Raw genomic sequence first — 144,179 nt, 5'->3', positions numbered from 1 at the left:
AAGGGTATTATCTGTTTAGAAAAAAAAGGTTAGGTAGAAGGGCAGGGGGTATTTTATATGTTAAATCATACTTAAAACCATACATAAGGGAATACATATACTAGAACACAATGGAGTCAGTAGAATCGGCATGGGTAGAAATCACTGCCAACAATAAAGGGGCTAAAAAACTTATAGTAAGGACATGTAATAAACCACCCAACATAAATATATAAATATGGAGATGGAGAAGGACCTCGGCCAGCTTAGGGGACGATATTATGGGCGACTTTAACTACCCGAAAATATATTGGAATGATAGGTCAAGTAGTATAGCTAAGGGAAATGTTTTATTGGATGCCATGAATGACCACTATTAGTATAAATTTATTGAAAATCCAACCAAGAATAACAATATCCTGGATCTCCTATTAAGCAAAAAAGGGGACATTCTGACTACCTTAACCATAAGGGAGACATTGGGGAACAGTGATCACAATAGGGCCATGTTTGATTAAAATTTTAACAAAAATAATCATATTGGAGCAACTAGGTCCGTAAATTGGAGCAAAGCAATCTTTGGTAAGTTTGAGGAGTCCTTAAAGGATATAAACTGGAAGGAATTATTTAGAAGAATGGATACTACTAAAAGATGGCTAACTTTAAAAAAAATACTGCAGGAGGGCACATATACTGTAAATTTATTCCTAGTGTAAATAAAATAAAAAATGTCAAAAGGAAACCGATGTAGCTTAACAGCAAAGTCAAATTCAAAGTGGCATTCAAAGCATTTAAAAAATATGGGACACCTGAATCATTTTCCGCATATAAAGAATGTAATAAGAAATGTAAAAATACAAGATGGCTAAATTATAGACAGAACAAAAAATTATTATAATTAAATAGTTATATAAACGGGAAACAGTTAAGGAAGGAAGATATTGGACCGCTAAAAAATAAGCAGGGTACCCTGGTAATAGAAAAAAAGAGAAAGCAGAAATATTTCATAAATTTTTTTTGCTTTGGTATTTACAAGGATCTTCAGAGGTTCTCCCACAGATTGAATGCTCAGATCTAGATTGCTCCAAAACTGTATGTTTCAGTGAGGAAATAGTCAAACATAGATTCCAGGACCTAAATAGTAATAAATATCCTGTTGAGATGAAATACACCCTAGAATACTAAAAGAATTAAGCTCTGTCATAGCAGTACCATTATATCCAATATGCAATGAAGCAATAAACTTGCAGACTGGGACTGGAGATATGGCTAACATATGGAAGAAAAGGTAACAAAGCTAATCCGGAAAATTATAGACCAGTCAGCCTTAGATCCATTGGTGGATTTAGGGAAATCTGTTGATGTAATATAGTACTTCTTGATTTTGCTAAAGCTTTTGACAAGTTTCCTCATAAAAGGTTATTAATAAAACGAGGTAACTTAGGGGTAGGAGATAAAAATGTTAATTGGATTAAAAATTGGTTGAACAATCAGGGACAGAGAGTGGTGGTAAATGGTATACATACCAGTTGGGGTAAGGTCCAAAGTAGAGTCCCAAACTGCTCAATATTGGTACCCACCTTGTTTAATATATTCAATAATGATATACTGTAGGTAATGACATAGCGAGTAAGATTGCAATATTTTTGGACAACACAAAAGTGAGTAGTAACTATAGAGGATATAGACACACTACAATGCGATTTAATTAATCTGGAAAGGTGGAAAATGGGGTTTAACATTGATAAATGTAAAGTAATTCATTATGGGAATAAATTAACAAGCTAATTATAGGCTAAATGGAGTTAGGGGGAAATTTACTAATATGGATTCGTAGAAAAAAGGTGTATTCGTAGGGAAAAATACACCTTTTTTTTACGAATTTGTATTTTCGGGATTTTCTATCCCTAAAATACAACAATTCGTATTCCTAAAGATGGAACATTTGTATTTGTATTTACAAATACGAATGTCTACACCATCGTTAGGATACAACAGAAATCACCATTCAAAAGAATGGTGGTTCCTGATTTACTAAGCAGCCGTATAGAAAATACGGCTGCTTTTGTCCACGAAAATACGGCAGAAAAATAGAACACCATTTTCCTGTCGTATTCTCGTTGTAGCCTGCACGGATCAGTCAGATCCGTGCAGGCTGCGGTGTAAAAATAAATAAAATAAATAAATAAAAAAACGGCATGGGGTCCCCCCCACAGCCAAAACCAGCACCAGACTGACAGAGCCTGGAGCCGGTAATTAAAAATCAGGGAACCCGACATATAGGGGTTCCCTGATTTTTAACAACCAGCCCCAGGCTCCTGCTCTGGGGCTGGTTCCCAAAATACGGGGGACAAAATGAGTAGGGGTCCCCCGTATTTTAAGAACCAGCCCCAGGCAAAACCAGCCAGCAGGGTAATGCCACAGCCGGGGGGAGACTTTTTATGCAAGTCCCCCCGGCCAAAGCATTCATTTCTACCGACTAGTCAGCCTGGCCAGGGGCCCTGGGGGGAGTGGGGACCCCCCAATAAAGGGGTCCCCCCCTCCAGGACTTACCTGACCAGGCTGAAGCCTGGTGCTGTCCCCGATGCCCCTGGGCAGTGGGCATCGGGCTGATTCAAGTTTAAAAAAAAGATTAACTATTGTTTTTTACTGTTGCACTACAAGTGCCAGCAAGCCACCCCAGCAAACTGGGACTTGGAGAACCACAAGTCCCAGCCTGCTGGGCATTAAAGGGCCCGCTGGCACTTGTAGTTCCACAGTTAAAAAAATAGTACACAAAACACACTGACACAAATTTTAAATAAAAGTTTAATACACACATCACACACACACTGATACTTACCTATCTTGATCCCGTCGGTAGGTCGCTGGCTCCGGTGTCGGCGGCTCCGGGGTCAGCGTCCTGTCTGAAGAAAATCCATGGTGGACCTGTGGAAGGAAATCCTACTCACCAGGTCCCTAATGGATGGTCTTGTGTCTTCTGTCTTCTTTTCCAGAGCTTATTTCTTTATCTTCTTTCTTCTTCTTTACGCTGCCGGGCTCCCGGGACTTTCAGAGCTTCAGAGATGTTTCCTCCTCGACGTCTGGACTAAGAATGAATTCTAGCCAATCAGGAGCCGACTTTATTGGCTCCTGATTGGCCGCTAGTTGGCTCCTGATTGGCTAGAATTCATTCTTAGTCCAGACGTCGAGGAGGAAACATCTCTGAAGCTCTGAAAGTCCCGGGAGCCCGGCAGCGTAAAGAAGAAGAAAGAAGAAAGAAGATAAAGAAATAAGCCCTGGAAAAGAAGACAGAAGACACAAGACCATCCATGGAGGACCTGGTAAATAGGATTTCCTTCCACAGGTCCACCATGGATTTTCTTCAGACAGGACGCCGACCCCGGAGCCGCCGAAACCGGAGCCGCCGACACCGGAGTCAGCGACCTACCGACGGGATCAAGATAGGTAAGTATCAGTGTGTGTGTGTGATGTGTGTATTAAACTTTTATTTAAAATTTGTGTCAGTGTGTTTTGTGTACTATTTTTTTAACTGTGGAACTACAAGTGCCAGCGGGCCCTTTAATGCCCAGCAGGCTGGGACTTGTGGTTCTCCAAGTCCCAGTTTGCTGGGGTGGCTTGCTGGCACTTGTAGTGCCACAGTAAAAAACAATAGTTTAATCTTTTTTTTACACTTGAATCAGCCCGATGCCCACCGCCCAGGGGCATCGGGGACAGCACCAGGCTTCAGCCTGGTCAGGTAAGTCCTGGAGGGGGGGACCCCTTTATTGGGGGGTCCCCACTCGCCCAGGGCCCCTGGCCCGGCTGACTGGTCAGAGGGCTGAATGCTTTGGCCGGGGGGACTTGTGTAAAAAGTCTCCCCCCGGCTGTGGCATTACCCTGCTGGCTGGTTTTGCCTGGGGCTAGTTCTTAAAATACGGGGGACCCCTACTCATTTTGTCCCCCGTATTTTGGGAACCAGCCCCAGAGCAGGAGCCTGGGGCTGGTTGTTAAAAATCGGGGAACCCCTATTTGTCGGGTTCCCTGATTTTTAATTACCGGCCCCGGCTCCTTCAGCCTGGTGCTGGTTACAGCTGTGGGGGGGGACCCCACGCTGGTTTTTTTATTTTTTTTATTTAATTTTTCTATTTTTTTTACACTCTGCAGCCTGCACGGTTCTGACTGATCTGTGCAGACTGCCTCTACTAATTCGTATTAGCGGCCGTATATATGGCCAGCTTATACGAATTCCTACGACATCGGTGGGTTACAAAGCAGTCATATATGACTGCTTTGTACATTCCCCTCCGGAACACGACTTTGCATACGACTGAAACAGTCGTATGCAGTCGTAGGGGAAATACCAATACGAAAAACTAGGTTTTTCATATGGGTAAATTTCCCCCTTAATATAGGGAAAGCTGCAGTGCAGAAGGACTTAGGGGTAACCATAGATAATAGTTCACCCTGGGAATGTCATCAAGGGATACCAATTGGATAATGCCTCTTTACAAGGCTTTTGTGAAACCACACTTGGAATACTGTGATCAGTTGTGGACAACACACCTTAAAAAGGAAATAAATGAATTGGAACAGGTACAGAGAATACTAAATTAGTAGCACCTTGAGTCCTGTTGGATAAAGTTTGCTATATAAATTAAACTTACACACTTACTAGTAAAAGGTCTCAAATCACTAGAATACAAAGATAGACAAAACCAGGCTGAATATGTTTTCATTGGAGAAACAGAGGTTGAGGTGATATGATTAGTATGTTCAAATACAGGATTGGGAATTATGGGGGAAATTTACTAAAGGAAATTTGTAAAAAAATAGGTGTATTTGTATCCAGAAATACACTTATTTTTGACATTTACTATCCCGAAAATACGGCAATTCGTATTCATATTGATGTGCTATCAATACGAATACGAATTGCCATATTAGTAAATTTCCCCCTATATGGAACTGAGAGATGATTTGTTTACTAACAGGTCTACACTTAGGACACTTGGGCAAGTACTGAGGCTCGAGGAAAATAAATTCAGGATTAAATTAAGAAGAGGATTCTTCACCATTAGAGCAGTAAAATTCTGGAACTCATTGCCGGTGGGGCTTATTACAGCAACTACTGTTAATGAATTTAAATCAAAACTTGATGCATTTTTGGCCACTAAGGGAATCCTATAGATATGACTTACTCAAGTCCGTAGTTACAAGTTAGATAGGTTGAACTCGATGGACTAATGTCTTTTTTCAGCCTTATTTAATATGTTAATAATACATGATAAAATTATAATTATGATCCTGCCAGCATTATTATTTAGCTGCTTCTATTTGGTTGAATGCATGTTGTCTCATCAGTTGGGTGTACTTGATTATGCAATAGTATCACATTTATAATATATGACATTATAGCCGTCTATTCACTTTAATTTGCAATTGTTCATCAGGAGACTTGCTACATACTAACTCACTTAGCTTGTACCTACAGTGCAATTAAGGAAGCCAAGCGGTTCGGTGTCAGGTCCCTGGGCACCCTAGGCAAAGCATCACATTACTGCCCTTAATACTGTACATCAGTACATGGGGTTTCCATAATACCCCTTTATTCCGGGACATCTATGATTTATACAGGATGCATATGTATGACAGGTGGTCAGGATGCCAACACTAGGAGGGTATACCAACAGGGGGCAGGTTAGTATACTTATCCTCCCCATGCCCCCTTAACCTTCCCCCCACAGCCTGAACCTAAATACACCGTCTATATGCTTAAACCTAATACCCCTTCCTGCAGCCTTATCCCAATCTCCCCCTTCAGGCCTCTGTTTCTGTCAGAAGATATTAATGTTGGAGATGAAATATTTTACATGCTTTTTTAGCACAAAGAACCAACCTCTCCATGCTATTAGAATTCCATCCTCCATTTTTTTTTCAGCCCACTCTCTTGTATAGTATGAGAGGTGGGGAACTTGCATAATTGTCTGTGAAAGAGGATAGGTGCCTGCGCTGATCCTGCCTGCAGAACCTGACTCATGGCACTGTTGGCCAGAGATGCAGGCTGCAGCAGGTATAAATAAATAATAGCTAGTGCAGCTGCAGACCTGCCTGTCATCAGCAGGAGACATCCTTCCTTCATACATGCTTCTATTTGGTTGAATGCATGTTGAAATGAAATGAGAAGTGGGCTGCCTTCTCAGGTCCTGGCTCCCTTAGGTAGCCAGATATAACGGCCTAAAAGAAGAACCAGTGGCTCAAGTAGTAGTAGTAGTAGTAGTACGTTTATTTATAAGGCGCCGCAAAGTGTCCGCAGCGCCGTACAAAGCAAACAAAAAAACAAATTACAAGGTAACGTACAGGGTGTGTTGAAAAATACAGTATAAATAGGGGTATAGCTGGTAGAACTAAAATCAGCATCAGTTCAGAAGTAGGTGTCAAAATTGTCGAGGAGACTGAAGATGAAGTAGAGGAAGGGAAGAACAGGACAGGAGCACAGGTGAGGTAATGAGGTAGGGTGAGTACGTGAGGAAGGAGGGCCCTACTCATAAAAGTTAACATACTAAAAATAGGTGGGTGGACGAACGAAAAACAATAGGATAAGTAGGAACGGAGGGGAACAGAGGCAGGATAGGAGGATCAAAAGAGGTTAGGAGGAGGGATAGGCTAGTCGAAAAAAGTGGGTTTTGAGGGAGCGCTTGAAGGAGGTAAGGGAATCAGAAAGCCTGATGGGTGGCGGGAGGTTGTTCCAGTGCAGGGGGGCAGCGCGAGAGAAGTCTTGGACACGGGAGTGGGAGGAGGTGATTAGGTGAGAGGTCAGTCAGCGGTCAGCGATGAAGCGAAGAGGACGGGAGGAAGTGTGGATAGAGATCAGTGAAGAGAGGTAAGGAGCGGTGGAGGAGGAGAGAGCCTTGTAGGTGGTGGTGAGGAGTTTAAAGAGAACTCGGAAAGGAATGGGGAGCCAGTGAAGAGATAGACAGAGGGGGGAGGCGGAGGTAGAGTGGCGGGAGAGGAAGATGAGCCTAGCAGCAGCGTTAAGAATGGATTGGAGAGGTGCGAGGCGGGTGAGAGGTAGCCCAGAGAGAAGGATGTTGCAGTAGTCAAGGCGAGAGATGACAAGAGAGTGAATGAGAATTTTGGTCGCGTCAGTGGAGAGGAATGGTCTGATGCGTGAGATGTTGCGTAGGTAAAAGCAGCAAGACTGTGAGAGAGCACGAATGTGGGGGGTGAAAGAGAGGGAGGAGTCAATGATGACCAGCGCGTTTGGTCGGTGGACGTGATCTTGGTTTCACCAATGCTGATGGAGATAGTGGGAGAAGAGGGGAAGTTCAGTTTTAGCCATGTTTAGTTTCAGGAAGCGTTGGGTCATCCAGGCTGAGATGGCCGTGAGGCATTCGGAGACCTTGGACAGGAGTGATGGGGATAAGTCGGGGGAGGAGAGATAGCTTAGGGATAAAGGTGGTAATGAAAACCACAGGAGCTGATGAGGGTGCCCAGAGAGGTGGTGTAGAGGGAGAAGAGGGCCAAGGACTGACCCTTGGGGAACACCGACTGGCTGCGGGGTAGTAGGAGAGGAGGAGCTCGGAGTGGAGACAGAGAAGGAGCGATCGGAGAGGTATGGGGTGAACCAGGAGAAGACCGTACCAGTGATGCCAAAGGAGAGGAGGGTGTTGAGCAGGAGAGGGTGGTCAACAGTGTCAAAGGCAGCCGACAGATCAAGCTGGATGAGGATAGAGAAGAGGCCTTTGGATTTAGCCGATATTAGATCGTTAGTGACTTTGGTCAGGGCAGTTTCAGTGGAATGTAAAGGGCGGAACCCGGATTGGAGGGGTCTAGAATGGAGTTAGCAGTAAGGTGGCTTAGGAGACGATTATAGGTCAGACGTTCTAGGAGCTTGGAGGCAAAAGGGAGGAGGGAGATGGGCCTGTAGTTGGATGGAGAGTTGGGGTCCAGATTTGTTTTTTTGAGAATTGGGGAGACAAGAGCGTGTTTGAAGGAGGAAGGGAAGATCCCAGAGGATAGGGAAAGATTAAAGAGGTGAGCCAGGTGAGAGCAGACTGACGGACTGAGACGACGGATAATATTGGAGGGGATAGGATCGAGCGGGCAGGTGGAGGGAGAAGCGGATTGAAGGATAGAGTGGACTTCAGCAGCAGTGGTGGGGTAAAATGAGGACAGGGGTTGGAAGGATGGGAGTGGAGATGTAGGAGGGGAGGAGGGAGAGGGTGAGGTCATGGCAGCAGTGATGGAAGTCCTGAGAGAGGAGATTTTGGTTGAAAAGTAGGTAGCAAAACCAGCGGCTACGATGGAGGACGGAAGAGCTGAAGGAGGGGGGAGAGCAAGTAGTTGAAGGTGGCGAAGAGCCTGCGGGGATTGGATGATTGGGAAAGGATGAGGGACTTAAAGTAGGATTCCTTGGCCAGAGCAAGGGCAGAGCTGAAGAAGGAAAGAATGAATTTGAAATGGAGATAATCCGCAAGGGAGCGTGATTTCTTCCAGAAGCGCTCAGCAGTGCGAGAGCACTTTTTAAGGAATCGGGTGATAGGCGAGTGCCTTGGTTGGGGGTTGGAGCATCGAAGGGGGATAGAGGAGGGAGGGCAGGAAGAGTCCAATGCCGAAGATAGGGTGTCATTATAGAGGGAGGCGGCGAGGTTCGGGCAGGACATGAGGGCGATTGGGGCGAGAAGAGGACACAGCGTGTTTGAGAAGGCAGCAAGATCAAGTGTGTTGACGTTATGCCGTGAGACAATGCACTTGGGAGGGGGGTGGTAGAGGGGGAAGCAGTGAAGGAGAAGGAGATGAGGTGATGGTCAGAAAGAGGAAAAGCCGAGATAGTGTAGTCAGTAAGGGAACAAGAGCGAGAGAAGACGAGATCGAGGGAGTGTCCTTGGATGTGGGTGGGAGAGGTAGTCCACTGAGATAGGCCAAGAGAGGAGCAGAGAGAGAGGAGTTTGGAGGTGCCAGGATCAGCGGGGTTATCCAAGGGGATGTTAAAGTCACCAAGAATGACAGATGGCAGGTCAGAGGAGAGGAAGTGTGGAAGTCAGGCGGCGAAGTTGTCAAGAAATTGAGAGATAGGGCCAGGGGGGGGGTAGATTGCAGCGACACGGAGGTGGTAGGGGTAGTATAGACGGATAGAGTGAGACTCAAAGGAGGAGAAAAGGAGAGAGGGTTCAGGGTGAATGACACTGTGGGTGCATGAGGCTGAGAGGAGAAAACCCACACCGCCACCTTGGCGACCGTCAGGCCTGGGAGTGTGAGAGAAAGAGAGGCCACCATGGGAGAGAGCAGCTGGAGAGACAGAATCAGAGGTGGAGAGCCAGGTCTCAGTGATAGCAAGGAGGTGGAATGCTCTAGAGATGAATAGGTCATGAATGGCAGGGAGTTTGTTGCAGATGGATCTGGCATCCATTGTGCACAGGAAAGAGGGGGGGTGGGTTGTGTATTTATGTGGATAAGGTTTTTGTGATTGCAGAAGTGAGGGGGGGTCTTTGGGAGGGTGGGGGTGCGGGGCGAGTGGCCAGGATAGGTATAGGATGGGAGGGGGGAGGAGCAGTTGGAGGAAGTGAAGTTGAGAGATTAACAGCCATGAATAACCGAAGGTGAGAGGGTAGGTTAGTGAAAGCAGACAGAGGGATTTGGGAGGACAGACAGCGTCTGTAGTAGATTTGTGAGGATGTGGTAGAAAACAGAGTGAGAGAGAAGGTAACAGGCAAGGAACTACTGTCAGAGAGGAGACAAGTGGGTAAAATCAGGTTGATTGACTAATCCAATTAAGTATGAAACAACAACAAGTGAAAGGATGAAGGGAACAGAGAAGGTCAGAAGTGAGGCAAATGTGAGCAGGCGTAAAGAGGGAAACAGAGTGCAATAAATGTGTGGCAAAGATAAGAGAAAATAATAGTGAATGAGTAAAATGAAATACAATGTTGGAAAAAATATAGATAAAATGAATTAAATGTCAAAATTGAGCAACAGGTTACAATAGGATAGAAAGAAGATGAATATATTACAATAAAATAGAATATGAAAATTTAGACTGTGTTCAAACTCACCTTTTCAGTATTCTAACTCACCTGCTTCAGTTTCCAACTCACAAGTCACTTAAGTAATCAAGCTTCACTGAGGGCCTTATTCTGGTTGGTGCGGCCGGGCCGTACGCGTACGTTCCGGGGTTTTTCATTATCTGCGCATGCGTACAATCGCCAATGCGCAGGCGCGAACACTCCACAACGCTTACGGATGGGTCTCTCCGTGCGAAAAAAACTGTACGCGAGAGTACGGGCATTGGGGGCGGCATAGGGGCGTGTTGAGGGGAGCGGCCGAAATAATGAGGGAAAATGGGCGTAAATATGGGAGTACACGGGGGTGTGCACCAAAAATGAACGGTGCTACTACCGCACGATCGCCTAAAGCACCGTTCATTTCGGACACAAAACAGGCGGCCGCCAACCGCCACCTCAGACCACCCCTACAGATACCGCATGCTAGCGTGCGCCTGGGTTTGCTAATTTACGCTGATTACAACTCAAACACATACACCTGAATGTAATAAGCAATGCTGCAGTCTATTAAGTCAAAACCATGATTTCACTACCTGCAAGCCACACACAGCACTCAAACACATTGGAAGCTTATCTTTCTATACTTCTCGACATTTAAAGGTTTGTTTAATTTAAGGTAAGAATCTTTTTAAGACCTGCTTATATATGCTAAGGTAGGTATTTGTTAAACAGTTATACACATTCACTACGTGCTTTCATAGACTTTACACAGTAGAACACTCAATCTACACAAGTCGACATGTGTCAACGTGTTCACTCTAATACAAACATAGGTTTTGTATTTATGATACAATAACATAAACCACATCTAACACCTACAAAGGATGTTTCAGCAATGTTTTAAGCCTATGCCCACTATTTTGCACATTAATTAATTCAATCAATTAATTAATTTTCATAATTATAGTTGAAAGGCAAGATTTGCAGGTCCATATATGTGAAGGGTATGCCAGCGTGCACGGACGTACGCTCACTCTCACGAGCGGTGACATAAGCTGTTTTCTATTGAAAACAATAGGGACCCGTCCGTGCAAGCTGGCGTACGCTCAGATAGCCGCAAGAAGTCGGTGGGAAGACGGACGAGAGATGTCCGTAAACGGTGGCGTACGCTCTGTTGTACGCCAGTTGTCGGAGTGTAAGGGCTGGTCCGTCCGTGTACGTTGGCGTACGCTCAATTGTACGCCACTCCCCTTTGACGTTGTTTCTGGCCGTACGTATGCGGCTGAGTTGTGGGTGGACTTAACCCCAACGGCCGCGTACGGAGAGCGTACGTTAATAGTGAACGTACGCACGTTTGGCCGCTCCGATCAGAATAACCTCCTTAGTCTGCAAGCTTCCCTCTCAATGGCTCAAGCTCAGAATGTGTGATCCCTGGGCTATTGGATTCACTATTCATGTGGCGAGCAAAGCGACCTTGCCAGGGTATAGTTTTTACTGTTCCGAACAAGATGAATGATGTTCTGAAGCAGTTTATTTATGTTAAGGGTGTCCTATGTTTAACTGTGAAACTTATAGCTCAGTGGTCCCATGTTCTGAACTTGATCCAAAAACTTTTATCAGGTTGGTGTAATACATTATTTATAAGTTGAACTGTTATTATGATTAAAAAAAATATTTTTTAAATTGATGTAAGTGGAAGAAAAACCGTTTACCTCAGAGATTGTGCTAAAATCTACTGCCAAATATATTTTCCCAGGGACTAGTGTAAGGAAATATGAAGTAAGAATGTAACTGTAGTGAAAATGTCACACAGGGATGCCTGTTCAAGCAAAAATGTATCCTGCCCTGGAAATACAAGTACAGTATCCACAACATGCACAGTACGTCCGCCCAAAGCAGGTGCAATTACATACCTCTCAACTTTACCTGTTTCATAAGTGGGACCTGAGGCGTCTCCACGTCTGCAAAGAGGTGGGGACTCACATGGGTGTTGTCTTGAGCAGAGGGGTGTGGTGGTCTCTCTTCAGTCTTCCATTTTTGTCATTTGGGGGCATGCCCAGTAATCTCTGAGCAGCTGGGCAGCTGCTGGCTCATTCCCTGCATTGTTATGGCTGCTTTGCAACAGTGATTACTGCTCTCCCAACATGCCTGCCACCCACAGAACACTGTAGCCCATGGATCAGAGTCTCCCAATTATAATTGGGACAGTTAGGAGGCATGCCATTAGAACATTGGGTCACTATAGTGGCAGATTTTACCTGGGGGGGCTGCAACCCAATGTCTCACGAGATCCGGACTTGAACGAGCAGTATGTGTTTGTCTCCAGCATGGGCGCCGCCATGTTGTTGTAGCCGGCCAATAGCGCCGGTCCTCAATTCAGCCCCACCAATCATGATCTGCCCAGGGGGATAAAGCTGAGCTCTCTGGGGCATACAGACGCCAGTGCTTTGTTGTCAATCCCTTGGGAGGAAGCTTCAACCTGTGCTCCAGTTTATGCTCTTTTGTGGTTCCTGTTTCCCAGTGTTTGTTACCTGGAATCCTGCACCTGAATCCAGCATTCATTACCTGCAAGTTCAGCACCTGTTACCTGGAATCCTGCACTTGTATCCTGCACTCATCACTTCCAGTTCAGCACCTGTTACCTAGAATCCTGCACTTGTATCCTGCACTCATTCCCTGCAGTTCAGCACCTGTTACCTGGAATCCAGCACTTGTATCCAGCATTCATTACTTGACAGCCATCTGTACCTGCTGACAATCATCTACACCTGCTGTCAGCCACCTGTACCCACTGCCAGTCATCAGTACCTGCTGACAGTCATCTACACCTGCTGCCAGCCATCTGTACCTGATGCCAGCCATCAGTACCTGCTGACAGTCATCTGCATCTGCTGCCAGCCATCTGTACCCGCTGCCAGCCATCAGTACCTGCTGTCAGTCATCTGTGCCTGTTGACAGTCATCTGGTAAAGGTTCCCAAATTCGTCTTCTTCTTCACGATCCGGTCCAGTCATCTGGTAAAGGTTCCTGAACAAGCCTTGTTCTTCTCCACGATCTGGTCTAGTCATCTGGTAAAGGTTCCCGAACAAGTCTTCTTCTTCTTCACGATCCGGTCCAGTCATCTTGTAAAGTTTCCCGGACAAGTCTTCTTCTTCTTCACGATCCGGTCCAGTCATCTGGTAAAGGTTCCTGGACAAGTCTTCTTCTTCACGATCCGGTCCAGTCATCTGGTAAAGGTTCTCGGACAAGTCTTCTTCTTCTTCAAGATCCAGCCCAGTCACCAAGTAAAGATTCCTGGACTAATCATCTTTGTTCTCTGTGAACTCTATCCCAGTTGCCCAGTTGTCCTGCTGGGTTCCCTGCTCCGCAGTTTCCCTAGCTGGCCTTATCTTCCGGTGCTTCTTCTATGAGAAATAGTTATATCAAACCTGCTACTCTTCAGTCTCCTCCAGACCATGACACCCTACTCTCCGGGCCTCAGGCAGATCCACAAGGTACCCCTAACGTGACAGTAAGCTAGCAAGCAGGACCATTCTACCTCTATATCGATCTGTTACTAGTGCTAACCATTTTGTTTTATTACTGTTGTTCCAATTGTAATGCACAACGGAATATGCTGAGCTATATAAGCAACTGTAAATAATAAAGGGACTGTCTGACATGCATACTTGGATACTGTCACTGAAGAAATAAATAATCATCCACTATTATTTCAATGGAGACAGCATCATATGCAGAGGGCCATATTTGAGCACTGACCTAGGGGTGGCACCTATTAAGGGCGGCAAAATTAGGGTTACCAAGCCCATCAGAGTCTGGCAGGCCTCTGTATCACTGTCCACATGCCCCTGTGGCAGCCCTGACAGAGGGTCACAGTGATGATGCTGCAGAGAGAGAGGCAGAGCTGATGATGGTGATGCGGACATGCAGCGCACTATGTGCACACACAGCCACCTGAAGCTGGCCCGGGTTTGCTGTACCTGTGCGCAGTGCTGAACCCAGAAGTACAGTGTGCACACTGAAGGGGAGACGAAGGTGGATGCATCCCCCTGCACCAGAGTACCGCTATACCACCAACGATCGTGAGATGGGAATGCAAGGCACACTACAGTACATTCACTATGCCATTATTGGAAGGTGCACACAAGGAAACCAGTAAGCTGGGGGGTGGCCAAAATTTTTGTGCCTAGGGGTGGCCTGACTCCTAAATCCGCCCCTGCATATGCAGTGACAGTAGACATGTCTGTCCTTGTAGTGGGTGTGTTTTGAAAATGTAGTTTTATCTGGTAGTTGCCAGAGAAATAAAAGGAGATGTTGCCATGTCACGTTCCACTTGAGCTGACCATTTTCTCACAACAACTCTGTGTTTGTGCTGCCTACTTGTGTTGCGTTCCTGATATTTTATTGTTTGTCCTCCATTTGCTTCAATACAATGCACACCTGGGCTTATTCGACAGGCTTAGCAGCAGCCCTGGGCTTATACACCAGACTTAGCAGCATCCCTGGGTTTATACAGCAGACAGATCAACTCTTTTTTTGTGGGGGCACAAACAAACCAATTATTTCAGCCACAGTTATGGCATACCCAGTCACTGAAATGGATTGTTAAACTGTGCATGTCCTCTTTATGTAGGACAATTTCATCTTGCACCTCTTTTTTTTGGTAGGGTCAACTCCAACCTAGCGCTGAGATGATTGGTTTGTTAAACTGTGCATGTCCTGTTAATACAACATAAGGGTGGGAGGGAGGACCCAAGGACAAATCCATTTTGCTTCTATTTTATTATGCTCACCACATCCTCCTCCACTTAGTCGCTACCGCTGACCACAACCTTCTCCAAACTGCTGCTGCCGCTGATCACAGCCTAAGTTAAGGTCATTTTACACTGCAATTTTTTTCTCCCCCACCTGTAAGTCCCTGCTGTCACTCTCCCTCTGCCTATGTCCCTGCTGTCACTCTACCGTCATCACACTCACTGTCCCTCTTTCTGTTACTGCTGTCCCTCTCTGTCCTTGATGTCACAATCTCTGTCCCTACTTATACTCTCTTTGTCCTGACCACAGCCTCCTCTGCACCGCTGCAGATCACAGCCGCTGCTGCCGACCACAGCCTCCTCTTCCCAGCCACTGCTGTTGATCACAGCCTAATGAAAGGTAGCCTTTTACTCTCCCTGTTCCTGCTGTCAATCTCCCTGTCCATGCAGTCACTTTCCTTGTTCCTATGCCCCTTCTGTCACTCTTCCTGTCCCTACTGTTACTCTTTTTGTCCCTGAATTTTGGCTCATACTGTGTGGCTTAATGTGCATTTTTGGCTTATTCCGTGGGAATTTTGCATCATTTCTCATAGCATAATGTGAATTTTGTCTCATTCCGTGTGGCATAATGTGAAATTTGTGTCATTCAGTGGGAATTTTGTCTCATTCCATGTGTCCTAATGTGAACTTTGTCTCATACTCTGTGACATAATGTGAATTGTGGCTCATACTGTGTGGCATAATGTGAATATTGGATCATACTGTGTGTCATAATGTGAATCTTGTCTTATTCCATGGGGATTTTGCATCATTTCGTGTAGCATAATGTGAATTTTGGCTTATTCAGTCTTGCATAATGTGTAAGAGGCACTAGTACTAGATAGTATAAGAAATCTTACTATTGTGGTGCATAATGTGTATAAGGGGTTTATAGTGTGTCCTAAACTTGAGGACATGCCCCCCTTTCAGTGGCCGCACCTCCTTTTCCAAAGCACAAAGGCACAAGCATAATTATATCTTTCGCTTTTCCATACCACCACTTCAAAATTTCCACTTCATGAACATGACTGGGTGTGCAGTCGTTTTTATGGGCACGCTAGCTCCCATGGTTTGTGCATGTGCAAACCCCAACCATTGGGAACTGGGATGAATTTGGCTTGTTATGAACTGGTCTGAATTGATACTAGGTATGCTCAGTACTAGCTGTATGAAGGACTATATTATTTATAGAATATAGATTCCATAGACAAATAACCGATTGGCTTCATATTGTATGTCCCATTAAGGCTTCTTAGACATACTGAAAACTACTGAATTTCTACCACTCAAAATTAAAAAGCAATGAAATTATGATCATTAAAGCTGTGTTATTAGTGGACATGTTACTTGTGCAATACAGATATGAAATGCTATCAGACCATGGGGGAGATTCTCTAAAGGAAAAATCTCGTAAAAACCCTGTTATCTGGTTTTTACAACATTTAGGATTTCTCTAAAAAAAAAACCTGCCTGGTTACCGTGACGGGGGGATCGCCTGTGGGCTTCTATTGTGACCTACCGCCGTCCCGCCCCCTCCCCCCCTCACCTGTGTCCGGGCAGCACAGTAGGATTGGAGAGAGAGAACAGATTTGTCTCGGTAGTGGTGCACCTCAGAATAATTGTACGACTTAAAATTGACCTTTTATTAGTTTACTTAAATAAAAAGAGGGGCTGCGAAAACATGACAATACTACATAAAACATAAAACAAAGACAAGTGAAACAATGTGCAGTTTTAAAAACTTGGGCTCATGCAGCGTCCCTTAGCACTATTCCCTTCAGTTTTTATTTGTTAGATGTCGTCTCTTTCCTGCGTGTCGGCTATGTCGCCTGGATCACGTTCAGAGGACAAATCCATACACAAATAAATGTTTAACAATGTCTTCCTGTCTGTAAGCAATGTCTATTTGGAGGTTACAAAGTATCAAGTGTCAATAAATTCTCAAACAGTATGAGATTGTGTCAGTTTCTTTTACTTAAGCTGCCTGACTCATAGAGGGTGAGCAAGCCACTGAGTACTGCAGCCTTGAAATAGCATATAAACTGGATATATGATCCTAGTGCTTGTCACTATGTAGCGTATGGGTCTTTAACAGTAGACCACCACAGTGATTCAGGTTATATACAGGTATTGGGCAGGTATCGCCTAGTGCTGGGGTAGCCAACCCTGGTCCTCGAGAGCTACCAACAGTGCATGTTTTGCAGGTCTCCTCACAGAATCACAAGTGAGCTAATTAGCTCCATCTGTGGATCTTTTAAAATGTGTCAGTGATTAATGAGTGCAGCTGTGCAGCAGCTAGGTTGTCTGGAAAATGTGAACTGTTGGTAGCTCTCGAGGGCTAGGGTTGGCTACCACTGGGCCCTAGTGTGTACTGCTGAAATCCGTGCTGCAAGTACTGTGGGTTTATGTAACACATAATTCTCCAAAGAGCACATTCCCTTCCACATTGAGTACTGTAAAACAGTATTGTAGCATCGGGTTATGCCCTCGTCCGTGCCTGTATGTTTTTATACAAATGTGGGTAAGGTAATGTACTGTATATCCGTCCGTGCGGATAAGCCGGGCTAGCTATAGCCCGCTCCACCACCTTTAGCTGACAGGTGAGGTAGCCGCGTAACCAAAGACATAGCTAGATTGCAAATAAGGCTAAGCTAATAAAATTTTAAGCTAAGCATTAGAGTCCTTAGAAGGACTGGAAATCACAGACAGACGGGTAGGGAGAGCTAAAGGAGCGGCCGCACGGCTATGGAAAAATCTCGTAAAGACCCTGTTATCGGGTTTTTACCACATTTAGGATTTCTCTAAAAAAAACCCTGCCGGGTTACCGCGACGGGGGGATCGCCTGTGGGCTTTTATTGTGACCCACTGCCGCCCCGCCCCCTCCCCCCCTCACCTGTGTCTGGGCAGCACAGAGCTGTGCTGCCCGGACCTGTGACCTCCTCCTCCCTGTACTGTAATCCTCTTCAGGGTGCAGGGAGGAGGAGGAGAGCCAGCCTCCCACAGCAGCAGAACCACAAGCCAGGTAAGGGAGGGAGGGGGGAGCCATCAGCTCACTGCAAAGGACAGCTCTTAATGCAAGAGCTGTCTTGCCCTGCCACCAACATCCTTATGTTTGTTACTTTCTATATCACCCTGTCACCCACTGCCATGTGATGCAGGGACTCCCATTTCTGCACATCCCTCACCAGCAGGCAGGAGACACACAATTCCTGCACCCATCATATTTCAATCCACCAGTGCCTGGCCTGAGGAGAGTGGTGCACAAAGGCCATAAGGAACTGCACCAGTAAGAAGCTGCTACCTGCCGCCTATTGACGGCTGCACCATGTAAGAGGTGAGGCCAGCATCCAGGGCCACTGAGGAGCAGAAAGAGTTGTGCTTGCACTCATAGGGCAGTATTCAATGACATTTATCGGCATGTGCAGTGAATCCTGTTTAGGATTTGCTGCACTGTCGCCATGTTTCAGAGGGCTGGAGCCTTCGTTGCCAGCCCTCGCTGTCACACTATTCAATGCTGAAGGAGCTCACTGCCCCTGACGGTGATTCTTAACCCCTGCGCCGGACGCCGCAGGGATCCAGGGGACGGCAGCAGGCAGGGGGATGGAAGTCTCCCTGCCTGCCCCAGAATGTATGTGGGGGGGAGGAGGGCTTCCCGGGACCCAGGCAGCACAAACTGCCCTCCGGGAAGGGAACCGGGTAGGGAGCCGGTAGCTCTGCTCCCGATTGTGCATATGTAATGATGATATGTGTTGATATGTGTGTCCGGCTCTACAGGCGGGTGGGAGAAGCTTCAAAACACATTATGCCACACACTGTAATGCCCATTAAATATTATGCCACACACCAGAATGTCCATTACCCATTATGCTACATACCATAATGCCCATTACACATGCCACACACCCTAATGCCCATGAAATATTAGGCTTCTAATTACTCACTGCTAGGAGTTTCATGGCAAAAGATGCAGCTTTCTGCATCTTCTCCTGGTGGCACCAGTGTTCCTGGAACTTCCGGGTAACATTATGCATGCAATGGCATAATAGTAAATTTTGCACCCTTATGGCATTTTAGTGCCACTTACACACATAGGGGCAGATGTATTAAGCTTTAACAAGAGATAAATGCAAGGGTTATAAGGAGAGATAAACGTCCAGCCAATCACCTGCTAACTGCCATGTTACAGGCTGTGTTTGAAAAAAGTCAGTAAGGAGCTGATTGGCTGGACGTTTATCTCTCCTTATCACCCTTGCATTTATCTCTTGTTAAGGCTTAATACATTTACCCCATAATGCCCTCTGAAGTGCTGTTTACACGCATATTGCTCCCAGCAGTGCTGATTATACATAATGCCCACTGTAGTGCCACTTCATTATGCCCCCTGCAGTGCCAATTATACATAAGGCTCACTGTAGTGCCACTTCATAATGCCCCCCACAGTGCCAATTGTACATAATGCACACTGTAGTATCACATCATACTGCCCCCTGTAGTGCCGATACATACTACCCCTGTATTGCTGTTGCTTAAAGCCCCCTGTAGTGCCGCTGCTTAATGACTATTTAGTGCTGATACATAAGAAGGTTGGAGGAGCAAGCTGGTCTAACGTCCGAAACAATAGTGTTGCCCCAATTTGTGCACACAGCAGCCTATACAGTAGTGTACTAGAAGGTTTTCCTTAACCATTTACAAGACAAGAATTGCAAAAAAAAAATTGGGCGCAATTTCATAGGCGCTTACAAGGGCGTAACTACCATTGGTGCAGGGGGTGCAGCTGCTATGGGGCCCAGAGCTGAGAGGGGCCCACTTTGCCTGTCAAAGTTACATGTGCTGTATATATTTTTCAGCATTAGGTGATAAATAGGGGCCCTTACAAACTTTTGCTATGGGGCCCACATGTATCTAGTTACGCCACTGGGCGCTTATTGTTCAAGGTTACAATTTCTCTTTCTTCTCTGCAATTATCATATGCCAGTGGTTCCCAATCTTTTTCAAATCACGGCACAATAGAGTATCAGAATTTTTCCACGGCACCCCTAGACCAAAAAATATATATAGAAAATTAAGTAGATTTGGTTTATATGGGCTTCTTAGCTTCAGTTATGTGTTAAAGCGCATGACTGGCTTCTGTTTGTACACATACTTTATGATTGGCAGCCACAAGCACTGGTTTTGTCCATAAATAATTGATCAGAAATAATTTGAATTGTCCTGGACCACCAACCCGTGGCACCCCTGCAAGTGTCCTGAGGCACCCCAGGGAGCCACGGCACACAGTTTGGGAACCTCTGTCATATGCTCACGCAGAGAGAAATAAGAGTGTACATGGTGAACTACAGTTTTGTTTAAATTCCAAGAAAATACACTGATACAAATATTAAAAAAAAAAACACATCAAGAACATGTATTGCACATGTATGAAATAACAGAGTTATCCTATGTGGTTGAACTCCAAATTAAACCAGAGATGTAGGAACTGACAGCGCAGTTCTTTATGCGTATTGGATTTGTCATGGGGGAAAGCACAAGTCAGGCAATATTTGTCGTCACCGTTCCACTGACTCTGGTTTGATGCACACGGGACCGCGCGTCAGACCCAACGGGATGTGAAACACATCTGATTTGGTCCAATTTCTCACACTGATCCATCGGAATCAGGTTAAATTGGCCTGGTGCATGGGGCCTTTAGCCCAGCCTACCAGCCTATTATATTTAAATATTGCATCAGATACATCTGATGTAGCAAGTTTGATCAAATCTATCTGTGAAGTGAACAAAGTGAATATTTAGCACAGAATCAGATCATATTCTTGGAAGAGTTCAAGGGAAATTTGTAGCTGCAGATATATCTGCATAGTGGATGGGGGGCTTTAAGCTGGCCATTCACCAGAATACAATCATGATTGTGTCCAGATTTTCCTTCAAATCCCTGGCAAAATTGCTGCTTTTGGACACACAATGTACTCACAATGTGCACACAATCCGTAGTACAATCCAGCTGCTTCACACAACCGAAGGGTCAGTGCTCGTTGCCAAGGGTTAATGCTCATTGCCAGGGGTTAATGGTCATTGCCATGGAGTTAATGGTCATTGCCAAGGGGTTAATGCTGTTGCCAAGAGTTTAATCGCCCTTGCCAGGGGTTAATGCTCATTGTCAAGGTGTAAATGGTCACCAAGTGGTTAATTGCCTAGGGGATAATGGACCTTGCCAGGGTTTAATCATACTTGCCTATCCTCCTGGAATGGCCAGAAAGGTCCCGGAAATGGGGCCCCCCTCTCGCCCCCCCCCCCCCCCCCCCCCCCGGGAAGGTGGGCAGGTCTCCTGCATCACCATCACAGCCCCTGCTCCCCCTTCCCCACGGTATAAAATTCTGATTTTCACGGGTCCATAGGGAGGGGCTAAAATGACGCGAATCGCATCATTTAGTGTCATTTTAGCCCCTCCTCAAATCCACAAACCAGTGAATTAATGCGGCTGGTGTCGTGGCCTTGTCCCGCCCCCCTTTCATTCCTCTCCAGGCTTTTCCTGGAGAGGAGTTATTAAAAGTAGGCAGATATGGATTTAATGCTCATTGCCAAGGGGTTAATGGTCACCAAGAGATTAATGCTCATTGCCTAGGGGGGTTATTGGTCCTTGCCAGGGGTTACATAGTTACATAGTAGGTAAGGCTGAATAAAGACTTGCGTCCAACTAGTTCAACCTATGTTTATAGTAGCTTATCCCTTGTTGTATAGTATGTTCTGATACCGAGTTTGAGAACCTGTGATCTAGATTGTCAAGATAATTTTGAAGCGTGGTGACATCTTCTGATGATTTAATAACTGCTAAGTTAAGTGTCGTCTGCAAAGATGGATACATTGCTGAGTAACCCCATCCCAATATTGTTAATAAAAATGTTAAATAAAATGGGCCCTAGAACCGAACCCTGTGGCACTCCACTTAGTACTGGTATCATATTTGAAACTGCACTGTTCACAACCACTCTTTGTTCTCTATTACACAGCCAGTTCCCTACCCATCTACAGATATTTGCCCCTAAACTCCTCCATTTTATTTATCAACCTCTTGTGTGGTACTGTATCTCGAGCTTTAGAAAAATCTAAGAAAATCACATGTACAGTGTCCATTGTCAAGGTTTTTGCTATCCTCCTCATAGAAACTTAGTAAATTAGTTTAGGTTAATACTGAGTAAACTATGAAGGTCTAAATAATCCTGGATACCATCCCTGAAAAATCCTTCAAATATTTTACCCACTATTGATGTTAAACTCACAGGTCTGTAATTAACTGGATCCTCCCTTTTTTGAATATTGGCTCTACCTCTGCTATTCTCCAGTCTTTTGGTACCTTACCTTATGATAGTGGATTATCAAAGATGTAGGGGGAAATTTACTAAAGGAAATTTGTAAAAAAAAAGTGTAAAAATAGGTGTATTTGTATACAGAAATACACTAATTTTTGACATTTACTATCCCAAAAATACGGCAATTCGTAGTCGTATTGATGTGCTATCAATACGAATACGAATTGCCGTATTTTCAGGATAGTAAATGTCAAAAATAAGTGTATTTCTGGATACAAATACACCTATTTTTTACAAATTACCTTTAGTAAATTTCCCCTGTAATGTCGAGGGGTCGCTAGTTCCTCCCTTAATTCCATTAGTACCCTAGGATGAATCCCATCTGGCCCTGGTGATTTGTTTGTTTTGATTTTGCTGAGCCTCAGTATTATTTCATTGGTCGTGAAATCAATATTGAGATCTGGCTTGTTCATCCCATTTGTGGTACGTGTGCGTTCCGCTGTCTGCTCTCCTTTAGTAAACACTGATGAGAAGAACTCATTTAACAGTTCTCCTTTACCCTTATCCTCCATTAAACTTTTACCATTGATATTGGTTAATGAGCCTATGTTCTCCTTAATTATTCGCTTACTGTATATGTATTTGAAAAACTTCTTGGGGTTGGTTTTGCTTTCAGTGGCTATGCGCTCTTCATAATCCCTTTTAGCTACTTTGATTACCCCTTTACAAGTTTTGTTTGATTCTTTGTATTTGTTGAACGCCTCCTCATTTAAGTTATTTTTTTAGAATTTAAATGCTCTTGTTTTATTGTTGATAGCTGACCTTACTTTTTTGTCCAACCATGGTGGCTTTTTTTATTGAATTTACCCTTATTTACTTTAGGAATGTATTTAATAGTTAATGATTCGAACACATTTTTTAGAGTATCCCACATTTCCTCTGCATTTTTCCCCTCAAAAACCCTTTCCAACACAATTCCTTTTAGGGCTTCCCTGAATAATTCGAAGTTAGCTTTTCTGTTTAGTATTTTTGCCGATCCATTATGATGTAATTTACTGAAGTTGATTTCCAGTGAAACATGTTGTGGTCACCGCTCCCTAGATGTTCAATTACTTAGGTGTTTGAAATTAAAACTATGTTATTTGTTAATACTAAATCCAATACTGCCTTATTACGAGTTGGAGCTTCTACCGTTTGTGTGATAAGTTGGTCTTTAAGTAAGCTTGCTGCTTTACATGTTTCATTTTTCCAATCAATGTCCGGTAGATTAAAGTCCCCCATAATTAATACCTGCCCCTGATCTGACGATTGTTTGATTTGGTTTAAAAGAAGAGACTCTACCTTTTCTTTTATGTTCGGCGGACTATAGCATACCCCTATTAGAATTTTGTTATTAGGTTTTTTGTTATTGTCTGTTATCTCTGCCCACACGGCCTCCGTGTTATCTTCCTCTGTACCTGTGATAATTTCTTTCTCACACGATGATGTTATTTTTTACATATAGGCCCACACTTTCACCCTTTCTATTTTCCCTGTCTTTTCTGTAGAGTGTATATCTCTCCATGCTTAATGCCCAGTTGTGCGACTATACCATGTTTCTGTAATAGCAATAATGTCATAATCGTCCCTAGTGACCACAGTTTCTAGTTCCCTGATTTTACCTGCTAAGCTTCTTGCATTAGTCAGTAAGCATTTTAGTTTATGTTTATTTTTAGTTGCTTCCCTAACATTGTGTTTAATTTCTCCCCTAGACTTATTTGTATTCCTTACTAACTTCCTTGTACCCACCTCCCCCTCAATAGACTCTCCCAACCATGTCCACTGCCCGACCTATTTATAGTTTTGAAACCTTTTCCTATGTCCTTCACGCTTTTCCATACTCTAAGATCATCTGTACCTAAGAGCTGTAATGAGGTAACATGACTGTTATTACATAACATTCCTGAAGCACCCTGGGAATTACCCACAATATTACCCTTATTAGTACCCCAGACATTGCCTGTGACTCTGTCCTCCCCCTTCTCCTCCCTCAACTTGATTATTAACCCCAATCCTACTATTCTTGCTACAGGTCCCATAGTATCTAGCTACCCCCACCTCCCCATTGCCTAGTTGAAAATCTCCTCCAGCCCTCTTACCATCCTTCCCCCCAGCACCGCAGCCCCCTCCTTATTCCGGTGCCATCCATCACGGCAAAAATGATGGCGCCTGACCGAGTGTCCGCCCAGTGTTCCATGAACACAAATCCCTCCTTCCTACACCAGTACTTAAGTCACACGTTTACCTCCCTGATCTCCCTCTGCCTCCCTGGGCTAGCGCGTGGCACTGGTAATAATTCCGAGAATATTACCCTAGATGTCCTTGCCTTTAATTTTGTACCTAATTCCTTATGCTCTTTCTTGAGGACATCCCACCTACCACTAACTTTGTCGTTGGTACCGATGTGTACCAAGACCGCCAGGTTGCTCCCAGCCCCTCCCAACAATCTGTCTACTCGGTCCGCGATGTGCCGTACCCGATAATCCGGGAGACAACAGACTGTACGGTGATCACGGTCCCGATAGCAGATGCCTTGTCTGTTCTCCTGATGATAGAGTGCCACCACTATCTGACTTGGCGCCTCACCATCTGTCATTCCGTTTGAGCAAGAGGGACCATTCCTCTGGTTGCTAGAGGGAACAGTCTCCTCTAGCTCCATCATTTTGTCATTATCCTCCGCCGAAACTTCGTCCAACCGGGCAAATTTATTCAGGTGTGATAGATCCGAGATGTCGTGCCAGTCTCTCCTGACCCTCTTTTTCCTCCTTCTGACCATGATCCAGCTGGCTACCTGTTTGACCTCCTCTACCGGTGACCCCATCTGCAACTCCTCCACCATTCTTTCTATGCTTTGCTCGAGATTGGAAATATTTGTCAGTCGCTGAACAGTTTGCTCTAGGTCAGTGACCTGGGCTTCCAGGGTGGTCGTTCGCTCACATCTCTTGCAGATGTATTCGCACTGGGACTTTTGCTCCAGGTGCGCATACATCTTGCACGACATGCACTGAGTGAGATTTTCAATCAGGGCCCCACCCATATTATCTACCTCCCTGCGACTAACCCCCTAGTATACAATAGAAAGTTAAATTACAATGCAATAACACACTACTAGTTACTTTCTATTAAAATATAAGAAAGTTGGGTACTTGTGTATTATCTGGACTCCCATATTAAATGCACCCCATTTTTTCATACCCCTACTATCCAACTACGCATGGAGTAGATTTTATATAGCCCGAAGCGTGGCGAGCGGACACGGTCTCATAAGAAAACTGGGAGCCCAGATATTACATAAGTACCAAAAGTTGATACTTATCTGTTCCTGCAGCTGTGTCGCACTCCTGGTGACCTCACACCTGATGAGTCTGCAGCAGCTACAGCAGGGATTTTATCTCGTTCCTCTGGTCCTCAAGTCTCCTCCTGTTACCGGCTGACTTGTAGTCTGCTGACACTCCACTCCGTATCCGTCCGTTTCCTCTGTATTTTCATCCCGTTGCACGTTGTCCTCAGTGTCCCACTCTCACCTCATGCAGCACACTGTGTACCTGCCCGGGCTGCTGCAGTTGCCAGCTCCCGCCAGTGGCGACTCCTGTGGCTGACACTGGACTGGATCCTCTTCTCCCCATCTCTGATGCTGGCGGCCTGCTCCTGGGTGCTGCAGTGTCGTCCTTTACCTGCCGCGGCTCCCGCTGCTCTTGTCTGCCCCCACGGTTAATGCTCATTAGTTGCCAAGAGGTTAATGGTCCTTGCCAGGGGTTAATGCTCATTGCCAAGGGGTTAATGGTCCCCAAGGGGTTAATGGTCATTACCAATGGGTTAATGGTCCTTGCCAGGGGGTTAAGGGTCTCAGAGCCACGGAGGAGACAGACGTTAGAGGATATATTTGACCTCTAGCATCTGGCAGGGAGCACAGCGCTGCAGCATTACCTGGAAGTGCCGAAGTGCTTAGCACTGTGCTCCCTGTCAGATGCTAGAGGTCAAATATGATCTCTAGCGTCTGTTTCCTCCGAGGCAGAGGAGTTTGGGGAAGGCGAAAGGCAGAGGAGTGCAGGGGAAGGTGGCAGAGGAAGGAGAAGTGTGGCATAAGATGGCGGGGGAAGGTGGAGGATCTGCTTAATGACCGATTGCATGTGTTTAAAAACACCCTTTTCTACTTTGTATATTACCAAGTGGATTGACAATCCACACCAACCAGCAGCAGTTAGCAGCGCACCTTATACTTGAACTGGTCCAAATCATGATTGATCAGACATGCAGCACGTCAGAGAACCAACCATTCAACACACGGGACCGCACATTGCATGATTGTGCACACACAATGTGCACACAATCTGCATGCAATCACCTTACAACTCCTCCCGATTGAACCTTGGGTGTAATCTCATTCCGGTGTATGGGGGCCTTTAGATTTGGGTGAGGTATGTGCAAACTGAAATCTTAATTGCAGTGTAAAAATATAGGTCATTATTTACTGTGCATAGAAACAAAATAACTCACCCCCAATCTAACTCTCTCTGCACATGTTACATCTGCCCCACCTGCAGTGCAGCATGGTTTTGTCCATCTGCAAAAACTGCAGTCTTGCAAAAGGTCTGAATCAGGCCCCTAGTAAAAGAGACGCAATTCCTAATAAGAGTATTCACTCATTTGCTGGTCTGAATAAAGTATATTTTTGTACATCTTTCCTGAACTTTGCCTGTATGAGAAAGTCCCTTAACACCCCCAATCCATTCCTCTGGTTGTAGCAGCAGATAAGTCAAACTGTGTATGTGACTAACTCTGCATTGTCCTTACATGCTTCCATATATGCCCTGCAAATGGGAACACATTGAGCTCTGCATCAGCTCTTTAATCTCCTTGACATAAAAGAGTTAATGAAGATTGTACATTGAGCTCTAGGCTTCTTCCCATGTTAGGCAGAGAGGTGACATCACTTCTCCATTATTGACATAGCACATAGTACTGGCTATAAACAAATTCTATGGCCTTCACTGTTTGGATTGCATAACAAGTAACACAATGAAGTTACCAAAATCAATTCTCAAACAATTTGGCTATTTTTTTTTCTTTTTGGGAGGGGGCAGTAAGTGACATTCTATGAACAATTGAATTCTCTGTAATGCTGAATAAACATTTGTGTTGGCTGCAGACAGAGCAACATAGGAGCAAAGTGCATTAATAACTTTCATCAATTATATGTTATGCTGGCCACACATCAGACCAACTTTCATCCAACCATCCAACTAGTTGGTTGGATGGAATAAAAACATGGTACTGGATAGGAGAAAATGTAATATGTAATTGAGTCATTTGTTTCCCACATCAGAAAAGGGACAACAACTGCCTGTCAATGTACTGTAGTTGGACCTATTTGATTTAAACAATGTCACTGAATGTTTTTGTCCATTCTCCTGAGTCTGTGAGCAAATTTCTTATTGGCATTTGCCCCCATACAGTACCAGATTTGAAGTCCAACCAACCAACTATTTGGATGGTTGGAGGAAAGTTGGTCTGATGTGTGGCCAGCATAAGCCAAATAATTGATATGTCCAAAATCCATTCTTCAGGCAATGGCAACATCTGGAAAACACGGTCTGCATCTCACACTGCATAGTGATCTCAGTAGTACTTGTTCTGATTTATGACTGGTGTAATCAGGGGTGTAACTAGAGATTTGTGGCCCCCATAGCAAAATCTTAGAAGTGCCCCCCTCCTCATGAAATAAAAACACATCGGCCTCCAAATAAAAATAGAAAAAATTACTCTGCACAGTAGCGCACGCAGGGGGGTTTCTAAATACCCAGAAACCCCCCCAGGAGTCTAAGGGCTCTTAGGCTGAAAGCCGAGGGTCTCCTCTTTCCATGGGTACACGAATTTTAAAAATCGGCCCTTGGGAACCGGAGATATCTGACTTCAAACAGTGGTCCCCATCCAAGCCTGTTAATTGCTCTTCCCAGTCAGATATTTCAGGTTCTTTCTGACTTAGAGTTTTTCTGAGGATATATTCCAAAAGCTGAGACTCTTCCCCTTTGATGGACACTAGTAGCTTGTCTCTACTGTTCCCAGAACCAGAGATATCAGCCTTCCAGCAGCTGGTTACTGCTCCAGCTCCACACACCTGATATGTAGTTTTATATTCTTGTTGGCAGATTGTTTTGCCTCCTGAACTCTGATCCCCTAGTCCCCAACACCATTTGGTAGGTGGGATTCTCTAGTTTTTAATTCCATTAAAATCTAAGAAATCTATTTCTTGGAACTGGAGATATCTGCAGTCAAGCAAGCTGTCCTCCCACCAGAAAATTATGAATAATAAGCCCACTCCACTATACACCCCTCCTCTGCGTATTAAACATCCTCTACCACCCTGGAAGTAATATATTAGGGCCCCTTCATTCAGCCCAATGCCCCCTTCTCCCACCCCATCTCCCACCATCTGTGCAGTAAAGGGGCAATTAGTGGAAATTACTGATCCAGGCCCTACATGCTGAGCGGTTGATATAATACCCCCTACCAGTCGCGGGACATCAAAACTTCCCCCACCCCTACTGCTGGAGGATCAGTAGGGGCCCCAATACATTGCTATGCCCAGGGGTCTACACTGCTGTTATGTATATATATATATATATATATATATATATATATATATATATATATATATATATATATATATATATATATATATATGTGTGTGTGTGTGTGTATATTATTATTTATATACATTTAGTCTATCTATAATACTTTAACTGACCCGGCATATACTGTGTCACCTAAGTGTCCATCTCCGTGCTTTGCTCCGCCCCTCTGGAAACCCCCTTCTGAAAATCCTGCGTTTGCCACTGCCGCAGTGCATGCTCACGCGTTTACCACCATAATGTGTTGCAGAACAAGTTTTTATCTGCTGAAAGGGACAGATAGATGCAGGGCAATATGGAGGAGATAGTTAGATGAAAGGTGTAGGGAGGGGGTAGATAGACAGTAGGTGGTAGGCAGGTGACAGTGAGATGCAGGGCAGTAGGGTGGTGACAGTAAGGCACAGGGCAGATGGGATGGGATAGTGAGATGTAGGGAGGGGATAGAGTGATGCAGGGTGGTAGGGAGTGGATAGAGAGGCCCTAGGCAGTGGGGAGAGCATAGTGAGATGCTAGGCGGAGGAGAGGGCATAGTGAGATGCTAGGCTGTGGGCATAGGCGAATCTAGAAATATGGTAATGGGTGGTCCCAGACTCAATCACCCAGCATGTGCGACTATTGCGCGGCGAAGCCGCGCAGCGAAAAAGGGGCGTGGTCTCATGGAAAGGAGGCGTGGCATCACATAAAAGGGGCGTGCTATTACACATAGCCATGCCCATGCCACACGCCATGCCCATTACACATTTTAGCAAACTCCATAATACCCATTACACATAAAGCCACACGCCATAATGCCAATTACACATAAGTCCATAACGCCCATTACACATTGTGCCACACATCATGATGCCCATTGCATACTACAGTATATAACAAACCGTAGTGCCCATTACATATTTGACACATAAGTGCCACTTACCTACATGCTCATTGCTAGGGGGTTCTTACTTGATGCCAGGGGCTTCATGTTCGATGCGAGGGGCTTTGTGCTCGATGCCAAGGGGGCTTCATGCTCATTGCCAAGGGGGAATACATGCTTGTTGCCAAGAGGGCATATACTGTACGTCCCGCATACTCCGAGCAGGTAATGCAGGGCTGAGCAGTGTCCTGCAAATGCCAGAGGGTGTACTATATGGCATCCGGGCCTGGATTCCTAGGGACCCTGTTGAACTTCTATCTTCAGGTAACTGCCCCAGGTAACTATATCCCTCCTTCTCCTACTACCCCATGTAACTGCTGCTTGACATTGTGCTTGTCTACTACCCCAGATAATTGCTTCTTCTGCTACTAGCACCCCATGTAACTATTGCTTCTACAGGGTGGGACTGGGGCATCCCTGATCACAAGCACCTGAGTCCTGACCTGCTCTAAGTAAACTGAAAGAGGTACAGCGGCAGCCACCTGCTGCTGATAGTGCCAACTCTGAGCGCTCACCTGGGTCAGCTCAAGGGTCCTCCAGCCCTCCTTCTGTAACTGGCAGGGCTGCAGAGAGGATAGGGCAGCTGCTTTTTAATAGCGTACTGTCAGGAGCGTTGGGATCCTGTCACATTGACTCAAACACACGTATGCAGCGTGCCCGGCTGTTCCATGACTACTAGCCACTAGATGCACCCCTGCAATGTTTATTTATACTAGCGGAACCCGGCCCCTGCAGTCCTATGTTCAGCACTTTCCGGCCTAATTAGGACTTGGAGGAGACACAAAGGTGAGATTCCTGGATCATGTATCCGTCTTCTCTCTGCCGTTTGATGTCTGATAGACATTCTTTCTAGAACTCAACAGAGCAGAACAATGTCTGACATAATTACCCCAGACCATTATAGGGGTCCCTCACCCCCATACCCCTGAACATCATAGGGGTCCCTCTCCCAAATACCGCAGACCATCATAGGGGTCCCTCACCCCCCATACCATCAAAGGGGTACCTCACCCCCTTACCCCAGACCATCATAAGGGGTCCCTCACCCCCATACCATCACACGGGTCCCTCACCCCTATACCCCAGACAGACCATCATAGGGGTCCCTCACCACCATTCCATCAAAGGGGTCCCTCACCCCGAGACCATCATAGGGGTCCCTCACCACCATTCCATCAAAGGGGTCCCTCACCCCCAGACCATCGTAGGGGTCCCTCACCCCCATGCACCAGACCATCTCTTAATGCAGCCTAACCCTCAGCTTGCAGCCTGGCTCTAAACATTCCCTCTAGTGCCTAAACCTAACTAACGTACCCCACGTCCAAAACCTCACCCCCCCCTGATGCCTCCGAGCACATCCCGCCCATCCTCCCTTCACCCCTGGTAGCCGCGGCGCGCACAGTTTGGGAACCGCTGCCGCTGGCAAAGAAGCAGCTCTGTCGATATCTTCAATACTCCCGCTGGAGCTTGCGGCCAGCAGCCAATCAGTAGCGGCATTGGTGGTATTGATGGCCGCTCCTGATTGGCTGCCGGCGGTCCAGTGGGAGCATTGAAGATATCGACGGGGACGGAGCTGCTGCGGCAGTGCGGCTATGCTTAGAAGTTAAAAAGTAATTGTAAACAGTCGGGCAGCGCACAGCCACTTTTCTGCCCGGCTGTAATTTTTTTAAATTGTGTGTGCGGCGGTCTAATGGGTGGTCCGGTGCACCCCCGGACCACCCCCTAGATTCGCCTATGGCTGTGGGGAGGGAATAGAGAGACACTAGGCTATGGGGAGGGTTAGAGAGACGCTAGGCGGTGGGGAGGGGATAGAGAGATGCTAGGCAGTTGGGAGGGGATAGAGAGGTGTTAGGCGGTGGGGAGGGGATAGAGAGATGCTAGGTGGTGGAGAGGGGATAGAGAGACGCTAGGTGGAGAGGAGGGGATAGAGAAAGATGCTAGGCGGTGGGGAGGGGATAGAGAGAGACTCTAGGCGGTGGTGGTAAAAAGAGCTGCTAGGCAGTGGGGAGGGGATAGAGAGAGATGCTAAGCAGAGGGGAGGAGATAGAAAGACATGCTTGGTGGTGAGGAGGGGATAGAGAGACGCTAGGTGGTGGGGAGGGGATAGAGAGAGATGCTTGGTGGTGGGGAGGGGATAGAGAGACGCTAGATGGTGGGGATGGGATAAAGAGAGATGCTAGGTGGTGGGGAGGGGATAACGAGACACTAGACAGTGGGTAGAAAAAGACACTAGGGGATAGTGAGATGCCGAGCGGCAGTTACGCTCTAATAACCAACACCAATAATGACCAATTACATATATAGTACTGTATGACAAATTATTTGAAATTATACATACAAGTGGGGTATTTACATTTACATAGCCATAAACATTTCCTTACCTCAGACTGCCTGCAGCAGCTCCTCTTTAATCTCCTGGTCAGGCTGCCACTATACAGAGAGAGGCTCTCGACGACTCTCTGGTTATATTGGCAGACCAGAAGGAAATTTCCACCTCAGCCCGCTATTTGCAGTCACTGCATGGCGTGGCTGGCCAATGGTCATGACCCCTAGGTGGCCCACTGTGGTCACCCAGACACCCCACCCCATTCGCTCCCTAGCCAGCATCAGCTGTCACACTCACCCCCTGCCGGCCAGTGCCGGACATCAGCGCCGCGGTCACCCGCCCCCACCCCCCCGCACTAACCAGTGTCGGATGTCAGCGCCACGGACATCTGGGAATCTGGAAGTGGTAAGATCTAGGCTTGTCAAGTAGACACTGCTATGCCCCCAACATGGTGTGTCTACTCACCCTATTAGATCTACTGATTGGACCCTCCCTCATACAATGGTTCAACATTTAACATGGTGACCTTAGTTATGTTAAAGTGTACATAATGTATGTGTGCACATTAGCCAGTGTAATGTAAAACAGTAATATATGTACTATACATACCTTCTAACATTCTCCAGCCTCGAAGAAGGACCCCTCATTCTCCAAAGGTGCGCGCCCAGATTTTTGGGGGCATGGCCTAGCTATACGGGCATGGCCTATTCCTGCTAGCAACTGTGGGGGCATGGCTAGCAGCCTATTTAGCCTACTTAGCTGCTGGCTATGTCCCCAGCCCCTCAGGCTACAGAATAGATGCTGTGCGTACAGCGTCTAATCTGCAGCCTGAGGGTCTGGGGAGATAATGACAGGGAGGGTGCCAGGGGGACTTCCACCTCCCCCCACCCCCCTTGCTACAGGACACTGCTGGCCCCGGGCCAGACACCGGAACATCCCAAAAAACTGGGACGTTCCAGCGAAAAGCGGAAGAGTTGGGAGGTATGCGCTATATTATGCTATCTGAGCCTTTAGAGTACCATTACATAGTATAGTGTAATTTTGAACCCAGCATTTACCATAATGTTTCCATTATTTGTGGTTTTACCTTTCTAAAAAACAGAGTTAAACTTTGTCACAATAGCGGGACCCTCGCCTTTCAAATATGAGTAGTGTAATTCAGAAAGTCAGTAAGTGCCATCATCTGTTTGTTTAAAGAGGATTTTCACAGCAACGTGCCATTGGAATCCAAGACAGAAATGTTTAGCTACTAACCATAAAGGTAAAACATACTGTTCAGTGTAACCCTGACTATAACTAACAACTATGGTTGGAAAAACCAAACCAATCGGGCGCAATGAGTGACCTCACCTTTTATAGAAAAAAGGGGAGGAGAAACACGGATGGTATTTAAAGAGGGGAATTGCACACAACTTATTAGATTCTTAAATGGTATTGATACCAATATCAATGAATATAGAAGCGTAGTTGGCTGCTCCCAATTACAAATTGGATGGTTTGTAGGGGGACAAGTATAATAGAATCAGATATATGTGATCACTCACATATATCTAGAGAGCGCCACATCAATGGATGTAATCAATATAGATTTATTACTTTTAAAATGATTATAAATCTCTCAATAAAATGTACAATTTAATAAGTACTCACAAAAAAATATAAAAACACAATGGAATAACAATAGATTTGCATACACTCCTGATAAAGTCAATTTAAGGACTGTGTTTAAACAGTAGTATGTCCTTTGATTATCCCTTGATAGGGACTTCAAGCTTTTTAGACAATGATAGTTTCATTAAGGGTGATAGAACAGACCTCAATTTCTTTTTCTATAGCCGATGGAATGAATTGATGGCAATCTCTATTCTGTGTGATTAACAGACAGCTCAAGCTCCCCTGTCAGCGGTCGCCGCCTGTTGACGATCCGCTGATGTGATGTTTGTACAGGGGGCGAGCCGTCCGTCTCCAGCAAGCTGTACAGATTAGCTGTATGCCGGGAATCACAATTAGTGACACGGTGCGGGACTCACCCAGGTTGGTGGAATTACCAGTCGGACGCCGGCTGTTGGTATATGCTGGAAACACTGGGGAGATCACCGCAGGAAGGCAGAAGGAAAAGCGGCTTGAAGATTGTGGAGGCAGGTGGTTGTATCTATCACTCAGTAGTAGCTGTAGGAGGTGTATAGCAATCCTTTACGCGTTTCTCCGCTATAGCAGGGCAGCGGTTTCTTCAGAAGGCAGATAAACTTTTATCTGCCTTCTGAAGAAACCGCTGCCCTGCTATAGCGGAGAAACGCGTAAAGGATTGCTATACACCTCCTACAGCTACTACTGAGTGATAGATACAACCACCTGCCTCCACAATCTTCAAGCCGCTTTTCCTTCTGCCTTCCTGCGGTGATCTCCCCAGTGTTTCCAGCATATACCAACAGCCGGCGTCCGACTGGTAATTCCACCAACCTGGGTGAGTCCCGCACCGTGTCACTAATTGTGATTCCCGGCATACAGCTAATCTGTACAGCTTGCTGGAGACGGACGGCTCGCCCCCTGTACAAACATCACATCAGCGGATCGTCAACAGGCGGCGACCGCTGACAGGGGAGCTTGAGCTGTCTGTTAATCACACAGAATAGAGATTGCCATCAATTCATTCCATCGGCTATAGAAAAATAAATTGAGGTCTGTTCTATCACCCTTAATGAAACTATCATTGTCTAAAAAGCTTGAAGTCCCTATCAAGGGATAATCAAAGGACATACTACTGTTTAAACACAGTCCTTAAATTGACTTTATCAGGAGTGTATGCAAATCTATTGTTATTCCATTGTGTTTTTATATTTTTTTGTGAGTACTTATTAAATTGTACATTTTATTGAGAGATTTATAATCATTTTAAAAGTAATAAATCTATATTGATTACATCCATTGATGTGGCGCTCTCTAGATATATGTGAGTGATCACATATATCTGATTCTATTATAACCCTGACTATACACTGCAGGTCTGTTATAAAGTAAAATATTAGATTTTACTTTATAACAGACCTGCAGTGTATAGTGATATTCTTGTGATCCCCACAATGTGTCCACTCTGCAGGGTACAGGTTCTTTTTCTGGACATCTAATTAATATTATTAATCAGGATTTGTACTTTTACAGCGCTTTGCAAGGCACTATACAATGCCTATGAGATATTTCCCTGGAGAGGAGGCTAGGTTCCAGCATCCTACCGGCCATACTAAAAAATAAACAATAACTAGAGATTGCTGCATTAAGGAAATCCCCTATTCCACTGAACTTAAACATCTACTGTTTTGTAGCTTCAAAATCAGGATATATGATACAGGGAGATTGTGAAAGTACCTATGAGTGCAGCGTTAAGGTGCCCATACACATGTCTGACTTGGCCTGTTTTTACCCTATTCCGACATATCCAGCCGACAGATCAAGTGAAAAGTGCCCAAATCAGACTTGTGTTGATGCGTGGTCCTCTGTCAATCTCTGATGCCTCCCCACCCACAGACAGTCCATCTATACTGCCCCCTGTATGTCTATCTATGCAACCAGATCCCCCGGGTCTGTCCATCTATCCTGCCCTCCCCGGTCCATCCATCTATGCTGCATCAGAACCTCCCCCCCTTGGGCCATCTATGCTGCCTCATCTGTCCATCTATGCTGACCCAGAACCCGATTCCCTGTCCATCTATGCTACCACCATCCCATCCATCTATGCTGTGTCCCCCCCTGTGTCTGTCCGTCAATCTTTGCTGCTTCACTAGTTTGTCTATTCCTCTGTCAGTATGTGTGTGGTATGGTACTCTGTCTAAACCCCCTTGTCATTCCTTCCACTATACCTCACCCCAAATGTCTGTCAGTCTATGCCTCCATATGATACTCTGTCCATCCATATATGCCCCCTGTCCCTTCATCTGTGCATATATGCCCACCCCCTTTTAATCTTTCCATCTATGCCCCATATGGTGTTCGGGGGTTCGAGTTACACCCCTGTTGCTTAGGGCTGGTTCTGATCAACTTGACTTGTTGATGAAAAGACACTTATACATTTTAGGGATTGTTCATGCATTTTGCTCTACTCACATGTGGTTCCACACAAGGAGGAACAGGGGGAGAGGTCAGAGGAGGAGGAACAGGGGGAGAGGTGAAACGAGGAGGAACAGGGGAGAGGTGAGAGAAGGAGGAACAGGAGATGTGAAAGGAGGAGAAACAGGGGGAGACGTGAAATGAGGAGGAACAGGGGGAGATGTAAAGAAGGAGAAACAGGGGGAGACATGAAAAGAGGAGTAACAGGGGGAGAAGTAAGAGGAGGAGGACCAGGGGGAGAGGTGAAAGGAGGAACAGGGGGAGACATGAGAAGAGGAGGAACAGGGGGAGATGTGAAAAGAGGAGTAACAGTGAGATGTGAGAGAGGGAGATAAACGGGGAGATGTAAGATGAACAGGGAGAGTTGTAAAAGTAATAGGGAGAGATGTGAGAGGAGGAGAGGAACGGGGGGAGATGTGCGAGAGGGAGAGAAATGGGGAGATGAAAGAGGGAGAGGAACAGGGGGAGACATGAGAGGAAGAGAGGAACAGGGGAGACGTAAGAGAGGGAGAGGAACAGGGGCAGACATGAGAAGAGAGGAACAAGGGGAAGACTTGAAAGGAGGAGGAACAGTGGGAGACATGAAAGGAGGAGGGAAAGGGGAAATGTGTGAGGAGGAGGAATAGGGGGAGACTTGAGAGGAATATTGATTTGTACCACTGCTGCCAGCCACACAGAGACAGGCTGCACTGCATCAAATATTAATTATTAGTTTAATGTTATGTGCCTCTCTGCAGTCACCTCAATCTGCAGCTGTGCTGTCCAGGTGCCTCCCATGCTGTTCTTGATGATCCCAAGCAGCGCAAAAAACTCCTGCACGGTCTGCTGGGTAGAGCCAGGCCTAGCCAATTTGATGCCCTATGCAAAATTTTGGCTGGTGCCCCCTAGCCCTGCTACTAGCTCCACCTCTGTTTTAACATCCTTCTTCCAGCAAATGCAGGTTTAGGCAGGGTTAAGCACTTAGAGGGGGGTTAGGGTTAGGCTGTGGGGGATAGGGGGAAAGAGAAAGAAAGAGAGAGACAGGGAGAGAGGTAGAGAGAGACAAGATAAGAGAGAGAAGGAGAAATACAGGGGTAGAGAGAGAGAAAGGGACAGGGAGGAGAGAGAGACAGGGAGAGAGTTAGTGCGCATATGCAGGGGAGCAGCGTCCAAAACCACAATGACTATCTTACTCCAGCAGCAGTCCCAGCTTCCCGTTATTGGGTGTAAAGACAGCAGCGCTTGGGTGGGCTGTGTTTTGCTGGAAGCATCACGGACCCTGGCTCAGGACACACATCAGCATGGCCCTGTAGTCTTTCTGTCCACTATGAACTAGACTTCAGGGTCTCCTGACGTCCTGGGTTTCGGATCTGGAGTACTCGGTCTGTGAACAAATAAATATTCAAGAAAATCCTAAATTATAGGTGGTGCACATGCCTTGGTTGCCCCCCCCCCCCTGAATACACACACACACACACACACCACACTATATTACACATATACACATAGCATACATACATACTATAAACACATCATACATACATACAATAAAAATAGCATACATACATAAATACATACAATAAACACACAGCATACATATAAACACAGACAAACAGAACATACATACACACAACATACATTGCGGCCATAGGGAGACCAGGCAGCCTGGGTGTTCTCAGATGTCCAGCTGGTGAGTCTGTGAGCTGTTTCTGCAGGAGCCCGGTGCTCCGAATGAGGAGTGGCGGCTTTGGCACGGCTTACCAGGTGAGTGGTGGCTCCGGACCAGGTATTGCAGCATCAGGCTCCTCTCCTCTGAGGAGAGAAGGAGTTGGCGGTGGCCCGTACTGTGGTGTATATAGTTCCTATTGCTGTGTAAGTATCCCATGGAATGATATAACAGATCTTATTTTCTTGTGTGTAAGTTGGCGTATGAATATCTGTAATGTATGTATGTAGTTCTTTCCGCAGTTTATGAGTAAAGAAGCATGCCGAACTTCCTGTGTCCTCCTTCATGAAGTTTTGATATAATATAAGTTACAGACTTAACACTGGCGACGAGGATAAAACCTATTCTTCAGTATTGCTCCAGTGATCACTGGAATGCTAAAGGACTACACAATTGTGGGGTGAAAAGGGCAGCACATGCAAACAGCCATCACTGAATACAGGAGTATGTGAGTTCTATCATTCTTTCTATACAGAAGAGAGGAAAGAGGACATTAAGGCAAAATGTCAGGATATATTGGCACAATAGCTGCTTTTGATAGTGCTATAGAGGACTGGGCTACATATATTGAGAGAGTGGAATTGTACTGTGATGCTAACTGTGTGCAGGCTGACAAGAAAGTACAGTAGCAGTCTTACTAAAGGAGCCCAACACCGTTTTAAAGCTCCGTTCTGTACTTTTAAAGTACAAAAAGTATGTGCAGCACATACTTTTTGTACCGTACTATGTGATGTGCGGGAGCGCGCATCGCATAGTACAGAACGGAGGCGGCGAAAACGGAGCGTGTATGGGCTCCTTAAGTGTGATGGGGGCCAAAACATACAGTTTACTGAGGAGTTTAGTAACACCTGATAAGCCAGCCACCAAGTCATTCACTGACATTGTGGACATCTTACAAAAACATTGAAATCCTAAACCATTAGTGATTGCTGAAAGATTCAGGTTTCACAGAAGAAATCAAAGTGAAAGTGAAAGTGTGTCTGAGTACATTGCTGCATTAAGAAAGTTATCTGATCACTGTGAGTTTGGAGCAGGGTTATCAGATGCTTTAAGAGACCGAATGGTTTGTGGGATGATAAGTGCAAATACACAAAATAAATTGCTGGCTGAGCCTAAACTGACCTTAGAGAGTGCACTATCCATAGCTATTTCAATGGAGACTGCAACCAGAGATGCATCAGAATTGCAACAGAAGTCTCCAGAATGTTCTACCACTCCAATTCATTGGAATCAGAGACAGCCCTGTGCCTGCTGTGGGAAGTCCTCACATGAAGCCAGTCAGTGCTGGTTTAAAGACAAAGTATGTCGCAAATGTAAGAAAAGAGGCCATATTGAAAGGACATGTCAGTCGGGGAAAACACCCAACCACTCACAAGCATATAAAGCCTCTGGGAGATAATATACTATACCCCAGGTGCATAAGGTAACTGACAATGAATCCGACTCTACTGATAGTACTGGGACAGAAAAAGGCTTAGGCAGCCTAGATGTGCACTCTGTAACGTCAAAAGAGTGCCAAGTGATTTGGGTCACCTTAAAAGTAGCAGATATTGACTTAAAAATAGAAACGCTTATTTGCTACAATTCCTTTAAAGAAAACATCAGTGAATCTCCGCACATACACGGGCGAACTGGTGTCTCCACTGGGAAAAATAAAGGTTTCTGTGAAATACAAAGGCAATAATCATGAACTGTATTTATACGTACTTCCACAGGGTGGCCCGGCACTATTGGGTCGTAATTGGATAAGGAAAATTCAACTTGACTGGCATTCCATTCACACGTTACAGTCTACCACCTCCAATGTATCTAGCAGTGATGCAGCTACTAAAGGACTTTCAAAACTGTTGGATGCTGTACAATCCATTTTCCACGAAGGAATAGGCACATTAAAGGGCATCAAGGCAAATATAGAGGTGGATCCACAGGCAGTTCCAAAGTTTCATAAAGCTCGTACAGTACCATATGCTATTCGACCAAGGGTTGAGAAGGAATTACAGAAATTAGAAGACACTGGTATACTCTCCCCCGTGGAATGGAGTGAATGGGCTACGCCTATAGTTCCAGTAGTAAAGAAGGATAAAATGGGAAGTATCCGAATTTGTGGCGATTTCAAGATGACAATAAATCCAGTGCTACGAACTGTACAGTATCCATTGGCCAAAATAGAGGACATCTTTGCAGCTCTTTCAGGGGTGACCGCTTTTCCAAAATTGATCTAGCTCAATCGTACTTACAGATGTAAATTGAGGAAGGCTCCAAGAAATATCTTACCATCAACACACACAAAGGCTTATTACAATATAACCGTCTTGTGTTTGGACTATCTTCAGCCCCAGCACTATGGCAAAGATCAATGGATATAGTCCTACAAGGAATACCAGGTACACAATGTTACCTGGATGACATAATTGGGTACTTATGTAGTATCTGGACGCCCGATTTTTTGATTGTATGCCTTAACATAAGGCATACAATCAGATGCGATGCGATCGACCCGATTTTCCATAGGATTCATTGTAAAAATGGTCTTGTTCATTTCCCTACTATCCAAGTGGGTATGGAGTTGGATATAAACCTGTGGAGAGCGAAGCGAGCCACCGAGCCCGAAGCGTGGCGAGCGGACGCAGATTATTTAAAATGTATTCCATGTCACCAAAATAATCTGCGTGCGCTCGCCACGCTTCGGGCTCGGTGGCTCGCTTCGCTCGCCACAGGTTTATATCCGACTCCATGCCCACTTGGATAGTAGGGAAATGAACAAGACCATTTTTACAATGAATCCTATGGAAAATCAGGTCGATCGCATCGCATCTGATTGTATGCCTTAAGTTAAGGCATACAATCAAGAAATCGGGCATCCAGATACTACATAAGTACCCATAGTTGTAACAGGCAAAGATGACGTGGACCATCTAAATAATTTGGAGAAAGTATTAAATCGACTACAGGAGTATGGACTCAGAGTAAATAAAAACAAATGTGAATTTTTCCAAGAAAGCATTTCCTACTGTGGACATATAATCGATAGAGAGGGTCTACACAAGTCGGCTGACAAAATTGAAGCAGTACTGCAAGCACCCTGACCCCAGTCTGTGTCGCAGCTAAGATCTTACTTGGGTCTAGTCAATTATTATCACAAGTTCTTAACAGACATCTCCACAGTCCTACACCCACTAAATGCCTTATTACAGAAAAGTGCTCGTTGGAAGTGGACAAAAGACTGTGAGGAAGCTTTTGCAGAAACAAAAAGATTGATTACATCTGATAAAGTCCTTACTCATTTTGATCCAACACTGCCGATCAGACTGGCATGTGATGCCTCACCATATGGCATTGAAGCAGTGTTGTCACATCAACTAAGAGATGGAAGTGAGAAACCAATTGCATTCGCCTCACGGTTCTTGACTGCAGCAGGGAAGAATTATGCACAAATTGATCGAGAGGCCTTAAGTCTAGTATGGGGAGTGAAGAAATTTCATAAATTTTTGTACGGACAAAGGCTCACATTAGTAACTGATCATCAACCATTGGTGTAAATTTTTAACCCCCAAAAGGGAGTTCCAGTCATGACTGCTCGTCTTCAACGTTGGTCATTATTCCTTGTGTGCACACTCATATGACATTGAGTTTAAAGGAACAAAACTACATGGCAACGCTGATGGTCTATCACGTTCTCCCTTGCCCCAAGGCAATGAAGCCAGTGACCAAGATGACCTGGACATTTATCACAATATGTTAATAGAACAGCTACCTATAACCAAAGACATGATCAAATCGGGAAACAAGGAAAGACCCAGTCTTATCTAAAGTAATGGAATTAACTCTCAAAGGTTGGCTTAAACATGGCAATGCTCAATATTACGGGTTTTCAGCCAGGAGGGATCAACTTTCTGTCTGTCAAGGAAAAAGAGTGTTGAAAAATTTACATGAGGGGCACCTGGGCACAGTAAAAATGAAGAGTCTTGCTAGAAGCTATGTGTGGTGGCCAGGAATCGATGGGCAAATCGAAACATTGACAAAAGGATGTGAAGGGTGTCAAGGAGTTCAAAATTCACCATCCACAGACCCGCTGCACCCCTGGGAATGGCCATCATCTCCATGGCAGCGGGTACATATCGACTTTGCTGGTCCATTCAGGAATTCTATGTTTCTTATTGCAGTGGACGCTCATTCAAAATGGCCAGAGGTAATAAATATGAAATCCACTATATCTGAGAAAACAATTACTGTTCTGCGAACCATCTTTGCCAGAAATGGTCTACCAGAGCAAGTATGCAGTGACAATGGACCACAATTCGTGTCGAATGAATTCAAAAAGTTCATGCGAGATAATGGCATTAGACATTTAACATCAGTCCGCACACCAGGAACATTTGCCTTTACAACATAAGATTGACAACTTCCTTTTCATATATCGTAGAACTGAGCACTCTACTACTGGTAAACCACCTGGTGTGCTGTTTATGCAGTGAAACTTGTGGTCTCAGTGGGACTTGATAAAACCAGATGTGAGAAAAAAGGTACAAAACAAACAGTTTCAAACTGTTTACCAGAAACCTACACGATCCTTGGACATTGGCCAAGAGGTGCTTGTCAGTGACTACAGAGGAGACATATGGCAACCGGGCATAGTTTCTTCAAAATCTGGCCCACTGATGTATGTGATTGAAGTTGGAGGGGAATTGTGGTGTCGACACATTGATCACATAATTGAGGCCAGGAGGCAGATGACTTGTGAGTCGAAACCTGGACACAGCCAAGCTAGTGATGTAGGGGTTTATGTTTACCCCCCTGGGCCTGGTACAGAGACTGTTCCTGACACTGAGGAAAATGTATACCCCTCTGGGTTGACTACAGAGACTGTTCCTACGCCTAGAATGGAGTCACCTGAACAAGAGGTCCCCCTGGTGACAACAACTGACCCTGAACCTTCTGGTGTGACTTCCGTGGAACAGCCTGTCTCTAGGGAATTTAAACATTGTTACCCAGACAGAGTTCATAAAGCACCCCAAAGGCTTGATTTGTAGCCTTCTGGGGTAACATATACCTTGTGTAGTGCTACATTTACAATTTGTCTGCATTTATCTAAGTTGGGAAGAGTGTGGTGTATATAGTTCCTATTGCTGTGTAAGTATCCCGTGGAAGGATATAACAGATCTTATTTTCTTGTGTGTAAGTTGGCATATGAATATCTGTAATAATGTGTATGTCGTTCCTTCCCTGCAGTTTATGAGTAAAGAAGCATGCTGAACTTCCTGTGTCCTCCTTCATGAAGGTTTGATATAATATAAGTTACAGACTTAACACGTACTACTCAGTGAGCTGGGTAGGGTGTGGGCAGAGGGGGAAACACAGTGCTCAGCAGGAGAAGAGTGTGTCAGTGTGGGCGCTCCCAGCTCTCACAGAGGTGGTCACGCTACATGCTGAAGTATGACAGTTCACCACGCTGCCACTGCAGCAGCCAGCCTGAGTTCTGTCAGTGCTCCCTTGCCCGGCACCCTGATTAGTCTACTACATAACCTGCGTAACGGTTGGACTGGCCCTGGGCGCGGTGCACACATGTAGCTCTGATCAGGGCACAGTATATATATAGGTCCTCCCTCTCATGTTAGCACCAACCCTGTGACACAAATCCTGTGTATCCCCACACAAATATACAGTATTACACACACACACACACTCACTGACTGGTCCCCAGTCCATGCACACACGTTACCGTCTGCACAAGGACCACAGAGGCAGGCAGCTGCTGAGCTTACTAAACTGCAAATTGAGGCCAGGGCCAGGCAAAGTTGGGGGCATAGCCTAATCATGGAACCTTCATGGCCATGCCCCCTTTCAAAGACCATCCTGCTTGATCATGCTGCAGCTGGAGCCCAGGATCAGTTAGCTGGGGGGCACCGCTGTCAGAGGCATAGTCGAGGCAGAGCACTGGGGATCAGGGTACACACACCAAAGCACCGCGGGAGGAGCTGCATGCTGCCACACATGCGCAGCAGCCCTCCTGCAGCCATCTTTGATCTGCGCAAAACACTGCAGACTGGCCGCTAACAGCTGAGGTCACGGTTGCGGGGTCCGCGGCCCAGCCAGGGGGAGAGTGGCCGGTTCTGGGGTCTCATGGACCGGCCAACCGGAAAGTGGCCCGGTTTCCCACAAGGGCCAATCCGCCCCTGTGTGAGAGGGGTGCAGTGTTGTCAGACCACTTACCTGGCGCCGCACCCTCTCACCTTCAGGCCGTGACAAACCACGGTCCTGGAATTCTCCGGCACCCGGACACGATGGACCTTCCTTCCAATGGATTCCTGTATCTTAATGCTGTAACATCACTTGTATGCTGTACCTCCTAGGGACCTAGGAGAGGGCTCTTTTCAGAGTTTCTACTTGAGCAAATAAACCATCTTTTGCACAAGAAGTCTGCTTCATCTGCGACCAACAGAATTAATTGCAATAATTCCGTTCTCCGGCTGTTCTGGGCATAGCATCCAGCGTCTCCGAGTCTCCGCTCTGCCAGCTACCAAAGCAGAGGTCTGGTCCGTGACCAGTGGGGGACCAGTCGACACCAGCAGTGTGTCGACGCAGGTAGTACTCAGGGCCAGCGGTTGGGCCTGAGGAGGTATTCGTGGTTCCAGACGCAACGTAGGAGGAGTCTGGTGGTGGCAGCGATAACCCCGCCCACTGCGTAGTGGGTGGAGTCAGTAACAGGCGGTTACGGACGGTACAGGGAATCCCCTATTGGCCAGGTTCCTCGCCGTGCTGTCAGGAACAAAAGGGTGGTTAAGAAGGCTCCACCGTCAACTCACATGGAGTTGAATGTGGAGGGATATATGGGTGGCCGTGACCTTCACCGGCTGGGTGGATGGTCATCATTGGCCGGAACCTCATCCACCCAGTTTCACCTATAGGCGCTTGCGCACCCAGGTGTTTAGATAAGGGACTCACACGTCCGGTACGTAAGGGAAGGGGAGACATAAAGACTACTTACTCCCAGGCTCTTGTCACCTTGACAGGCGTTCTCCTGCAACTATAGGGGAAACACAACCTCCCTATCCTAAAACTTTACTAACACGAGACTAACTGCCCTATGCTCACTTAACAACAATACATTAAGCCTCAGGTATCTAGTCCCTCAAACAATTGTCTAATATGCTAAACAGTAACATGTCAAAAACACACAAACAACAACAATAGGGACAGAGAATACAATGGAAGTTTACTTACCAACCTCCCCTTACCTAGAAACGGCAATACTCACGAACAGCCGTTCGTGGTGATGTGATGGGAACAGCCGTTTCCCCTTTCTTCTTTTTTGGTCCGGGCCCTGGGAAGAGCCACCGCAGAGCCCACTGTTCCCAGGGACAGGACCTCTTGGAAGAGGATGAAAATCACCCCTTCCCTTCAGGAGGCCTAAAATGACTGACAGGCCTTTAGCGATGGTGCAGGCTTAGAGCCTGACTAACCAATTACACAAGTGACTCTGGCCTAGTGTCAAAGTCACTTACCACCCTCCTAGCTGCTCCCAGGACTAATGCCTTTCAATGGCCACAGGCCTAGTGCCTGACTGGGGAACAGGCCTGGGATGAAGGCCCAGGCCTGACTGGATGAGCCCATGGGCCTAGCGCCAACCTATAGGGGCCTTGGGCCATGCGCCCGGTTATGGGGCCACAGGCCTAATGCCCTACCTAACAGGGTGCCCTGAATTACTATTGGAGCTCTTCTTCCTGCCGCAGTCTTCTGCACCGTCCTCTGGCGGCTTCCGGCATCCTCTTCTTCCTCCTGCGCACCCCAGTGCTCCTCAGCCGGGGGACTTCCTTCTTCGCCCTCCCAGCGTCATCTGACATTAGATGCCGGGCCGAGTACGTCGCGGCGAGCGCTGATTGGCTCACCGCGCCCGGTTTCTATTGGCTGCCGATTCGGGAGCAGTGATTGGCTCCCGAAGGGCGCCATGGTTCAAATGCTGTGGGCAGCGTATTCTATCGGCGGCCATAATGGCGCCAACTTCAAACAGCCGTCCCGTTGATCCCCGCTGCCAGTCCCCTACCGCCGACCATGTTATTGGCGCAGGGATCAAACAACTGATCCCTGCGCTGGGGATAGCTGTGTCCTGTGCAGGACACAGCACAATCCCTCTCTGTCCCTGCTGCTGCTCCGGTGCTGGGAGCAGAGGAGTTGTCCCAGCACCGGGGCACATTGTTAAATCTGCACACAGCGCAGCCTAGAACCCTAACCATACACACACACAGCAGCCTACAACCCTAAACACACATACCCTGCATCTATAACCTTAACCATATACACACACACACATTCACACTGCAGCCCATGTTTAACGCACACTGTTCCCATTTTGAGTTGGAGGGGCCCAAAGCATATTTTTGCACCTGGGCCCACAACGCACTAGTTCCGCCTCTGGTGGGAGGGCCTGTTTTCTTTGCATTATGTGCTCTTTGGAGCCTTTTTTGTCATAGTTTATAAAATTGCCATCCTGTCTGTCACTGCAGTGCCACGTGTTTGTGCCGCCCAGTTCTGTCACTTAGCTTAGTTATCCAGCTACTGTACCTCAGTGCAACCTTTTGGCCTAAAAACAATATTGTGAACTGTGAGGTGACAATAATAAACTGGAAATGAGTGGAAATTAATGTCATTGAGGTAAATAATACCCCCCCCCAATACAGATCCAAAACCAGAATGGATGATTTTAGCAAAACCAGATCCAAAACCAAAACACAAAATCCAAAGAATGGCCTGTGAACGGCTCCTAGTGTAGATGAACATTGATTACAGCAAGAAGATCAGCTGGCTATTTCTTGTTGCAGAGTGATGAGCATTAAGCACAGGACCGAATGAGGTTGTGATATGGAAGCACTCTTGATTATTACCTTAGAAAAACGTGAATAGATGCTGGAGCTCAGGAATAAAGCTGCTTCTGACACAGGATACCAGGAAACCCAGAAGACAAGCTGTACTGACAATAACTAAGAATGGATGTGGAAGTCAACAGCATAGAGGGTAAGACAATGTGAAAGGCTCAATCTGTCTCATCTGACTCAAGATGAGATGATAGCGACCCTGTCACACCAGATCATAGCTACAGGGAGATCCTTGGATGACTAGCCAGCAGAAATAGCCAGCACCAGTTATGGTAGGAGCGTTTAAGTACCCAATTTATGACATTACCATATAGAGAGTTTGCAGTGTTATATAATCCTATGGTCTCAGGGGACAACCCATTGTCTGCGACATGGGAATCCCTCTGCACATGTGCCGAGTGACGGGTCGGCCGTGGGGCATGCTGGGAGGGATCCGTGATGGCAGGTTGCTTGCTCTATCAACTGGCTTGCCCGACTCACTTCATGTTGGGGCGAGTCCCAATACTTGCATAGATCAAACTACCAACTGGAAAGTCTTGCATCTTATCTCATATTAACAAAAAAAGAGAGAAAAATAAACTCGGGTGGGGTGCACTCTAGATCCCCTAACTGAAGCTGTTAAATTAGATAATACATTTTTTTGTACATTTTTTCTGCTGTGCATATTTTATTTTTATTTTAATCCTGGGGGGACCCCTTTATTGGGGGGAAGGGGGGGGCACTCCCCCAGGTACCCCACCCAAGGCTGACTAGCCACGGTACTCATGGTTCGGCCAGGGGACCTTATGTAAAAAGTGTCCCCCGGCTGTGGCATGACACTGCAGGCTGTTGGAGCCCATTGCTGGTTTAAAAATATGGGGATCCCCAGATTTTTTGTCCCCTGTATTTTCGGACCCCATGTCATTAAAAAAAACAAAAACCTTTTACACATTTTTTAAGACAGGACCATGCACAGATCTCAATGATCTGTGCAGGGTTCCGGCCAATTCGCCTGTCAGAACCTGGCCTGCATGTGTGGCGATATTTAGACACATTTTCCTAAATTCGCATCTCATTAAGTATGCGATTTGTATACTTTTCAATGGGAAAACATCTGGATGCGAGTTCCGGCATTACTAAAAATCGCACCTGCAGAATGTGCAATTTCGCGGCAAAAAACACAGTTTTTGACTTTTTTCGCATCTCATTAAATATGCGAATTCCGGAAAAAGTGCGAATTCTGACATTTTTTGACTAAAAATCGCATAAATCACATTTTTGCATCTCAATAAATGTCACCCGTCGTGTGCATGGAAGGGCATTCCATAAGGTGGGTGCTGCCCGACAAACATCGTGCAAGTGTAAGTGAGAGCGAGTAATGAGTGTGGATGAGAAATGCAGATCTTGTGCACAGCGGAGAGGTCAGGTGGGGATATATTTTGAGATAAGCAAAGAGATATAAGTCGGTGTAGTCAGAGTGATGACTTTGTATGTAAGTACTGTAGAAGTATTTTATATTGAATGCAGTAATATACAGGCAACCAATGGAGGAACTGGCAGAGTGGATCAGCAGGCGATGCACGTCTAGCCCGGAAGAGCAGCCTCGCAGCTGCATTCAAAATGGATTGTAGTGGTGAGAGTCTTTTCTTAGGACAACCGGTAAAGAGGCCATTGCAATAATCAATGCGTGATATAATGAGTGCATGGATTAGAGTTTTGCCAGTGTCTTGTGTAAGGTACGGACGAATTTTCGTTATGTTTTTTAGATGCATGTAACACGATTTGGTGACCGATTGAATGTTAGGAATGAAGGACAGTTCAGAGTCGAGGATGACCCCTAAGCAGCGAGCTTGTGGAGTAGGATTAATTGTTGTGTTCTCAACAGTGATAGAGATATCAGGTTGGTAACTACTCTTGGCTGCTGGGAATATAATTAATTCTGTTTTAGAAATGTTTGGTGAGCATTAGTGCCTCACAGCACTGATGTCATGGGTTCAATGCCCACCATGGCCCTAACTGTGCGGAGTTTGTATATTCTCCCCGTACTTGCGTGGGTTTCCTCCGGGTACTCCGTTTCCTCCCACAATCCAAAAATATACTGGTAGGTTAATTGGCTCCCAACAAATTAACCCTAGAATGTCTGTGTCTGTGTGTACATGTGGTAGCGAATATAGATTGTAAGCTCCACTGGGGCAAGGTCTGATGTGAGTGTTAAAATTTTCTCTGTAAAGCGCTGCGGAATATGTGTGTGCTGTAAAATAAACTGTTAATAAATAAACACTATATTGCTCTACTGTGGCACCGCCTATATAGTTAACTATATCAGCAGCCACAGTAGTGTGTACCAGTCTATTATCCAACTTATGGGAATGTGTTGAGGTGTAATTGTATCCGTATTATTATTATTATTATTATTATTATTATTATTATTTGCCCTGTGGATTCCTTGCATATTTTCAAGCAGAGTTACTTTTAATACAGATACAATTCCACCTGGACACAATCCCATAAACTGAATAATAGATGGGACAGCTATCCTTCATTTATCCTGACCAGGCCCTATGGAGGTACAGTATACCAACTAAAGCTCACAAAGGTAATTAAGGCTTTTTTATTGTGTTTTTATTGGCCAATTGATGAATGCATTTTTTATTGTCATCCACTGTATGTATATTCTTTTTTAAACATATTTTGTTATACCTGTTATATATCTCTGTATATTATATACCTCACTATAGCAACAGCGCTGTTCCAGTGGCGTGCGGTGGGGTGAGGCAGGTGAGGCACAGCCTTTCCTGTAATACTAGCCTATATGCCAGAGTTTTGAATTTTTTAAATATGTCAAAAATACAAATAAAATATAAAAAAAATCTTATTTTTATTATTCTAATCATTTTTATAGTCAAAACTCTGGAGTAAAAAGTCTATGGCAGGTGAGGCAGTGCCTCACCTGGCTATCTTTTCGGCACATCTCTTATCAAAAATCATAAAATCTATATGTATTTTTTCTTCAGGGCTCTGACATCTCCCTACTGTATCTAAGATAAGTGGTCATGCTAAGCAATAAATACTGTTTTGCAATTATTTCACCCCTATTGTAAACTCTATAGTCACATTTAAACATTCTTATAAAACATTTTTTATAATTATATTTGTATTCTATCAAATTAAATTTGTGTTAAATATGAATGTTCCAGTTTTTGTATCACGGCTTGTGGGATGAACTGACTTGATACACTACTGGTATATGACACTGTTCTTGGGTCCCATCACATGCTGATATCTCCATCTTCAGACACGACCCCATACAGACAGGTTATGGCCTCTTCAGACAGCTGGCAGATGTATAGACTTGGACAATACAATACATCATATGAATGATGAAATCCATTAGTGACCTTCCAAAATATCTTTACATCCATCAACCCACCACCACTTGTTGATGCCACAGATCATTCCAAGTTTTTTTTTTTCTCTGAATTCATCTTAGAGGCCTTTATATATGTAATATTAGCACATATCACAGTGATGTTAAATGTTTTTGTTGCTTATATTTATCAATCTGGGGAGGAGCCCAGATGAAAAGTGCACACCTACAGCATACCTGCGGACTATTGCATTTGCGTCTCCGGGAGAAGCCCGGAGAGGCCAGATGAATCTCCGGGCCGGGGCGGCAGATTCCAGGAGGGTAGGCAAGCCTGACCTACGGTAAGTGGTGGTATTCTCTGTATTATCAGTACCCTACTGCTACTGGCAAAAGTGCAGATTGATGTGCTCCAGCACACCACTTACAAGGCCTTAAGCAGCCCATACACGTCCTGATGCGGGCGTGCGTTGTGGGCTTTAATAGCAGGGATCACATTGCATTGCATTGCATGTGCATGCGTTGTGCATGCAATGCGATGCAATTTGATGAAACCTGAGTACAAAAAGTATGTGCAAGCACATACTTTTTGTACTGTGCGATGAGGTGCCGCGGGAGCGCGCACCTCAAAGCACAGAACGGACAGCACGCATAGCAGCTCTTTTAACTGCACCATATTCCCTCTATCAGTGATTTTTTTTGCATAACATTTGTTTTTGCCGATTCCTGCTTCCAAATGTAATGTGCAGAGAGAGTTCGATTTGGGTGGGGGGTGTTCAAATTGAAATCTAAATTGCATTGTAAAAATAAAGTAGACAGTATTTAACCCCTTCCCGACAATTGACGTACATTTACGTCATGGTCGGGAAGTACTTCCCGACACATGGCGTAAATGTACGTCATGGATTGTAACTGTCACCGCGTCTATAGACGCGGTGACAGTTTCAACATGTCTGCTGTCCCTGACAGCAGACATGTCCGTGCATGCCCAGGGGGGGCTGCGATGCCGCCCCCCCGTCGGCGATCGCTGTGATTGGCTGTTCAGTGTGAACAGCCATTCACAGCGTTTTCTGTGTCACCGGCGAATAACGTTCGCCGGTGACACGGGATCGGAGGTGATTGGTGCTGTAAAGTACAGCACCAATCACCGCGGGGTGTAAGGGTGACACTGGTGTCACCCCACCTCACCCCGCCCGCCCCCAAAGGCCGTGATTGGTTCGTCGGACCGACGGACCAATCACAGCCAAGGAGGGGGATTTAAACTAACGGTGACTGCACTGCAGACGCCATTCCGGTCTGGAATAGCGTGCAGTGCGGTCACCGTGCCCAGCTGCCGCCATATACTGACCTGAACTGCGCAAAATACTTACCTGATCACTGCTTCATCACTGCTTCATCACTGCTTGTAGTGTGCTTGTAGTGTGCTGGATGCTTCCTGGATCCTGTTGCTACTTGTGACTTCCTGTGCTGTGAACTTGTGCTGCTGCAGTGTAATAGCGTTAGATAGAGAGAGATAGAGAGATAGAGAGAGAGATAGAGAGAGATAGTGTCAGAGAGTGCTATATTTTGTGCTGCTGCAGTGTGATATAGTTATAGATAGAGAGATAGAGAGAGAGAGATAGAGAGAGATAGAGAGAGATAGAGAGAGAGAGATAGATAGAGAGGCCTAGTGACAGAGTGCTATATTTTGTGCTGCTGCAGTGTGATAGTTATAGATAGAGAGAGAGATAGAGAGAGAGAGATAGAGAGATAGTGACAGATTGTGCTATATATTTTTTATATAACTGACTGCTGCCCCCCCTTTTGTGCTGATCAGTATAAATTAACTGATCAGCAACTTTTTGGGGGCGCAGGTTTTTTTTATATATATATATATACCTGTCACTGCTGCTGCTGCAGTGTTATAGAGTGATAGATAGTGAGAGATAGAGAGATAGAGAGAGATAGTGACAGAGAGTGATAGAGAGTGCTAAATTTTGTGTCTGCTGCCCCCGCCTTTTGTGCTGATCACTATATCTGAGGTGATCAGCAACTTTTTGGGGGTACAGAGGTTTTTTTTTTATATATATATACCTGTCAGTTGCTGCCAGTTGCACTGTCAGTTGCACCAAAGGTTGTGCACCTGCTGCCCCTCACTGGTAATCAGTGTCGCATCACTGATCACCTTTTTTTATTTTTGTGAGTGCTGTGGGGTCTTTTTTTATTTTTTTTTTTACACACACTGTGATTTTGTGGGTGTGCTGTGGCCACTGTGCGCTGATCAGTGACGTACATCACTGATCAGCTTTTTCGGCACAGGGTTGATCTATTTTTTTTTTTTTTTGATTAAATTCCTGTTGCCTTTGAGCGCTGTTCAGTGACGGACGTTCCTGACCAACATCTGTGCTCAATTTTTGGCGCAGGACCTTTTTTTTTTTTTTTTGTTTAACCCCTTCCATTTTTTTTTTTTAACCCCTTCAATTTTTTTTTTTAACCCCTTCAATTTTTTTTGTTTTTTGTATAAAGTATTTTTTTTTTCTGCACTACATACACACTACACACTACATACCCCCCGGGTTGAAATAAAGTTTGTACCCCCCCCCCTACACTATACACGTGTTGAAACATTTCACTACCAGTAACACAAAAATAAAAATGTCATCCCAAATGTCATCCCAAATGTCATCCCAGTCATCCAGGAGAATGTATTCAGCGGAGGAGGCATATGCCATGCTTGCCTCTGACTCTGACACAGCCAGTGAGGCAAGCGGGGAATTTGAAGGATTCATCTTAAGCTCCTCTTCCTCCTCTGATGATGAGGGACCCCCTCAAAGACGCCCCCGTAGAGCAGCTGAGACCCCCCCCCCAATAATTGATCTCGTATGGACCCCACCACCAGACAATTTTGAGCCCCAGGTTCCTGAGTTTTTGGCCATGCCAGGAATCCAATTTGATTCCACAGGTCTCAGAGAAATTGACTTTTTCAAATTATTTTTCTCTGATGATTTTATAAATTTAATGGTGGACCAAACTAATTTATATGCCCAGCAGTTTATTGCTCAAAACCCCACGTCATCATTTGCTAGGTGGACCCCTGTAGATGCAGTAGAGATGATGACGTTTTGGGGTCTGGTGTTTCATATGGGCATAGTAAAAAAGCCAGAAATTAGGCAATATTGGAGTACAGATGTTCTGTACAGCACCCCATTTTACCGTATGGCCATGCCCCGGGCTCGATTTGAGACGATCCTTAAATTTTTACATTACACCGATAATGCACAGTGCCCACCCAGAGATGATCCCACCTTTGACCGGCTATTCAAAGTCAGGCCGGTCATTGATCATTTCAGTGCCAAATTTGAAGACATGTACATCCCAGATAAATTCATTTGCATAGACGAGTCCCTTATACATTTTAAAGGAAGGGTTAAATTCCGCCAGTACCTTCCCAGTAAGAGGGCAAGGTATGGCATAAAAATGTATAAGCTGTGTGAAAGCACCTCAGGGTACACCCACAGGTTTAGGGTATATGAAGGGAAGGATTCAAGAATTGAACCGCCAGAATGTCCCCCCTCCCTCGTAGGTGTTAGTGGGAAAATTGTCTGGGATTTAGTGCACCCCTTCCTGGATAAAGGTTATCACCTCTATGTGGATAACTTTTACACCAGCATCCCCCTGTTTAAGGCCCTTGGTTCAAGAGGTACAGCAGCTTGCGGTACTGTGCGCAAGAACCAAAGAGGCCTCCCAAAAACGCACATTGCCCAAGTAATGAGAAGGGGTGAAAGCAGGGGAATATGCACCGAAAATATGTTGTTGGTCAAATATAAGGACAAGAGGGATGTCCTTGTACTGACAACAATTCACGGAGACAGTACCACCTCCGTCCCTGTACGAGGTACCAGTACCCACACCTCCAAACCTAATTGTATCCTGGATTACAATAGGTACATGGGCGGAGTGGATCTTTCAGATCAGGTACTGAAGCCGTACAGTGCCCTGCGGAAAACAAAAATCTGGTACAAGAAGGTGGCCGTGTATATCATCCAGATGGCACTGTATAACGCTTACGTGCTATTCCGTTCTACCGGCCAGAGGGGGACATTTATGCACTTTCAAGAGGAAGTCATAAAGGGCCTAATATTTGGGAACCAGCAGGCAGAGGGCCCCAGTACTTCTAGTACTGGCCCCCGTATTGTACCAGGGCAGCATTTTCCTGATGAAATCCCCTCCACTGGAAAAAAGGGCAGGACACAAAAAAGGTGCAAAGTTTGCTATAAAAAGGGAATAAGAAAGCAAACTATTTTCCAGTGTGACACTTGCCCCGACAAACCCGGCCTATGTATAAAGGAGTGTTTTAAAATATACCACACATCTATGGATTATTAGGTTCATAATTTCACCGTGCTTCGGGGGTCTTGCTAATGCCACATAGCACCCACCATTCATTCCACCAGAATCTGAGCCGCAAAATCCAAAAATCACTCCTTCCCTTCTGAGTCCTGCCATGCACCCAACTGGTATTTTTTGGTCACATGTGAGGCATTGCCGTACTCGGGAGAAATTGGGGCACAGATTTTGGGGTGCTTTTTCTCCTTCATTCCTTGTGAAAATGAAAAATTTTGAGCCAGAACTGCATTTTTGTGTAAAAAAATGTAATTTTTCATTTTCACTGCCCACTTGTATCAAAATTGGTGAAACCCCTGGGGGTTTGAAATGTACACTATACCCCTAGATGAATTCCCTGAGGGGTGTAGTTTGCAAAATGGGGTCACTTGTGGGGGGGTTCCACTGTATTGGTGCTTTGGGGGTCTTGCTAATGCGACATAGCACCCACCATCATTCCACCAGAATTTGTGCTGCAAAATCCAAATATCACTCCTTCCCTTCTGAGTCCTGCCACTTTTTGGTCACACATGAGGCATTGCCGTACTCGGGAGAAATTGGGGCACAGATTTTGGGGTGCGTTTTCTCCTTTATTCCTTGTGAAAATGAAAAATTTTGAGCCAGAACTGCATTTTTGTGTAAAAAAATGTAATTTTTCATTTTCACTGCCCACTTGTATCAAAATTGGTGAAACCCCTGGGGGTTTGAAATGTACACTATACCCCTAGATGAATTCCCTGAGGGGTGTACTTTGCAAAATGGGGTGACTTGTGGGGGGGTTCCACTGTATTGGTGCAACATAGCACCCACCATTCATTCCACCAAAATCTGTGCTGCAAAATCCAAAAATCACTCCTTCCCTTCTGAGTCCTGCCATGCACCCAACTGGTATTTTTTGGTCACATGTGAGGCATTGCCGTACTCGGGAGAAATTGGGGCACAGATTTTGGGGTGCTTTTTCTCCTTCATACCTTCTGAAAATGAAAAATTTTGAGCCAGAACTGCATTTTTGTGTAAAAAAATGTAATTTTTCATTTACACTGCCCACTTGTATCAAAATTGGTGAAACCCCTGGGGGTTTGAAATGTACACTATACCCCTAGATGAATTCCCTGAGGGGTGTAGTTTGCAAAATGGGGTCACTTGTGGGGGGGTTCCACTGTATTGGTGCTTGGGGGGTCTTGCTAATGCGACATAGCACCCACCAAAATTCCACCAGAATCTGAGCTGCAAAATCCAAAAATCACTCCTTCCCTTCTGAGTCCTGCCATGCACCCAACTGGTATTTTTTGGTCACATGTGAGGCATTGCCGTACTCGGGAGAAATTGGGGCACAGATTTTGGGGTGCTTTTTCTCCTTCATACCTTCTGAAAATGAAAAATTTTGAGCCAGAACTGCATTTTTGTGTAAAAAAATGTAATTTTTCATTTACACTGCCCACTTGTATCAAAATTGGTGAAACCCCTGGGGGTTTGAAATGTACACTATACCCCTAGATGAATTCCCTGAGGGGTGTAGTTTGCAAAATGGGGTCACTTGAGGGGGGGTTCCACTGTATTGGTGCTTGGGGGGTCTTGCTAATGCGACATAGCACCCACCAAAATTCCACCAGAATCTGAGCTGCAAAATCCAAAAATCACTCCTTCCCTTCTGAGTCCTGCCATGCACCCAACTGGTATTTTTTGGTCACATGTGAGGCATTGCCGTACTCGGGAGAAATTGGGGCACAGATTTTGGGGTGCTTTTTCTCCTTCATACCTTCTGAAAATGAAAAATTTTGAGCCAGAACTGCATTTTTGTGTAAAAAATCGTAATTTTTTATTTACACTGCCCACTTGTATCAAAATTGGTGAAACCCCTGGGGGTTTGAAATGTACACTATACCCCTATATGAATTCCCAGAGGGGTGTAGTTTGCAAAATGGGGTGACTTGTGGGGGGGTTCCACTGTATTGGTGCAACATAGCACCCACCATTCATTCCACCAAAATCTGTGCTGCAAAATCCAAAAATCACTCCTTCCCTTCTGAGTCCTGCCATGCACCCAACTGGTATTTTTTGGTCACATGTGAGGCATTGCCGTACTCGGGAGAAATTGGGGCACAGATTTTGGGGTGCTTTTTCTCCTTCATACCTTCTGAAAATGAAAAATTTTGAGCCAGAACTGCATTTTTGTGTAAAAAAATGTAATTTTTCATTTTCACTGCCCACTTGTATCAAAATTGGTGAAACCCCTGGGGGTTTGAAATGTACACTATACCCCTAGATGAATTCCCTGAGGGGTGTAGTTTGCAAAATGGGGTCACTTGTGGGGGGGTTCCTAAATTTTAGCATCTTATGGTGCCTAGAAACCTACATGGTGCCTAAAAAATAATCTCATAAAAAGGAGGCTCCAAAATCAAGTAGGTGCTCCTTCTATTATGAAGCCTGTGGTTTGGTCAACGTGCACACTAGGGCCACATATAGGATATTTATGAAAACAAAAGAATTGGGGGAATCAATTTTTAGTCACATTTCTCTAGTAAAATGTACTGTGTTCCTTAGAAAAATGTATTAAAATTGCAAATCTGCAAAAAAAATGAAATTTTGAAATTTCACCTACACTTTGTTTTAATTCCTGTGAAACACCTAAAGGGTTAACAAACTTCCAAAATGCTGTTTTGAATACTGTGAGGGGTGCAGTTTTTGAAATGGTATCATTTATGGGGGTGTCTCACATACAAGTCCCTCAAAGTCACATCAGAACTGAACTGGTCCCTAAAAAAATCAGTGTTTGAAATTTTCTTGAAAATTTGAGAATTTGCTATTCATATTGTAAGCCTCCTAGTGTCCAAAAAAATTAAAAGGAAGTTGAAATAATGATGGAAACATAAAGTAGACATATGGTCTATGTTAGTTATTAACTATTTTGAGTGGTATGATTATTTGTCTCACAAGCAGAAAATTTAACATTTTGCAAATTTCTAATTTTTCCATTTTTTTACGACATTTTGGTATTTTTCACAAAAAAACACAGACTGTATCGACCCAAATTTACCACTAATTTGAAGTACAATGTGTCACGAAAAAACAATCTCAAAATCACTGGGAAAAGTAAAAGCAAAAAAAAGTTATCCCCACTTAAGTGAGACATGTCAGATTTGAAAAAAAGGGCTCTGTCAGGAACGCAAAAACTGGCTCTGTCAGGAAGGGGTTAAACTGCACTGAAACAAAAACAGCTGCAGTGCACAAGGTTTTGCCCATTTTGAATTAGGCCCATTGTCTGTGGCAAACTGTCCTATTTGCCACATTCTCCTTCCTAATCTAGGGGAACCAGATGTTATGGGGAGCATGTATTAACAGGAGAAAGCATCCACATTTTTATGCATGCCTTCCAGTCTATGGGCTTTATTCAGACTTGACCGTTAAGGTGAGAATTCGCAGAGACTGCAAAGAGTAAGTCGCTGCTTAGACTGAAAGAGTAACTACCCCATGCAAAATTGTGAGAGGATTGCAAATTGATCCGGTCATTTATATTAAAGTTATGTTATTATGTTATTTATGATTTAGGTCATTTATGTTACAGTGCATGAACGTTAGATGTGTATTACAGCATTTTAGTAGCCCCTCACAAAGCCATACGCATATCACGAACCATCGAAAGGACTTTACTGTCTGTGCAAATGTGAAACTATCAGTTTTTTAGGTCTCCCATTTTTCTAATACTACTGTTATTTTAAATGCATCCCCATTTATTATTTACTTCTATATATTTTACATTTTTATTTTATTTTTATTTATTTTTTTTCATTTTAATTTTAATTTTTTTTTTTTAGATTTTTATTTTTTCATTTTTCACTTTATTTCAATTTTCATTTTTATTCATTAAAAATTTTTTTATTAATTATTTTTTTTTCACTTTTATATTTATTTTCACTTTTATTTTAATTTAACGCTTCATTAATCATTTCCTTTCATCCAGTTCCTTTGGGATAACCCCCCCCCACCCCAGCACCTAGTAATAATATCCAGCACTCAAAAGGGTTAATCAGCCCACTAATGTATAGAAATAAGATAAATTGAAACAGCACTGTACAGAATAATTAAATTATTTATTTAAAAATAATGTATAGATCTAGTTATCCCCTTCCTTTATTTTCTGTATTGATGGGCGGCAGCACATGAGTAGTTGTGCACCACAGACTTAATGGGGGAAATTCACTAAGATGTGTATTTTACTTCACATGTGATGTTGCTATGGGCAACCAATCAGATCCTGTCTACTATCTTCTAGAGCAGGCATTCCCAACCACGGTCCTCAAGGCACACCAACAGTGCACGTTTTAGTAAACCTGCACGTTTTAGTAAACCTGGGGCGGTAGTGCACTACCATCCCAGGTTTAATCCCGGAAGTAAGGGGTCCCGAAGGCGGAACAGCACATTATTTAATCTTTATCTTCTGTTACTTCCATTCTACACTAGGCCATTGAGAAAGTCCCTTATTGGGATGAAACAAGTTTGGGACAGCCTTACCCCACACACTGGTATTGTGATTCTGCGAATTGTACTCAGTGTTATTTCCACTTTGTGTATTACCTTTAGCCTCACAATAAAGCAGTGTTTTTAGTTAAAACACTAGTCTTCAGCCATCCTCCTTTATACTGCACTCACCTCCACTGCACGGAGCATCCAACAGCAGGGATCCATTGCAGATGCATCAGTACTACAGTACATGGTAAGCATTTACTATCTGTTATACATCATCTGCACCATATACTGATTAATGCCCTTACACCAGAGGTACCATCATCCATCTGTTGAACTCCCTGCCTCAAGTCAGCCAGATCCAGGTGCTCTCTCTTTGTGGGACAGCCATATATCTTACCATCTGCAACCACTGATATCTGATCTTCTCATCCACAACACTCAGCCCACAGTTATTGCTCCCTGTTCCACTACCCACCGGCCTTTCACTTGGAATATATAGACATTGCACTGACCCTCAAACCCCAGAGCTCCAGCTCTTACCTAACTTTTTTCTGAAAATGTGAGTACTGTAGATCTGATGCTTCACTAATCTGCAACTGAAACAGGGTGGAAATGGTCATTGCTGACATCACAGACCCTCATCTAAAGGACAGGATACCACCCCTAAATGCCAGCGTCAAGTTAGTAAAACTGCAAGGGGATTACATTTATAGTCCATGAGCATATTCAGTTGCTAATTACCCACACGCATGTGCGATGCATATAGTACGCATACGTAGTCATTCAATAATCGCTCAAATTGCAAATTCTCTAATTAGTGGTTACGCATGAATTAGGCCCTATTTCCCATGGTAAAGTGGAAAGACTGCAATGCCAAGAACCAGGTGGTCACTCTCACATTATGCTGTTTATTTACTTGCAGTCTTAGGGCCCCTCCCACTATGTACCATATATTGTGTATTCATACACACTGGAAGGAACTAGAGACGCCTTCTTCCTTAACTAGCACCCCACCCACCTGTCCCAGATTGTTGTTTTTAATTAGGTTGGAGTCCCAACATTCAAGACTGCACACCTCAGCTTGGCACTATGAGGGTAAGTCCTACTGTACATATATGCTGAGTGTTGGTCTGTGGGACTGTGTTTGGGGCGCTGGGCTCTTTGGGCTGCTGTTGCTGGGCTGCTCCATGGCATCATATCGTACACTTTCAATCACCCCTTTAGTTTGTTTAATATATATGTAGCACCCTTCACATTTATTATTACTTCTTACCTAGGTAAGTCCTATCACATATAATTTCCCCTATCCCTTTTACTATCACTTTAATTTCACACTAATGTGATGCCATGGGGTGGTTCTGCTGGGCTGGCCTGGGGGGCCCTGTGCCCTGGACCTGTCCCAGAGTAGTGTTAGGGACTTGTCCTATTGAGGTAACCTGGATGCGGTGGACAAGCCCATACTAATGGCCACTACTATGCTAATAACCTCAAATGCAATATAGCAAGATATTAAAAGGTCTAGCATATATATTTAGTGTGCACCTGCAAACTCCTCCTCCTGCTTGCTGCACTACAAGTCTCAGCAGGTAGCACCTCATATGTCCAGGGTGTGCAGTTCAGGGCCCCTCCCCCTAAGTCTCTTTAATGGTGCATGGTCCCTTATCAGGGTACATTCTCTACCCAAAAGATAATATTGAGGAGCCTGCAAATCTCATTTGATAGTGAGGCATTCCTGGTCAACATTGGAATACCTATTTCTCCCTTGGTAGGAGCTTGCAACTGAAATACAGGATGGATGTTTCCTCAACATTTACCTAATGAGAAAGCACTGTGACCTGACTGCTCCAGTGCCAACGGTTTGCAGGAGGAACATGTTTCTGAAATTGTGTGTTTGTAGTACTGCTGCTGTGCATAAAGCCATACTCAGGTCATACCAGGCAACCGACCAGTTTAGCTGGTCTGGACAGGTTTTTTTCTAGAAGCTCCATACTGTATGTGGAGCACCTCAAGTGACAAATCCACAAATCAGGGTTAGTATCTTACAAATCTGAGGAATGTCCTTAGTTGGGCCTTATTTACTGATTTATTTTGTTCTTTATGGCTTTAAACATATTGACTTGGGGTTTATCCTACCTCTGTCCAGGTATATTGTCTCTGACCTGGCCAAGTACATTTTTGGGGAATGGTGGTAAAACCACATGCCCTTAGGGATTATAACACAACCTCCACATTGAGAAGCTGTCATTCCTAATCCTGTGTATGAATAATTTGTCCTCTAGATACCCCATAGCATATGCCCTCTGTGGTTTTAAGATCTCATTAATAGCACTATGGATTGTGGCAGGTGCATCATATAGTCCCAAAAGGTAATACCTAATTCTGGAATAAGCCCTCAGGTGCAGAGAATGCACATGTGGGTTTGGTAGGGGTTGTCAGGGGTATCTGTGTCTAAAGTGTAACGGTCTAAAGTAGTCATATACTTTCTTCCAGCTAAGTTCTCCATCAATTCATGTATCCATGGCATAGAATATGTATTTAAATGGGAGACTTTATTTACACGTCTTAAGTCATTGCAAAAGTGTATTATCCCATTAGGTTTTAGAATTAGAGATGTTTCACTTGCTGGTGGTCCTCTTCACAACATCCAGTTAGTCTAGCCTCAGGTATGCAGTAAGGCTGTTGCCTAACTACTACCCCAGGAAGTGTGATTATCCCTGTGCTAAGAGTTTACTTTCCTGGGTAGGAACAAGAACTAACCCTGGTAAGAAACAACGGACTTCTGCCCTATTGTCATGTTTTTTTATGCAGCCAGACCTCCTTTAAGTGTGTTTTACAAGAGGACTTATTGGTCTAATCCTCACTCCTATAATTGTGCAATAAATAAACTACACTTGTTTTGGGGGCTTTTCTTGCTTTCCTTGAGGATGTCCAAAGTTGTCTTCCATACAAGAGTTCAAACTGGCTAAATCCTGTTGAGGCTTGCAATACTTCCTGTACTATGAACAGTAGAAAATCCAAGTATTTTTTTTTCTTGGATCATTGCCCATCTAATCCTTTACTTTAAAGTGTGATTAAAGTAGTCCACCGGCCCAACCACTTGTGGATCATAGACTGAGGTACAAAGAGCCAAGTAACTGACTGAAAGCTTTTCTAAAATTTGACATCAAAGGATGTCCTGATCAGATAAATTTAATTTGGAACTGTCAACCATATTTATAGCAAGCACGGGGAGACTATACAAACTCCGCACAGTCCGGGACAAGATGGGTATAAAACCCATGACCTCAGTGCTGTGAGGCAGTAATGCTAACCATTACACCATCCAAGGTGCCCCATAGTTTTTCTTAATACACAGAATTGTTTGTGGAAATTAAACATGGTTAAAACTCCTAAAGTAGAACATGAGGAAGAGAAGTTATTAATAGATAGGATAAATAATGGGTTTTTTTTATATGGGGGGGGGAGGTGGGGGAAAGGAGAGGAAGTGGAGGGAGAAGGGAGGGGAGAAGGGCTGGTGCAAGGCACCGGAGCACCCCAGACAAGGGGGGGTGGGAGCACCCCAGCACACACCCACTACACAGGGGGGGGGTTGCGGGGGTCTGGGGGGGGTTGGTGTGGGGGTCTGAGGGGTACCTGCGGCGCTGTCTGCAAGCCAGTCAGAGGGGTCCCTGTGGCGCTGTCTGCAAGCCGGTCAGAGGGGTCCCTGCGGTGCTGTCTGCAAGCCGGTCAGAGGGGTCCCTGCGGCTCTGTGTATTAAGTTGGCGGGGTCGCTGCAGTGACTTGGAAATAACTAGCGCATTGCCGGGCCCTATCATGACTGCGGCGCCCAGTAGGCAGCTGCCCAGGGTGCCGGGATCTCGGGGGGCGCTAAAGTCTGCCTATCAAATATTCGCGGATTTCTGTGGAGGATCCCTGTTGTACTTAATGCAGCTGGCTGCTGTGGAACCTCTGAGACCTCCCCCACACTTTCCCTAGAGGCATACTTCCCTACTTTGGTGCCTAAGAAGACTTATACCGGCCCTTGTGGCACCACAAGTACCACAATGACCTGGCACTGTGCAGCGCTGCAAACACCCATTACACTGTCACCCATGAAGGGCACCACCCCTGGGATCCCTCCATCTCCCTAGCTGCACCCAATAAAGACGTCACCCCTAAGCACCCCTATACCTGACTAAATCCAGACTCCCCAAAGTCACACAGCCTCCCGTCTACATTTAGAAGCTCATTCCACGCTAGTTGATAGCGCTTTGCCGGGCTCTATCATTACTGTGGCACTACAAGTGCCAGAATGACCTGGCACTGTGCAGCGCTGCAAACACCCATTACACTGTCACCCATGAAGGGCTCCACCCCAGGGATCCCTCCATCTCCCTAGCTGCACCCAATAAAGACGTCACCCCTAAGCACCCCTATACCTGACTAAATCCAGACTCCCCAAAGTCACACAGCCTCCCGTCTACATTTAGAAGCTCATTCCACGCTAGTTGATAGCGCTTTGCCGGGCTCTATCATTACTGTGGCACTACAAGTGCCAGAATGACCTGGCACTGTGCAGCGCTGCAAACACCCATTACACTGTCACCCATGAAGGGCTCCACCCCTGGGATCCCTCCATCTCCCTAGCTGCACCCAATAAAGACGTCACCCCTAAGCACCCCTATACCTGACTAAATCCAGACTCCCCAAAGTCACACAGCCTCCCGTCTACATTTAGAAGCTCATTACATGCTAGTTGATAGCGCTTTGCCGGGCTCTGTTATTACTTGTAGTGCCACGTCAGATGATTAGTGCAGAGTATTGAGAGTGGCAGGGTGTCATTACCGTCATGAATAGGTGCTACAAGATTGCCGATCATGTTAATGTCGAACTTATGTTACAATCGACCTATAAGGTGTCGATGTCATGTAAGTGTCGACCTTTACAGTGTCTGTGAAGTGGTGGCGACCTAAGTTCGTTCAATCTTCCCGTGATCGACCAAATGACCGTAAGATCTTCCCGTGATCGACCAAAGGACCGTATACCATTTGCCTTTTAGCTACACCATAGTCCTGTGCAGTATGAGGTAACATATATATATATATATATATATATATATATATATATATATATATATATATATATATATATATATATATATATATATATATATATATATATATATATATATAATGTATAATTCAAGTGAACAGCCTAATACAGTACCTAGTTCCCTCTGCAGGCCACTTCAACCCAACAAAAAAACATTTATTAAATGAACTTATCAAATAAATTAGAAATCGCCACAAAATAAAAGGTAGCATAGCAGGAAGAAAATAAAATAATATATAATAAATACATGTATTCTAGACATACATAGCCACAGCAGAATCATTAGGAACACATCAGGTGGCTTCACAACAAAAGTATAGCACCAACACTTCAAGTACAGCAGACAGTAATGGTAACCGAAAGAGGGCAACAGGGGAACCAAACATGACATTCGAACCGAGGGCAAATGTGGGTACCCTCTGCACGGAATTGGACACTGGAAGCTGACACACACAGCTCAATGAAAGATTTGGGAAGACATAAGGGTGGAGATTAATGCGGACACAAGTTCATCTGCGGGCACGTTTGCCCCTGCCAGGCTCTTTGCCACGTGCAGCAGCTCTTCGGCCACAGCCACGGTCAGATGGTGGGCCAGGTGGAGCAGATGCTGGGGAGCGGCTGGATCGTCTTCCCCCTCTGGCAGCAGGAAATGCTGATGGTTGTAATGCACCAGAAACGGATGACATTAGGACCCTATTGCTGGCAACTAGCTCCACCATAAGCTCATTATGGTGGAGGAGGAGGTCATTTTGCCCCAGGGCTTGATCAGACAGCACCTGCAGGCTAGCAGCAATTGACTGCTGGGTGCCAGCCATGGCCTGCTGGGCCTCAGCAATAGCCTGCAGGCTCCCAGCGATAGCCTGCTGGCTGCTGATCAAACCCTGCAACACCTCCTCGGTCCTACGCACCCGCTCTGATGCCGTCTCTCCCTGCTGCTGAATATTGCCAAGCACATGCCCCCATGTGGACAATTCAGCCGCGGACATTGGCTGCTGCTGCACGGGCCTGCTACTGGGGCCAGGTGGCACAGACTCCTCAACCTCCTCAAGAGATTCTTGACCAAGCGGTGGGGATGCTGGTGAAAGAGAACATTCCAATTACCACACATTCCATGCAAAATTAGAACCAGCTACTTATGGCATGGCAAATAATTACCTTCAAGCAAAGAAGCCATGACTTCCGCTGGGGCCTCGCTGTCCATGGTGCTCACCCCCCGGACCTCCTCGAATGCAATGCAGCACTCGGCCATCTCTTCCAGGGGGGTGAGCTGCAGCTTTGTTGGCATGGGGCCAGCCCCAGAGGTGTGGCTGTGTTCCCACCGCTGGGTCAATTTCTTCTTGAGGTTGGTTTTGAAGTCGTGCCACCTGCAATCAAAGTTTACATATTAATCCATGGAATCGGTACATCTGTCAGAATGAACTTAGGTCTACAGTCATTAGGTCGACCCCATTAGGTAGACTGGCAGGAAGATCGACCTGATTTCAGGTCGACATGGGCCAAGGTCGACATGACTTAAGGTCGAATTTACATAAAGGTCGACATGAGGAAGGTCGACTGGTCATAAGGTCGAGATGGGGTTTTCAATTTTTTTTATCCGAATGTCGACACAGTCGACATGGACACAGTTGGCAATGAGAATCGGACCCTCGCATCGCTCGCTTCGCTCGCCACAGCTTTAATAACCTCCTCCACGGCCTAGTGGATGGTAGGGCATGAAATACCGCCTGTCGGCACATGTCGACTCAAAAAACACTGAAAAACCTCATGTCGACCTTCCTGCCAGTCAACCTAGTGGGGTCGACCTAATGACTGTAGACCTAAGTTCATTCCAATAGATGACCGCTTCCCTAATACATGTCACTCCTCATGTTTGCTGTAGCACCCAGTGCAATCTGCAACATAATACAACATGTGCCTCATGACACCAAACTTAGATTATATTAAATTTGAAAACCAACCCTTAGAAGATACACTCACACTCACCCTACAATAACTATCAATTGAATGACATGGCAAACATGTCTGTGCCTCCAAGCAACGTGACCGCCCATTGACCAACTCCATCTAATATCTAATGTAAACATTACTGGGTACTTATGTAGTATCTGGGCTGCCGATTTTTTGATTGTATGCCTTAAGTTAAGGCATACAATCAGATGCGATGCGATGCGATATCGCATCGCATCGCATCGCATCCGATATCGGATGCGATGACCCGATTTTTCCATAGGAATCAATGTTAAAATGATTCCTATGGAAAAATGGGTCCTTTTCATACCCCTACTATCCAAGTGGGCATAGAGTTGGATATAAACCTGTGGCGAGCGTAGCGAGCCACCGAGCCCGAAGCGTGGCGAGCGAAGCGAGCCCCGCGAGGGGACGGTATTCGTCCCCTCGCGGGGCTCGCTTCGCTCGCCACGCTTCGGGCTCGGTGGCTCGCTACGCTCGCCACAGGTTTATATCCAACTCCATGCCCACTTGGATAGTAGGGGTATGAAAAGGACCCATTTTTCCCATTGAATTCCATGTTAAAATGGACTCAGTCCATTTTAACATTGATTCCTATGGAAAAATCGGGTCATCGCATCGCATCGCATCGAATCGCATGGTCGCATGCGATGCGATGCGATCTCCCGATCCGACCCGATTTAGAAATCGGCAGCCCAGATACTACATAAGTACCCATTACTGGTCTTGTACTGCACAAATGTAACACACATGAACTTGCCTCTTCTTAACGTGCTCCGTCTCACGAACTTGTGGAGCCACCGCATTAATCTCCGCCGTTATGTCCTCCCAGATCTTCCATCTCCTTGTGTGTGTCAACCGGTCCTGTGGACACTCGATCCAATCCCGTGCGCGGGGCACCAGGATGGCAAGCTCCTGTGGTTCGAATGCCATGTTTCTGGTGGTTGGTTCCTCTGTTGCCCTATTTCGGCCACGGCCACGACCACTGGCACCACCACGGCCACTGCCACGGCCATGGCCACCTGTCGCTGTACTCGAAGTGCTGGCCAGGCTACTCTATTGGGAAGCCACCTGCTGTGTTCCCAATGATTCTGCTGAGGCTGAAGATGGGCCAGCTGCCGATTGGCCTGATGTAGATGGCCCATCCGGCTGCTCTTCCCCCAATGGCTGGTCTGGGTTGATGGGGACATAGGTGGTGCTGGAGTCCATGCGGGCAAATACGTCCTGCCACTCCTGCTCTTCCTCAGATAGAGATGCAGACATGTGTGCAACAACATTGCATTGGTCTAACACACCTTTATATCCTATTTCTGTAATTGGCGTACATCAACGACACCCTGCGTTCCGTATGGCCGCGTTCCATACGGCAGCGTCAACCGTGCAGCGCATAGTCCACGCCCCTAGCTGTGGAAATTTATAGAAAAAAAACTAGCCACACTTAGTAAGTCTGATTTAGTAGGTAAATGCAGATTTGTACACCAATGACCAAATAAAACTGAGGTCAGACATGAAGTGTATATGTTAATGTGGTATACGGTCATTTGGTCGATCACGGGAAGATCGAACGAACTTAGGTCGCCACCACTTCACAGACACTGTAAAGGTCGACACTTACATGACATCGACACCTTATAGGTCGATTGTAACATAAGTTCGACATTAACATGATCGGCAATCTTGTAGCACCTATTCCTGACGGTAATGACACCCTGCCACTCTCAATACTCTGCACTAATCATCTGACGTGGCACTACAAGTAATAACAGAGCCCGGCAAAGCGCTATCAACTAGCGTGGAATGAGCTTCTAAATGTAGACGGGAGGCTGTGTGACTTTGGGGAGTCTGGATTTAGTCAGGTATAGGGGTGCTTAGGGGTGACGTCTTTATTGGGTGCAGCTAGGGAGATGGAGGGATCCCAGGGGTGGTGCCCTTCATGGGTGACAGTGTAATGGGTGTTTGCAGCGCTGCACAGTGCCAGGTCATTCTGGCACTTGTAGTGCCACAGTAATGATAGAGCCCGGCAAAGCGCTATCAACTAGCGTGGAATGAGCTTCTAAATGTAGACGGGAGCCTGTGTGACTGTATGGGGAGACTTGGGGAGTCTGCATTTAGCCGGCAATAGGTGTGCCGTATTTAATAGGTGAAGCTAGGGAGATGGAGGGATCCCAGGGGTGGAGAGCTTCATGGGTGACGGTGTAATGGGTGTTTGCAGCGCTGCACAGTGCCAGGTCATTGTGGCACTTGTGGTGCCACGTCAGAATACTGCTGTAGAACGTGGTTTATGTGTCAACCTATTAACAGTGAACCTTGTGTAAGGCGTCTTAAATGTGCTCAAATCATAAACAGTTGACTTTGCACTTGTTGACCTTATAGCGGTCCACCTATTGTTGATCGACCTTGTAATTTTCGACCTTGAAACGGTCGACATATTTACCGGTCAACCTAATATCGGACGACCTAGATACAGGTCGACCTAATAGCGTCTACCTTTCTGCCGTAAGACCTTGCATATTTCGATCTAACTATGATGGACCATATGCTACTGTCTATCTATACACTTTGGATAAAACCGTACAGTCTGACTAACGGCTTCGTCCAAAACACCGTCGATCTAATACTCGTCGACCATATAATCCCATTCCGTATTTGTATTATTAATATTAAGTTGTGTTCATTATTTGCAGTGTAAAAGTGTGTGAAAAGTGCCGCATATATGTGTGTGTTTAGTAATGTTCCATTTAAGCTGCAATGGTTCCAATTGAAGCAGTGACAAGCGTGTAATTAACAAGGAATGAGTAAAGGAGTGGATTGTTTTGTGTTCACCTGACATTGGTTGTAGTGATTAGGCGTTCCGATTGCCTAGCGCATGACCGAGTGGTGTCCGCAAAGCAATACTTGCTTATGGACACGCATATTTCTTGCCTTTTTGTTCGCGTGCATTAGGTGTGCTGTCCGAATGCACGCCTACCAAAATAAGTGCACTCCCTCGTGTCCGCCCATGTTTCCGCCCAGTTTAGCCCACTTTGAAAGTACGCCCCTGTGTCATTCCGAATGACGCCCATAATACGCCCATATTTCCTGAGTGATTGCGGTGCACATTTCTGTACGGTATCAGTGAGTACAAGTACGTAGACCATGCGTGGCACATGTGCATAGTGTTCCCCGCGCATGCGCAGACGGCTAAAAAACGGCATCCGAAAGTATACGGAAATTAACGCACCAACCAGAATAAGGCCCATAGAGACCAATTAAGCTCTTGTTAAGAGCTAGATATATATGTTGTAGTGATTGATGTGCAATATGTTTTTGCATGAGATTATGTTTGTTATGAATATTAGTAATGTTAGTTGTTCCAGGCTTAGTTCAATTAAGACAAGGTATGGAAGTTGTGCATATGCTAGAGGGTAAGTAGGGCACCAAAATGGTAAATAAATGATTAAATTATTATCTATTAATTTTAAGGGACTGATTGTCCCTCAGAAGAGGAAAACATTGCTTAAATATCTACATTTTCAAATAATATATATAGCAATCACAATAACAAAAATACATATTTTTCTAGTGCACTTTGTAAGAAACGAGGAGTAGCAATACTGATATACAAAAATATAAATCTGGAAATAGAATCGCAATTAGTAGATAAAGATGGGAGATATCTTGTCTTGAACTGTATCCTAGAAGGCCAAGCAATAACATTGGTAACAGTATACGCCCCTAATAGTGCACAGGAAAAATCTGGAGTAAGGAAAAATTCTTGGAGATTTTAATGTTATGTTGGACCCATATACATGGATAAAACAAGTATTATGAAATAAAAACACCCCAGTTATGGACCTTTCAAAAAAAAAAGATATACGATATACAGTATGGAGGGTTAAAAACCTGACAGTACAAGATTACACGTTTTTATCAAACTTACATAAAACATATATTGAAGAATAGACTTATAACTCTTTAACAAATTTATGTAAAAGTAGCAATTATGTCTACAACAATGTCAGATCACGCACTGTTAATAGCCATATGGGAAAATACAACACCTGTGTATAAACATAGAATATGGAAGCTGCCTAAATATCTACTTCAGAAAACAGAGATAAAGTTATAAATATAAAGAGCATTGGATAAATATTGTAGGAATAATAGTCCTGAAGAAACAAGCCAAATCAATTTCTGGTCTACCCTTAAAGCAGTCCCCGGAGAGAATATTAAGAATAAAAAAGGAGGAAGAGAGAAAACAGATAGACCTACAGAATCAGATAAAAACCTTAGAAGGAAAACATAAAAAGAACTCCACCTGGACTTTGACAGAAAACAAGGTGCCCACCACCTCCAGAGCCGGCAAGAGGATTGCTAACTAAAAACCCCAAAACATGGAACAAAACAGAAATGTGGCACAACTGTCCTCCATGGGAGAAAGTCCTCGAGCAGTACAACATACACTAATTTAAACAAATGATCAATTAGGAAGATAGTGAAGTAGGGAGCAATGATACAGCTTCCCACCACACTACACTAAATGCAACAATGCATGAAGGTGTTAATAATTACACAGTACTCCACAAGCTAGACCTATACATGCAGTTCCGCAGAAATATGGGCAGTATGGATGGTGTAATGGTTAGCAATACTGCCTCACAGCGCTGAGGTCATGAGTTTGATTCCCACCATGGCCCTAACTGTGCGGAGTTTGTATATTCTCCCCGTACTTGCGTGGGTTTCCTCCAGGTACTCCGGTTTCCTCCTACAATCCAAAAATATACTGGTAGGTTATTTGGCTCCTAACAAAATTAACCCTAGAATGAATGTGTGTGCATGTACTTGTGGTAGGCAATATAGATTGTAAACTTCACTGGGGCAGGGACTGATGTGAATGTTAAAAAATTCTCTGTAAAGCGCTGCGGAATATGTGTGTGCTATATAAGAAACTGTTAATCATGGGCGCCGGAACGGGTGGGGGCGAGGGGGCAGCTTGCCCCCACCCCAAAAAAAATTACTGAGGCGCTAAAGTACCGTTGTCTGGGGGCGCTGTCAGGGCCGGCGACAGGGGGGTCAAGGGGGACATGTGTGACGATCTGAAGGGCCCCAGAGCCCGGCCGGGGCCCGTCTGTGTCTTGATGTATGTGTGAGGTCTTTTCTACACTCACATATCCTGCAGTGCTATGCGCGCTGGCGCCGCTGCGCCGGGTCTCTCCATCCGTCCTCCCTGTCAGACTCAGTCCCCTCCCTGCCGGCCGCCCTGCCCAGCGGTGTTTGATTGACACTTACAGTGTCCGACGCCGCGGCCGCCCGCCCCCTGCTGCTTCAGCGACGAGCGTCGCATGGGCATGGCATCCAGCATCCAGGTCCCCAGCGCGCTCCAACCCCATCCTGCTGCGGCCAGCGTGTCTGCCCTGCTGTGTATGGGAGGGATCCAGGCAGCAAAACAAAAAAAGTAAGTTGAGGAGATCTCTAAACTTGCTCACAATTTAAGTTAATGTACATTGGGGATGTATTAAGTTATGGGGAGTGTGTGAACAATTGATGTTCTAGGCATATGAGTGGTGTGGGGACATGTTCTGGGCAAATGAGGGTTATAGGGACATGTGCTGAACATATGAGGGATGTGGGGACATGTGCTGGACATATGAGGGATGTAGGGGCATGTGCTGGGCATATGAGGGATGTGGGGACATGTGCTGGACATATGAGGGATGTAGGGGCATGTGCTGGGCATATGAGGGATGTGGGGGCATGTGCTGGACATATGAGGGATGTGGGGGCATGTGCTGGACATATGAGGGATGTGGGGGCATGTGCTGGACATATGAGGGTTATAGGGACATGTGCTGGACATATGAGGGATGTGGGGACATGTGCTGGACATATGAGGGATGTAGGGGCATGTGCTGGGCATATGAGGGATGTGGGGACATGTGCTGGACATATGAGGGATGTAGGGGCATGTGCTGGGCATATGAGGGATGTGGGGGCATGTGCTGGACATATGAGGGATGTGGGGACATGTGCTGGACATATGAGGGATGTAGGGGCATGTGCTGGGCATATGAGGGATGTGGGGACATGTGCTGGACATATGAGGGATGTAGGGGCATGTGCTGGGCATATGAGGGATGTGGGGGCATGTGCTGGACATATGAGGGATGTGGGGGCATGTGCTGGACATATGAGGGATGTGGGGGCATGTGCTGGACATATGAGGGTTATAGGGACATGTGCTGGACATATGAGGAATGTGGGGGCATGTGCTGGACATATGAGGGATGTGGGGGCATGTGCTGGACAAATTTTATTTTGTTACTAATAAAACTATAGTGTTTTTCTGTTACTCTATTGCTATTGATGAAAACATATTTCATTAACTATCAGGGGGTAACATATAGCAATTTAGGGGGCGCCAAAATGAGATTATATCTTGCCCTCCCCAACCTAAAAACGTTCCAGCGCCACTGCTGTTAATAAATGAATAACACAGAGCTGGTTCCCACCATAACACGGATGATAGCTTGTGGGAATACCAGAGAGACACCATGTAACTTTGCAAACAGATAATACTGCACTGCAATTAGCAGAGAATACAAATGCCTAGATGGTACAAGGACATTTATCTCTGTACAGGTCTGGGCCAAGACATCAGTAGCCGGTACCAGGGAACAGGAAGAAACTTGGACTGATCTGTGACACAATCCCAGATGCACAGCAAGGACACAGACTTCAGGCTTGCACAAGATGCTGACAGGCAAAACAGACTAGGACTGGCTGCACGAGGAAAATCAAGCTGGAAGCCTAACTAAATAACCTAGCATGCAGCCACACCCAAGGACCAGGGTATGCATGAACACCAGGCAACCCGGAGCACTGATCCAGTGAACAAATACAAAACCCACACAGAACATGGTGACTGCAGAGTTACACCGACCCGCTGAAGGCGGATCGTAACAGGGAACCGCTAGAAAATAATAATATTAAACAATTAAAACAAAATATGGAACAAATCCAGCACACATTTTATTCAGTTGGTAATAAAGCCCTTGAGGTAAAAGAACTTGAAAGGAAATTAGAGAAATATATAATAAACATAGAAAGACATCTCTAACCCATGTGAATTCTCGAATATATTTGGGGATTATTATAAAAATTTGTACAATTTATGAAATGATAATGATACATTTCAACCGATAGTGACCTTTTTAAATAAATATGATGTCCCAAAATTAGAACAAATAGGCAATTTAAATAAACCGTTAACAAGCCATTGAAACAACACAAAGCACAGGCCCAGATGGTTACATTGATGAAATTCTATAAAAGTTTTCAAGAAAAATAAATTCTGATTCTTCAGGACACCTTCGAAGTAGTTATAAATGCAGAAAAGTTCCCAACAGAAATGCTTGAGGCGCGTCTAGTGACAATACATAAAGAAGGCAAAGATCCAAAATGTGTACAAAACTATAGACCCATAGCCCTATTAAATACAGATATTAAGATTTGCAAAAATAGGCTGCTCCGAAAAATAAATCAGGATCAGTTCGGATTTGTATGAAATAGGCAGGGAACAGAGAATATTCGGAGAGCAATAATATAATGGAACATTTTTCAAAGAAAGAACATCCTCTGACGGTGATGTCACTAGACACGCAAAAGGCCTTTGATAGGCTAAATTGGGGCTATATGGAAGATGAAAGAGAAAAATACTTGCAATAGTATAATCAGGCGCAACGTAGAAAAGAAATAATAAATATCAATTAAATTAATTAATGGATATATAAATATATATTTACAGCTCAAATTTTGCTGCTCCCAGGAAGACTAAAAAATTTTAAGAAAGAAGAAAAACTAAAAAAGAGAGAGTGCACTGTGTTGATCTTTTATTTATTAATATTTAAACCCAATATATATATATTAAATTCAAGATATACAAAATAAAATTATATCACTATATAAATAAATACAATTCATTTAAACAGTGATAAAAATAATCAATTAATAGCATCCAACTTTATCCACTTAGAACCTGATGATTCGTATTATGTCTTCAAAATGACCCAAAAATGTAGTTTATTGGAAATATTTCATACAGGGAGCTCCCACTGGACCTATATGTCCAAATTGTTTCCTTAATTGGGGGGTATTAAAACAGATGCTTCGTCTTACGACAATATTCCAAATAGAATTAATAAGTAAGTATATTACCAGCTTGTGCAGGGAGATAGATGCGGTGATGCTCCTACTTTTATGTCTGCTACCACCGGTGTTGCTCCGATGTACGGGGAGCCGGTACCGGGAGCAGACACAGTGGTGGTTGGTGTTGATAGTGGGGGTGGCGTGGGGGTGCATTTAACATTGTAAGCACCTATTAGGGTGCTTATACAATTAAAAATCGTATAGGGGTTTATACAATTTAAAATCGCATCACATGCCATATGCCCACATGTAATGCGATGCGATGAGATGTCATACAACTTAATATCGTGGGCGCCGTGCTATGAAACAAGTACTGAAATTTGGAATAGGGGGAAGGTTTCTTAGAGCCCTATACTCAACCCCAACAGCAGGATGCATTTCATTTAAATTCCCCATCAAAAGTGGAACACGGCAAGGATGCCCACTCTCGAAATTTATTTTTGTACTTTCCATAGAACATTTTGCAGAAAGTATAAGAAGATCATAATTAATAAAAGGTCCGTTAGTTAATAAAAAGCAACATAAAATATTATTATTTGCAGATGATGTTTTATTATTCTTTAGTAAACCAGAAAATCTCTAATGGATATTATTAAAGAATATGAAGAATTAAGATATTATTGAAGAATATGCAAGAGCTTCATACTGTATTACAAACTAATTAAAAAAAAAAGACAGAAGAAGCTTTACCCATTAATATAGGACCAGAAGAACTAATAAAGATGAAGGAAAAATATAGATTCAACTGGAAAACGAATTCAATGAAATACATAGGAATAAATCTAGTAGAAAAGGATGATAATTTGATAGATGATAATTATACACCAATTCTGGAGCAATTAAATAAGAACATAAAGGACTGGATAAATTATGAGGTAAACTGTATGGGTAGACTAGCAGCCCTTAAAATGTTTTTATTTTTTATTTTTTACCAAAGATACTGTACTAAACCTGTTTAGGTCAATTCCTAGACTATTTCCAAAATATTGGATAGCAAGGTTTAATGCAATCATAAACAGATATACTGTATATGGAAAAACAAAGATAGCAAATAAGTGCTTGGTTAGACCTATGAGAAAGTGGGGGAGTGGCTTTACCTAATTTTGAATTATATCAGCATGTTTGTATAATTCATCAAATATCACATTGGGCTAAGAAGAAAGGGAAAAAGCCCTTGGTAAAATTGGAGGATGGACTGCCGGACCAACTTAAAAACTGAGGAATTCATTTGGATTCCACCAAACAGCAGAATCCTTCCTAACCTAACCTCTAAGGCAGCAAAAGCTACTTTGAAAGTATGGGACTCCCTATTAAATACACAAGCTAAATTCACTTCCCCATTAATACATATGGAAACTCAGACAATATCTAAATATATTCCAGATGGATGGATAAAAAGAGGTTTAAATGTTAAGAACTCTGCTAGACTCTGGATGATGCGACAGCTGGCAGTAGGGAAAAAGGTCAGGCGTGAGCCCGCAGCTGGGACCGCTGTTTAGGACGGCCACAGCGAAACCTACACTGACTCTGTTGAGTCCCCCGGGCAGATGGAATACCCCTGCAAGTGCTAGGCTTCGCCTGTAGCCGCCGCGTTCGACAGAGCCAGTTAGGCCGGCTCTGACCCCGATGCAGCCAGGTGTTAAGTAAAGACAAGGGGTGAGCAATCGCCAGGGGGTATCTCAAAAGGAACGTCTTACTACAAGGGCCTAGCTGGGAATGTACCCCTGACTACCGGCACCAGGCCAAGAACGGGGAATTGCGACCCAGTCGCAGACACAAAGAAGATACAATGGGGAATCACGGAATGGGAACACACAAAAGGTCAATGATTCCCCACAGCTGGGGGCAGTGGGAAAAGGGTACACCCCTGCCTATAGGAAGCTGGGGCCACAGACAAAAACAACACCGGATGAAACAAGTGACAGGAAGACACAAGAGCAAGGATGACAAGCCCACGGAGGGGAACAGCCACGGCGGGCAAATGAGCAGACCTGGTAGAACAACCGGACTCCAACGGAGCACTTACGTGACCCACAGATAGATGACAGGAGAGGGTAAGACACAGGCTCAGGTCCGGGACAGGGATGCTGACAGGACCAACAGGGACTGCAGGAACACAAGAAGAGATGCTGGAGAATCCTGGAGGCGTCCAGGAAGAAAGACTCTGGAGCTTGCTAAGAGACTCCGGGGACCGGGTGGTAGGGCTAATGCTTGGGAAGCAAAATACTATAACCGGCGTCTGTTCCCAGCAGACGCCGGCTTCTTATTCCCCAGAGGCGCCTCCCTGCATGACGTCAGGCGCGCGCAGGGTTGACGCAGGGCGGAAGTTTGGGGACGTTGCCTAGCAACGTCCCGACGCCCGGCCTCAGAGAGAGGCTTGGGACGTTGCCGGGCAACGTCCCCAGCCCTGTTGTTCTGCTGCACATCCGCCGACCGTCCGGGTGCTGGGGATCCCGGACGGCGGCGTGCGACAGTACCCCCCCCTTGAGGAGGGATTAACAATCCCTTACCACCAGGTTTAAACGGGAATTGTCGAAAGAACACCCTTTTAAGATTGGGTGAATGCAGGTCTCTATCCGGAACCCAGGACCTTTCCTCAGGACCGAATCCCCTCCAATGTACCAGGAACTGTAGGGAACCTCTCACGAGCCTGGAGTCAAGTATCCTTTCGACGCGAAATTCCTGTTGTCCCTGCACCATGACCGGTGCAGAACCCGCACCGAACTTGCGGGGAAATTTCCGCGAAAACACCACAGGTTTGAGAAGGGAAGCATGGAAGGTATTAGCAACTTTGAGGGACTTTGGTAGAGAAAGTCGAAATGCTACCGGATTAACCCTCTTCACAATCTGAAATGGACCAATGAACCGGGGTCCCATCCTTGCCGAAGGTTGATGAAGTTTGATATTGCGGGTAGACAGCCAGACCCAGTCACCCACCTTAAACCGACAAGGACGTCTAGACTTGTCAGCGAATACCTTCTCCCTTAAAGATGCTTCCTTAAGGGCCCTATGGATACTCCTCCAAATGACTCTAAGTCGAGAAACAGAAGAGGAAGTAGACCTGGGAGCATTAGGTCCCAAGGAGTTGGCCCGAGGATGGAATCCATACACTGCAAAAAAGGGTGACGTCTTGGAGGCCGAATGATGCGCGTTGTTATAAGCAAATTCGGCTATGGCTAAGAAAGTAGCCCAGTCATCCTGTAACTTGGACACAAAGCATCTTAAGTACTGTTTGAGAGACTGGTTCAGTCGCTCAGTCTGCCCATTAGACTGCGGATGAAAGGCCGAAGTGAGACTGGTCTTAATTTTTAAGGCGGAACAGAATAGTCTCCAGAATTGGGCCACAAATTGCGGACCGCGGTCAGAAACTATATCTGTAGGCAACCCATGCAACCTAAAAATGTGTTTTAAAAATAAGGGAACCAGCTCTTTGGCCGAGGGTAACTGCCTCAGGGCCACAAAGTGCGCCATCTTAGAAAATCTATCAATGACTACCCAGATCACCTGACACTGGGATGAGGCAGGCAACCCAACGATGAAGTCCATGGCCAAGTGTGACCAAGGTCTACCCGGAATGGACAAGGGCATTAATTCCCCTAATGGTCGAGACCGAGGGACTTTATGCCGGGCACAGACCGGACAGGACAAGACAAACTCCTTAGAATCCTTAGACATTCCTGGCCACCAAACTACCCGAGAAAGAAGAGCCAGTGTCTTAACAACTCCAGGATGACCTGCAATCTTGGAGTCGTGGCACTCGGAAAGAACTCTGCGTCTTAAAGACGGAGGAACAAACAACTTGTTCTCAGGGGTTTGTACCGGGGCTTGCCCTTGAGCTTGGTGGAGAAGACCTTCCAGAGTTTGATTAAATCCTGCATGAATGCATGATGCTGACAGGAAAGGTCCTTTGCTGAACCTATTATCGTGTTGGGGAAGGAAACACCGAGAAAGGGCATCCGCTCTGATGTTCTTCGACCCAGGCCTATACGAAATAACAAAGTCGAAGCGCATAAAAAAAAGTGCCCAACGAGCTTGCCGGGCATTGAGTCTTTTTGCAGATTCAATGTACTGCAGATTCTTGTGATCTGTCAGGACGAGAATCTGATGAGCTGCCCCCTCGAGCCAATGTCGCCACTCATCAAAGGCCCATTTGATTGCGAGTAACTCTCTATTACCAACGTCATAATTGGTCTCTGCCTGGGAAAATTTCCTGGACATGTAGGCACAGGGGTGAAGTTTCAACGAGATAGAATCCCTCTGGGATAGTACTGCCCCTGCTCCAACCTCGGAAGCATCTACTTCCACTATGAATGGAAGGTCTGGATTAGGATGTTTAAGAACCGGGGCTGAAATGAAGGCTTGCTTCAAGGTCCTGAAGGACTGCTCAACTTGAGGGGACCAGGCAGAGGGATCGGCCCCTTTCTTGGTTAAAGCCACCAATGGTGCCACGATAGAAGAGAAAGAATGGATAAAGCGCCTATAATAATTGGCGAATCCAAGGAATCTCTGGATCGCCTTTAAATTGGTCGGACGGACCCAGTCCACAATGGCTTGGAGTTTCTTAGGGTCCATTTGAAACCCTTGAGAGGAAATTATGTACCCTAAAAAGGATACTTGACTAACTTCGAATTCGCATTTCTCCAGCTTAGCGAACAATTGATTCTCTCTCAACTTCTGTAACACTTGACGAACCTGGAATCTATGCGAATCTAGATCCCGGGAGAAAATCAAAATGTCGTCCAAATAGACGACCACAAAATTGCCTAAAAATTCACGAAGTACATCGTTGATTAGGTCCTGGAAGATGGCTGGGGCATTGGAGAGGCCGAAGGGCATAACCAGATACTCATAGTGCCCTGTTTGAGTACTGAAGGCCGTCTTCCACTCATCCCCCTCCTTAATTCTTATAAGATTGTAAGCTCCCCGGAGATCAATTTTAGTAAAAATGGTTGCAGACCGCAATTGATCGAAAAGAACTGTAATTAAGGGGAGAGGATAAGTGTTCTTCACCGTGATTTTGTTTAGGGCACGGAAGTCTATACAGGGCCTTAAGGAACCATCTTTTTTAGCAACAAAAAAGAATCCGGCGCTGAGAGGGGATTTGGACGGCCGGATGAATCCTTTAGCCAGACTCTCCTGTATATAATCGTCCATAGCTTTTGTCTCTGGGACGGACAAGGCGTATAACCTACCCTTGGGCAAGTGAGCGTTAGGAACTAACTGAATGGCACAGTCATATGAACGATGTGGAGGCAGACTGTCTGCCTTGCCTTTTGAGAATACATCAGCGAAGTCCTGATACGAAGAGGGAATTCCGGCAAGGGAAATGGAGGCTAAAATGACTGAGGTATTAAGACAATGTTCGTCACAAAACATATTCCAATGGGTAATCTCCCCTAAATTCCAATCAATGGTAGGGTTGTGCTTCTTCAACCAAGGATACCCTAACACAATGGGGACAGCTGGACAAGATGTTAAGAAAAAAGAAATCTCCTCCTCATGAAGTAATCCGATGGTCAATCGCACAAGAGGAGTTTGAAAAGATATGGCCCCATTGGAAAGGATACTCCCGTCTAAACCTCGTAAGGTAACAGGCCTGGGAAGCGTAAGACGGGGAATGCTCAACCTCTGAGCCACGGAGATGTCCAGAAAGTTTCCGGCCGCGCCGCTGTCAATAAATGCCGTACCGGAAAACTTGTTACCCATAAAATAAATACTCCCTGGAACTAATAAAGAGTCTTGAGAGGAAAAAAGCTGTAGGCCTAAGTGAACCCTCTCCTCGTTCACTTGGCCCGGGCTTTTACTGGCCTGTTGGGACAATTCCGAAGAATATGTCCTTTACTCCCACAATACAAACATAAACCGGAGCTAAGCCGCCGGGCTCTTTCTTCCGGCGTAATGCGGGCCGCTCCAATTTGCATAGGTTCGTCACACTCCTCAGGAGCTACAGGGACGTATGGAAGAGACCGAATTTGAAAACCTCGCTCGGATCTCCGCTCACGGAGACGACGGTCAATTTTGATGGCCAATTCCATCAGTTTATCTAGGGAATTGGGCGCGGGGTACTGAATAAGGCTGTCCTTGATGTCATCGGACAAGCCACAACGGAACTGACTCCGTAATGCAGTGTTGTTCCATCCGCAGTCGTTTGACCAGCGACGGAACTCCGTACAGTAGGCCTCTGCCGGGTCTTTCCCCTGTTTAAGGGCCCGGAGATGGGTCTCTGCAGAGGCTTCTCTGTCCGGATCGTCATACAGCAACCCTAAGGAGCTAAAAAAGCTGTCGACCGAGGACAAGGCCGGACTATCGGAAGGTAACCCGAACGCCCAAGCTTGAGGATCCCCTTGTAATAAAGATATTACCAGACCAACACGCTGGGATTCGGAACCAGAAGACCGAGGCCGCAACCGAAAGTATAATTTACAACTTTCCCGGAAATTAAAGAAGGCTTTTCGATCCCCTGAGAACCGATCCGGCAAATTCATCTTAGGCTCTGAAACCCCTGGTTCTGGAGGATGCATCCTCTGTTCTTGGGAGGTTACCTTCAATGACAACTCTCGTACCATTTGCGTTAAGCCCTGGATCTGATCCGAGAACGTCTGGGCAGAGGGATTCATGACCACTGGAGAATCCACACAAAAAAGAAGGCAGTGTACACCCTAACACCCTAACACCACCTATTATGTTATGGCCGGTTATAATGTTAAGAACTCTGCTAGACTCTGGATGATGCGACAGCTGGCAGTAGGGAAAAAGGTCAGGCGTGAGCCCGCAGCTGGGACCGCTGTTTAGGACGGCCACAGCGAAACCTACACTGACTCTGTTGAGTCCCCCGGGCAGATGGAATACCCCTGCAAGTGCTAGGCTTCGCCTGTAGCCGCGTTCGACAGAGCCAGTTAGGCCGGCTCTGACCCCGATGCAGCCAGGTGTTAAGTAAAGACAAGGGGTGAGCAATCGCCAGGGGGTATCTCAAAAGGAACGTCTTACTACAAGGGCCTAGCTGGGAATGTACCCCTGACTACCGGCACCAGGCCAAGAACGGGGAATTGCGACCCAGTCGCAGACACAAAGAAGATACAATGGGGAATCACGGAATGGGAACACACAAAAGGTCAATGATTCCCCACAGCTGGGGGCAGTGGGAAAAGGGTACACCCCTGCCTATAGGAAGCTGGGGCCACAGACAAAAACAACACCGGATGAAACAAGTGACAGGAAGACACAAGAGCAAGGATGACAAGCCCACGGAGGGGAACAGCCACGGCGGGCAAATGAGCAGACCTGGTAGAACAACCGGACTCCAACGGAGCACTTACGTGACCCACAGATAGATGACAGGAGAGGGTAAGACACAGGCTCAGGTCCGGGACAGGGATGCTGACAGGACCAACAGGGACTGCAGGAACACAAGAAGAGACGCTGGAGAATCCTGGAGGCGTCCAGGAAGAAAGACTCTGGAGCTTGCTAAGAGACTCCGGGGACCGGGTGGTAGGGCTAATGCTTGGGAAGCAAAATACTATAACCGGCGTCTGTTCCCAGCAGACGCCGGCTTCTTATTCCCCAGAGGCGCCTCCCTGCATGACGTCAGGCGCGCGCAGGGTTGACGCAGGGCGGAAGTTTGGGGACGTTGCCTAGCAACGTCCCGACGCCCGGCCTCAGAGAGAGGCTTGGGACGTTGCCGGGCAACGTCCCCAGCCCTGTTGTTCTGCTGCACATCCGCCGACCGTCCGGGTGCTGGGGATCCCGGACGGCGGCGTGCGACATTAAATACACCAAAATACATACTGTATACTCAGGAAATATACTAAAGGTTGAGTATCCCTTATCCAAAAAACAGAATATTCATTGTTTCAGAATATTTTTATACTGTATTTCAATGATGTATCCTGAGGTATCTTGTACAAATGTTGTACAAACACATAAAACACATGAAGTACACAAAAATATATTTTATTTGTGCATAGAACAATGTTTCAAAACATGAAACAAAGTTTGTGTACAAACTCAGGCACTGAATTTGAATGGCAAGCAATCATTTTCTTGCACATATTTAGTGCCAGTTACGTATCATGTCCTCAGTAGTGCTGTTACAGATGTCTTCAATAGCGCTTTTAGCAAGAATTTTTTTTTGAAAACTTTCTGGAATGTATGGTTTTCGGAATAATTTGGATAACGTATATTTGGATAAGGGATACTCAACCTGTATTATCATTTATGCAGATACAGACAAAATATGATATTCCATTGACAGAATTTTACAAATACCTGCAGATAAGAAGCTGGTTGAGTGGGTTCCCATTATCCAAAGATGTATGAGAAACTCTCCCAAATAATATAATAAATAAGATCAATGGTAGATCAGAAAGGAGGAAATACATATTTTAAATAATAAAATAGAGGAATAAATTAAACCCCAATTCAAATGGGAACAGGAAATGGGTATATCTCTGGATAAATAGGGAATAGATTAACCTGTTTAATCCAGTACACGGGATGTCTAAATCCATTTCACATGTTGAAAAATTCATTAAACTTTTTTATGGGGCCTATTTAACTCCAGATAACATTAATTAATTCTGACCTACACAGCCAAACGGTTGGAGCTGTAAAGAGGAAAGAGGAGACCTGTTACATGTTTTTTTGGACATGAAATAAATTAAAAAGTTTGTGGAATGAAATTGAGAAACTAATTTGGAAAGTAACGAGGCATGTAATAAAATTTACCGCTCAGATGGTACTATTACATATGTAAATGAAAGAAGTGAAGCCAAACGCGACTTACGCTTTAAATCACATTTTTATTGCAGTCAAAACAGCTACAGCTCAATATTGGAAACAAGACCAAATACCAACGATGACTTTAATAATAAGTAAAATAAACTACGTGTATGCATATAGAATGGAAACGTTAGGTATACATGATACAGCAAGTTAATTAAAAAATGGCTTCCGTGGAAACAGTATGTTGAACAGGAATAGAGTATAATATGAGGAGACATAATAATAACACAGAACTTTCATCAGGCTGCTCCCACACTATGGAATGCCCTTCCACGCACAATAAGACTCTCCACTAGCCTCCAAACTTTCAAGTGTTCCCTGAAAATTCACCTCTTCAGGCAAGCCTATCATATTTACGTTCTACACGCATAACCCTCTGAGGCACTTATGTACTACAAAGCTTCCCTTCTGGACTTGTAACTTGGTGGGACTGCTATGCTATTACTGATGCCTGTCCTTGTGTTTCCCTCCTATATCCCTATAGATTGTAAGCTTGCAGCAGGGCCCTCCTACCTCCAAGTCTGTCTGTCGTTACCCAGTTTGTTTTATCACTGTCTACCATTGTAAAGCGCAACGGAATCTGCTGCGCTATATAAAAAACACACACATATATATATATATATAATATATATATATGAAATATAATAATAACAATAATAATAATAACAACTGTAGTAGTATGCACAGATAACTCTTGCAAGAATATTTAATTATGCCCATCCCTGGAACATAAATGATATATGTTAGTATGTAAGTCTGTATGTTTAGTATGAAATATGTGAGATATATGCCAAATGTGTAAATGTTAAATGTAGCTATGTGTAAGTACTTAAAATTAATAAAATGTGCTTTAAAAAAAAAAGAAGTAGTAGCTCCTTAGCTATAGTACTTAACTTTATATTACTCAATGGAATCGATTCCAGGCAGCGATTAGCATAATAAAATATTACCAAAATGTATTGGTATCCCCGAACACCAATTAGGGTGCCTGTACTGCAAATGTGACTATCTAATTTAAAGACCTCCTATTATCAATGTAGACCTACTACATGTCATTCTTTATTCAATGTCAAATTTGTGCATGCTGACATTTTGATGTCAATGTTTTGACTGTTGACCTAGACACTGTTGATGTATCTTCTGGATTCTGTGTTAACCCCTGGGGTTCAGGGGGCCCAGTGCACCCATATTTGTTTCAACACTTAACCTTCAGGCCCAAGACAGAGTCTTCACACAGGCAGGCCTGCCAACAGGGGGGGGGGGGGGGGGGGGGGGGTCTGTGGGGTCTGGAGTCCCGGGCCCTGACAGAGAAGGGTGCCCAGATCTGGTCCTACAACTATAAATATTAAATAGCTCCTTACCAGCTATGTATCTGCCTCTGATTTCTGTCCCCGTGGTGTGTCCATCGGCTCTGCTGCAGCCAGACTCTGCTCTGGTCTCGGACAGCAGGGGCTGCTGGAACATGTCATTTTTTTTAAGTGTCTGGCAGCCAGGCACTTAAAACAAAACGTATACAAAAAAGAAAGAGGTGGAAAACTGCGCTAATAAGAATATATCAAGTACCATGGAAGAATACACTTACACAAAGAGGGTGCTTTTTGTATTTTTACTAAATATAATAAATCGTATTTTATTTTAAAAAAACAAATGTACATATAAAAATATATATAAAGTTTGTATACTTTTTAGGTGGCCACCTATATACATATATCAATAGACATTAATACATAAAATGCAATTGGATGAATAATAAAGTGTAAGTTTTGACTTAAAACAGGTGTTTGTAATACACCTTGGAATTTGCAAATAAAAATCAATAAAAGAAACAAGTCCTGTCTGGTGGTGTTTGGTGGTTATAGTGCAGTCACAATTTTAAGCTGTAATCTGAAGTGAAATTGTGTATGTGGACGCTGGGTACGCGTCTCTCACCTGCGCCTCCGTGCGCTGCTGGCTAGGAGATCTGAGTGTCCCTCCGGAGCGATTCTTGGAGGGGAGCTGGCCAGATAGATGTTGTTACTGGCTGCCGCTCTTACCCTCCAGACCCGTGCCGCTGCTGATGTTATGGGCGGTGTCGGGTTATGGGTGGTGCCGCCACCATTCTCAACAAGTCCCGCTCGTGGAAGTTCGGAGCAGCTTGGGAGCGCTCAAAAGTTTGGGCACACAACCTTTGTCTAGCTGAATACCCACCACTTAAGGGGTTAATGAAATATACATATTTTATTGTGTGTAATAATAAATGTATTTTATTTTAATGTGGTCAGTATTGCGCTCTTTTATATAATATAAAAACTATATTTCTTGTGAGTAGTCAAAGATACTTATAGGAGCAGCAATACTGTCTTTAAGAGGAGTTTGCAGAATTTATTTAAATTCATTTTTGTCACAAACCTGGGTGTTTGTTCTTCCATTCTCCAGTTTCTACAAGGCATTTCAGTGTATTCTGCCTGGATTCATTCAGTCTGCACCTAGGCTGCAATCACTGTGTGTGTGGAACTATGGTCAGCTCTCCTTAATTACACACCTGTGAAACTTCTCTAGCCCAGGTTCTGACAGCTGTAACCCCTTAGCTCCCTGCTAGCAGTAGTTAGCATTTCTCCATCTGAACTGTCATGGAATTGCTCTCTTAGTAATTATTACTAGAGATGTGCGGGCTCGGATATCAGAGATCCGAGCCCCCACGGACGTCATCATTCCGAGCCCGATTCCGAGCAGCGCTCGGAGATTCCCGCCTGACTCGGTCCGTCCGCGTGATTAGAACGTCATCTCCCGGCGTCGGATTTCGCGAGGCTTTATAAGCAGCTGCCGCGCCCCCGCCATCTTCACTCCAGTTAAGTAGTGGGTTGGGAGAGGGTGTGTTGGTGCTGCTGCTGGGGCTTAAACTTGAGCTTGTCCTTGAGCTTTTGCAATCGCTGGTGCTGTCTCTCAGTGCTGCTGTGTAGTAGTCTAACTGTGTACTTGTAGTACTACTGTCTCCTCTGTGCGGTCTACCTCTGGTGTGCTGTGCTGCCTGTAATTGATTATTTTATTTGCTGGGGCTGTCTCCCTCAGTGCTGCTGTGTACTCTGTTCTCAGCTTAGGACAACAGTCTAACTGTGTACTTGTAGTACTACTGTCTCCTCTGTGCGGTCTACCTCTGGTGAACTGTGCTGTAATTAATTATTTTATTTGCTAGGGCTGTCTCCCTCAGTGCTGCTGTGTACTATGTTCTCCTCTGCTTAGGAGAACAGTCTAACTGTGTACCTGCCTGTAGTACTGTCTCCTCTGTGCTGGGGCATACCTCTGGTGCTGTGCTGTGCCATTTATTATATATATAATTATTAATTAATTATATTAAATATAAATATATATATAGTCCACTGGTGCTGCACTGCTGCCTGCACTGAATCTGCCAGTCTGGCGGTCTGTGGTCTGGGGCTCACTGGCTAATAAATAATTAAATACTGCCTGCCTAATAAATAATTAAATACTGCCGTATATCTCTACCTTTGTGGTCTGGGGCTCACTGCCTATACTGCCGTATGTACCGTCTGGTCTGGGGCTCACTGGCTAATAAATAATTAAATACTGCTGTATATCTCTACCTTTGTGGTCTGGGGCTCACTGGCTATACTGCCGTATGTACCGTCTGGTCTGGGGCTCACTGGCTAATAAATAATTAAATACTGCCTGCCTAATAAATAATTAAATACTGCCGTATATCTCTACCTTTGTGGTCTGGGGGTCACTGGCTATACTGCCGTATGTACCGTCTGGTCTGGGGCTCACTGGTTAATAAATAATTAAATACTGCCTGCCTAATAAATAATTAAATACTGCCGTATATCTCTACCTTTGTGGTCTGGGGCTCACTGCCTATACTGCCGTATGTACCGTCTGGTCTGGGGCTCACTGGCTAATAAATAATTAAATACTGCCGTATATCTCTACCTTTGTGGTCTGGGGCTCACTGGCTATACTGCCGTATGTACCGTCTGGTCTGGGGCTCACTGGCTAATAAATAATTAAATACTGCCTGCCTAATAAATAATTAAATACTGCCGTATATCTCTACCTTTGTGGTCTGGGGCTGACTGGCTATACTGCCGTATGTACCGTCTGGTCTGGGGCTCACCGGCTAAAAAATAATTAAATACTGCCTGCCTAATAAATAATTAAATACTGCCATATATCTCTACCTTTGTGGTCTGGGGCTGACTGGCTATACTGCCGTATGTACCGTCTGGTCTGGGGCTCACTGGCTAATAAATAATTAAATACTGCCGTATATCTCTACCTTTGTGGTCTGGGGCTCACTGGCTATACTGCCGTATGTACCGTCTGGTCTGGGGCTCACCGGCTAATAAATAATTAAATACTGCCTGCCTAATAAATAATTAAATACTGCCGTATATCTCTACCTTTGTGGTCTGGGGCTCACTGGCTATACTGCCGTATGTACCGTCTGGTCTGGGGCTCACTGGCTAATAAATAATTAAATACTGCCATATATCTCTACCTTTGTGGTCTGGGGCTCACTGGCTATACTGCCGTATGTACCGTCTGGTCTGGGGCTCACTGGCTAATAAATAATTAAATACTGCCTGCCTAATAAATAATTAAATACTGCCGTATATCTCTACCTTTGTGGTCTGGGGGTCACTGGCTATACTGCCGTATGTACCGTCTGGTCTGGGGCTCACTGGTTAATAAATAATTAAATACTGCCTGCCTAATAAATAATTAAATACTGCCGTATATCTCTACCTTTGTGGTCTGGGGCTCACTGCCTATACTGCCGTATGTACCGTCTGGTCTGGGGCTCACTGGCTAATAAATAATTAAATACTGCCGTATATCTCTACCTTTGTGGTCTGGGGCTCACTGGCTATACTGCCGTATGTACCGTCTGGTCTGGGGCTCACTGGCTAATAAATAATTAAATACTACCGTATATCTCTACCTTTGTGGTCTGGGGCTCACTGGCTATACTGCCGTATGTACCGTCTGGTCTGTGGCTCACCGGCTAATAAATAATTAAATACTGCCTGCCTAATAAATAATTAAATACTGCCGTATATCTCTACCTTTGTGGTCTGGGGCTCACTGCCTATACTGCCGTATGTACCGTCTGGTCTGGGGCTCACTGGCTAATAAATAATTAAATACTGCCATATATCTCTACCTTTGTGGTCTGGGGCTGACTGGCTATACTGCCGTATGTACCGTCTGGTCTGGGGCTCACCGGCTAAAAAATAATTAAATACTGCCTGCCTAATAAATAATTAAATACTGCCATATATCTCTACCTTTGTGGTCTGGGGCTGACTGGCTATACTGCCGTATGTACCGTCTGGTCTGGGGCTCACTGGCTAATAAATAATTAAATACTGCCGTATATCTCTACCTTTGTGGTCTGGGGCTCACTGGCTATACTGCCGTATGTACCGTCTGGTCTGGGGCTCACCGGCTAATAAATAATTAAATACTGCCTGCCTAATAAATAATTAAATACTGCCGTATATCTCTACCTTTGTGGTCTGGGGCTCACTGCCTAAATACTGCCGTATATCATTATCTACCTGTCTGGTCTGGGGCTCTCTGCCTAATACTGACGTACCTGTCTGGTGTGTGGCTCACTGCCTAATACTGCTGTATCTGTATAACTGCCTGCTGGTGCATACTCACTGACATATATAATTGCACACCAGTGGCGCTGTTCTGTGACATAACTCCACAATAATAATGGAGATCCAAAATATGGAGGTTAACAAACAAAGGAAAGATGAAGATGCACTTCCTCATAGTTCTGAAGCTGCTGCCACTAGTCATGACATAGGCGATGAAATGCCAACAACGTCGTCTGCCACGGCCGATGCCCAGTGTGAAGGCAGAGGGCATGTACAATTGAAACCAAACTTCCGTAAAAGGAATAAAACTATGAAATGTAAATCGTTGGAAGAGAAACTTAAACTTGGCAATATGCCATTTACGACACGGAGTTGCAAGGAACGTCTAAGGCCATGGCCTAACTTCATGACTAGTGGTGCAGCTTCAGATGACGAGGAAAGTCCTCCTCCTCCTCTCTCCCCGCCCAATAGGAAATCAAAGAGAGTTAGGCTGACACCGACTCAAAAAAGTCTGACAAAATTTCTGAAAAAGAAACAGAAAAAAATTCAGAAAATAAATCTGGAAATAACTCATCCTTCTAAAGACATATCCCAAATCCCCACAGAGAGTCCGAGGGTGGCGGTGGTTGTGATGCCGGACCTTCCTATCACTGTACGTGAAGAGGTGGCTCCTTCCACCATTTGCAGTATGCCCTCTGCATATGCTGGAAGGATGACCCACAGTCTAGTTCCAGATTTTATTAGTGAAGATGATGTTGTACACCAGGAGGAGGATATTGATGTAGCTGTCACTGAGGAGGAAGTTGTCGAGGAGGATGGAGACTTGGTTTGCTTAAATGACGCACCAGGGGGGAATGAGGCACCTGTGGTGGAAAAAGTTGTTGTCCATGGGATGAAAAAGCCCATCGTCATGCCTGGACAAAGGACCAATAAATCCACCTCTGCGGTCTGGAATTTTTTTTATCCGCATCCGGACAACAAAAGTATTGCCATTTGTAGCTTATGTAAAACTCCAATAAGCAGGGGTAAGGATCTTGCCCACCTAGGGACAACCTCCCTTCAACGTCACCTAAAGAAGCGTCATGGTTCAGTGTTTAGTCCAGAAAGTGCGGCTAGCAGTCCAGCGACACCTAAATCACTTGGTCCTCCTTTTGGAGCCAAATGCCTGAAAAGCACACCACCAACTCCCTCCTCGACAAATTCCTCCTCGATCCGGATAGGGGGGAGTCCTGCAGTCCATCTCACCTGCATGAATGACTCCATAGATTCCTCCGGAGGATCCTGCAGCACTACGCCTACTACTACTACTACTGCCGCTGCTGCTGCTGCTCCTGGAAGTCAGAGGGGAAGTCAGTCATCATCCCAGAGGGGAAGTCGTAAGACCGCTACGTCTTTCACTAAGCAATTGACCGTCCAACAGTCATTTTCCATGAGGATGAAATACGACAGCAGTCATCCTATGGCAAAGCGGATAACTGCGGCCTTGACAGCTATGTTGGTGTTAGACGTACGTCCGGTGTCCGCCATCAATGGAGTGGGATTTAAACGGTTGATGCAGGTATTGTGTCCCCGGTACCAAATCCCGTCTAGATTCCACTTCACTAGGCAGGCGATACCCGCGATGTACAGGGAGGTCAGAAAAAGTGTCCTCAGTGCCCTGAAAAATGCGGCTGTACCCACTGTACACTTAACTACAGACATGTGGACAAGTGGATCAGGGCAAACTAAGGACTATATGACTGTGACAGCCCACTGGGTAGATGCATCGCCTTCCGCAGCAGCAGCATCTCCTGCATGTCAGCTCCTTCTTAGGCAGGCTACGCTGTGTATCACCGGTTTCAAGAAGAGGCACAACGCCGACAACCTCTTAGAGAAACTGAGGGAAATCATCTCCCTGTGGCTTACCCCCCTTAGACTCTCCTGGGGATTTGTGGTGTCGGACAACGCCAGTAACATTGTGCGGGCATTAAACATGGGCAATTTCCAGCACGTGCCATGTTTTGCCCACACAATAAATTTGGTGGTGCAGCATTTCATAAAAAATGACAGGAGTGTGCAGGAGATGCTTGCGGTGGCACGCAAAATTTGCGGACACTTTCGGCATTCTGCCACAGCCTGCCGAAGGCTGGAGCGGGAGCAAAAACTCCGCAACCTGCCCTGCCATCAGCTGAAACAAGAGGTGGTGACGCGCTGGAACTCCACCCTCTATATGCTGCAGAGGATGGAGGAGCAGCAAAAGGCCATTCAAGCCTACACAGCCACCTACGACATAGGCAGAGGAGCGGGGCTGCACCTGACTCAAGCGCAGTGGAGGCTGATTTCCGTGTTGTGCAAGGTTCTACAGCCGTTTGAAGTAGCCACACGTGAAGTCAGTTCCGACACTGCCTGCATTAGTCAGGTGATTCCCCTGATCAGGCTGTTACAAAAGCAGCTGGAGAAAGTGAAGGAGGAGCTAAAGCGGAGCGATTCCGCAAAGCATGTCGCTATTGTGGATGAAGCCCTCCATACGCTTTGCCAGGATACGAGGGTGGTCAGTCTGTTAAAGTCAGAGGAATACATTTTGGCCACAGTGCTCGATCCTCGGTTTAAAGCGTATGTTGTGTCTCTGTTTCCGGCGGACACAAGTCTACAAAGGTGCAAAGACCTGCTGGTCAGGAGATTGTCATCTGAAGGGGACCGTGACATGGCCCCAGCTCCTCCTTCATTTTCTCCCCCACCTGTGCCTGTGAGGAAACAGCTGCGATTTCCCACACAACCCGCTGGCGGGGATGCAGGGCAGGCAGGAGGGAGTTTGGACATCTGGTCTGGACTCAAGGACCTGCCAACGATTGCTGACATGTCTACTGTCGGTGCATTGGATGCTGTCAACATTGAAAAAATGGTGGATGATTACTTTGGTGACAGCATCCAAGTAGACATGTCAGACAGTCCTTACCTGTACTGGCAGGAAAAAAAGGCAGTTTGGAAACCCCTGTACAAACTGGCTCTATTTTACCTGAGTTGTCCCCCCTCCAGTGTGTACTCCGAAAGAGTATTCAGTGCAGCGGGGAACCTGGTCAGTGAGCGGCGAAGGAGGTTGCTCCCGAAAAATGTTGAGAAAATGATGTTTATAAAAATGAATTATCACTTATTCAATGAAGAGCAGGAATTGCCTCCAGAGATTATAACGGGACCTGTGATTGTGGAGTCCAGTGGGGACGAATTGATAATCTCTGAGAATGAGGAAGTACACACTGAAGGGGGCGAGGAATCAGAGGAGGAGGAGGAGGAGGATGATGATGATGATGATGAGTGACGATGACATCTTGTTACTGTAGAGCCAGTTTATACAGGGAGATATTATGAATTGTTTTATTTTTTTGTGGGGGCCCAAACAAACCAATCATTTCAGCCACAGTTTTGTAGGCCCTGTCGCTGAAATGTTTGGTTTGTTAAAGTGTGCATGTCCTATTTTCGCAACATAAGGGTGGGTGGGAGGGCCCAAGGACAATTCCATCTTGCATCACCATTCATTATTCCTACTGCTGAGAGTCATTCATATGTGGGACTTGTCTTTTCAATGCATACAACTGTTTGCATTCCACTTGATTGCTGCACCTTCATGGGTGAGAATGTGATCTCCCTGACCTGGGGGACTCAGGGCTGGGGCAGGAAGGCTCAATTACACTTCTTTTTTTGGGCGGCTAACCTTTTTTTACCTGTCTGGTCTGGTGCCCACTGCTGAGAGTCATTTTTAATGAGGGTATTGTCTTTCAAATGCATATAGCTGTTTGCATTCCACCTCATTGCTGCACCTTCATGGGTGAGAATGTGATCTCCTTGACCTAGAGGAGTCAGGACTGTTGCCGGAAGGCTCAATTACACTTATTTTTGGCCGGCTACACTTTTTTTTACCTGTCTGGTCTGGTGCCCACTGCTGACAGTCATTTTTAATGAGGGTATTGTCTTTCAAATGCATATAGCTGTTTGCATTCCACCTCATTGCTGCACCTTCATGGGTGAGAATGTGATCTCCTTGACCTGGAGGAGTCAGGACTGTTGCCGGAAGGCTCAATTACACTTATTTTTGGCCGGCTACACTTTTTTTTACCTGTCTGGTCTGGTGCCCACTGCTGACAGTCATTTTTAATGAGGGTATTGTCTTTCAAATGCATATAGCTGTTTGCATTCCACCTCATTGCTGCACCTTCATGGGTGAGAATGTGATCTCCCTGACCTGGGGGACTCAGGGCTGGGGCAGGAAGGCTCAATTACACTTCTTTTTTTGGGCGGCTAACCTTTTTTTACCTGTCTGGTCTGGTGCCCACTGCTGAGAGTCATTTTTAATGCACATCAGGGTCAGGATCAGGCACATCATAATTAATAATCAATCAATCATAATCAATCAATCATAATCAATCAATCTATCATAATCAATCAATCATAATCAGAATCAAGCCTGGGCGGCTGCAATTAAAGTTCTTTGTGGGCGGCTAAAGTTTTTTTTAGTTTTCCAGTTACTGCAGTTTTATACATAGCTTGGTTTTTGTAAGTTGAAGACTTGTCAGTGCAATTTTCTTTTACAATATCCTTTATCTTTGCATGGACTTTGTGTATTTGGTTAGCATTCTGAGGTGTACACTGACTGCCTTCACCTTGAGCATGATCAGTTTCTGAAGCGGCAAAAATCCTTTTGTTTTGAAGATAGTCACTTTCTTTGCCGTTAGTTGTACAGGCTGACCTACTAACAGACACAGTTGCTTCGGAACAAGTTGTTGGAAATTTTTTAGGAGATAAAGCTGTACAAACCTTCTGGCCCCCCTTTTCAATTTTTAATTGATTTGCAAACATTTTGTAGTATTTGTCATATGTGCATAGCCTTTTAGAGAGAACTGCTTTTTCCTCATCAGATAACCTTTGTAATGATTTGACCTTCGCATCTCTCTCCTTTTTATTTAATGACAAGAACGATGAATACTTCTTTAATTTCTTCATCAACTGTTCTTTATTCATGAAATGGTCCGATAAAGCCTTTCCTCAAAACTTAAGTAAAGTTATGTTTCCTTGATAATACTTTCACAGCTCACAAAATTCTCATCACTGGCTTCCTTTTCTTTGCCACTTGATACCTTGTTTTCACAATAAAGATTGATTTATTTTTGATGACCAGTTGGGTACAATTAGTTACACATCTTTTTGGGCGGCTAAACTTTTTTGGGGGAGGCTGCATTTAAACTTCTTTGGGGGCGGCTGCAATTAAACTTCTTTGGGGCACAGGGGCACAGGGGGTATCCTGTAGTGGGCTGCCACACATTTTTTTAAATATGGATCTTTCAGCACAGAGACAAACTGCACATCAGGGTCAGGATCAGCCAGGTTGTTAAACGGGGTTTCGACCACTGTTGGAGCACTCCTCTTAAAGTAATCTTTTCACGAGCGTCCATCACTTTGATAGGCTTGTCTCCTGCCATGATCTGTTGCTTATTCGAATTCAGCATTTCACGGGCGTCCTGCACTTTACCCCTTATGCGGAAGCGAGCATCTTTGGCCACCAACTTTTCACGGGCATCTTTTATCCCTAGTTTTTGGCGTGCATCAGTCACACCAATTTTCTGACGAGCATCAAATGTTCTCTGAAAACTGGTGGCAAGTGGACGATTGTTCACAGATGGTTGGAGTCTGGATCTCACGTTTCCTATACCTCCCCTGTTACTGACCCTGCGGTACATCCCGGTGCCCACGGACATTCCCCGTTTCCTGATCAGTTCATCCAGCGACACGTCGGCCATATTCCTCCAACCACACAGCTGCTATATCTAATTTGATAAAAATAAAAATAATACTTGTGCTGTGTGGGACTGTAAAAAAGAATTCCATGCTGCTTGTGCACTGACGTCTGCCACTGAGTGCCACGGCCGAACAGTACCTAATAAGAAAATTAATTATTATAAATTCTGCTGGTGCACAATACTAGTATTGCTGACGTATCTACCTGTCTTGTGCCTAGTACTACTGTCTTATCTACCTGTCTGGTGCCTAGTACTGCCATATCTACCGTCTGGTCTGGGGCTCACTGCCTAATACTGCCGTATCTACCTGTCTGATCTGGGGCTCACTGCCTAATACTGCTGTACCTGTCTGGTCAGGGGCTCACTGCCTAATTTTTTTTGGAGCCTTGAGACTTTTAGGGATGCTGTACTAGCCGACACCTTTAGGTGGACTCTGGTCTGTCTTGTATCAAGCACAGTGGTCTCATGTGCATGAGATTGTTCTCTGTCCTCTTTTAAAATTGTGTCACCATCTTTATGGGTGAGAATGTGATCTCCCTGACTTGGGGGAGTCAGGGCTGGGGCAGGAAGGGTACAGGCTGAGTGGGGGTAGGGCACCCTTGTACTCTGCTGCTTTTGCCGGCTCCGGCCGGTAGCGTCTCCCTGGTGTCTCCCTGGTGTCCCTGGTGTCTCCTCCGGCACAGTTTCATTTCACCTCTGACCTCTCCTTTTGCGCTCCTGTGCCAGTGCCCCTGTAACTGTGTGGTGCAAAATAGTACCTGAATCTGGAGCTGATTACGGCGGCAGCTTCTGGATTCCTCACGGCTTCCCTCTTGCCTCCCTCATGATGCTGGCTGCTGGCTCTCTCTGTGTGCGCTGCTGTCCATCACCGCCGGGTCTCCTGCACGGAAACGCTGCCCGGCTCTCTCCTCTCTAGCGGGTCTCACTTCTGCACGCTTCCAGGCTGCGCACTCTGCTGCTCTCCTCTCTGTGGATCTTTAGGGTGCCCAGCCTGTCTTCTCTCTCTAAGCACGTGTCATCCTCTCTCACGCTGCTGCAAACCCTCCTCCGGCACAGTTTCATTTCACCTCTGACCTCTCCTTTTGCGCTCCTGTGCCAGTGCCCCTGTAACGGTGTGGTGCAAAATAGTACCTGAATCTGGAGCTGATTACGGCGGCAGCTTCTGGATTCCTCACGGCTTCCCTCTTGCCTCCCTCATGATGCTGGCTGCTGGCTCTCTCTGTGTGCGCTGCTGTCCATCACCGCCGGGTCTCCTGCACGGAAACGCTGCCCGGCTCTCTCCTCTCTAGCGGGTCTCACTTCTGCACGCTTCCAGGCTGCGCACTCTGCTGCTCTCCTCTCTGTGGATCTTTAGGGTGCCCAGCCTGTCTTCTCTCTCTAAGCACGTGTCATCCTCTCTCACGCTGCTGCAAACCCTCCTCCGGCACAGTTTCATTTCACCTCTGACCTCTCCTTTTGCGCTCCTGTGCCAGTGCCCCTGTAACAGTGTGGTGCAAAATAGTACCTGAATCTGGAGCTGATTACGGCGGCAGCTTCTGGATTCCTCACGGCTTCTTCCGGAGAACCTGTGGCAGGGAATGGCACAACCCAAGGAGAACCCACAAAAGACAAGGCTACTACGGCTAGCAGCAACAAATATTTATTTAAAGGAGATATGTAAATGGGTTGCTGCAATACACTCACGTACTTATGCAAAACAGTCACTTTATATCATTCAGTAATTAAAGCTATAACTAATCAATGACCAGATTAAAGAGAGAACGATTACGCAATAAATTACATCACAACAATAACAATATGACAGAATAATATTACGTCACAACATGTCCGCCAAGTGGCGCTATGCACCCTATATACACTGCGCGGTAGTCCCTGGTGCAAAACAACACAGTTCCTGAATTTGAATAACGGTCCCGCGAAGGAAATCCTCACAAGGTGATTAGGCCATAACTTAGTGTGCACACTACTTTTATGTATAACAAAAGTGATCAAAAATCCTCTCTAAGAGGGGCAGGCAGATTCCCATCCCTTAGGGCAATCTCCTGTATCAGAGGCAAACAGGCAGTCCTGTTAGTGGGGGTATCCAACACCCCAGTACCTGAACAATCAGCTGCAGTTGCCAGCTCCTGCTGGTCACGACTCCTGGCTGGCCACTGCCTGTCTTGGGTGCTGTGTGGTCCTCTGGGTGACTCCCAGATGGGCGGCAATGTCCCTCTCTGCCTAGTTCCGTGCTGTAGGTCTCTGCAGTCACTCCTACTGGGCTCTATCTCCCTTCACATGCTGCTCACCCCTTCTTCTGGTCAGCAGTGCTGGCTGTCATTAACTGCTGGGTCCTTGCTCCCAGTGCCTGGTCTCAGATGTGTGCTTCTCTCTGCACAGCATCTCTGTCTGCATGCTTCCTGGCTCAGGATACAAGTTCTTCACCCCTCTGCACACTTTCTCTCTCTCTCACACACTGCTGCTGGGATCACCTCTGACCTCCCAGCTTCCTGTCTCATGTGCAGGGGAGCTGGGACACTAGGACACTAGCTGAGTCTGTTAACCCCTCACAGACCTGCAGCTTCCACAAGCAAAGGAGGTTTTCCTCTGAGCAGCATTGGCTGCAATTAAAATCTCTTTGGGGGCACAAGAGTACACCAGGGGTGGACTGCCACACTCCCTGGGCAGCCAATCAGGGGGGTGTCAGGCTCCCTGCACGTGGACTGAGCTGGGGCTGTTTAACCCCTCACATCCCTGCAGTTTTCCTCTGAGCAGCATTGGCTGCAATTAAACTTCTTTGGGGGCACTCCAGGGGCACAGGGGGTATCCTGTAGTGGGCTGCCACACAAGCCCATTCACATTTTTTGAAATATGGCTATCCACAGGTTGTTCAGTCTGCCATTTGAGATTGGGATCTTTCAGCACAGAGACAAACTGCACATCAGGGTCAGGATCAACCAGGTTGTTAAACGGGGTTTCGACCATGAATCAATCACATCAAAAAATTAATTAATAATCAATCAATCATAATCACAATCAAGCCAGATAGGGGTCTTGTTAAATATTAAACTGACCAAAACAGATACACACACAACTAATACTGCCTCATCTACCTGTCTGGTCTAGTGCCCACTGCCTAGTACTACCGTATCTACCGTCTGGTGCCTAGTACTTCCTAGTACTGCCTTATCTACCGGTCTTGTGCCTAGTACTGCAGTATCTACCGTGTGGTGTCTAGTACTGCTTCATCTACCTGTCTGGTCTGGTGCCTACTGCTGAGAGTCATTCGTATGAGGGACTTGTCTTTTAAATGCATACAACTGATTGCATTCCACTAATGAGAGTAATTGATTGCTGCACCAATCGCCCACTGCTCCTCGGCTGCACTGTGTAAACAGTGCACAATCAAGCCAGATAGGGGTCTTGGTGCTTGTTTTGAGGTTGTAGCAGGGGAGTGCAGCTACGAGTCGTAACACCTTGAGAGAAGATCAGTACTTCTCTTACGGCAAAGGACATCCTCCTCGACAGAGCGCACAGCTTCACAAGGGACGCATGTGAAGCAGTGAGCAAAGGGAACACCCGCCTAGCGAGCCAGATCACCTGAATCCACCCTAGCGATCAATAGAGTTACAGAAGTCGCAGCCAGATAGAACTCTTCCAGCTGCCACCTAGTCATTGATTAGCCCCCTCCACTCCACCCATTAGGCAATGATTGACGAGACGAATGGTAATAATAAATAATAAATGAATCACCAAATTAAAAATCAGATGAAATTAATTATAAAAATAATCATAATCATAATCAAGACAGATAGGGGTCTTATGAAATATTAAACTGACCAAAACAGATACACACTCTGCACCATCGAGCAGGTGATCACTGACATGCCAGGTGCAACGGTCTTTAGCACCCTGAATGCCAAGTGTGGGTTTTGGCAGATCCCTCTGGACAGAGCCTCTTCCATGCTTACTGCCTTCATGACCCCTATTGGGTGCTACGTCTTCCTACGCATGCCCTATGGCATCACCACGGGCAGCGAAGTTTTCCAGCGCTGCATGGAGCAACAGTTCGCTGGCTCTCCCTTTGACATCATCGCTGTCTGCATCCTCCTTATCTGCACAGCCGGGTCCATCAGTTACTGCCACTGCTGCAACCAATGCTAGTGATGGTTACGCATGCCCTATGGCATCACCACGGGCAGCGAAGTTTTCCAGCGCTGCATGGAGCAACAGTTCGCTGGCTCTCCCTTTGACATCATCGCTGTCAGCTTCCTCCTTATCTGCACAGCCGGGTCCGTTAGTTACTGCCACTGCTGCAACCAATGCTAGTGATGGTTTACATTACATTACATCTTCCATCTGCCACCTTAAAATTGATTAGCCCACTCCCCTACACCCATTAGGCAATGATTTAAGAGACGACTGGTAATAATAAATGAATAATAATCACAAAATTAAACAATCAGATTACATTATCACACAATCAAGCCAGATAGGGGTCTTGTTGGATGTTAAAGTGATCGAAACAGTTACACACTTGCAGACAAACTCTGTGCTGCACAAAATGCCCACCGCTCCTTGGCTGCACATGGTAAACAGTGCATGATCAAGCCAGATAGGTATCTTTTATGGGCCTATTTTTTTAAACTGCCATCATGTCTGCCGCTGCAGTGCCACTCTTACATGAGCCACGTGTTTGTGCCGCACACTTGTGTGGCTTAGCATAGTTATCCAGCTACCTCAGTGCAAACTTTGGCAATAAAAACAATATTGTGAGGTGTGAGGTGTTCAGAATACACTGGAAATGAGTGTAAATGAATGTTATTGAGGTCAATATAGTGTAGGAGCAAAAAAAACACAAAATTCTGCAATTTTTGCTGTTTTTAGGCTTTTTTAACAAAAAAATCAGAACCCAAAACCCAAATAAATCCAAACACAAAACACTTAGGAGGTGTTTTGCCAAAACCCATTAGAACCCAAAACCTCAAGGTAATCAGAACCCAAAACCCAAAACCCAAAACCCGAAAAGTGGCCGGTGCACATCTCTAATTATTACAGCCTTGGTGCAGCCCTTGATAAACCTCTGCAAATCAGCACTTAGTATACGGATCTGAAAGCCAGCATTCCTTCTGTATGTTAGGAGTTAGGCTTCAGTGTTTTTCGGCCTACTAGGCCTCTCTCTAATTCAAACCTGCCTGAAGTACTGACATCACAGGGTCTGAACATCTGACCATGAACCATCCAATCATGTGTCTGCCTGGGTCTCTCAGAATCACCTGTCTCCAGTCATCAATCACCCAGGTATAAATAGAGAGACCTGGGACTCCAAAGTTGTCAGTTCCTTAAGTCACGCAGCTCAGTGTGAGCTTTGTATCTGAGCCTCCAGTGCAGACATTCCCAACCACGGTCCTCAAGGCACACCAACAGTGCAGGTTTTAGTGATATTCAGACTTCAGCACAGATGGTTTAATCAGAATCCCTCAGATACTAATTAAGTCACCTGTGCTCAAGCCTGGATATCTACAAAACCTTCACTGTTGGTGTGCCTTGAGGATCGTGGTTGGGAATGCCTGCTCCAGTGTGTATACTGACCTCCCTGGTTAATGTTTACCTGCACCCACTGCCAGTTACCAGCATCAAATGGCAGTTACCAGTATCCCGCTGCAGTTGCTTGCATCCATTACCAGTTACCAGCATCCAGTGCCAGTTACCAGCATCTATTACCAGTTAACTTCATCCACTGCCAGTTACCAGAATCCACTGGGGTTACCTGCATCCACTGCCAGTTACCAGTATCCAACACCTGTTACCTGCATCCATTCCCTGTTACCTGCATCCAGCACCTGTGCTCCACCTGATTCTACCACCAGTGCACCTCCTGATGTCTGGTCCAGTATTCCTGGTCAATCGTGCCAGCCTCCAGTCTTATCCTGTATCCAGCCAGTCCAGTTGTTTCCAGTATCCGATCCGGTACAGTCTTATCTATATCTTGTCTCATCCATAGAACACTAATACCCTGTATAATTCAGTCATACAACTATGCATTCATCATCCATCATAGTTGTATGACTGAATTATACACAGTATTAGTGTTCTATGGATCAGCCAAGCTATAGATAGGAATGTACCGGATCGGATACTGGAAACAACTGGACTGGCTGGATACAGGATAGAAACATAGAAATTCTGTGTTTCTGTGTTTCTATCCTGTATCCAGCCAGTCCAGTTGTTTCCAGTATCCGATCCGTACATTCCTATCTATATTTTGTCTCATCCATAGAATACTAATACCCTGTATAATTCAGTCATACAACTATACATCCAACATTCTACTTCTAATACCAACTCCCTGGATATCCATTGGTCAGGATACGGCTCTCTGCTGAAGCCCGGGTTCGATTCCCGGTCAGGGATTCATCTCTGTCTCTCGCCTGTCTCCACCCTCTTGCACAGACTTCACACACACGCCAGGTTCACAAACTCATAGTCTGACAATTTTATTATACTGTATTGGGATCAGTTTGTATTTTGTATATTTTGAAACAATTATCCAAAACAGCACTGTATCCCCTATAAGGAAGAACATGATGCAGCAACTAGGAAAGGCAGGACCCAGCTGAGTTACTGTACATTCAATGAGTTCCTGTCAGCTTGAGCATTCAGCACCTAAATGCCTGTGTTCACGATATGCAAAACAATTAGGTGGAGAGACTTTGACTACTGGCTTTTATGTCACCACTGTCAACCTTTGTCTAGCCAACAGTCTTGGATTCCATTTGGAACCTTAGACATGTGATGCAGTGTCAAATATCAGTCTATTGCCATAGTGATGTCATAAATTTGCCAATCTGTTTGTAGCACCCACCTCTGGTCAAGCTCCCAGATACAGTAGTCAATGGCAAGATTCTCCATCACCCACAGCTGGATGAATGAGTTTCTGTCTGTAACCAGCTCTTTAACAGTTTGGAGAATTCTGTCATCTGTGAATGAGCTGCTTAACCCTTGATCAAACGCTATTCATGGAATCACTGAGTTTTACTTGGTCCCGTCTGTCCTGCTGTATCAGAAAAATACAATGTGAAATTAGATGTTTATTGAGGAAAAAATAATAAAGACTAAATAGTCCCTTAGGTCTTGTGCTAATGTACTAAATAATAAATACAACAGGACATACTTGCCTACTCTCCTTTAATGGCCGGGATGGGAAGGCACTCCCAGCCTCCTGGGAAAGTGGGCACGTATCCCAGTTTTGGGTGGCCCTCCACACTTCACCCTGCCACCCAATTACCGAACAAAGTGGGAGGTTTGGGTGGCCAATGACATGAATCCCACAGAATTGCTTGGTCATAGCCACACACCCCTGGTAATCTCAGTATTGCATAGCAGAAGGCATGGCTATGATGATTTTTGTAAACATGCCACCCATCCATGGCCTGCCAGGGTGCGTATGTCCTTTCTCCTGCCCACCACTATAACAGGCCAGGCCCCCCTCCCTGCTCCTTCACTTACTGCACCAACCTTGTACCGAAAGTTGGTGTCACGGCAGAAGGGCTGGATGGAGTCGTGTGGTGCACAGAAGCTGGAGACGGACCAGGGCGAGTAGGATTGAAACGTGCAGGTTTAATAACTGATTTCATAAATAATAAGTTCACTTAAATACTTCTTTAAGTGGCAAAAGAATAAATCAATAAGTCCAGCACAATATACTGCCAGTGGTAATTCTGGAACCAGTCTTTAGGTGAGCCAGAGTACATAGAAGAAGATGCAGGAAGAGGTTGATTTGGTGAGGGAAGAAATGGATCCGGAAGACTGGAAGAGGATGGAATGGATGGATGATGAAGAAAGGGAATTCTGGAACAAGCAGGGACCAGCACTAGATAGCGCTTGCAGCATTGGTGTCAGGAGAAAACCTTCCTTGGATAAGGTGCAGGGAGCAAGGCACCAGAGTCAGGAGAGAGAGAACCAGGAGTCAGCTCGGAGTTGTGAACGACTCAGAAGACTCATTGCACTGACACGGATCAGCCTGGGCAGCTCCACTAAATCCCCAGGGAGTGGCTGCCATTGGCTGTCCGTGCAGGATGAGGAGGAACTCTCTACTCTGGCCCAATCCGCTACCTGCCCTTACTCAAGATGGCGCCGCCGGCCTCCCGGCGCCGCAATCGTCAAGGACGCTGCTACCTGATGCTCCGTCGCTGCCGCCTCTGCCCAGCGCTGCCCCCACCTGCCCGCCTCAGAGTGGAGCCTGCACACGCTAGCCGGCGGCGGGCGCGGACGGGTGAGTACTGTACCCGCCGCGCTCCGTCGCGGCTGCGTGTGACAGTACCCCCCCTTTTCAGGGTGGCCCCAGGACGCCTATGGGCCTTGTGAGGATTTCGCTGCAGAAATTGCTTAATCAGCTTTGGAGCATGCAAATCAACGGAGTCCACCCAAGAGTTCTCTTCAGGACCAAAACCGACCCACTCCACCAGATACTGAGTACGAGCATTGCGGTGACGAGAGTCTATGATACGTCTTACCTCGAATTCGATCCCACTCTCGGAGTTAATCTTGGGTGGTTTGGGAACCTTCTTCTGATAAGAGTTCAATCTTAAAGGCTTGAGGAGGGACACATGAAAGGAATTCGAGATCCTTAGGGAAGGAGGAAGTTGAAGTCTATAAGCGACTGGATTAATGACTTGGGTGATAGCATATGGCCCAATGTACCGGGGAGCCAGTTTCATAGAAGGCAGACGGAGGCGTATATGACGGGTAGATAGCCATACCCGATCCCCGAGTTTTAATCTGGGCGCTGCTCTTCTTTTCCTGTCCGCCATTCTCTTGTATCGAGCAGAAGATTTAAGGAGAGCGGTGTGGACATCCGACCAAATCTTCGCAAAGCGTTGGAGGGAAGTGGTCGCTGCAGGAACTTCAGAAGAGGGTAATTCTGAGAAGTCTGGAGATCGTGGATGTTTACCAAATACGGTAAAGAAGGGCGTGGTTCCGGAGGAAGAGTGATAGGAGTTGTTATGCATAAATTCTGCCCACGGGAGGAGATCTACCCAGTCATCTTGAGAGGACGAGATGAACAATCGAATAAAGGCCTCCAAGTCCTGATTCACCCGTTCCGTCTGGCCGTTGGTCTGGGGATGAAAGGCAGTAGAAAACTTGAGATTAACCTTTACCGTGGCACAGAGAGCTCTCCAGAATTTCGCCACGAACTGTACTCCGCGATCAGACACAATTTCTTTGGGCAGACCATGTAATTTAAAAATGGTGGAAATGAATAGCTGAGCCAGTACTGGAGCAGAGGGAAGACCTTTTAGTGGGACGAAATGGACCATTTTTGAGAATCGGTCAACCACTACCCAGATTGCTGTATGACCTTTGGAAGGAGGTAACTCGCAAATGAAGTCCATAGATAGATGAGTCCATGGTTCTGTGGGAATGGCCAGAGGACGGAGAGGACCAACAGGAGTTGTTCTGGGCACCTTATGCTGAGCACATTTTACACAAGACGCGATGAAGTTGGTGACGTCGTGACGAATGGTTGGCCACCAATAAGAACGTGACAGGAACATCAAGGTCTTCTGTATTCCTGCGTGACCTGCGAAACGGGAGGAATGTGCCCATGATAATATTTTTTTTCGCAGTTCGAGAGGCACAAACGTCTTGCCTGGAGGAGGAATTGGCTGTACGGACACTTGAGCAAAAACCACTGGATCAAGGATTGGACGAGGAAGAATCTCTATATCAGAAGTCGTTTCAAAGGAACGGGATAGGGCGTCAGCTTTAATATTAGTGGTGCCAGGTCGAAATTTAATTTGAAAATTAAAACGTTCGAAAAACATAGCCCATCGGGCTTGACGAGCAGTGAGGCATTGAACTTGTTTGAGAAAGGACAAATTCTTGTGATCTGAATACACGGTGATCTTATGCCGCGCACCCTCCAGAAGGTATCGCCACTCCTCTAACGCAGTTTTGACAGCAAGTAACTCTTGTTCCCCAATGGGGTAATTCTTCTCTGCCGGAAGGAATTTTTTGGAGAGGAAAGCACAAGGATGTAATTCTTGATCCTCTCCTTTTTGTGACAAGATGGCCCCAATACCTTCCGAGGATGCGTCCACCTCGAGGATGAAGGGCTTGTCGAGATCTGGTTGGAGGAGAATGGGTGCCGTCATAAACGCCCTCTTTAACTGTTGGAAGGCTGAGAATGCTTCTGGCGGCCATTGACTTGGATCAACTCCTTTGTGGGTAAGAGCTGTGAGGGGAGCAGCGATGGTAGAGAAGTTCCGGATGAATCGCCGGTAATAATTTGAGAATCCTAAAAATCTCTGAATTCCCTTGAGTGTCGTGGGAGGTGCCCAGTCTTGGATCGCTCTCACCTTCTCTGGATCCATCTCGATACCAGTAGCAGAGAGAATGTGGCCTAAGAATGGAATGGAGGTGACTTCAAAAACGCATTTTTCCAACTTACAGAATAGTTGATTTTGACGAAGACGTCGTAGCACCTCGGACACGGTCTGTCTGTGATGTTGAAGATTGGAGGAGAAGATGAGTATATCGTCTAGATAGACTACAATGGAATGGTACAGCAAGTCCCGGAAGATATCATTCACGAACTGTTGGAAGACGGCAGGGGCGTTGCAAAGGCCGAAGGGCATCACCAGATATTCATAGTGACCGTCTCTTGTATTAAAAGCCGTCTTCCACTCGTCACCGGAACGGATTCGTATCAAGTTGTAGGCCCCTCGTAGGTCCAATTTGGTGAAGACAGTCGCTCCTCTGATCTTATCAAACAGTTCTGTGATAAGGGGTAAGGGATAGCGATTCTTTATAGTGATGTCGTTCAGACCTCTATAGTCGATACAAGGCCGAAGACCGCCATCTTTCTTTTTCACAAAGAAAAACCCAGCCCCGGCCGGAGAGGTAGAAGGTCGGATGAACCCCTTGTTTAAGTTCTCTTGGATGTACAAGGACATGGCCTCAGTCTCGGGTAGCGACAGAGGATAGATGCGGCCACGAGGAGGAAATTTCCCAGCCATCAATTCTATTGGGCAGTCCCAAGGCCGGTGGGGAGGTAAAGTGTCAGCACCTCCTTTACTGAAGACATCTGTAAATGGACGATACGGTACGGGTATAGACAAGGGTGGAGCTGAAGAAGATGAAGAGCAGTTATCCTCACATTGTGGATGGGTCTGGTAGACCGGAAGGATCTGAGGAATGCAAGTAGACTGGCAGACTGTTCCCCAGGCCTTGATCTCCATAGTGGTCCAATCAATTTGTGGATTATGTTTGGAGAGCCAGGGAAGACCCAGGACCATTTGATGAGAAGATTGTGGAAGAATGAAGAATTGAATGGTCTCTTGATGTAAGGCTCCGATGAGCAACTTCAGCGGAATGGTTTGATGAGTGATTTGTCCACTCCGAATTCGACTCCCATCCACAGCCGTGAGGACCAGCGAATGATCCAGAGGTTGCACAGGCAGGGCATGCTGGTTGACAAAAGAAGAAGAAAGGAAGTTCCCCGCTGCTCCAGAATCCAATAAGGCCTGAAGTCTTCTCTCGCCTTGGGGACACACAAGAGTCACTGGAATAGTAGAGTCAGTAGAAGAGGGAGATGAAAACAATACTCCTAATCGGACCTCCCTCGGGGGGATTAGGAGCGGTCGTTTCCCGGCCGCAGTGGGCAGGCAGCCAATAGGTGAGCAGATGAGCCACAGTACATACACAAATTCTCTCGCCGTCTTCGGAACTTCTCCTCGAGGGACAGGCGGGAACGATTGATTTGCATGGGTTCATCAGCTGGTGCAGCAGGCGAAGGAATTGCCTTGGGACCCGGAGCAACATTGGGAGAGAAACGAGGACGAAGGCGATCAGAACGATTCCTCTCAAGTTGGCGTTCTTGGAGTCGCAGGTCGACTTTGGTACATAGGGAGATGAGTTCTGCCAGGGTGGAAGGAGGATCGCGAGTTGCTAACTCGTCTTTGATGCGCCCAGCCAGACCGTTCCAGAAGGCAGATACGAGAGCCTCTTCGTTCCATCGAAGTTCGGACGCCAGGGTTTGGAACTGTACGACATATTGTCCCACAGGGCGACTGCCTTGACGAATCCTCAGGATCTCCGTGGCTGCAGAGGACACTCTGCCGGGCTCGTCGAATATACGACGGAAGGAGGCCACAAACTCTTCATAATTATTGAGAAGAGGGTCCGCACGCTCCCAGAGGGGGGACACCCACTCCAGGGCTGGACCAGCCAGTAGGGATACGATGTAGGCCACCCGGGTTTTGGGCGAAGGGAAATTTGAAGGCTGGAGGGTAAAATGCACGTCACATTGATTTAGGAATCCTCGACATCCTCTCGGAGACCCGTCATATTTACTGGGTGTCGACAGCTGTAGATGGTGAGGAACAGATGGACTCGCAGGAGCAGGAGGGGCAGAGACTCCAGCAGTGGGTGCGGCCGAAGCTGAGGGAGCCGCCTGAGGTGGTGACAAGGACTGGAGGAAGTGAGCCACTTGACGCTGGGTGGTTTCTACTTGTTCCAGGCGAGCCATGATGCCTTGAAGAACATCCGTCATGGAAGCCTGTGCTTCACCCGATTCCATCGGGTCAGTGCAAACTGTCACGGCAGAAGGGCTGGATGGAGTCGTGTGGTGCACAGAAGCTGGAGACGGACCAGGGCGAGTAGGATTGAAACGTGCAGGTTTAATAACTGATTTCATAAATAATAAGTTCACTTAAATACTTCTTTAAGTGGCAAAAGAATAAATCAATAAGTCCAGCACAATATACTGCCAGTGGTAATTCTGGAACCAGTCTTTAGGTGAGCCAGAGTACATAGAAGAAGATGCAGGAAGAGGTTGATTTGGTGAGGGAAGAAATGGATCCGGAAGACTGGAAGAGGATGGAATGGATGGATGATGAAGAAAGGGAATTCTGGAACAAGCAGGGACCAGCACTAGATAGCGCTTGCAGCATTGGTGTCAGGAGAAAACCTTCCTTGGATAAGGTGCAGGGAGCAAGGCACCAGAGTCAGGAGAGAGAGAACCAGGATCCAGGAGTCAGCTCGGAGTTGTGAACGACTCAGAAGACTCATTGCACTGACACGGATCAGCCTGGGCAGCTCCACTAAATCCCCAGGGAGTGGCTGCCATTGGCTGTCCGTGCAGGATGAGGAGGAACTCTCTACTCTGGCCCAATCCGCTACCTGCCCTTACTCAAGATGGCGCCGCCGGCCTCCCGGCGCCGCAATCGTCAAGGACGCTGCTACCTGATGCTCCGTCGCTGCCGCCTCTGCCCAGCGCTGCCCCCACCTGCCCGCCTCAGAGTGGAGCCTGCACACGCTAGCCGGCGGCGGGCGCGGACGGGTGAGTACTGTACCCGCCGCGCTCCGTCGCGGCTGCGTGTGACAGTTGGCAACTATGCACCAGGGTAAAATGTGTCAATAATAACACCAGGGTAAAATGCGTAAGGAATTACCATAATCGTAATACTGATGTATGTTAAATTATGATTTTGTCTTGAACTATTAAACTACCATGGAAAATGAAATATGATGAGTAATTGTCCTGCAGGCTTTCCAATCAGTGTAAATGTAGTATATGTCGCATTCATGTGAATTCATGAGTGTCAGATTAAACCACCTTTAAGCCAGCATGACTAGCTGAGTGTGTGATGAACCACAGCCCTTGTGGATGACATGTATAAGTGTCGTGTATCTGTGCTCAAGGTAGAAACAAAAAACGTCACATTCAGACCTATAAAGCCCTATAAAGTGACTGCCCAGAGGCAAATGGGTTTTCCCATGACAAGATCCTAAAGGTGACAACATGTAATAGAGGTGTGAACAGAATCATCAGCAATAGTAACTGCCTGTTACACACAGTTTACATGAACGATATTCACAGTGCCATCCAAAATTTCTGAGTTTACTGAAAAATGTTGAATGGTTTAAGGGATCACGTTTCACAATGATGCTTTATAATACTGCTGCAGTAAAGAGTGGAATGTACTGTATCAGTTTCATTTCGTTTATGTAACAAAGAAATATCTTTTTATTTTGCACCACTCGGATATTTATCAAATAAACTTTGCTGGATGTCCCCCACAAACAGTTGTTTTGGGGAGATCCCACCAAAAGATAAATACTTCCATGATTGACAATATAAGAAAGGGGGAATTACAGCAGATACCTGCCACGGTCCCTTTATTTGTAACTGCAAAAGTCGACCCGAAAAAGTTTCTATGGCTTCTAAACCAGGCCTGGCCAACCTGTGGCTCTCCAGATGTTGTGAAACTACAAATCCCATCATGCCTTGCCACAGTTTTGCTATAAGGGAGTGTTAAAACTGTGGCAAGGCATGCTGGGATTTGTAGTTTCACAACATTTGGAGAGCCACAGGTTGGCCTGTCCTGTTCTAAACTGTCAGATGGTATTAGCCCATAGTAGCCTACAAGTTATTGTATTTTTTTTTTTAAAAGGATTGACTGGATCCCTTTCCGCCGACCATTAGTGCCGCAAGTACAGCCGGACTGTTTAACATTTCGTCTAGCCCTTCTCCTGGTGGGATGCATCCAGCATCTCGTTAGTCAGGATGCCAGTATTCAGTATACTGACGTCGACATCCTGCTTTCAGAAGACCGGTACCAGATGCCTGAAATAATAGGGGTGCCAATGCTGGAATACTGACAGCCGGCAGCTTTGTCCTAAGACTACAATCACTAAAGGTGTGTACACAGGCATCAATATACATTTGATTTAATTTTGATTCAATTTGTTTTTAATTTCCCCAATTCCACTCCCTTTCGATTTGGCCTTTGCTTCCATTCGATTTCACATTTGATCTGCACTTTTGCATTCTATATAGATGTGCATTCAAGGCACAGTGAACACATTTAATTGACTGGATTGAAGTGGATATTTCCTTGCCTGCACAGTCTATTTATCTTTTCGATATAGAGAAAAGGGAGCTCGCATCGAATGCGGATGAAAAGCGTCTTAAAAACCATTTGATTTCCATCCGATTTTTGCTTCTATAAGCAAAATCAAATCTAAAACCTGTAAAAATGGAAGTGTAGACCCCTTAAGTGTAACATTAAAGCTAACACCATTTACGTATCCTCCCTGTTCTAGCAACTGCTTTGCCCCCCTCGCAGATCAATATTGCAACCTTGGCAATCCAAAATCACCAGATATCTACAAAAGTGTTCACAAAGTGCAAAGCGACAGTGGATGTACCAAAGTAGCTGGATGACTATGCTAAGAGACACAAGTGGGCGGTACAAACATGTGTCCCATCTTGGAGTGGCACTGCAGTAGTAGACAGGATGGCAGTTTGAATAAATAGGCCCCAAAGAGCACATAATGCAAAGAGAAAAAAAGAGGTGCAAGATGGATTTGTCCTTAGACCCTCCCACCCACCCTCATGTTGTAATTATATAATATAATATATAATAATATATATAATGCAATTAGATACATCAGTAGGTACTGGTAGGCAGGACACCAGCAGACTGGCATTATATATGGCAGTAGGTAGGCACCATTGAACTGGAATTTTATACAGCAGTAGGTAGGCACCAGCGGACTGGAATTATAAACAGCAGTAGGCACTGGTAGGCATGGCATTAGCGGACTGGAGTTATATACGGCAGTATGTAGGCACCAGCAGACTGGAATTATATATGGCAGTAGATATGCACCACTGGACTGGAATTATATACTGCAGTAGGTACTGGTAGGCAGGGCACCAGCAGACTGGAATTATTATATACAGCAGTAGGTAGGCACCAGTGGACTGGAATTATTTATTATATATACAGCAGTAGGTACTGGTAGGCAGGGCATTAGCGGACTGGAGTTATATACGGCAGTATGTAGGCACCAGCAGACTGGAATTATATATGGCAGTAGGTATGCACCACTGGACTGGAATTATATACTGCAGTAGGTACTGGTAGGCAGGGCACCAGCAGACTGGAATTATTATATACAGCAGTAGGTAGGCACCTGTGGACTGGAATTATTTATTATATATACAGCAGTAGGTACTGGTAGGCAGGGCACCAGCAGACTGGAATTATATACAATAGTAGGTAGGCACCATAGGACTATAATTATATACAGCAGTAGGTACTGTAGAGCAGGCATTCCCAACCACGGTCCTCAAGGCACACCAACAGTGCAGGTTTTAGTGATATCCAGGCTTCAGCACAGATGGTTTAATCAGAATCCCTCAGATACTAATTAAGTCACCTGTGCTCAACAAAAGGAAAAAAGAGGAGTTTGAGCGCTGATTGATTATTTTGCACTGCAGCAGCTCCCAATAAAGGGGGATTACCAAACCCCTTTGAGAATTGAGAAGCCAGAAAGAAAAAAAGCAGTGGGGCTACGCTTTGCAAAATAGTACACAATTTATTAAAACATAAAATACATATACAATTGATGTTAGGTGGCCACTGTGACAGACATGATACCTGTGCTCAAGCCTGGATATCTACAAAACCTGTACTGTTGGTGTGCCTTGAGGACCGTGGTTGGGAATGCCTGCTGTAGAGGAATGGTCAAGAGCCTGGCAACTACAGTTTAATGACAAAAAATGCAAAATCATGCACTTGGGTCTCAGAAATCCAAAGACTAAATATAGCATAAATGGCACTATAATGGAAACTACTGAGGAAGAGAGGGATCTAGGTGCCACTATTTCAGGGGACAATGTAACAAAGCAATGAAGAAGGCAAGTCAGATGCTTGGTTGCATAGGGAGAGGTATCAGCAGTAGAAAGAAAGAAGTAATAATGCCACTGTATAGGTCATTGGTACGACCTCACCTAGAGTATTGTGTTCAGTTCTTGGAGGCCATATCTCCAGAAGGATATAAATACATTAGAGACTGTACAAAAAGGGCAACTAAAATGTTGCATGGCCTACATCACAAAACGTACCAGGAAAGACTAAAAGATCTTAATATGTATACTTTAGAGCAGAGAAGGGAAAGGGGGGACATAATAGAAACTTTCAAATATATCAAGGGTTTTAACAAGGTACAGGTGGGAGACATTCTTCACAGGAAGAGGAGCAGCAGAACACAAGGACATGCACTGAAACTAGAGGGAGGAAGATTCAGGGGAAATGTGAGGAAGAATTACTTCACAGAAAGAGTAGTAAAGTGGAATAGCCTACCATCAGAGGTGGTAGACGCAAATACAGTAGTACAATTTAAACATGCTTGGGATAAGCATATTGATATCCTTACCAAAAAAAGGATCAAATATGGTTTGAGGTAACATGTTTAAAAAAGGGGCAGTCTAGATGGGCCAAGTGGTTCTTATCTGCCGTCAAATTCTATGTTTCTATGTACTGGTAGGCAGTAAGCAGACACCATCAGACTGCAATTCTATACATACTGTATACAGCACTGAGTAGGTAGGCAGTGGCATCAACGGATTGGAAATATATACAGCAGAAGTTAGGCACCAGCAGACTGGAATTATATATGGCAGTAGGTACTGGTAGGCAGGGCATTAACGGACTGGAATTATATATGGCAGTACGTAGGCACCAGCAGACTGGAATTATATACGGCAGTAGGTATGCACCAGCGGACTGGAATTATATATTGCAGTAGGCAGGGCACCAGCAGACTGAAATTATATACAGCAGTAGGTAGGCACCAGAAGACTGGAATTATATACAGCAGTAGGTACTGGTAGGCAGTAGGCAGGCACCAGCAGACTGCAATTATATACATATACAGCACTGAGTAGGTAGGCATTGGCACCAACGTACTGGAAGAATATACTGTATATACAGCAGTGGGTAGGCACTAGGCACCAGTGGACTAGAATTATATAGGGCAGACGGCAGTAATTAGGTACCAGCAGAGGAGAGGAGCAGACACATGTCCTCTCCCGCCCTCACTCAAGACTGGAATGAAGATGGCGGGGCAGGAGGCGCAATATATACTGAGTCCGGATCTTATGAGAATCCGACACCGGGTGATGACATTTTGCAACACTTATAGCAACAATAGGCACCACAGGACACCAACACTAGGCAGCACAGGACCACATGATTGGATTTATGGTAGCACAGGACATAAGCACTAGGCAGCACAGGACCACAAGACTGGACTTATGGTGGCACAGTGACAGTACATCAGCACTAGGCAACACAACAGCACAGGACACCACCGCAGAACAGCACCAGGTCACCACCCCAGGTAGCCACCCTACGTGCTCAACACCAGACCACCAGTACCACAGACCCTTCCTCCCAGTTCCCTCTCCAATGCTGGAGTGAATATGGCATCGAACCATCCGACGCGGGATGATGATGTTTTGACTCGTTCTGAGCTCCAAGCCTGGGCGGGAATACGCGGTGTGAACGGGTAACCCAGGCCGAGCAGCCTGGGTCCCATTCAAAGTATGGAGGAGGCAGCACTGTCAGCACCAAGCGCTGCCTCCTTTCTGCCACTCGACGACGTGCCATCGCTCTGCTCTGCAAATGCAGACCACAAATGCCGGGATCACTCCTAGATGGAATTGCACCCCTATACCAGGAGCGACCCAGCATTTGCGGTATGAATGGGTATTACAGGGACAGTAAAGGATGCAATAATCTCTTACATTCTGAATCCAATAGCAGTACAGCTGAAACTATCACAAAGGGGTGAGATGTGACAGCAAGCCGTGCCGATAGCTCGCTGGTTCTCTTCCGCGAGGTAGAAACGGCGAGTGTGCCCATTATAACGGCGGGACTCGTCACAAAGTGCAGCGGACTCGCTGCATTTGCAGCGAACCTCGCCGTATAAGGGGATCAATTTCTCCCAAAATTGGATATGGTGAGGGTGGTTGGATGTGAATAACACCATATGTGAGCCAGAAAAGTCAATTTAAAGTTACGTCGCACTGTTCTCTATGGGTGAACCGGGTTCAGTGTGAAAGGCACCGACCTGGTAATAAACCAGTAATAAACCCTTTCCAACAAGCGATGTGAAAGGGGTTTAGCTTGCTCAGACCCAGTTTGGAAACATTTTCAAATACCGGGCTAGAGCAGGATTTGCAATGTGAAAGCAGTATGACTACCAAAACATCTCTCTAAAACATTATTTCCTTTGTGTCCTTCCTAAAGACTGTCCCTGTCCATTGCCTTCAGACACATATCCAGGTGCCATCGATTTGTGTCCTTTGTAATTCCTCAGTGACAGCTGCTGAGCCACATCCCTGACAGGGTAACCAAATATTGCAATATCCATGTTTGCTTCCAAGGATTAGGGAAATGATATAGCAATAGACACATTTGCAGTAATTTGCAATATTTTGCATTATTGCTATTAATAATATTACAGATTTTGTTTTACTGGTTGACACTTAACATGCTAGAAAAAGAGAAAAAAAATAGCAAAGAGTAATTCATTTATATAATCTTTGCATGTAAGATGATTTTTCATTAAAGAAAGGGGGCAGGATGTAATAACTCCTGAGTTCGGCAGCCATGTTTTTTAAAGGTATATCACAAAAATGACAAAGTCACTCCTCGAGCGCCAAAAAGAAATCCTGCAGCTGTTTGTCCTCACACAATAGTACAACTGTAATACTAGCAAGATAATTTCAAGAAAAAAATCAAAAAAGATTTTATGAGGATATCCTGCAGCGCTGGACCTTTGGGATCAGTATCACCTGGATGATTAGTGGTTTCTATCAGTGAATGCAGTCCACTCTTTATTTAAAAGTTCAAAAAACCAATTTATTCAAAAAAGCGTGAAGAACTCCACATCAAAAATATCCACAAAAATGGCTTCCATATGCCACAAAGCATGCATCAAACAAAGTCACACGAAAAAACTATAAAAAATGCATAAAATATATAAAATATCCAGAAACATTCCTTTTTTGACCTGGTTTCTGCCTCCCAGGGGGATGGGTGATGTGTGGATGACACAGACCAGACCTTTTCGGGGAGACTTGTGATTATGTGAAAAAAGTTAATATCCCATAGGGAAAAGATGTAATTCCCGGGTATCTCCTATGAGGCCCTTTTACACAGTCTCATAGCCACCTCTCCAAGGCTTGGAACACACAAATGGGGGAAAAAATATAAGGAGATTGCTCTCACCACTCCGTTTCTGCACACTGTCAGGAGACTTCTCCTTGGATAGGGAATGGCACGGCCAGCCACACTGCCACTGCGGATGTACCGTACGGACCCTTCTCCTCTGGATACTGTCTTGCAGGAGATGTCACACTCAGAGACTGCTCTGCCACTGCAGTCTCTGGGTTCCTGCCGTCTAGCGTGCAAGACTCCGCTCACGCTGGAATGAATGCAGGGACTGGAGATGGTCCCAGTAACCGTCTCTCACTCCGGTGCGCTACAGCCAGCTGCAATTAGCTGTGCGCCTCCTGCTCCCTCCGTGAGCAAAAGTCTGATGACTTACGGATAGGTGGTTAACAGCGGGACTGTCCTTGCACCTGCCTGACCTCGGCCAGACAGACGCCGCTCAGCTGCCCGCTTACAAGCGCTCTCCTTTTTCCTCTCCCACTGTCACACTTTCTCCTTGTCTGGGATTATAGCGGAGAACCAGACGGGGAAAACTCCAAAGCTGCTGCCGCCAACGCGTTTCTACCCTCTCAGGGTCTTTATCAAGGCACAGCTGGAGTTAGTGTCTCCTGATTATTTATACCCTCCCTGAAAAAATCTGGTCTGCTGGTTCCAGGGCAAAGGTATACATGTTACCTGGTTTTCTTAAAGGGAAAACCCCTCTACAAATGCGGTCTCAACTTTACATTGTCTTTTAAGTCGATATATTTCCAAAAGTACACAGGTGTCTTAAAATATCTGTGCAAACATATAAAACATATAAAAAAGGACTTATGGGGTAACAAAAACATCCCTCGCAAGAAAAACAGTTTTGAAGTAAGTGAATCGCTCATATATATCATAGTAAAAATTACAAGAACCATTTTGTCTCGAACTCTCCATTCAACCCATTTGGCTGCAAAGTATCTAATTCATATATCCAGCGCATTTCTGCGCGTGCTAGATCGCCCATTATATCCATTTTCCTCCAATTTCCTTTTATGCAGTCAATAATTTTAAAACTGACAATATCATTGGGGGAACACTGGTGTACTTTTTTAAAATGAGCCGACATGCAGTGGGACTCCACACCTTTTCTTATGTTGTTCAGGTGTTCTCTTAATCTTATTTTGAACTGTCTCGTAGTTCTTCCCACATATTGTTTCTTGCACACACATTCTATTAAATAGATTACATTTTGGCTGTTACATGTGGCGAAATGTTCCATTTTATATGTTTTTTTCGTGGTGTTTGACATAAAGGTGTCGATTTTATTTCCTTCTGACCCCTTACAATGTTTACAGCCTGCACAAGACCCGCATCTAAAAAATCCCGACTTTTAATTCTTGTAAGCATATTATGCTTGGGGGCTGATGCGCTTTTAACAACCCAATTTTTTATATTAGGGGCTCTCTTATAAATTACTTCTGGTTTGTTCGAGACTAAATTACCTAAAATAGGGTCAGCTTTAAGCAGGCCCCAATGTTTTTTTTTAAATTTTCTCTATTTCCCTATGATCTTTGTTATAAACAGTAATAAATGATGTAGAACAATCCTTTTTGTTTTTGCTCTTTTTGCTGGTTAGTAGGGCTTTCCTATCGATTTTATCTACCTCTCCCAATGTTTTGTCCAAAATCTCATTATCGTACCCTTTATTCAGGAATTGGTTCTTTAATTCCATCACTTGATGTACATATATCTCATTTTTAGTACAATTTCGTTTTATTCTGCGGAATTGGCTGCCTGGTACTCCCCTCAGCCAATTGGGGTGATGGTTGCTCTCTTTTCTAATGAACGAATTGCTGTCTGTGGGCTTACTATAATTTTTGGTCATAATTTTAGAATCTTCAACATATATCATTAGGTCCAAAAAATGAATTTGTGTGTCACTTGATTCAAAACTCAACACAATGCCCATATCATTGTCATTAAGGGTATTTTTAAACATTTCCAGAGTATCTTTGCCCCCCCCGCCACACAAACATCACATCATCTATGTAGCGATGGTATGTGACCAAATTCGCCCCCAGTTCCTGCCACACATGTGACTCCTCCCACATGCCCATGAAAATATTGGCGAAACTGGGGGCGAATTTCGTCCCCATTGCCGTCCCGGCGCACTGCAAATACCATCCTTCCTCAAATACAAAATAATTGTTTTTCAAAATAAAATCAATACTCTCTAAAATGAAAGCCTTCAAATCTTCATTAACCCCTTCCTGACGCAGCCAGTTTTTGCCTTCCTGACAGAGCCATTTTTTTCAAATCTGACATGTATCACTTAAGTGGGTATAACTTTTTTTTGCTTTTACTTATCCCAGTGATTTTGAGATTGTTTTCTCGTGACACATTGTACTTCAAGTTAGTGGTAAATTTTGGTCGATACAGTCTGTGTTTTTTTGTGAAAAATACCAAAATGTCGTAAAAAAATGGAAAATTTAGCGATTTTCAAAATGTTAAATTTTCTGCTTGTGAGACAAATAATCATACCACTCAAAATAGTTAATAACTAACATAGACCATATGTCTACTCTATGTTTCCATCATTATTTCAACATCCTTTTAATTTTTTTGGACACTAGGAGGCTTAAAATATGAATAGCAAATTCTCAAATTTTCAAGAAAATTTCAAACACTGATTTTTTTAGGGACCAGTTCAATTCTGATGTGACTTTGAGGGACTTGTATGTGAGACACCCCCATAAATGATGCCATTTCAAAAACTGCACCCCTCACAGTATTCAAAACAGCATTTTGGAAGTTTGTTAACCCTTTAGGTGTTTCACAGGAATTAAAACAAAGTGTAGGTGAAATTTCAAAATTTCATTTTTTTTGCAGATTTGCAATTTTAATACATTTTTCTAAGGAACACAGTAGATTTTACTAGAGAAATGTGACTAAAAATTGATTCCCCCAATTCTTTTGTTTTCATAAATATCCTATATGTGGCCCTAGTGTGCACGTTGACCAAACCACAGGCTTCATAATAGAAGGAGCACCTACTTGATTTTGGAGCCTCCTTTTTATGAGATTATTTTTAGGCACCATGTAGGTTTCTAGGCACCATAAGATGCTAAAAGTTAGGAACCCCCCCACAAGTGACCCCATTTTGCAAACTACACCCCTCAGGGAATTCATCTAGGGGTATAGTGTACATTTCAAACCCCCAGGGGTTTCACCAGTTTTGATACAACTGGGCTGTGCAAATGAAAAATTAAATTTTTTACACAAAAATGCAGTTCTGGCTCAAAATTTTTCATTTTCACAAGGAATGAAGGAGACAAAGCACCCCAAAATCTGTGCCCCAATTTCTCCCGAGTACGGCAATGCCTCATATGTGACCAAAAAATACCATTTGGGTGCATGGCAGGACTCAGAAGGGAAGGAGTGATATTTGGATTTTGCAGCTCAGATTCTGGTGGAATGTTGGTGGGTGCTATGTCGCATTAGCAAGACCCCCGAAGCACCAATACAGTGGAACCCCCCCACAAGTGACCCCATTTTGCAAACTACACCCCTCAGGGAATTCATCTAGGGGTATAGTGTACATTTCAAACCCCCAGGGGTTTCACCAATTTTGATACAACTGGGCTGTGCAAATGAAAAATTAAATTTTTTACACAAAAATGCAGTTCTGGCTCAAAATTTTTCATTTTCACAAGGAATGAAGGAGACAAAGCACCCCAAAATCTGTGCCCCAATTTCTCCCGAGTACGGCAATGCCTCACATGTGACCAAAAAATACCATTTGGGTGCATGGCAGGACTCAGAAGGGAAGGAGTGATTTTTGGATTTTGCAGCTCAGATTCTGGTGAAATGTTGGTGGGTGCTATGTCGCATTAGCAAGACCCCCAAGCACCAATACAGTGGAACCCCCCACAAGTGACCCCATTTTGCAAACTACACCCCTCAGGGAATTCATCTAGGGGTATAGTGTACATTTCAAACCCCCAGGGGTTTCACCAATTTTGATACAACTGGGCAGTGAAAATGAAAAATTAAATTTTTTACACAAAAATGCAGTTCTGGCTCAAAATTTTTCATTTTCACAAGGAATGAAGGAGACAAAGCACCCCAAAATCTGTGCCCCAATTTCTCCCGAGTACGGCAATGCCTCATATGTGACCAAAAAATACCATTTGGGTGCATGGCAGGACTCAGAAGGGAAGGAGTGATTTTTGGATTTTGCAGCTCAGATTCTGGTGGAATGTTGGTGGGTGCTATGTCGCATTAGCAAGACCCCCGAAGCACCAATACAGTGGAACCCCCCCACAAGTGACCCCATTTTGCAAACTACACCCCTCAGGGAATTCATCTAGGGGTATAGTGTACATTTCAAACCCCCAGGGGTTTCACCAATTTTGATACAACTGGGCTGTGCAAATGAAAAATTAAATTTTTTACACAAAAATGCAGTTCTGGCTCAAAATTTTTCATTTTCACAAGGAATGAAGGAGACAAAGCACCCCAAAATCTGTGCCCCAATTTCTCCCGAGTACGGCAATGCCTCACATGTGACCAAAAAATACCATTTGGGTGCATGGCAGGACTCAGAAGGGAAGGAGTGATTTTTGGATTTTGCAGCTCAGATTCTGGTGAAATGTTGGTGGGTGCTATGTCGCATTAGCAAGACCCCCGAAGCACCAATACAGTGGAACCCCCCAGAAGTGACCCCATTTTGCAAACTACACCCCTCAGGGAATTCATCTAGGGGTATAGTGTACATTTCAAACCCCCAGGGGTTTCACCAATTTTGATACAACTGGGCAGTGAAAATGAAAAATTAAATTTTTTACACAAAAATGCAGTTCTGGCTCAAAATTTTTCATTTTCACAAGGAATGAAGGAGACAAAGCACCCCAAAAACTGTGCCCCAATTTCTCCCGAGTACGGCAATGCCTCATATGTGACCAAAAAATACCATTTGGGTGCATGGCAGGACTCAGAAGGGAAGGAGTGATTTTTGGATTTTGCAGCTCAGATTCTGGTGGAATGTTGGTGGGTGCTATGTCGCATTAGCAAGACCCCCGAAGCACCAATACAGTGGAACCCCCCCACAAGTGACCCCATTTTGCAAACTACACCCCTCAGGGAATTCATCTAGGGGTATAGTGTACATTTCAAACCCCCAGGGGTTTCACCAGTTTTGATACAACTGGGCTGTGCAAATGAAAAATTAAATTTTTTACACAAAAATGCAGTTCTGGCTCAAAATTTTTCATTTTCACAAGGAATGAAGGAGACAAAGCCCCCCAAAATCTGTGCCCCAATTTCTCCCGAGTACGGCAATGCCTCATATGTGACCAAAAAATACCATTTGGGTGCATGGCAGGACTCAGAAGGGAAGGAGTGATATTTGGATTTTGCAGCTCAGATTCTGGTGGAATGTTGGTGGGTGCTATGTCGCATTAGCAAGACCCCCGAAGCACCAATACAGTGGAACCCCCCCACAAGTGACCCCATTTTGCAAACTACACCCCTCAGGAAATTCATCTAGGGGTATAGTGTACATTTCAAACCCCCAGGGGTTTCACCAATTTTGATACAACTGGGCTGTGCAAATGAAAAATTAAATTTTTTACATAAAAATGCAGTTCTGGCTCAAAATTTTTCATTTTCACAAGGAATGAAGGAGACAAAGCACCCCAAAATCTGTGCCCCAATTTCTCCCGAGTACGGCAATGCCTCACATGTGACCAAAAAATACCATTTGGGTGCATGGCAGGACTCAGAAGGGAAGGAGTGATTTTTGGATTTTGCAGCTCAGATTCTGGTGAAATGTTGGTGGGTGCTATGTCGCATTAGCAAGACCCCCGAAGCACCAATACAGTGGAACCCCCCACAAGTGACCCCATTTTGCAAACTACACCCCTCAGGGAATTCATCTAGGGGTATAGTGTACATTTCAAACCCCCAGGGGTTTCACCAATTTTGATACAACTGGGCAGTGAAAATGAAAAATTAAATTTTTTACACAAAAATGCAGTTCTGGCTCAAAATTTTTCATTTTCACAAGGAATGAAGGAGACAAAGCACCCCAAAATCTGTGCCCCAATTTCTCCCGAGTACGGCAATGCCTCATATGTGACCAAAAAATACCATTTGGGTGCATGGCAGGACTCAGAAGGGAAGGAGTGATTTTTGGATTTTGCAGCTCAGATTCTGGTGGAATGTTGGTGGGTGCTATGTCGCATTAGCAAGACCCCCGAAGCACCAATACAGTGGAACCCCCCCACAAGTGACCCCATTTTGCAAACTACACCCCTCAGGGAATTCATCTAGGGGTATAGTGTACATTTCAAACCCCCAGGGGTTTCACCAATTTTGATACAACTGGGCTGTGCAAATGAAAAATTAAATTTTTTACACAAAAATGCAGTTCTGGCTCAAAATTTTTCATTTTCACAAGGAATGAAGGAGACAAAGCACCCCAAAATCTGTGCCCCAATTTCTCCCGAGTACGGCAATGCCTCACATGTGACCAAAAAATACCATTTGGGTGCATGGCAGGACTCAGAAGGGAAGGAGTGATTTTTGGATTTTGCAGCTCAGATTCTGGTGAAATGTTGGTGGGTGCTATGTCGCATTAGCAAGACCCCCGAAGCACCAATACAGTGGAACCCCCCACAAGTGACCCCATTTTGCAAACTACACCCCTCAGGGAATTCATCTAGGGGTATAGTGTACATTTCAAACCCCCAGGGGTTTCACCAATTTTGATACAACTGGGCAGTGAAAATGAAAAATTAAATTTTTTACACAAAAATGCAGTTCTGGCTCAAAATTTTTCATTTTCACAAGGAATGAAGGAGACAAAGCACCCCAAAAACTGTGCCCCAATTTCTCCCGAGTACGGCAATGCCTCATATGTGACCAAAAAATACCATTTGGGTGCATGGCAGGACTCAGAAGGGAAGGAGTGATTTTTGGATTTTGCAGCTCAGATTCTGGTGGAATGTTGGTGGGTGCTATGTCGCATTAGCAAGACCCCCGAAGCACCAATACAGTGGAACCCCCCCACAAGTGACCCCATTTTGCAAACTACACCCCTCAGGGAATTCATCTAGGGGTATAGTGTACATTTCAAACCCCCAGGGGTTTCACCAATTTTGATACAACTAGGCAGTGAAAATGAAAAATTTAATTTTTTACACAAAAATGCAGTTCTGGCTCAAAATTTTTCATTTTCACAAGGAATGAAGGAGACAAAGCACCCCAAAATCTGTGCCCCAATTTCTCCCGAGTACGGCAATGCCTCATATGTGACCAAAAAATACCATTTGGGTGCATGGCAGGACTCAGAAGGGAAGGAGTGATTTTATGATTTTGCAGCTCAGATTCTGGTGGAATGTTGGTGGGTGCTATGTCGCATTAGCAAGACCCCCGAAGCACCAATACAGTGGAACCCCCCCCACAAGTGACCCCATTTTGCAAACTACACCCCTCAGGGAATTCATCTAGGGGTATAGTGTACATTTCAAACCCCCAGGGGTTTCACCAATTTTGATACAACTGGGCTGTGCAAATGAAAAATTACATTTTTTTTACACAAAAATGCAGTTCTGGCTCAAAATTTTTCATTTTCAGAAGGTATGAAGGAGACAAAGCACCCCAAAATCTGTGCCCCAATTTCTCCCGAGAACGGCAATGCCTCATGTGTGACCAAAAAATGGCAGGACTCAGAAGGGAAGGAGTGATTTTTGGTTTTGCAGCACAGATTCTGGTGGAATGTTGGTGGGTGCTATGTCGCATTAGCAAGACCCCCAAAGCACCAATACAGTGGAACCCCCCCACAAGTGACCCCATTTTGCAAACTACACCCCTCAGGGAATTCATCTAGGGGTATAGTGTACATTTCAAACCCCCAGGGGTTTCACCAATTTTGATACAACTGGGCTGTGCAAATGAAAAATTACATTTTTTTACACAAAAATGCAGTTCTGGCTCAAAATTTTTCATTTTCAGAAGGTATGAAGGAGACAAAGCACCCCAAAATCTGTGCCCCAATTTCTCCCGAGTACGGCAATGCCTCATGTGTGACCAAAAAATGGCAGGACTCAGAAGGGAAGGAGTGATTTTTGGATTTTGCAGCACAGATTCTGGTGGAATGTTGGTGGGTGCTATGTCGCATTAGCAAGACCCCCAAAGCACCAATACAGTGGAACCCCCCCACAAGTGACCCCATTTTGCAAACTACACCCCTCAGGGAATTCATCTAGGGGTATAGTGTACATTTCAAACCCCCAGGGGTTTCACCAATTTTGATACAACTGGGCTGTGCAAATGAAAAATTACATTTTTTTACACAAAAATGCAGTTCTGGCTCAAAATTTTTCATTTTCAGAAGGTATGAAGGAGAAAAAGCACCCCAAGATCTGTGCCCCAATTTCTCCCGAGTATGGCAATGCCTCATATGTGACCAAAAAATGGCAGGACTCAGAAGGGAAGGAGTGATTTTTGGATTTTGCAGCACAGATTCTGGTGGAATGTTGGTGGGTGCTATGTCGCATTAGCAAGACCCCCAAAGCACCAATACAGTGGAACCCCCCCACAAGTGACCCCATTTTGCAAACTACACCCCTCAGGGAATTCATCTAGGGGTATAGTGTACATTTCAAACCCCCAGGGGTTTCACCAATTTTGATACAACTGGGCTGTGCAAATGAAAAATTACATTTTTTTACACAAAAATGCAGTTCTGGCTCAAAATTTTTCATTTTCAGAAGGTATGAAGGAGAAAAAGCACCCCAAGATCTGTGCCCCAATTTCTCCCGAGTATGGCAATGCCTCATATGTGACCAAAAAATACCAGTTGGGTGCATGGCAGGACTCAGAAGGGAAGGAGTGATTTTTGGATTTTGCAGCTCAGATTCTGGTGGAATGAATGGTGGGTGCTATGTGGCATTAGCAAGACCCCCGAAGCACGATGAAATGATGAACCTAATAATCCATAGATGTGTGGTATATTTTAAAACACTCCTTTATACATAGGCCGGGTTTGTCGGGGCAAGTTTCACAGTGGAAAATAGTTTCCTTTCTTATTCCCTTTTTATAGCAAACTTTGTACCTTTTTTGTGTCCTGCCCTTTCTTGCAGTGGAGGGGATTTCGTTCGGAAAATGCTGCCCTGGTACAATACGGGGGCCAGTACTAGAAGTACTGGGGCCCTCTGCCTGCTGGTTCCCAAATATTAGGCCCTTTATGACTTCCTCTTGAAAGTGCATAAATGTCCCCCTCTGGCTGGTAGAACGGAATAGCACGTAAGCGTTATACAGTGCCATCTGGATGATATACACGGCCAGCTTCTTGTACCATATTTTTGTTTTCCGCAGGGCACTGTACGGCTTCAGTACCTGATCTGAAAGATCCACTCCGCCCATGTACTTATTGTAATCTAGGATACAATTAGGTTTTGAGGTGTGGGTACTGGTACCTCGTACAGGGATGGAGGTGGTACTGTCTCCATGAATTGTTGTCAGTATAAGGACATCCCTCTTGTCCTTTTATTTGACCAACAACATATTTTCGGTGCATATTCCCCTGCTTTCACCCCTTCTCAGTACTTGGGCAATGTGCGTTTTTGGGAGGCCTCTTTGGTTCTTGCGCACAGTACCGCAAGCTGCTGTACCTCTTGAACCAAGGGCCTTAAACAGGGGGATGCTAGTGTAAAAGTTATCCACATAGAGGTGATAACCTTTATCCAGGAGCACTAAATCCCAGACAATTTTTCCACTAACACCTACGAGGGAGGGGGGGCATTCTGGCGGTTCAATTCTTGAATCCTTCCCTTCATAAACCCTAAACCTGTGGGTGTACCCTGAGGTGCTTTCACACAGTTTATACATTTTTATGCCATACCTTGCCCTCTTACTGGGAAGGTACTGGCGGAATTTAACCCTTCCTTTAAAATGTATAAGGGACTCGTCGATACAAATAAATCTGTCAGGGATGTACATCTCTGCAAATTTGGCACTGAAATGATCAATGACCGGCCTGACTTTGAATAGCCGGTCAAAGGTGGGATCATCTCTGGGTGGGCACTGTGCATTATCGGTGTAATGTATAAATTTAAGGATTGCTTCAAAACGAGTCCGAGTCATGGCCATACGGTAAAATGGGGTGCTGTACAGAACATCTGTACTCCAATATTGCCTAATTTCTGGCTTTTTTACTATGCCAATATGTAACACCAGACCCCAAAACGTCATCATCTCTACTGCATCTACAGGGGTCCACCTAGCAAATGATGACGTGGGGTTTTGAGCAATAAACTGCTGGGCATATAAATTCCTTTGGTCCACCATTAAATTTATAAAATCATCAGAGAAAAATAATTTGAAAAAGTCAATTTCTCTGAGACCTGTAGTATCAAATTGGATTCCTGGGATGGCCAAAAACTCAGGAACCTGGGGCTCAAAATTGTCTGGTGGTGGGTTCCATACGGGATCAATCATTTGGGGGGGGTCTCAGCTGCTTTACGGGGGCGTCTTTGAGGGGGTCCCTCATCACCAGAGGAGGAAGAGGAGCTTAAGACGAATCCTTCAAATTCCCCGCTTGCCTCACTGGCTGTGTCAGAGTCAGAGGCAAGCATGGCATATGCCTCCTCCGCTGAATACATTCTTCTGGAGGACTGGGATGACATTTGGGATGACATTTGGGATGCCATTTTTATTTTTGTGTTTCTGTAAGTGTAATGTTTCAACACGTGTATAGTGTAGGGGGGGTACAAACTTTATTTCAACACGGGTGGAATGTAGTGTGTAGTGTGTATGTAGTGCAGAAAAAAAAATACTTTATACAGGAATTTGATCCCAATAAAAAAAAAAAAAATTGAAGGGGTTAAAAAAAAAAAAAAATTGAAGGGGTTAAAAAAAAAAAAAAAAGGTCCTGCGCCAAAAATTGAGCACAGATGTTGGTCAGTAACGACCGTCACTGAACAGCGCTCAAAGGCAACAGGACACCCACAAAAGCAATGTGGGTGTAAAAACAAAAAAAAAAAAACAATTTAAAAAAACTGCAGAAAAAAAATTATATCAACCCTGTGCCAAAAATGTTGTTCAGTGATGTACGTCACTGATCAGCGGCCACAGGACACCCACAAAAGCAACGTGGGTGTAAAAACAATTTAAAAAAATATACCACAGCACTCTCCAAAAAAAAAAAATTTTTTTAAAAAACTGCAGAAAAAAAATTATATCAACCCTGTGCCAAAAATGCTGTTCAGTGATTGTACGTCACTGATCAGCGCTCAGCGGCCACAGGACACCCACAAAAGCAACGTGGGTGTAAAAACAAAACCCCACTGCACTCTCCAAAAAAAAAAAAACTGCAGATCAGTGATGCAGTGATCAGTGAACACTGATTAGCAGTGAGGGGCAGCAGGCACACAACTGTGTGCAACCTGACAGGGTATATATATAAAAAAAAAACCTGGACCCCCAAAAAGTTGCTGATTAATTAATTTAAACTAATCAGCACAAAAGGGGGGGCAGCAGGGGGGGCAGCAGTCAGTTGCACACGCAGCACAACCTTTGGTGCAACTGACAGGTATATATATAAAAAAAAAAAACCTGGACCCCCAAAAAGTTGCTGATTAATTAATTTAAACTAATCAGCACAAAAGGGGGGGCAGCAGGGGGGGCAGCAGTCAGTTGCACAGGCAGCACAACCTTTGGTGCAACTGACAGGTGTATATATATATAAAAAAAAACCTCTGCACCCCCAAAAAGTTGCTGATCAGCTCAGATATAGTGATCAGCACAAAAGGGGGTGCAGCAGACACAAAATATATCACTCTCTATCACTCTCTGTCACTCTCTGTCACTATCTCTCACTATCTATCACTATCTTGGACTCTATGACACTGCAGCAGCAGGACACAGGAAGTCACAAGATCCAGGAAGCATCCAGCTGCTGGCAGCACGCTACCAGCGGTGATCAGCGGTGATCAGGTAAGTATAAGGCAAGGTTCAGGTATGTATAGCAGGACAGAGTGGCCGGTGACCGCTCTGCACGCAATTCCTGACCGGAATGGCGTCTGCAGCGCAGTCACCGTTAGTTTAAATGGCGCGCCTTGGCTGTGATTGGCTCGTCGGTCCGACGAGCCAATCACAGCCTTGGGGGCAGGTGGGGTGAGGTGTCGTCGTCACCGATGACCCCCTCATGCCCCCTGACGCCCGGCGGTGATTGACACCTGTGTTACCGAGCGTCTGATTCGCCGATAACACAGGAAAACGCTGTGAATGGCTGTTCACACTGAACAGCCAATCACAGCGATCGCCGACGGAGGGGGCGGCATCGCAGCCCCCCCTGGGCATGCAGGGACATGTCTGCTGTCAGGGACAGCAGACATGTTTAAACTGTCCCCGCGTCTATAGACGCGGGGACAGTTTAAAGTCATGACGTATATATACGTCATGTGTCGGGAAGTACATCCCGGCCATGACGTATATATACGTCAAATGTCGGGAAGGGGTTAAAATTTTCTCCTGTGAGTGCTGCATCTACTGCCTTAAGTCCATCTTTATGCTGAATGATAGTGTACAAAGATGATACATCAGCTGATACTAATATATCACCTTCTTTCCAGACTATACCATCCAATTTATTTATAATGTCCGTAGTATCCTTTAAATATGCCTTTCCTTTACATACTATGGGTTGTAAGTGGTGATCCACCATTTCTGAAAGATTAGAGGTTACTGATCCCACTCCGGCTACTATCGGACGCATTGGAGGATCATCAATATTTTTGTGAACTTTGGGCAGCCCATATATCACTGGTATTACCGGTGTATCAATGTTTAAAAACTCTTTTTCTTTTTCTGATATAGTGCCTTTTTTTAAATATTTCTATGAAAGATTAATTAGTTTATCTTTTATCATTTCTGTTGGATTTTTTCTTAAGGGTGTGTAGGTCTTTTTGTCCAGTAGCAGATCATTAATTTTTTTATTATAATATGGGGTGTCCATTAGGACCACCCCACCCCCCTTGTCGGTAGGCTTAATGGTAAGGGATTCATTCTTTTGCAGATTTTCCAGGGCTTCTTTCTCCCCTTTTGTTATATTGGATTTGGAATATCTCTTTTTAGCGCACATCTTTTTAAGATCCTCCCCCACAAGTTTTCCATAGGTCTCCACAAAATTACCTCTACTGAATACAGGGTTAAACGTCGATTTTTTGCGGGAACTTATACAAATCCTCTTTATCCGCTTCCCTGTCCTCCTCCTCTATGGGATCTGTCTCTTCTATGTTTTTTTTTGTGAAAAAATCTTTTTAGAGCTAATTTTCTTAGATGACGTTGTACGTCTACATATAAATCAAATGACCTTGCTGAGTTGGTGGGGCAGAATTTTAACCCTTTACCTAAAATGTTTCTTTCATTTTGTGTCAGTACATGTGAACTAATATTGTGAATTTTAACTTCTTCTAGACGTGATTTTTTCTGTGATCTATTTATTAATTCTTTCTTATTAGTAAAAAATAACTTATTCCTTTGCTTGTTTTTTTCTTTTCTTTTAATTAATCCCCCCCTGTGGCCTCTCTTTTTATTCTTTTTCTTTTTATTTTTATTTTGGTGTATCTGGGAGGGTCTCACCTCCTCCAGTGATCCCTCCTTTGATAATGTGTACCTTCTCCTAAAAAATCACCAAATCTTTCTTTAGTGCCGTGATTTTCTCCAATATCAAAATTATCATTATTTTTCTTACGATTATCGTGACTATAATTTTTGTGATGGTAGTGATTATCTTTTTGTCTTCTATATGTGAATTGTGTATAATTTTGCCCTTGTGTCATTTGTGGGTATGTCCTACCCCCCTTTTCTCTCAGTAGGTCATATTTGTTCCATGTTGGTATATTATAGTCGTAGGAATCTTCTCTATTGGACCTATATCTATTGGGTGTCCTAGGGTCTCTGTAATCTCGTTCTTTTCTGTAGGGACTGATTTCTATTATTTCTGTGCGGTCTTTTTTAGTATGTTTCTTAATTTTGGGGGCGGTTTTAATCTTTTTTTTCCCTTTTATCTTTTTAATGGTTTCTCCTATTTGCTCTTCCATCTCCAGCAGATCATCTACTGGGATTCCCTCTAGGAGATTTTCAAAACTGTCCTCCAAATTGTCTGAAGAAGTTAAAATTCACAATATTAGTTCACATGTACTGACACAAAATGAAAGAAACATTTTAGGTAAAGGGTTAAAATTCTGCCCCACCAACTCAGCAAGGTCATTTGATTTATATGTAGACGTACAACGTCATCTAAGAAAATTAGCTCTAAAAAGATTTTTTCACAAAAAAAACATAGAAGAGACAGATCCCATAGAGGAGGAGGACAGGGAAGCGGATAAAGAGGATTTGTATAAGTTCTGCAAAAAATGTACGTTTAACCCTGTATTCAGTAGAGGTAATTTTGTGGAGACCTATGGAAAACTTGTGGGGGAGGATCTTAAAAAGATGTGCGCTAAAAAGAGATATTCCAAATCCAATATAACAAAAGGGGAGAAAGAAGCCCTGGAAAATCTGCAAAAGAATAATTCCCTTACGATTAAGCCTACCGACAAGAGGGGTGGGGTGGTCCTAATGGACACCCCATATTATAATAAAAAAATTAATGATCTGCTACTGGACAAAAAGACCTACACACCCTTAAGAAAAAATCCAATAGAAATGATAAAAGATAAACTAATTAATCTTTCAGAGAAATATTTCAAAAAAGGCACTATATCAGAAAAAGAAAAAGAGTTTTTAAACATTGATACACCGGTAATACCAGTGATATATGGGCTGCCCAAAGTTCACAAAAATATTGATGATCCTCCAATGCGTCCGATAGTAGCCGGAGTGGGATCAGTAACCTCTAATCTTTCAGAAATGGTGGATCACCACTTACAACCCATAGTATGTAAAGGAAAGGCATATTTAAAGGATACTACGGACATTATAAATAAATTGGATGGTATAGTCTGGAAAGAAGGTGATATATTAGTATCAGCTGATGTATCATCTTTGTACACTATCATTCAGCATAAAGATGGACTTAAGGCAGTAGATGCAGCACTCACAGGAGAAAATTTTAATGAAGATTTGAAGGCTTTCATTTTAGAGAGTATTGATTTTATTTTGAAAAACAATTATTTTGTATTTGAGGAAGGATGGTATTTGCAGTGCGCCGGGACGGCGATGGGGACGAAATTTTCCCCCAGTTTCGCCAATATTTTCATGGGCATGTGGGAGGAGTCACATGTGTGGCAGGAACTGGGGGCGAATTTGGTCACATACCATCGCTACATAGATGATGTGATGTTTGTGTGGCGGGGGGGCAAAGATACTCTGGAAATGTTTAAAAATACCCTTAATGACAATGATATGGGCATTGTGTTGAGTTTTGAATCAAGTGACACACAAATTCATTTTTTGGACCTAATGATATATGTTGAAGATTCTAAAATTATGACCAAAAATTATAGTAAGCCCACAGACAGCAATTCGTTCATTAGAAAAGAGAGCAACCATCACCCCAATTGGCTGAGGGGAGTACCAGGCAGCCAATTCCGCAGAATAAAACGAAATTGTACTAAAAATGAGATATATGTACATCAAGTGATGGAAGTAAAGAACCAATTCCTGAATAAAGGGTACGATAATGAGATTTTGGACAAAACATTGGGAGAGGTAGATAAAATCGATAGGAAAACCCTACTAACCAGCAAAAAGAGCAAAAACAAAAAGGATTGTTCTACATCATTTATTACTGTTTATAACAAAGATCATAGGGAAATAGAGAAAATTTAAAAAAAACATTGGGGCCTGCTTAAAGCTGACCCTATTTTAGGTAATTTAGTCTCGAACAAACCAGAAGTAATTTATAAGAGAGTCCCTAATATAAAAAATTGGGTTGTTAAAAGCACATCAGCCCCCAAGCATAATATGCTTACAAGAATTAAAAGTCAGGTATTTTTTAGATGCGGGTCTTGTGCAGGCTGTAAACATTGTAAGGGGTCAGAAGGAAATAAAATCGACACCTTTATGTCAAACACCACGAAAAAAAACATATAAAATGGAACATTTCGCCACATGTAACAGCCAAAATGTAATCTATTTAATAGAATGTGTGTGCAAGAAACAATATGTGGGAAGAACTACGAGACAGTTCAAAATAAGATTAAGAGAACACCTGAACAACATAAGAAAAGGTGTGGAGTCCCACTGCATGTCGGCTCATTTTAAAAAAGTACACCAGTGTTCCCCCAATGATATTGTCAGTTTTAAAATTATTGACTGCATAAAAGGAAATTGGAGGAAAATGGATATAATGGGCGATCTAGCACGCGCAGAAATGCGCTGGATATATGAATTAGATACTTTGCAGCCAAATGGGTTGAATGGAGAGTTCGAGACAAAATGGTTCTTGTAATTTTTACTATGATATATATGAGCGATTCACTTACTTCAAAACTGTTTTTCTTGCGAGGGATGTTTTTGTTACCCCATAAGTCCTTTTTTATATGTTTTATATGTTTGCACAGATATTTTAAGACACCTGTGTACTTTTGGAAATATATCGACTTAAAAGACAATGTAAAGTTGAGACCGCATTTGTAGAGGGGTTTTCCCTTTAAGAAAACCAGGTAACATGTATACCTTTGCCCTGGAACCAGCAGACCAGATTTTTTCAGGGAGGGTATAAATAATCAGGAGACACTAACTCCAGCTGTGCCTTGATAAAGACCCTGAGAGGGTAGAAACGCGTTGGCGGCAGCAGCTTTGGAGTTTTCCCCGTCTGGTTCTCCGCTATAATCCCAGACAAGGAGAAAGTGTGACAGTGGGAGAGGAAAAAGGAGAGCGCTTGTAAGCGGGCAGCTGAGCGGCGTCTGTCTGGCCGAGGTCAGGCAGGTGCAAGGACAGTCCCGCTGTTAACCACCTATCCGTAAGTCATCAGACTTTTGCTCACGGAGGGAGCAGGAGGCGCACAGCTAATTGCAGCTGGCTGTAGCGCACCGGAGTGAGAGACGGTTACTGGGACCATCTCCAGTCCCTGCATTCATTCCAGCGTGAGCGGGGTCTTGCACGCTAGACGGCAGGAACCCAGAGACTGCAGTGGCAGAGCAGTCTCTGAGTGTGACATCTCCTGCAAGACAGTATCCAGAGGAGAAGGGTCCGTACGGTACATCCGCAGTGGCAGTGTGGCTGGCCGTGCCATTCCCTATCCAAGGAGAAGTCTCCTGACAGTGTGCAGAAACGGAATGGTGAGAGCAATCTCCTTATATTTTTTCCCCCATTTGTGTGTTCCAAGCCTTGGAGAGGTGGCTATGAGACTGTGTAAAAGGGCCTCATAGGAGATACCCGGGAATTACATCTTTTCCCTATGGGATATTAACTTTTTTCACATAATCACAAGTCTCCCCGAAAAGGTCTGGTCTGTGTCATCCACACATCACCCATCCCCCTGGGAGGCAGAAACCAGGTCAAAAAAGGAATGTTTCTGGATATTTTATATATTTTATGCATTTTTTATAGTTTTTTCGTGTGACTTTGTTTGATGCATGCTTTGTGGCATATGGAAGCCATTTTTGTGGATATTTTTGATGTGGAGTTCTTCACGCTTTTTTGAATAAATTGTTTTTTTGAACTTTTAAATAAAGAGTGGACTGCATTCACTGATAGAAACCACTAATCATCCAGGTGATACTGATCCCAAAGGTCCAGCGCTGCAGGATATCCTCATAAAATCTTTTTTGATGTTTTTTAAAGGGTTAGTCACTTACAAAGAATAGTTATGCATTGCAAGTGGTTGCCCCTTCAAAAAATTCCTAGTGTCATAGGGTGCGATTTTTAGTAATGTGTGATTTATTTTGGTAAAAAAACTTTTCCGAAAAGTACACATGTAGTAGCGTGCCGGGCTGATAATTTTGTGGTAAAACATAGAATTAAAATGTAACATTGGGTTGTGCTGTGGAACAACAAGTCCCATCAAGACTCCCCTGCAAGCAGAGACTTGGAGAACCACAAGGCCCAGCATACGGGCAATAGTTGAACTAAAACAGATCAAAACATCTTTATTACATACATGCATACACCCATTCATGCATGCAAACATATACTCACCTTGCTATGCTCCCTCAGAGGTCTGTCCTCTTCTCCAGTAGGATCCAAGGCTTTAAAAAAGAAGAAACGCAAACACCCGAACCCCAAACTGGAGAATCTGCTGTGTATATACTCATACAGTGGTGGAGCTAGGTGCCATGGTACCCGGAGCAAGGGCATGTTTCCCATTACACATAAAGGGAGTTATTCACGCTTGTTCGGTCCTGCGTGCATAGAAAGCCCATGAAATCCTGGGCATTCCCATATGCTGTTGGACCACCTCACCGCCCCCGCGCTCCGCTCCCAAGGATGGGTGCATGCACCCAGCGAACAGTTGGTTGCTCCTAAGAACCTTAGATATGCATGTACGTTCCACATCATTTGATGGTCGGCGACCTTCGAAAAATGTGGGTGTTACCTCTAATTATTATAATCTATTTTTTATCACTATTTTACCTCGCTTCGAGCTTTGCTTATCACCCTAAAAGTATAATTATAATAATTAGTGTTTTCTTAAAACAACTTCTGCTCTCCTTTCTTTCATCCTATGACACAACAGCAAAGTTGTAGATAAGTTTATACACACTTTGGACCTTTTTCTGGTCCGTTCGGTTCCCTGCGCGTTTGCACGGCTGAGTGTTTTGCATCTGCACATGCGCATTTCTACGCATGTGAAGTAATTGGATGCGAATGGGCATGGCGAACTTGAATTTTATCATCCTAATTGCACCCACCAGTGCGGACAGAGGGTGTAAGGCGGTGGCGGGTGGAAGCGCCCATGGGAACGCCCAGCGTTTCATGTGTGTTCCCATGAAAATGCTGGGCATTCCTGTGGAAATGAGGCAGTGACGTGGCTGCTGGGGGCGAGCAGCTGAAATATCCGGATGTCAGCTGCCCGCCCTGTTCTCGTACAGGGCACATGCAAATCTAAGGCACATGAGCGTGCCTTGATTTTGCGTGTACACTCCAAATCATTCGATCAAATCACTAAAACGGATATTGGCTGAATTGGATACAGAGGAAACGGTCAGTGGCTTCAAACATGTGGCATTCCCTATAGGAGAGACTTTCAGCTATTCTGAGTCCGAGGCTGAGAATATCCTGTCACGTTTCGTGAGCTGGCTGAAGCACCAGCCGGAGTGTAACGGAGGCTGGGTGCTTTAATGTAGGGCTGTTGCATGAACGACAGAATGGAGTGAAGCAATGGAATTAAATTAAACCTTTTTTAATAAAGATACTGCTGTACAAAGATAAGGATTATGGCACAATGAAATAACTGTAGGTATTGATTTGAATGATAAAGAATACAATAATAATAATACTTATTGAAGAAGCTTGTAGATGATTGGATGATTAGAAGATTGGATGGTTGGATGATTGGAGGATTGGAAGATTGAAAGATTGGATGGTTGGATGATTGGATGATAAAGAAGGAATGGAGATAAGATGAAGTCCAATAGGAGGTATTTGCTGAATGAGGTCGTGGCTGCCAGGATACCAGGGATACTGGCCACGGATATTAACCATCAGGAACTGTAGGAGGAAGATGACACCTTTGGGGTGCTTAACCTTGTCCTTGTCTGTAAAGGCGGCAGAGGGTTCCGTGGTAGGATATGGTTGGAGCAGTGGATGACCAGCAGGAAAGTTAACAAAAGACTTCACCCAGGAGTTTAGAGGAGTCAGCCTGCAGCGGATACTGCAGGAATTGCCAGTGATGCACAGAGATGCTATCTGGTGGACAACATTGTACTGATTGCCGGTCTGGCCCGGCTAGTCAGTATTTAAGGGTTGAGCTGAAGGATGATTGGCTGCGCGAGTGACATCACGATGGGAGCCGCGCAGCATAGGCTGTGGAAACCAAGAAGATGGCCGCCACCTGTTGTGGCGACAGAAACCAGCCGGCGGAGGATACTAAGCGGAGGCGCTGCAGCCGGCGCTTCCCAGTCTGAGGCCTAGAATGACGCAGACACCATCATGGCGGATCATGCCTCACGCTACCCAGAGCCAGCACGACAGGACACTGTACACCGCAGTTGACACCCGGCAGATGGACATGGAGCCTGGGTGACAGAGTGACAGAATGTAACCAGTCGGCATTGGCATCAGCAGCGGAGGTGAGCGCAAGGGCAGAGGGTATAGCGTCAGAGGTCTGTGGGACTGGAACAGCACAGGGAGCCAGGGTAGCTGCAATGGTGGTCGTGACATATCCGTTTTAGTGATTTATTGTCCGATTTGGCTGAGGCCACCCCATTGGAAGAATTGTATAGAGATCTCCTGAAGTTAAAACAGAGAGAAATTGACTATTATTTCCATGGGTTGTCTCTTTGGGCCTTATTCTAGTTCACTCTTTCTGACAAAATCCTTCTTAGATGGACAAAACCATGTGCACTGCAGGGGGCAGATGGAAAATGTGCAGAGAGAATTAGATTTGGGTGAGTTATTTTTTTTCTATGCAGGGTAAATACTGGCTGCATTATTTTTACACTGCAATATAGATCTCACTTTGAAGTAAAACCCCATCCAAATCTAATTATATCTGCACAAGTAACATCTGCCCCCCTGCAGTGCACATGGTTTTGTCCATCTAAGAAGGATTTTGTCAGAAAGAGTGAACTAGAATAAGGCCCTTAGTGAGTACCATAGGGATAAAAAAATCCCAAGAGGACTGCGAGTACGCAACAGTCCTACAATTGGCAAACACGATCCTGCCTTTTGTAGGAAATGGGTCGCCATCATTGATAAATGTTCTTTAGACCTTATGTTGCTAATAATTGAACATTCTACAAAAGAGATGAATATGGCAAAAGAAAAAATTCAAGCATTTGAAGTACTGCATATGTCTACCCTAGAGAATGACCCTGATACTAAATGGTATGAGAAACTTTCTGCTCAAATCCAGCAGTATAAACGTGAATTAATCAAATTTAAAAGGGAGAAGAGGGCAAAGGTTGACACAGATTATGACCTAAATACTGTATACCAGTGGACAAACCCTCAGAGGGGTAAAAATTCTTCTAAAAAATCTTCTTCAGGAGATTTAATAGGAGATGGGAAAATGAACAAGGCTCCGCTAACAGCACTGACTTTAATTCTTTAAATAGTGAAAGTGAGCCAACCACACGTAGAATTAATAGAAGACACCCTTCTCACTCTTTAGGGGTGACAACCAGGTGGTGCCCTTTAGGAGAAAGCGCAGTCATACCAGACGCAGTGGCCAAAACGGGAGGAAAGGGTCGTGGCAAAAAAACGCTACTACCGTCCCAGACTTAATTATAAATCTATCCTCACATGCCCTATCCCCTATTGAACATCAAGTACTCGCTAGAGGACTATCTTTCATCCCATCAACATCGTTTAATCGTTTGGATTCGAGCATCGAACATCAGCGTTTGGGCCGGCAGTTAAGACTAAAAGAACACTTTTCTAAAGCACTCCCCAATCCCGTACAGGTTTCTGACAGCATGAAACATTTTACAAAACCCTGGAACAACTTTAGTTACAAGGAGCGGATCGCTCTGGAAGGGCTTTCAAGCAATAAGTCGATCTTTTTTGTGGCGCTGACAAGGGTGGTGCCTTGGTAATACAGGATTTGGACAAGTATGATGCACAAGTAATGGTTCATCTTAACGACACACTTACATAACTTAGCCTTCCTGGAGACCCTTGAATTTAATTCAAGATTGAACTTACTGGTATATTGAAATCAGCCGTGGATGCTGGTTTGATCCATCAATCCATCATGGAGGCTTTAATTCCTGCTTACCCTCTGGTCCCTGTCCTATATACGATACCTAAAGTCCATAAATCAATGGTGGATGGCCCATAATTTCGGCCCGTGGGTCCTTACTGCAGCCTACCTCAATCTTCATTGACAGTGTGATCAAGCCCTACATACGGACTCACCCCAATTATGTGATGGATACTACATCCTTGCTACAAAAATTATCAGCTTTACCACAACTGGATATCCATGATATGGGAATGTCAGCTCTAATATGGTTTCTTGTTAACCACCCTGAGTATGATGGTCCTGACATCAGCCTCATTATTGATTTACTGTATTTGGTACTTAACCGTAACTTCTTTCTGTATGGCACAGGTTTTTTCTACAGGTAATGGGTTGTGCGATGGGGTCCTCAGTGGCCCCATCGTATGGGAATATCTTTATGTTTGAGATCGAGCAACAGGTATTTTTTTCCAACAAAGATATTGCAGATCGTATTGTTTTTTATACTCGTTATATTGATGACCTGTTGTTGATTTGGCGTGGCCCCATTGATGATCTGAGATCCCTTATCGATTGTCATAATATAAGTGAGAGTCCTGTGAAATTCACGTCTACTATGAGCACACAGGCCATTAATTTCCTTGACGTTACGATCAGCATTGAGTCAGGAGCCATATCTACCAATCTTTTTTGCAAACCATCTGATAGAAACAATATTTTATTAAATTCAATCTGTCATCCTAAAAGTGCAATTCGCAGTCTCCCTTACTCGCAGTTATTGCGAGTATAAAGGATTAACACCGATCCGGCATTAGCCGATCATCAAATGCAGATCATGGCCAACAAATTTAAGCAATGTGGCTATAGGGATGATGAGTTAGAATCCACTATGATTAAAGTTAAAAGTTTGGACAGGTCTCAACTACTTAGTAAAATCTCCAAGCCTAAAATGGACACCCCGTTTATCCCGTGGGTAAATAATTACAATCAGGCTAGTTATTATTAACTCTGTGGCTAAGAGATTATGACCTATTGTCCAATCTGATTCTGAACTACCCTTACAAACCACCAAGTTATTAACCTGTTATAAGCGAGGTCATAATCTCCGCGACTCGCTTGTTAAAACCAACTGCTCTCTTGATACAGCAAAAAAATCGCCCAGGGCCCTGGGTTGTGTTAGGTGTATGTGCGTAACCTGCAGATTCATGATTTCCTCATCCTCATACCAGGAAAAGCCTCACCATACGGCATACCCTTACTTGTAACACCCAGTTTACGGTATACCAAATAATTTGCCCTTGTGGTTTGAGCTACATTGGCAAGACTGAACGGCCTTTAAAGAAACAATGGCAGCTCATAGATCTGCTATGAAAAAAGCTATTGAAAAAGGTATCAGCAACAAACCTGTGGCCAGACATTTTTGTATTGACAGCCACAGCGTCGCTTCATTTAAATGCAGAATGATTGATCACATCCCTGCATCTTTACGCGGGGGTAATCGGGGTGCTAAACTCATGCAGTGTGAGGCAAGGTGGATTCTGCGATTGGGCACAGTAACCCCAGGCGGGCTTAATAAGTATTCTGGAATTAGTGCTCTGCTGAATTGCTAATTAATATTATTGATGTATTCTGTTTTTCTCTTATGCCTTTTCTTTGTCCATTATCACCCACTGTTCCCTCCCCTTCATTTGATTTTAAATATTTTGTGCTGGCAAAGTTAATCATGGATTTATTGATTACAGTGATGTACCTAAGTAGTATGATACATGGTGTCTTAAGCCTATATATGATCGTGTATTTGATCACTGAAACTGTGAGCCAGCATAAAATGATTTTAACCGTTTTTCCTGTTTTAATGTGCACATTGTATGTTATTGAAGTGTCGTCATGACGACCGGTGTCCCCGGCGTCTGCCCTTTGGCGTGAGTATGCTGTGTGGAGTGACGTCAGCGGGATGCGCCTGCTGGGCGTCCTGCTGGCGTGTATTGCGCAATGACATCATCTCCCAGCATTTCCTCGGACCGGGACAGAGCACGGATGCCGGTCAACATGTGATGCTTTGTAAGTATAAATTCTTTGTGTTGTGGTCACTGTCTTTTAGCCTGATGACAATGTCGCACGGGCATTGAAACGTTGCAAATTAAAAGTTATGTTTTAAATACTTGCTGAGAGGTCTGGAGTGCTACATTATCTTGTTTGATATATATATATACATATATATATATATACGTGTAGTAGAGCCGGCACTGGCCCTTGGTGCCCTCCAAAGTAAGTTATGCAGGTAGAAGTAACGATGCTGGCGGCACTCAACAAGTGATACTTTTGAAAATGCAATAAGAAGCTGACACCGCAAACCGCTTAGCACCTAAGCTGTTTGCGGTGTCAGCTTCTTATTGCATTTTCAAAAGTATCCCTTGTTGAGTGCCGCCAGCATCGCTTCCTCTACCTATATATATATATATATATATATATATATATATATATATATATATATATGGATACAGAAAAGATAAGGGTGGTCAGCGCCAGGTACTATTAAACAGGAGAGACAGATAATTAAATTGGTACTTGACACACTAACTCCCCCTAAGTATACGGGGTGTTAGCACAGGTCTTGGTAAAAAACGGTGGTGTACCGCCTTATGGAGCACAGGTATGGTAAAAAGAATTCAAGAACCTGGCGACTGAGTGGACAAGAATATGCAAAAATGTACGGGTATGAAAAATTTATTTTCACATGCAAAACATATATAAGAAATGTATCTAATAAAAAGGGGGGAGGATGTAACACTATAAGAAAAATGGGAACATCACGTATAGGAGGAAAGAGCACAATGGAAAAAGATGACACAATAAAAAAACTTTTTTGACTATATGGGTAAAAAACACTACTATGTTGAAAACCACATAAAAAGTCATAAGAATAGATGGAATGAGGTACCGTAAAACAAGTAATATAAAAATGTGATATAAAAAAGAGGCTGAACTTAGTGCAATGAGGTAGGATTTCAGAAGCTGCCCAACATGTTTCGTCGCAAAAGGACTTCCTTCTGGGTCGCAGCTGGTGCCCCGATGACGTCATTGTGTCCTCCGCAATGATAAACAAATGCCATCACCATGACATAATAACAGAAAGAAAAAAAAACAAGAAGGGATAACGATTAAATTATTAGAATATATTTAAATTTAGTTGTTAATTAAGTACCTTGGGGGTCATAGTGCCCAAACAATGTATCCACCTACATAGAAGTAGCTTGAGGCTTCTTTTTCCACCCCTTTCTGGTATTTGGTCGATCATACAATATCTGATCAAGCAAACTGGATGGGAGTAATTGGCAAAGTGCCTTGCCACAGGTTGCTCACTGGCAGATCGATGCGTGGTCATCCTAGTTTTGAAGGCAGTCTCGGTCTTTCCTGTGTAGTATAACTCACACGGCCAGATTATTTGGTAAATACGCATACTGATAGATGATAAAAATTTCACTGCCAGGAAGAATAAGTACATTTATGGCAACATGATGTCATGTTTTTATTGTCAGTCATATCTGCTTCCAGATCTGTCTTATCAACGATATCATGCAAATTTCTCCCTCAACTGTAGCACGACATAAGGCAAGTGTCATTAAGTTTTAAAGCTGTATCGGTCTGTACAATGTTCCATATTTTCTTAGCAGCATGATTAATGGCTCCGCTAGCTACATTAAATTTATTGACCCAAGGTATACATTTGTTTTTGCTATTATCTTTTATTCCAGGTGCTGCTTATTACACACCTGGGATTTTGTTACTGCTACCAAAGCCTTGTCTGGATCCTCCAAATTACTTTTATGTGGGGGACTGCTGACTACCACACTCCTCCCCCCTTAGCTTCAACCACCCTGGTGAAGCTACACAATTTCAGGCGAGCTCTCTGCCTCACCCACCCCTACTTGTGTCATCTGCCCAGGTACACAGCCCTCCATGACTTTCCAGAGGTTGCCCAGCTCGCCTTCTTCCTTCTCATCCCAATAAATAATACCTTAATAACTCAACTGCCCACTTAATGGCCTCCTGCTCTACAGTTGAGTTCTTGCACTCTCTGGGCAGTAATTTAAGACGAAGACAGAGGATGGGCTTCTCTTCTCTATCTACCTCTTGGGAAAGAACTGCTCCTAATCCTGCCCCAGAGGCATCCGTCTGTAACACAAATTGTTTCTTAACCCCTTCCCGACATTTGACGTACATTTACGTCATGGTCGGTAAGTACTTCCCGACACATGGCGTAAATGTACGTCATGAGTTCTAACTGTCACCGCGTCTATAGACGCGGTGACAGTTTGGAGATGTCTGCTGTCTCTGACAGCAGACTTCCCCCCTCGCCGCCCAGGGGGGGCAGGGGTGCCCCCCCCGGTCGGCGATCGCTGCGATTGGCTGTTCAAAAGTGAACAGCCAATTGCAGCGTTTTCTGTGTTACCGGCGGCTAAGCCGCTCGGTAACACAGAGATCGGTGGTGATCGGTGCTGTTAAGTACAGCACCGATCACCACCGAATGGCAGCCCGCCCTCCCACCCACCCGGCAGCGTCCCTCCCACCCGGCAGCCTCCCTCCCACCCAGCAAGCAGCCGCAGCGCCAGCCCCCCTCCCACCCCCCCGCCAGCCGCAGCACAGCAGGAGGAAGAATATGATTTTTAAGTGAATGGGATTAAATGAACTATATATATATATGTGTATATATGTATATATATATATATATATATATATATATATATATATACACATATATATATATGTGTGTATATATATATATATATATACACATATATATATATATATATATATATATACACACACACACATATATATATATACAGTGATCGGTGCTGTTAAGTACCAAAAAATTTTGAGCCAGAACTGCATTTTTGTGTAAAAAATTACATTTTTTTACACAAAAATGCAGATCTGGCTCAAAATTTTTCATTTTCGCAAGGAATGAAGGAGACAAAGCACCCCAAAATCTGTGCCCCAATTTCTCCCGAGTATGGCAATGCCTCACATGTGACCAAAAAATACCAGTTGGGTGCATGGCAGGACTCAGAAGGGAAGGAGTGATATTTGGATTTTGCAGCACAGATTCTGGTTGAATGACCCCTGAAGCACCCATACAGTGGAACCCCCCCACAAGTGACCCCATTTTGCAAACTACACCCTTCAGGGAATTCATCAGGGGGTATAGTGTACATTTCAAACCCCCAGGGGTTTCACCAATTTTGATACAACTGAGCTGTGAAAATGAAAAATTAAATTTTTTCATTTTCACAGCCCAGTTGTATCAAAATTGGTGAAACCCCTGGGGGTTTGAAATGTACACTATACCCCTAAATGAATTCCCTGAAGGGTTTAGTTTGCAAAATGGGGTCACTTGTGGGGGGGTTCCTAAATTTTAGCATCTTATGGTGCCTAGAAACCTACATGGTGCCTAAAAAATAATCTCATAAAAAGGAGGCTCCAAAATCAAGTAGGTGCTCCTTCTATTATGAAGCCTGTGGTTTGGTCAACGTGCACACTAGGGCCACATATAGGATATTTATGAAAACAAAAGAATTGGGGGAATCAATTTTTAGTCACATTTCTCTAGTAAAATCTACTGTGTTCCTTAGAAAAATGTATTAAAATTGCAAATCTGCAAAAAAAATGAAATTTTGAAATTTCACCTACACTTTGTTTTAATTCCTGTGAAACACCTAAAGGGTTAACAAACTTCCAAAATGCTGTTTTGAATACTGTGAGGGGTGCAGTTTTTGAAATGGCATCATTTATGGGGGTGTCTCACATACAAGTCCCTCAAAGTCACATCAGAACTGAACTGGTCCCTAAAAAAATCAGTGTTTGAAATTTTCTTGAAAATTTGAAAATTTGCTATTCATATTGTAAGCCTCCTAGTGTCCAAAAAAATTAAAAGGAAGTTGAAATAATGATGGAAACATAAAGTAGACATATGGTCTATGTTAGTTATTAACTATTTTGAGTGGTATGATTATTTGTCTCACAAGCAGAAAATTTAACATTTTGCAAATTGCTAAATTTTCCATTTTTTTACGACATTTTGGTATTTTTCACAAAAAAACACAGACTGTATCGACCCAAATTTACCACTAATTTGAAGTACAATGTGTCACGAGAAAACAATCTCAAAATCACTGGGATAAGTAAAAGCAAAAAAAAGTTATACCCACTTAAGTGATACATGTCAGATTTGAAAAAAATGGCTCTGTCAGGAACGCAAAAACTGGCTGTGTAAGGAAGGGGTTAAAGTCAGGAGCTTGAAGGACAGGCTCGGTACACAAAGCTTGTCTTAAATCCTGCAAAGCAGTGGCAAAATCTAGAATGAACCTGCGATAATATCACACCATTCGAAGAATAGTCCGAAATTGTGAATTACATCTAGGTTTAGCCAAGGTGAGGACTGCTTCTACCTTACTAGGCTGAGGTTTAACCTGTCCTCTGCCCACTATGTACCCCAAATACTTGGCCTCAACCATACCAATGGCACATTTCTCAGGGTAAACCCGTGTGCCTGTAGAGACTGTAAAACGGCTTCTACCTTTGGTAGGTGTGAGTCCCATTCAGAGCTAAAAATAACAATGTTACCTAAATATGCAGCTGCATATCCCCTGTGGGGCCGCAGCAACAAAAATAGATCATGTCAGACTAATTTAATTAGCTTCTATGAGGAAGTCAGTAGGGAGCTGGACTTAGGGAAATCTCTTGATGTAATACTGTACTTCTTAATTTCGCTAAAGCTTTTGACACGGTGTAATGTCGCTAAAGCTTTTGTCACAGTGTCCAATAAAAGGTTATTAATGAAACTAAGTAATTTAGGGTTAGGAGATACAATTTGTAATTGGATTAATATCTGGTTGCACAATCAGGGACAGAGGGTGGTGGTAAATGTAATACATTTCAGCTGGGGTACAGTCCAAAGTGGAGTCCCACAAGGTTCGATATTGGGACACACCTTGTTTAATATATTCATTAATGATATAGGAAGTGACATAGTGAGTAAAATTGCAATATTTGCGGACAACACAAAATTGAGTAAGGAAATTAACTCAGGAGAGGATGTGGATATAGTAAAGAGTGACTTAATTAAACTGGAAAGGTGGGCGGAAAGGTGGAAAATGCAGTTTAATGTTGATAAATGTAAAGTAATTAATTATGGGAACAAAAATGGGAATTCTGCTGTAGAGAAGGACTTGAGGGTCATTATAGATGAAAAATTGGGTAATAGTGTAGAATGCTCAAGTGCAGCAGCAAACAGGACACTGGCAGGCATTAAAAGGAGAATGGATTCAAGGGATGCCAATGTGATAGTGCCAATGTGATAATTGCCTCTTTACAAGGCATTAGTGAGACCTCACTTATAATACTGTGTTCAGTTCTGGGCACCGCACCTTAACAAGGACATAAATAAATTGGGTACAGAGAAGTGCGACTAAGCTAGTAAATGGTCTCAAATCATTAGAATACAAAGACAGGTTACCCAGGCTGAATATGTTTTCACTGGAGAAAAGGAGGTTGAGAGGTGATATGATTAGTACGTTCAATTACAGGATTGGGAACTGCAAGATTATTTGTTCAGTAACAGGTCTATACTTCGGACACGCGGGTATGTACTGAGGCTCGAGGAAAATAAATTCTGTACTGAATTAAGAAGAGGATTCTTCACGATTAGAGCAGTACAATTCTGGAACTCATTGCTGGTGGGGGTGGTTACAGCAACTACTGTTAATGAATTTAAAACTGGATACATTTTTGTCCACTAAGGGAATCCTATAGATATGACATACTCAAGTCAGTAGTTACAAGTCAAATAGGTTAAACTCTATGGACTAATGTATTTTTTCAACCTTAATTACTATGGTACTATGTTATTTATTCATAGCTCTCTGGAAGGATTCAGTATGAAATCCCGGCGGTCGGGATCCCGGTGTTCAAAATCTCGACGCCGGAATCCCGACCGCCGAAATCCCGACATGGGGGGGATGTGGATCGCCCCCCCCCCCCCCCTTGCGGGCTCGCCACGCAGCGGGCCCGGTGCCTCGCTATGCTCGGCACGCTAATTTATTCTCCCTCCAGGGGTGT

The sequence above is a fragment of the Crinia signifera genome, chromosome 7 (assembly GCF_055691185.1).
Source record: "Crinia signifera chromosome 7, ASM5569118v1, whole genome shotgun sequence".
In the NCBI taxonomy this organism is placed as follows: Eukaryota; Metazoa; Chordata; class Amphibia; order Anura; family Myobatrachidae; genus Crinia; species Crinia signifera.
Note: the sequence above shows the minus strand (reverse complement) of the source record.